Below are 121,896 nucleotides of genomic sequence, written 5' to 3'. Positions count from 1 at the left end.
TAAGGACAGACTAACGGGCATTGCAACATTACACACACATCATAAAGATAACAACAATAAAGGTGAAACTACAGAAAACAGAAAATACGTCACAATCATACATTAAAAGCTTGTTTAAAGAGGTGAGTTTAAAAAAACTAAAAACAATGGCATACGGGGTTCCAAAAGTACCACACATTTTTTTTTAACATTAGGTGGCAACACGTTTTGTTTGCGTCAATTTGCAGGCAGGCTTGGGAACATATAGCCTCTGAATAATAAGAGTTTTTTTTCCCATTGCCTGTTTCTATTTTAATTTTTTTTAAAAGCATTAAATAAAAAGAGAATTAAAAAAAAAAAAAAACATTAGGTGGCAACATGTTTTGTTTGCGTCAATTTAATTTATTTTGAAATAGAATAGCTGAACCTGTTGTCATTTTTTTGTTTCAGAAAATAATAATAGTACAACCAAGGACAGGAAGACATTTCCCTCTTTACAACTTTTACCCTCAAATTAGATTTTACAGTCACAACTTGCAGGTCCAATTGTGTAATTTAGTGTTTAGGGTACCCTTGTAGCCCACTTTTTCCTTCTCCTAATCACTTTTCTACTCCTTTGTGTTTTATTCTGAAACAAATAAACCAGTGTTACAATTCTGTGATTGGCTAAAAACCCCATTTCTAAACAGGATTGTTTTTTTTTTTTCATCCCCGAGGCTGTAGCTGTAGGGTGGGTTCGAGGCCTATGCGGCACATTAAGGCCGGGCATTACACACAATTTAAACCATCAAAATATATCAAAGAAGAGTCCAGTGTGACACAAGCTGATAGCGCTGACAAGCTAAGTAACACAAGATATCTTGTCTGCAGCATGCCTGAGCGTGATTGTTGCTTTTTTTACAGTATCAACTCGGTGGTCGTCGTAGGCTACCGCTCGTCTTTTGCACAGATTGTGTTTGGGTTGTTTTGATGAAAAGACGAGAGCCTATGGTTGTTGCGGTGAGTGTTTGGAGCGCTTATGGTGTCATTACATTTTCATGCTTGGCAGGCTCAACCCAATATTTTAGGCTGTACTGTGTGTTTCATAATGAACAATTTAAAGAGAAAGCTAATGGTTGCAGTGTAAATCGAAACCTATGGTGGAAACTCATTAATTAACCTTCATGTTTTGCTCTTTTAATGGAAGAAAAAAAAACCCATTAGTGAATACAAGTTATATTATCTATTTATTGTAGGTAGGTTTAAATGTGGATTTGGTCTCAAATTAGAGTTTGGATTACATTTTAGTGCATCAAATTGTGCTTTTCGACGCTAGAGGGCAGTATGAGATTGAAGCAGAATAAGAGAAGGTCCTCACGGTCCTCATTCTCCCTTTCTCAGTTCAGTAGTGAACTCAGAACGATGTGACGCAGATTATAATAATCGACGACGCCAGCATATTCTGTGCATGGAGAAAATTGACGTGCATCGGCTTGTGTCATCATCGCCCGGCTAGCTCAGTCGGTAGAGCATGAGACTCTTAATCTCAGGGTCGTGGGTTCGAGCCCCACGTTGGGCGGCTTACATTTTTCCTCCTTAAAACTCATAAACTGAAACACAGGGGCAGAATACAGTGTATAATGATGAAAAACAGACGGTAATTTATAAATAAATATCTATATTTTCTTTAACAATGCCCTTTTTTGCATCTGTGGAGGAGTAATGCTTTAGAAACCCTTGTATGTGTAATTCAGCCCCGTAAACTTCATGCAACAGAACAGTTATATTGGACTAATATGTAGTCCATTATAAAACTGAAGTACCTAACGTTCATGGTGAAGTCAGTTTTGGACTCTGGAAATAGGAACATTTTGAGTGTATATCAGATTGTATTTATAGCAGGATTACTGTGTAGGATGATACAATATTATGCGCTGATAGTTTTCTGAGCACAGAGCATGTGATACCGTGTACATGTGGTTTATCAAGCTGGGTTTGGATTTTATATAAAAAAAATACTTTTACTGCACAGACAAAGGGAAATTCTACACTCATTATTTAACTATTCAACTTTAATTTAATTATTTGTTTACATAGAGGAGGAGCTAGGCATAAGAATATTAAATCAGTGACCCCCTCACTGGGTCATTATAAATAAAGGTTATTACAGTATTAAAAGTGTTGTGTGCTTTAAAAAGACATGGCTTTTTTTTACTTTCCTTTGCAACACACAAGTGGTTTCGGATTTTCTGATTTTAACAGCCTAATTTTGTTTTATTTGCAGACTGAAGAGCCAAATTAGGTGAAGAGCTATAGCCTCTCTTTTCTCTGGTAACAGCCAAGAGGGAGGGAGGAGTTTAAACAAAGGCCCTGTCCACATAAAAAATGGAGGCTTGTGCAAAGAAGCCATGGTGTCCTGCTCCTGAGTCTACAAGCTGCCATTTCTCCTGAAAATAAGACAACCCATCCACGATTCTACGCCAGGAAGATTCAAAATGTTGTTATATTGGGTTTGTATGTCCTAAATACTTATATTTATAATGTAATTTTGTGATTTTAGGCCTAGTTCTCTGCTTATTTTTCCTCCCCTGTCTCTGACAGTCACAGTGCTGCCCCTGCCTGCACTGAACAAAGATAATTACTCAGGAAACATTTCGGCCAATCAGACGCCGCCTTGCATCTTGCCTGTGAGGAAAGCGACCAGTCAGGATCGGGCTAACATCATTGGGGCCTGATCGCCTTGCCTGAAGAGCGGAGCCTTCCCCGGCTGAGGGCTGAGAGTGTCCTCCATGTTTTCTAAGTGTTGACATAACAGTGTGTCAGGCAGCCATGCATCCACAGAGGTAAGCTCTGTCTTTTTTATCTCAACTATCTGATAACAACATGGCTTCCTTCTTGTCGTTGTGCTGACTGTTGGTTTCTCATGAAGAATGTGCACACCTTAAAATCAGTCTAGTGTGCATGGGCAAGAGGAGGAGGAGGAGGAGTTGGGGTGGATTGGAGGCCTCGGCAGGCCTCTCTGCTCCACAGAGCTGAGGAGGGTGGGGGGTTGGGTAACGACTCTCACCCTTGCTCTCTTTCTGTGTCTCAGGGTCACATGGGTGCCCCAGACAACCAGGCTGCCATACAGGAGGCAGAGTGGACCATGGCAAATCCTTTTCCTTTTTTTTTTTATAATGCAAAAAAGAGTTAGGTTTAAAAAATGGCACCCACATCTCCTCTCTCTTGTGGCAGTCTTGTGTTGTAGCCTGGCAGAGGAAGAATGGGGGGATGGGCAATGAAGGAGGGGGTTATTATGTACCCTTTGTAAATGGATTGGCTCTTTGCTTTTTCTTGTGCGTCATGCCAGGCTGGGGAAGAAACATGGGGGGGGGCAACAGATGTGCTTGTTAGGTGGAAAAGGAGCACAGGGTGTGTAATGAATACTAGTTTTCATTTTTTTTTTTTAATGCATGTATAACAACACATTCAGACACGACAATTTTACACATGGAAGAAAAAAAAACGTAACGAGGAAGAAGTTTCTGCGCTCCATGCTGGTCAGTGAGGATTAGCAAGAGACTGAAACCAGCCTGTTGTTGAAGAGAAATCCTCCGTCAGATATTCCAGCATCGCTTCATGTAGAAACCCAGTTTACCTCTGATTACAGGCCCTGGGTTTACAGCCCTCTGGGTCGTTGGCTCTGCAGCAGTGTTGTGGCAACGTTTCCTCCACTCCACTCTCTGATCCTCAGAGCGGGCAGGCAGTGGCCATTTTGTGTTGAAGAGGTGCTCTTACTAGGAAAACTTTAGTCTTCCCCTTCGCAGGTCAGACGGCAAAACTGAACACAGAACGAGAACGTCACATGTTTTACAAGAGGTGTGTGAGAATATCTGAGGGAAGCTCTCCTCTGTTTGATGGCTTCATGTTCCTTTTTTTTTTTCATTAGGCTATGGGGCTCTAGACTGTCCTGTTTTCACACACTGGTGCAGAAAAAAAAAAAAAGATCCATAAGACATCTACACAAAGACAATGTGTATCAGGGAGCTTTTTTTCCTTTCCTAACAGAAGGCTGTTCACAGTGTTACATCACCCTTTTTCGGTTTGAGCAGTCCAATGCGTGGGAGAAGCAAAGAATCTTTCGCTTCTCTTGTGGCTTGACACACGGCAGGTTTTTCCACACAACAACAGCCAGAGAATAGTAACATTTCAATCAGTGCTTTCTCTTGAATTACGACTAGGTCACTCTTTCTGTAAATCCAAAACCAAAAGTCCTCTTGTGCTACTGAATAATAATAATAATGAGCTGTTCCTCAATTCTCCAGTGAACCGGTTGCATGAATGCGACAGCGATAGTTAAAAATGTCGGCGATGCTGACTGTTAATGTGTCAGGACAAGATGCCTGGGCCTCTCTCTGAGCCATGAGTTATGCATCGCAAAACCACAAACATATCCTCCCACAAGGCCCTTTTCAAATACCCTTCTGTTGATACTGTTCCCGTGAACAATTGTGAGATAAAATAAAGGAATATGTATTGTGCTACGCAGGGGGGAAATCTCTGCATTGCAGCAAAAGTGCTGGGTTTTTTTTTTTTAAGAGGAAGAGGGGAGCCTGCACACTCTGATCCGTGTGGCATAGCTCAGCCGACCAATAATGTTCCACCCTGTTGGCCCTCCAGCCAATTGCAGCTGCAGTTGAGGTTAAAGATTGACAATCAGGGGGAGAGCAGCAGGGAGAGCAAGGGCCTACTGGAAAATTCCACAGCCATCTTTGATTCACCCTTTACAGCTTTATGTAAAATACAGATCAAATCTCTCTTCTTTTTTTTTATACAGGATGTTCTGAGCTGATAGGTGTTGTTCTTTGATGCTTAAACATTGTGTGATTATCACAAAGTAGTCCGGGTTAAGAAAGCCTTTTTATGCAGTAATAGTCATTATTTTATGAAAAGCAGAATAAGGAGTTTTACTTTCTGCTTGTAATGAAGTTGTTCTGGTTCATTTCATGGGAAAGTTAAAGCTATCAGTGTGTATTTCCTTATCGGTCTGAATGTGTTTGTTCGTCTTGTGAAAGCCGAATGTGTTTTGCAAAACCTCAGAATCTCTTCAGGGGGTTTATGGTACAAGGGTGAGTAGGTTATTTTTCAGCCTATAGTACTTATTCCACGTATTTCCAACGGCGGCGTCTGTGAGAACAACAAAAACAAAACCCAATATGTTTGCAGTGAGTGGTATGTAGATATCAAGGTCAGTCTTTCAAATGTTTGTCTCTTTTTAGATGTGTAAAAAAAACAAAACCTGCGTATTCTTTTTTTTCGGACGGGAGAACAGGTTTGCCAGGATCGGAGCATTTGGCTTCACAGAATTGCTCTCTCCTTCTTCAAAATCAAATCTAATTATTCTATGACAGCACTATTCATGGAGGAAAAAGGGAAGCCAAGATCGAGGACGTGAAAAAAAAAAAAAAAGAACAGAAAATATAAATAACCCAGAGAGACTGGAGCTTTTCCCTTTGCTGGATTTTCTCTGTGTCTCCCTCTCTGTGTTTTACTCTTCCTTCTCTGTGATCGACCAGGAAAGGTTTGTCTTGACATAGCCGTGTGTGTGTGTGTGTGTTTTTTTTTTTTTTAAATGTTGGACTGTAATCTCCTCAGATCTCTGTGGTCCTCCTGCATGGAAGTGCCAGTGCCTGAGTCTGAGCCTCGGAGTGGGGGATGGGGGAGAGGGGGGAGGGGAGCAAGCTGTGGCCTCCATTTTCTGTGACGAGAGAACCCTGCTCGTCTCTCTCAGGAGTGGAATCCAAAGGCATTGAGTCAGTGGTGTTTCCTTTTTGTCCATCAGGTACTGCATGCAGAGGGGAATACTGTCAGTGTTTTCTTGAACCCACGTCTCTCTGGAATACATCCCAGAATCTGCTGAGGATTTATTTGCCTTACGCTTCCTGTGTGATGGATCATAGCTCCTGATCTGCCCTTTGGATCAGCACTCTCTTTTTTTTTCCTGCTGATCACCCTGTCATCCTGGTCTCTGCAGCAGTGTCTTGCCACCAGTATCAAGTGTGTTTAGAGTATAGGGCTGTGGCTGCTGTTGGCGGCGAATGTTTTCTCTTTTCAGAGCTGTGATACACGCAGCACAGTGACTTGGCTAACGTTTTCTTGTGTTCATGTGGGCCTCGTTTGTTCTCTCAGTCCGGAACAGGAAGGCCCCGGGGAGGTTGGGGTGTGTGTGTGTGTGTGTGTGTGACTGACTGTTGGCAGGCTGAAACAAGATACCCATATGCATTTTATTTATTTTTTTTAAATAACTCGATCCATGTCATTTCTCAGACAACACAGGCTATGATGCATAGATTGTGATTGCCAAAAAGGAAGAACGTATCAGCCTTGATTGCATTTCTGGTTGTGATCTACGTTGTGGATTTGGTTGTTTTTTGTTATTTAGTTGGTCAAAAAGAAGATCTTTTGAGCACTGTGAAACCACTCTGCATTGACTTTGGGTTGTTCGCTGATGCGATCACATCCAATCTCTTTGGTCACATCTGAGTCATTAAACCTTTCAGTAAATGTATTATAGCCTCTCTCTGCCTATCAGCATACTGACATTTAATCAACGTGGTGTGGGATGTCTCTTTAAGGGTGGAGGAGGGGACCAGAAGAGCATTCCTTAACTTCCAGAACGGAAGAAAAGACTTAGCCCACAAATGTGGTTGACCTTTTGAGTCGTAGCCTGTAAAGCCGTCATCCTAGCTGGAAACCAGAGCTGCAGCTGAAGCTATGGACTGGTCAAGTGTGTGACCTGTCATGGGTCCTTGCGAAGGTTTTCTCCCAGGGGCTGGAGAATAAAGGCGACATCCTTGGAACCAGACCCTTCTGTGGCTCTAACAAAGGAAGAGCCAAACACTCAAAAGACTTTCATTTATCGCCAGAGCCCCTTTTATTCTCTTTTTTTTTTTTTCCCCCCCTCAGAGGAAATGAGATGAGAGCAGTACCAGAGGTCTGGGCAATCAGGTTTTTCCTGTGCTCGATATGTGTTTGAAGATACTGTATTTTCAGTGTTTGGATTGATTTTAATCTAAAGATGAATTAATCTGTAACATGAAAAGGGACCCGTTGAATATATATTTTTAGAATAGGCTTTCGTTTTGAATCTTGTTTTTAACTCAAGAATTACCAACATGAATTTGTCTTTACAATATGTCACCAAATCTCGAGATTGGGTGACAATTGATGTGTGATCTCTGCCAGCAGAGCCAGTTAAAATGTGAGGAGGTGAAGAATAAAGCCAGAAATCTTCAGAGAGACCCTGTTTGAGCCTTGTTAGACTGATCCTTTGCTTTTGGTCTCCAAGAATGGGCCCAAATCCTGCGGGGGGGAAACCTGTTGTTACTGAAGGGGCTTGAGAGGCTGCAGAAACCTATTCTGTCAAACGCCATGAGACACGATTCCTCCAGTAATATGGAGTACTATTGAGGTGTATGACCGAGTCACAGCACAGCAGACATCAGATGCTGATCAGACGTCGAACTGCAGCCACGATCTCTGCTGACGGACAGAGCGGCCGGGGTAATGTCGGCTAAATAGCCCTTTGTGTTGCTGTGAATATCAACTTGTGCTTAGTGAAGAGGAGCGTTGCCATGGTGATTTTTTTTTACCATTCTCAGTCTTGAAAAATAAAGCCAATGCTGGGACTTGTTTGTCACTGATGGTGGCTGATGGATTTGAACTTGGTACCTCAATGTTAGAGATGTGTTGAAATCAAGTGAAAAACCATAACAATGGAAACCTGCAGAGCAGAGTCCCTATTGACAGATCCTCTGGGACCCGGTTGCCTTAGGTGGTGTTCCACTTGTTTACTGTTATGCTGATGTGGTTTTCTGAACAGCCTTTCTGACTTTGTGTTTGCCTCTCTTTCTGTGTTTCTGTGTGCTCTCGTTCGGCGCTCTGCAGTCTGGCTGAGGAGGAGGTAAAGACAGAGTCTGCTGTGGTAGAGGGGATGGATGCATCTGCACGATCCAAAGGTAAGTCTCCGAGGCCGAGTAGCTCACACGAAGAGACAAACACCCGAAATGTGTCAGTTTGAGACGATGCTGAGGTTATTTACTGTGAGTTTGGAGAGCAGTGTAATGCATTCTGCTTGTCTCTTAGGATCATAGAGAAAATCCATTATGCCTGGCTGTCTGCTTGTTTAGAATCCGTGTCAAGTCACAACACAGGGTGTTGTTAGTTTAGAGGGAGCCCTGTAGCTATTGTTAGTATCAAATGCTAATTTAATGTTTAGAAGTGGCATCTTCAGTAATTGCTTTTTAGATCAGCTGTAATTGCTGTCAGTAGATTTTAATGTTATCAAAAATGTAAAAGCTGAATGCATCATCTAAATCCCTGTGCTGAAACTGAAACGCTTTAATTTGTTTCATTTAGGTTTAAGAATGTGGAACGATGGGAATATCATTGTTTTCATCGTCTAGGTTATCTCTAAGAAAAGCTTAATGACCGTCGTGGCACCCTGTCTTTTAATGTTCTTAAGCTTCTGGGGATGTGTTGAACTTGATGCAGAGAACAATAACAGTCTGTCTTAAGTCGTCTGATGAGCCGATTCTCTCTCTCTGCATCCAGTCCCTGATCCAGCAGGGTCAGCAGAACGACCAGGTGCACCACAAAAGAGACGGGTTTCGAGCCCCACGCATTCCTCCAATGGACACTCTCCCTCGGACACCTCCCCCAGCCCTCTCAAGAAAAAGAAGAAGCCTGGGGCCATCAACAGCCACAACAAGGACCAGGTAACGACTCGAGTACACTTACCTCAACATCTGGCGCGCTCTCAAAGGCTGTGGGCAAAGAAAAGGTAGCATACAGGAAGTAGAGTTACAAGTAGAATGAAAAAGGGCCAAAAATAATTAAAAACAAACCAAGACAACATGAGTGTTGAAGGCTTCGTCTTTTGCCAAGCCAACAATTCATCAGGTTCAGAAGCAGCGCTTCAAATGGAAATGAGGATTCAAAAGCCACAGGACCACACCTTCAAATGATTAAACCATTTATTAAGGGGAAAGGTCAAGAGGGATTGATGTCGCTTAGAGTCAATCCTCCTACTGTGAGAAGCATCAAGGGAGCCATACTGACAGTTTGAAGTTGTTAAAAAAACACTTGAACACAGTCCAGGTGGATTAAACTTTAAAACAAAACACACAAACTTGAGAGATTGATTTTTCATCAAACTCTGCGATGAAACTTAAGTGTACCACAACAAAACACTGCTGAATTATTATCCTAAAGTGTAGTTCATTGGACTTGTTGTCAACCCTTTTTGTTGTAATTCCAAAAGTTCTGATAGTTAATATGTAAACCTCAGAGACAGAGTTCAGACTGCTGTGGTTGTGATGGGGAGGACATCAGATGAAACATGTACTAAAGAGCAGAAGAGTGCTTTAGAAAGACGTTCAAACAATCTACGGGGAAAGTGGGTGTGACCGTAGGATTGTTGGTTTCAAGATTAGACAGAAACTGTTGGACGCAGCACCTCCCTTATCAAACAGCGTTGTCTCACAAGCAGTTTGTCAATGTTCTGAGTAGGTTCTAAGTAGACAAAGCACTTTTTGTAGATTGCCAAACGCTAGTCTCACAACATGTCTCTTTTGCTGAAGTCTACAGTTTTAAAAAGGGCATCTTGCATTTTTTTTGTAATGCTTGGCCACCATGTTATCTTAATGCCAACTACAAACTAGAAGCTACCTTTAAAAGGCTACCTGTACTGTTCTTAAATGACCGATGTAAGGTCTAAAATCAAGGGATCTTTATTTGATTAAATCATCCGTGTCCATGTATTGTTCAACAGCCACCACTAGTTTGTCCTCCATGGTGGTTGGTTCCAAGTCTCTGTTCATTCTGCTCATCACAAAGGGATGGTCTCTTTTTATATTCAACAAGAGTAAGAAAAAAAACAAAAAAACAATCTGTGGCGCCTTAAATTAAAGTTTTTTAAACTAGTGGCGTTCATAATTCATAGCTCATAGCGCTCCTGTTAAAGCGTGAAGTGCACCAGGTCTGTTAACGGCCCCCAAAAACTCTTCTTCCTGTATAGAACCAACTTCAAACAGACACCTCTCACTGCAAAAACCACACTCTGAGGTCGTAGTTTTCCGTTTTTGTCTCACCTATGCTAAAGTGAAAACACAAAACCACATCGCCTATGAGAGCTCGCCAGTTTTGACTGTGGTGTGCTGTCAGTTGACTGACGGACAAACACGTAAAGGTGTTTCGTGCTGTGACGGTGGATATGTCTTGTTGTAATAGGTGTCGTGTGAGGGTTTGGAGCCATGAACGCATGGTCAAGTCACAGTCAATGGTCCTTAAGACATTTGGCATATTTGGTTGTCTTATCCATCACCTGTGGTCACTTAGTTCTAGTTTAACCTGATTGGAGTGTTTGCATTTTGATCAAATGGAACTCTGATGCACATGTTTTTACATGCTCGCCAAATTAATTTGGTTTTGAGTGATTAACTTTTCAAACTATAGAAAAACCTTCTGTTGAATTTGCATGATATATAATGACAATCTGATATTTTTTGTAATATGTTGACCTTTGTCTTTGTGCATACTGGTTGTTGGTTTTAATCTTGCAGAAGCAACAACTTAACAACCACCATTAACGATAGATTCATGCGAGAAAGTGATTGCTCAGGTGATAACAATTCATATAATTTAGATCCTGAACCATCATCTTGACAGTTTCTATTAGCACATGAATGTAGTATTGGTTACATTTCAGTGTGGTACTTACCAGAGTTCAGTATCATGCATTGTGTAAACTCTGAGAAGTAAGATGAGCTCTCTAATTAGAACATAAAGAGACCAGCAGTTTTAAGACCACACCCTGAAACCTGTTCGGTGAGTTTAGTTTTAGTGAGTTTGGAAACAGTCACACGATTAGATGTTCACTTAGTTTACTTATTGTGATTTGAAATGTAGTTTGTTGGATTTATCCCTCATCTTCCCTCTATGCTGCTTACCCTGCTTACTCCACCTCACTGCTGCCTTGTTTTGTGTTGCACTGCACCTTTTTTGTGTTCCTGCGTGTTTTTTGAAACCTGCCCCCCTGTTTCTCTTGCCTGCATTTCAGTCAGAGCTAAGACATGGTCCCTTTTACTATATGAAGCAGCCAGCACTCACCACAGACCCTGTTGATGTTGTACCGCAGGACGGCAGGAACGACTTCTACTGCTGGCTGTGCCACCGAGAGGGCCAGGTGCTCTGCTGTGAGCTCTGCCCCAGGGTGTACCACGCCAAGTGCCTCAAACTACCAGCTGAGCCCGAGGGCGACTGGTTCTGTCCAGAGTGTGAGGTATCCCGCTGTAGTAGTGTGTATGTGTGTGGGTGTACACAACGTATTGTGGGATTAAGGCACGATCCTGCTTGCTTAGTAGAAAGAAAGGGATGTCAGGCCGTGTGTCAGTCGGAGAGGAAGAAAAGATCAATGTACCGCTTCTGTTTGCGGTTAATCCACAAACACAATGATTCTTTGCCCTCCATGACATATGGTCTGACATCCCTGCAAGCTTATTTCTCACACTAAATAATCTGAGTTTTAGGAGATTAAAGTTTTAGTTAATGTCGTAATTTGTATTGAGCTAAATTTACTGTTTATTCTTCTTATAATTGACCCAATCAAAAGAATATATGTGTATGTTTAATCACAACAGCAGATCATGAAATCTACAAAATTAAAGGCGTAAATTAGTTTCAGTGTCGAGCCCTATTTCTGTCTTTTTTTTTACCACATGTTCTTTTATGTCATTAATTATTCAACTTTTGTTGTCGCAGAAAATAACAGTTGCAGAATGCATTGAAACCCAGAGCAAGGCCATGACGATGCTGACAATAGATCAACTGTCCTACTTGCTCAAATTCGCACTCCAAAAGATTAAACAGCCTGGGGTAAGAGATTTGTGTGTGTGCTAGTTTGATAGACATCTTTAACTTTAAAACGATGTTTTATATTTACACACAAAAGATGCAGGAAACATCCAGAGGAACTGAGACATCCACATTTGTCTAATGCATCCATTTCTTTTCTTTTCTTGTGTGACGCGGGCAGACTGAGCCTTTTCAGAAGCCGGTGTCTCTTGAACAGCATCCAGATTACGCAGAGTATATTTTCCACGCCATGGACCTGTCTACCTTAGAGAAGGTAACATTCTTTTTTTTTTGAATCAATAAGTATGAATTAAGATGGAAATGTTTGAATGAGTTGGAGAGAAAAAGTACCTACAGTGAATAACTTTAAATATGACAACTAAAACGGAGTATTTAACATTAAAACCTACCGTACATTACTGTAGAGAAGTGCTTCCCAAAGTGTGGGCCGCGGCCCCCTGGTGGGCCGTGTGGGTACTACAGGTGGGCCGCGAAAAGGCCTCCACCAGGTATTAAAAAAAAAAAAGAAATATCAATAATCAGTGTTTCCCCTACCATTATATTGGGGTAGCTTTCCTGTAGAACTGGTCTATACCTCCTCCTTTTATTAAACAAACTCAATAGCCTGATGTTATTTATCTTATTTACATGACGGCATTTACAATTCTCCTCTGTTCTGTTTCGTGCACGTCGGAGTTCCGCCCCGATGCGCACACACACACACACACACACACACACGTGTGCGCTCACACGAATCCAGGACGGTACAGCCGTTTATATAACGAGGCATGAGTTTCAGGCATGAGTTTGAGGCGTGTGTGTGTGTGTGGTTGTGTCTCAAGGACACACACGCAATAGTAAAAAGTCCGTAAGAACCATCAGAAAATACAGTAGACTGCTTAGTTGACTTCGGACTTTTCTGGGCGTGTCTCTGATGTTACTCAGGAGACGCGCAGTGGGCATGCTGCATTCAGGGGAGCTCAGAAACGGGAGATGCAGGAACAGAAACTAAGCTGGACAGGGCGTTACAAGTTCAAATAATTGTTCAGTTGTTATATGGACTGCTGTTATTAAAAGAAACACATGAACACCATGCCACCCCCCCCCCCCCCCGAGCTCTAAACCTAGGGGCAAAAACACTGAAAATCATGATTTACCATGAGCCAACCCCGCAAACAGCCAGTGATTAGTAAGGCTTGTCATGACTGTTTATGGACATAATATCACATAATATTTGACTATCTGTTTCGTAAACTTTCGCGTCTATCTCGCCATAACATCTTGTTGTCAGGTCCAATATTTTACTCTTACTGAAAGTGGGAGCTGTAGTCATAACTTTTATTTCCTAACGGGCCCCGGAGTAATTTTGTGTTTCAAAGTGGGCCGCGACAGTCTTAAGTTTGGGAAAGCTGTAGAGCCAAACTGTGGCTTAGTCGATGATTATCTGTGATGTATCATGTGTTTGACTGTCATCTTCCCTTTCTTCAAATAGAATATCAAGAAGAAGATGTATGGATGCACAGAAGCCTTTCTTGCTGACATGAAATGGATCTTGCACAACTGCATCATCTATAATGGAGGTAAAGCATTTCCACTTTTACAGATGACTCTGCACTCAGCGTACCTGCCAAAGAAAAAAGTAGATTAAGATTGCAATCTGATTCCAGGTAATCACAAATTAACAGCCACTGCGAAAGTCATCGTAAAGATTTGTGAACATGAGGTAAAGAACTGTGATTCATTTGTCAATGGCATAGATTCCAGCGGTACGATTGGTTAATAAAATGAATGACGTTTTTTTTCCATTGACTCCGCTTTTCTAGATGAATGAGATTGAAGTGTGTCCGGAGTGCTACCTGTCTTCATGCCAAAAAAGGGACAACTGGTTTTGTGAGCCATGTGTAGGTCTTTATAAACCTTCAACAATGATGTGAAAGCAGCCATGATACATATTGGTTTAGAGTTCAGATCTGTGAAGAACTAAATGATTATTTTCTTCTTTATAGAGTCCACCCCACCCCCTGGTCTGGGCTAAGCTGAAGGGCTTTCCTTTCTGGCCGGCTAAAGCACTACGAGAAAAGGATGGGCAGGTAGACGCACGCTTCTTCGGGCAACACGACCGGTGAGATGTCCTTCTTATCATTGTAGAAGTTTAAACCTGGCGTTTACATGCAGCCTGGGTGAGCAGATCTCAAGTGGATAGCTCTAAGTACAAATATGAATGCACCCAGGACACGTTGAATTGAGTATTTTTTTAATGACCAAATTCACTTTTCTGATAAACCACAGAATAGATGAACAACATAAATGTTCATGGTCAAACAATATTTTATAACTCTCACACACCTGTGCATTTTAATGCCTGGCATAAAGCGGGCCTATGTTCACAGGATGTCGACCAAAGGTAAGCATCCCTATTTGCAAACTAGTATTAAATATTCTTTTCACTGTGCTTTTATGCAGGGCCTGGGTCCCCATCAACAACTGCTACCTCATGTCCAAAGAGATCCCTTTCTCTGTGAAGAAGACTAAGAGCATTTTCAACAGTGCCATGCAAGAGATGGAAGTCTATGTGGAAAACATTCGCAAGAAATTTGGGGTCTTCAACTATGCCCCCTTCCGCACCCCCTTCACACCCAACAACCAACTGCAGATGCTGCTGGACCCCTCCAACCCCAGTGCTGGGACGGTAAAGACAGAGAAACCAGATAAACTTCGCTTCAACTTCGATATAACTGCTTCTCCGAAAATGATCCTTGGCAAGAGTTCGACTCCCAGCGGCATGAGCCGGAGGGTCTCGATGACAGACATGCCGCGGTCTCCCATGAGCACCAACTCCTCGGTTCACACGGGGTCGGACGGCGAGCAAGATATGGAAAAGGCCAGCAGGAACCCCGCTTTCCACTACAGCACCGGAGAGGAATCGATGGACTGTACTGGTAAGTAGCTCTAGTATATCGTTTGTAAAATGCAAAGGTATCAAAAAGCGAGATGGTATTGTGATAGATTTACTTCATAAAGAATTCTAACACATATTTGCAGATCAGTGTTTTTGTCTGCAGAAAAATACTGCAGAAATCCAATTTACCACTGAGCTCAAAATAGCAGACAGACAGAGTTAGCAACAGCTAATGAAGCATTGTAGTGTTTTGCATTTAAGATATTCCCTTTAAGTATTCGCTTGACTCACTTTAGAGCTAAATAAAAAAGGAATATTGGACCTGTGTCCACAAGGCGGCTAGACGCGAGATGTTAAATGATGCTGAAACTGCTGGTGGTGTCAGTAAGCAGCTGTTTGCTAATAAGCTACCTGTAGCAACTTAAAAAGTGAGACGTTTTTTTTTCTGGTACCCGAAGGTAGCTTAAAGTGAGGGATGCTATCTTTGAATTTTTTCATTAACTTTGTGTAGCAAAAACTAAAGTAGATGAAATCTGTTTTTGTTATGTTGTAAATACAGCATCTCCGGTCTCAGGGAAGATGGGTGCTGCAGGCAGTGTGGCAGGAAGCCCGAAGCCCTTTAACCCCGGACTGGCGTCAAAGCAGGAAAGGACTGCAGGCACAGGCGGCATTCTGAATCTCAACCTGGGTCAGTACAAGCGGCACGAATATAGTGAAATGATGCTGTCATACAAGGACATACTCTACATACCGTCCTCGTCATTGTGGCGTGTACTTGAATTTGTGCTGAAGCAGGAACATTTCCCGTTCCTTTCAGATCGGGTGAAGGCTGAGATGGATCTGAAGGAACTGAGTGAGACAGTGCAACAACAACAAAGTCAGCAACAACAGGGATCTTCGGCTTCCCTCCCAACCCCAAAGAGACCCATCAGAAGCCTGGACAAAACTATTGAGAGCTGCAAAGCACAGCTCGGTACAAACACAGTTTCACAATTTGCTTTTCTGGCACAGAACGTCCTTTTTTTTTTTTTGTGTGTGTGATATAGTTGATCTTAAAAATAATTAACTTTTAGAATTTGACACCATTTATATTAGGAATGTCATGATGTGCGTATGTTTGAGAAATAAAAATCTGAAAAATAAACTCTGAATGGCACACAGTTCAGACGAGACGGCAAAGATGTTGATGTGGAATCACAGCTGCTTAAAAACCACCTCATCAATTACGGATAGAAAGAGAACATTATGTCTGCAGTTATGTCTTATCGTTGAAATTCTCTCTTCATTGTTTGGGTCTTAAGTAAGCTTTCTTTGTTGTGATACATTAATAACATTTACCCAAAGGAGGCTGTAGCTGAAACATTGTTCTGTAACTAAATGGAATAAGTCTGTATTTCTTTACTTCTTTCCTTTTGCACAAAACACATCTTAGTTTTAGACCAATATGTTAATCAGTCTGTGTTTCTCTGCCCAGGGATAGATGAGATTTCTGAAGATGTGTACAAAGGTGTGGATCACAGTGACTCGGAGGACTCTGACAAATCGGATTCAAGTGACAGCGAGTATCTGAGCGACGAGGACCTCAAGCCAAAGAGCTCCGCACTGGACGACAAAGACAGAGCAGAGAGAAAAAGGCCCAGAGTGAGCGCGGAGGGTGAGAATAAGGAGGGGATTACCAGAACAACAGATAAAGCCACCCCTGAACCCCTCCTCAAAGACAAGCAGGCTAGCAATGGCCCGGGTAGGGACCTACAGGAGAAGCCCAGAACCCCCCAGGCTCAGACCATCGCTGACAAGCCCAAAGCCCCCGAGGAGGGAAAAGCTGCTGCTGCGTCAGCCGCTGAGCAAGACTCTGATTCCGAAAGAGAGCTGGTGATCGACCTGGGCGACGACCATGGAGGACGTGACGCAAAGAGGGCGAGGCGAGAGGCGGGGGCCTCCGCCGCCAAAGCTTCCAAAGAGTTGAATGCTGTCAAGTCGGAAGGTGAGGCCTTTGATATTCATCCGCTTTTTCTTCGGCTCTCATTGTGACTCGTGCCTCAGTGACAAGGAAAGCTTGGGGAAATATCCTTATCTTACGCTGCTAAAACATTTACACAGCAAGATGCGGGTCAGAGTGGCCTTTCACGCTAAATTGAACATGTCGCACAGATTTTGTGCACCACACCATTCTGTATTCATCAGACCTTCCCAGCTATCTTGTCCTCAGGGTGCTATCTGAGTCTGTTTATACTACTATAATGGTCATAACATTCTTGAAGACACTTTCAAATAAATAGTTACTCGAGAAATATAAAGTAAAACTGAATTCCCATGAATAGAAAGCATTCAGTAATCTTAATGTCTTACATGTGAATATCTTTTTTAAATGCACTAAAAGGGCTAAATTATCATTTCGCCATACAAACAGGGTTTGCTAGAAGTCAGTCAGAGTTGGAGAGGCTTAGACACGTTCAAGAAATGACGATGCGCTACGCTAACGCAAGAATCATTTGCGTCCATTTGAATAAAGATGGTTCAAACACTGTGGAGAGAAAACATTTAACGACCACGTCTATTTTTATAAGCAAGCGCTGTAACCAAAGCAGTGATCACGGTTTCATTATGAATTGCTGCTGTGGCTGACTGGATCGCACGCTCCACAGGGTCTGTCGGACGGCACGATCAGTGCCTGTGGTCTCTAGTTAAGTCGATTTAGTGGATCACTCGTGGAAGACTCTATTAGCGTATGGCAGAAACGCTTCCGACCTGCTGCATGTTGAGAAGTTTTGTAAGAAGATGGATACCATTTTCATAATTAAAAGAGAAAAGTAAAACCTCTTCCTCGTCACCGAGGCCTGTATGCTGTACTTACACTTCGAAAAACCCTTTTTCATTAATTGATGCTAATTATTCATAATTTAAGGGAGTGCTACAGCCATTCCTGCACGTTGTCTCCCTACATCAGTACTGCAGAACAACACATTCTGTATTCTTTAAACCACTTTTTTTTTTTCATTTTTCTTGAATCTCTTCTTCTAAACATTTAAACACAACGCTTGCTTATTTTAAAGACCACAGTTTATCCTCAAATATCCGTTACTTAAAAGCATACTACTACTTCTACCAATGTGGGGGTTTTAGTAGCTGCTAATGTGTCTTTGAGCTGCTATCCTGCAGCAGAGATCAGGACAGAGCTGTAGAGGTGTGGTAGATTTTAGTTCACTTCAAAACCCAATTTCCAACTTGCGGTCTTCGCGCCCTAATGCCAAGGCAAGTGTCCTCACTGTCAACAGATTAACACGTGTACCTGCAATATTAAAAACCCAGAATGCCTCACTCTTAAGGAGAAATATTATTTTCTGTCTGCCCAGGTAAACTGCCCTCATCTGCTGCAGCAGCCGCACCATCACGGGAGGTAGCCTCTAACCTGAAAGACTCTTTACAACCTGCCATCACAGCAGCCCTCAACCTGGTGTCCACTGCAGCTTCTGGTCAGTCCACTGTCGCCACAGCTGGCAGTGGGCCCTCCAGTTCCCCCTCTCCTGCGGCCCCCTCCCTCACCACAACGTCCCCAGCGGCTGCAGCTGTGAAGAAACAGCGCCCTCTACTGCCTAAAGAGACCGCTCAGGCCGTGCAGAGGGCCGTGGTTTGGAATCCAACCAAATTTCAGACGTCCTCTCAGAAGTGGCACATGCAGAAGGTGCAGAGGCAGCAGCAGAATGGGGAGCAGTCTCCAGTGCAAACACAGGCCCAGGGTCAGACGCAGACGCACAGCCCACAGCAGCAGCAGTCACAGCAGCAGAACTCCTCGTCAAGTACCCGCTATCAGACCAGACAAGCAGCCAAAGGTATAAACACATTCAAAAGAATGAGAAATGACTTTATCATAATAAAAACATAATGTGTTAAAAGTTGTGTTTTTCCCCCCTTTTTTTTTTTTGCACCTTCACCCCCTGCAGTGCAACAAAAGGACCCACCTCAGAGTACATCCACATCGACGGCTGCCCATGTCACGTCTAGTAGCTCCTCTTCTTACACGTCAGGCGACTTGCCGATCCCCACGGGCTCAGCAGACGTGGCTGCAGATATAGCCAAGTACACAAACAAAGTAAGGCCTAAGATGTGTGACAAAATATGTGAAATAAGAGTTTGATTAGTTTATCATTGAGAGGAGGGCATCTTTCTCTAAAGCCTGTAAAGTGGCCCTTATTGTAATGTGCATAGTTCATGTTTGGGACATAACATAAAACATGACATGTGGGCTAAAATTACATTTTTTTGCAAACTTTTGTAGATCATGGACTCAATAAAAGGGACAATGACTGAAATCTACAACGACCTTTCCAAAAGCACATCAGGAAACACAATCGCAGAGGTACATTCTGGTTCGTGGACAAATGTTTGTTAATAATTTCATATTAATACGAGTTAAGATTGAATCTCTATGTGTTCTGCAACAGATAAGACGTTTAAGGATAGAGATTGAAAAGCTCCAGTGGCTGCATCAGCAAGAACTGTCAGAGATGAAGCACAATCTCGGTAAGTTTCCTTTTTTCCCGGAAAAGTCATGTGAACGTGTAAGTACACTTGCGCAGAGTGAAAGTCCAAGTGGCGCAGTCTTTTCGTTGAAATAAAGGGTTCCCATCTTGTCGCATCTCAATGCAGAACTGACGATGGCAGAGATGAGACAAAGTCTGGAGCAGGAACGGGAGCGGCTGGTGGCCGAGGTGAAAAAGCAGACGGAGTCAGAAAAGCAGCAAGCGGTGGACGAGACCAAAAAGAAACAGTGGTGTGCTAACTGCAGAAAGGAGGCCATCTTCTACTGCTGCTGGAATACAAGTTACTGTGACTACCCCTGCCAGCAGGCCCACTGGCCAGAGCACATGAAGTCCTGCACACAGTCAGGTAACACAAACACACTTTTGGAGCACTTTTGTATTCAATACGTATTATTTACTTGGACACCTGTTTTGATAAAGTCTGCTGGGCTTCTATGTGGGGCCTTTGATGAAGTTTTGAGATTTGGCATAAAGCATTTATTGCCTGACATACATATCAATAAACACTGGTTAGTATTCATTGGAAGATCTTTTTTAAGATCTAACAAAGATAGAAGTAAAAAAGAAAGAAAGTATTGTACCTGTCAATAAGACATTGTTCACCAGGTGTTTTCTCAGAGCTGATGTCACGCTGTGTTTTCTAAGTGACTATGTTTTGAATGCACAAAATATCAAGTTTTCCCCTATATTCTAAGGAGGCAGTACTCTTAATAAGTGGTTTACTTGGCTAATAAAAATGAGTATACCAGTTATATTCCTGTTGACATGCCAGGCAGGCGTTCTCCTGTACTCTTTCAGTTGTTTGTTTTTATACAATGCAGAGCTGACTGTGAAAAGGCAAGACGCCCAGTGCTCTCTATTCATGATCTAAGACTGCTTATAAAACCTGAATGATGTCGGCATAGCCCACTCCTATTCATCAAATGCTTCTTTATTAATTAGGCCCGATTCAAAATATCCAAACAGTTTATGTTGTTGAAATTCAGGATATAATGGAACCTTGGGGGAGCGTCTTTCGATAAAGGATCTAAGGAGGAGCTGAAGTTGTTGATCACCTGTTGGTCTGTTGGTGAGGTAAGGAGCAGTCATGGTGAAGGTGTGTTCCAGGCGAGCGTGAGGAATAGTGCAGCTGATGGTCTCGAATGCTGCTGTTAAGATCAAGGAGGATGGAAATGCTGAGGTGGCCAGAGTCTAAGGAGATGAGCAGGTCATTGGTTACTTCGAGGAGGGATGTTTCTGCGCTGAGAACAGGAGGCTAGACTGAAATAGTTCAAACGGGGTTTTAAGGGTGAGATGGGATTCGATTTGAGAGGCCACAAAACATTCCAGTATTTTTGACTGAAAGGGAAGTTTGAAGATGGACCGCTAGTTACTTATGCTGTAAAAGTTGAGTGCAGGTTTTTTTGAGGATGGGGGGTGGGGGGGGGTAGGCTGCCAGTTTTTTGGAGGACTGAACAAGAGCTGAGTGAGGAGTTGAAAATTGTTTTTATGAGTGGAGAAATGGCTCAGAGACGGTCAATAACCAGATTAAGGGAAATAAGGGACGGGGTGTACTGGATAATACTGGTAGAGCTTTTCATACCTGAGGTGATGGTGCACAGTTCAAATTGGGACACCGGAAAAAGCATGTGGGTTGAAGGTAGGGAGTTGGATGGGGCAGGGAGACTGGTAAAGTGGCTGTAAATGTTTTCATGAACAGCAGTTTAGTATATGCCAACCGTACAAGGATCATGAAACCGACATGTTTTAAACTAACTGATAACAGCAAAAAGAGAATTGAACAGGGTCTTCTGATAGTTGAATGAGGGTAGGAGATAATCTTTGCAGACGAACACAAGCAGCTTTTGCAGTGTCCGTGTTCTCATTTTTAATTTTTTGTTTTTCCTTCCAGCCTCGGCTTCACAGCAGGAGCCAGAAGCAGAACCTAATTCGGAGCCTCCAGTCAAATCATCGGGACATTCTCCTTCGACCCAGACCCTGCCCTCAGGAGCAGGATCCATATCAGACAAAAACAGCTCTCCCACGTATAAGGACAAGGGCAAGGACAGTGCTGGTGTAACTGTTACCTAATGTTCTACACTACAGATACTTCGCACACTTTTCAAGGCCACTGTTGTGTTGGTCGTGTCAAAGTTAAAGCTTGAAGGCCCGCAGCTCTGTGACAAATCATTTTCACTCCCATAGTTCGGTTCATCTCTCATCCACAGTATCTGCTTGGCTGTTATCGGGTGGATATTCACAATGTGAAAGTAGTCTGTCTAAAGATATACAATGTGAGTCTGAATGTTTTCATACTGTAGTTTTGTTATGGCTTCGTTACCCCTTTGATTCAAGGCTGTACAAGATTGTATCTTGTTACAGAATGTTTGCCACATTAACACTTTGAGCGCTGCTTTTAAGTAACTTTATAGCAGATGACTTCAAATTTAAAACATTAGAAACAGCCATCAACAGTGGTTGCTCATTTATTACGGTGCCATCAGACGTGTTTGGAGTTATGCAAGATTCGGTTTTAAAACATGTTCACTGTCTAACATCATGTTTCAACTATTTCCTGTTCATGTTAGCGGTGGCAATTTTGGCGGATACTCTTTTTGTTGTATTGTAGTTCCTCATCATATAGACCAGGACAAACAAAACCCTGTGATTTATCAAAAAAATAACTGAAAAATGTATACTGTAAAAAGTTTTTGTAAGAAAATACCTGAACAATATTTATAGTGCTATATATAGTGTTTTTATAGTATGTTTAATGAAATCACAATTTCTATGTGTCTAAACAAAGTTATTTGAGAATAAATCACTTCACATGAATGTCAGCTCAGACCAACTCTGTTGAACTGTGTATCCAAAGCTGATGATCAGACTTTAAGAACTTGGTAGGCATAAACAATAACTGCATTTTGGCTGGATGTTCTTTCCTGTGAGCATGTCTGTTATGAGCTTGTGTCTCGTTCGTGTTTACATATTGTACATACAATAAATGGAGTCGTGAAGAAAAAATAAAAATGCTCTGATCAACCAAGCATTTTGAGCCTTGACTCATTCACACCGTCTGTCATTGGGGGAAATCGACTAATTTGACTGGGGGGGACCATGCTCGGGTGGGTTTGTGAAGGGAGTGGGGGGTAGTGGGAACACATTTTTTATAGGAATAAGAACTTGAATTGTTTCTTATTTTATTCAAAACAGCACTATGAACATAACATTGAAACAAACCTATGCATTACTTCAGTTGTACTTTGAATTATTATAACATTTTTTTTTGCTGATGCACATCCTTATACGTGATGGTAGTTATTAAAAATCACACATTGGGCCCACTGGTACACATGCAGTAGAATTGACTGTGAGCTGGACTAAGGTGAGTCTTTTAGAGAGCTCTGTGATTGTTTCTTGGAGAACGGGGAGCCCGCCACTCCTCTGTCTCTGCTGGGCTGTTGCCCCACATCTTCCTCTGTCTGAACATACAAAAGATCTCACTTTTCTAGGGAATAAAAAACTATATAAAACTTTAGTGTAGTACTTTGTTTGTTTCACGTGCTATTAACTTAACTTAATTGTGACGTGAAACACATGATTTCCCTGGGAAGCCACAACCATTGAAAGGTAAACAAACGCCATAAAAAGGAAAAAAGGTAGAGACTGTAAAAAAAAAAAACAGGAAGGTGAAACCACGCTCTATTTAGTCTACTACTAAAAAAGTTTCTTTGGAAACTACAGATGATTCAGAACTCCTTTGCAAGTCTATAAACAAAAACAAGAGAGACAGAGAGCATATTAGTCCAGTTATATTTACAAGATAAAAATCAACCTTTATTTATCCCACAAAGAAGAAATTTATATATAGGCCTATATTTAGTAGAACTTTTTATAAGCGCCATGGCTGTGAGTGAGTAAAGTAAAATAAAAAGTAAAATTAGCTTTTGCTACATTAAATCATTTAGTCATGATTACATAGAAGTTGCAAAGTGCTGTCGTCCCCTCGCAGCCTCATGCACTACTTTCCAGGTGACGTCAGTAGTCAGTATGAACTCGAGTCTGTGTCACGCGTTCCTATTGGTTATCCAGGCTGTCGTTTTTGTGGTGCGTTCAAGTGAATTACATTACGTTCGTTTAAATCAACACTTTTAAGAAACAGCTCCATGCGAACTTCCCGATTATTATTATTTTATCTGAGGGGGGAACGCACTGCCTTCCCAACTTTCACCCCCATCCCCATTTCTACCCCGACCTGACACTCTTTCTATGGACATTTTCACAAATCACATTATCAAAGGTTGAACAGGAAACCACGATGCGTGCAGGCTCTTGAGTAACTCTCGCGAGAATCCATAATCAGCGAGGTAGAGAAAATGGAAGGCTGTGCTAGGTAGCATCCCAGCTAAGGGAATCCATTAATAACTGGGAAATTATCATTTTTATCTAAGGTATGATATCAGTTTTACTAAATGTGTTGAAATGCAAACGTGCAACATTACTTTATTTCGCCGGTGTCGTTGGAGAGAATTAGCTGCGAGGCGTTTGCATTTACATACTAAGTTCGTTTAGCAGCTACTGGTTAGCTGTATAAGCTGCAGAGAACAATATCATGACGACGAAGAAAACAAGATAACTGTTCTCCAGTTGTGGAATAACTGTCAAGGTGTTGTAGAGTTACAGGTTTTACAGGATACCCGAGATTTCAGCTGTGTTGGGTCAGGAAGTATAGGCTGCTTTTTGTGTTTCTACATTGTGTCCTGTGACTCCTCTCACATGTTTTTTTTAAATTGACTTCATGCACCAAGCTGAATTTGGTATGGGAATTACAAATATGAACGAATTAGTTATCTAAAATCCGTAGGTTGTGTTATGTGTAGGCTTACAGATGAACACTTATTAAGTTCACTTTGCCTGTAAATCACAGTTTGTAGTGGCACCGTTTTAAAAACGAGGCTGGAAACATTCCTCAGAGGTTTTGGTCTTTATTGGCATGATGGCATCACCAAATTGCAGCTGAGTCTTAGTCTGAACTTCAATGACACAAATCCAGATATAATAGAATTACTTTATTGATCCTAAACTGGGACATTGTGGCGTTACAGCAGCAGGTTGTCCAACACACAATATGAGTAAAAAACACAATGTTAGCAAATCTAAACACAATATAATATTAAATACAAAGTAAATAAGCACTGAAAATATCAAAACTAAGAATGTGAATATATACAACCAGGATTTAACTAAGCATTACTAGTCTTAAATAGGAAGATTAAATATGGAAGATTGAATGTAAATGTGCAAAAACAGAGTCGTAGATGGTTGTAAATTAAATATGAAAGATTAAATGGAAATGTGCAAAAACAGTCGTAGATGGTTATAAATTAAATATGAAAGATTAAATGGAAACAGAGTAGTAAATGGACAGTATTGACATAAGTTAAAGTGCATGGGTGTAGACATATTATAAGCAGAAACTATACAAAATAACGGCGAGTAGACAGCCAAATGAAGTGAACATGAGTGCAGGGATAATTTGTAAATGTAACATGTGCAGAACAGATTACAGTATGGAGAGACAGATATTATCATGATGATACCACCACGACCTAACTGTGCTTGACTGAGATCTGGTGACTTTTGGAGGCCATTTTAGTTCAAGGATCTTGTTTTTATGCTCATATTTGAGATATTTAAGTTATCATCACAATTGTCTACAAGAAGTTTTGAACACTGTGGTAATAAGGGAATGACATCGACATGTTTAAATTTACGCCATCAGCCTGATCCGATAAAACTAATAAGGGTGGATCCTTGCTCATTGTTTACCCCAAATTCTGACCCCAACACCTACATGTAACAGGAAATAAAAAAGCATAACTTTAGACTCAGCACGACAGATCAGCATCAGTTTCCAATCTTTTATCAAATTGCCCACCCTGGTCTTCTGCTGCTGTAGCTGATCCGCTTCAAAATTTGAGTTGGTGTGCGATTCCGATGCAGTTCCCCCACAGGACTGCTGCTCAGTGGATATCGTCTCCTTTTCCCATACGGTTTCTTTTCATGTAGAAAATGTTTAAGTTTGAAAATCCCAATAGATCAGACATTTCTAAAATTCTCAAACAAGACAGAGGGCACCAACAACAGCAGCAGCTACATTCAAAGTTCTTCGCTTATGTGATGCCTGATTATGACCATCTCTAAATGCGTTTGCTTCCCTGCCACGTAATTGCCTGATTAGAACTTTTGAACTATAAACTTTTATAGCTAATTTAAGAATTCTAAGGCTGCTGTGTTAAAACTTTTTGGTTCTACTGAAGTTGAGTGAAACTGCACTTGTACCGTCGGACATTGCAGAATTATCATTTGACTGACGGATGGATGTCATGACTGTGATCTCCCAAAGCATCAGATCACTTATTGAGTTAACTGTATCGAAGATTGTGACTTATTGTTTACTGTAAATATAATATGCATTGGGTGTATTTTCTTCCAAGGTTTAGAGATAGAATTTTGACTGACACTTGACATGACACTAATAATTGGGATTCAAAACTTTCCTTTAAGCCTGTGCACTGACACATTGTATCTTCTGTGTTTTGACAGCCCTAACACCCATGGATGTCAACATGGACCCAATGGAAAACGACGTTGCTGATGATGATAATTCAGGTAAAAAAAAGTCCCTCGTCTATACGTTGTATAAATGGGCAGATTGTTACCATAAAAACGACAGACTTTTCTCTTTTTGTTAATCATAAGGGTGCTCTCTTTCTACAGAAGGGCAGCAGAGCCAATCAGAAGGGGCAGACTCAAGTGTGAGGCCGTCCCTTTCTGAAGTGAAAAAGTCCTGGCGCTTCAGGAGGACAACCATTGCTAAACGGGAATTCTTAGATGAAGTTGGAGACCTAAGCCACAATCCTCCACCTGTCCGCAGAACCAGGGGGCGCAGATCCAACCAGACATCTCAGGCTCCGCAAGAAAGCCACACCACCCAGAGAGCTTCTCGTGCGACCACTAGTGTCATAGATGATCTCGAGTGGTCTGCACCATCCTCACCTGCGTCGGAGGAGAGCAAACCAGCCTCAGAAACTTCTGCAGGAGGGAGCCTCGACCCCAGTTTATGGCAAGATTTTGGGTCTGCCTTCCACACTGCCTTCTCATTGCTTGGTGGGGGTGAGGATTTGTCAATGGATATGCCCGAAGCAATGGCAATCCCTAAAACTTTGGAAGCTAATGATGTCATTGAGAGCCCTCCTCCACAGGTTACAGAACAAACTGAGGTGGCTGATGACGTAGAGTCTTCTGATGAGATGGAGATTTCGCAGCCTGTAGCTCATGACAACACGGCAGGAAAGGAAACTGATGATGTGGTCTTGATCTCTAGTCAAGAAGAGGACAGCGATGAAATGACTCTTGTACAGATCAAGGAGCAAATGGCAGCTAAAGGCAGGCAGGGCAACATGAGAGCTAGAGGGGGGAAAGGTGGAAGAGGAAAGGCCAGAGGGAGAGGCAGAGGAAGAGGAAGGGGAAGAGGTAGAGGAAGAGGCAGAGGGAGGGGTAGGGGAGTGGAGATTCTGTCGAGCATTGCCGACGATGAGGATGACGATGTTGATGTTGTGCTTGTTAATCCAGCGGAACAGCAGCTGCAAGAGGAGGAAAAAGCAAACGATTCGCATAGTCCGTCTGGAATAGTGATCTCACCTTTTCACTCTGATATCAGTCTGAGTCCTGCTCAGCGATCAAGCTCAGACTGTATAATCATAGACACAGATTTAGACCATGTTACTGACGTGACTCCTGGCCAGTATGATGATGCACCAGTGGAGGAGGAAGAGAAAAAGAAAGTTCATCAGAATGTAGAAGAGTATTCAGACATATCGGTCCCTGGTGGTCCTGACTCAAATAGTCTGTGCTGCATCTGTCGACAAAAACAGGACAAAAGGTAAATTTCATTTCTGGTAAAAAAAAAAAAAAAAAGTTCTCTTGGGCTTCAGAGGTTTGCATACCTCATCCATCTGTCAGTTTCAGTTGCTGTTAACCGTTTTCTTGGTTCACTGTTTCCAGATTCATGATCTACTGTGACAGTTGCCAGGACTGGTTCCATGGTGACTGCGTCAGTGTCAGTGCGACTCAGGGCCGTAAGATGGAGAAGAAAGGGCAAGAGTTCATCTGCCCCCGTTGCACTACACAGAGGCAGAGCCAACTCCAACCTGAACCTCAACTCCACACTCAGCCGGCGCCTGAGATGAGCTTTCCTGTATGCTTGACAACTCCTGGTGAAGAAGGAAAGGGGAAGGAGGAGCTGCATGCCCTCAAGGTAAGAGTTTTATTTTTATCGCCAGTGATCTCCACATTGCCGTATTTTCTCAGGATAAGCTAAGAGGAGTTTATCAACTTTTTTGCAGCAGCAGTAGTAGTCATTTATTTTAGAATGGTAAATATGTGAAGTAGGGCGGTTATATGCTCATCCCATAGGTGCAGGGCAATCAAAATCTAGCAGCACACTCAATACCACAAAGTTGAATAATTACAATGTTTGGAGCGGTCTTCATCTGGTTACCCTAAAGGTTTAAATATGTGTCAGTTCCTCACATCAGATATGAGAAAAATCTGCTATGTGCAATTACGTCCTTTAACTATGAGATTTTGCTATGAATTTGCATTTTACATATACCGGTAACTTACAGTTTTTGCTGTTCTGTATATTTTACAGTGCCTGTGTTTGTAACACGTCCCTCCTGGATCCATTACAAATTCAAAAATCATTTTACCACCGAATTGAAGCAAATTCTCTTGATGCTAGATATCGGCTAGCTGGGGCTTCATCTGATTGGAAAAATGTTGTGAAAGCATGACGTGGGTTTAGAACTCAAATGTTTGCATGCTGAGTAAAATCAATGAATTTATGTATCCTTTCAGACAGTCCTTTGCGATGTGTACATTGCAAATGCATTGACAATGATATTGCAATTCATTGTGAAGCTCTTCTTCCCAGTATTATATAATCCTAAATACTTATGGGACAACTTGCATGTCAGGAGTATTGTCTGTATGTCTGAAATGCAAGTATGGTTTCAGGAGGCTGTAGTGTTGGAGGAGGAGAAAGAGGAGGCGGTTCATGTGATGAAGTTGGAGCCTGAACCGGAGGCTGAGATGGAGACAGAGAGCTCTTTTCCTTTGTGTATTGGACCTGGATGCTCCAAACATGCCCTGCAGGACTCTGTTTACTGTGGCACAGACTGCATCCTTCAGCACGCTGCCTTCACTATGAAGTCTCTTTCTGGCCCTAAGGTGCCTAAATCTAAAGGGCGGGGAAGGGGAAAAGCTGCCGCTGCCAGACCCACAGCCAAGGTGAGTCATTTCAACAAGACAACTGAGAAATTGAGATAGAATTCCATGATATATTTTCTGGCTTGTTGCGTCTGATTTAATAGAAAAACTGAGTAAAAATGTAATCTTTACAATGTATAATCTTTGTTTTGACACCTATTTTCATCACAGGGTCAGAGGTCTGGTAGGATGTCAAAGAGGTTAGCAGAAAAGGCTGAGGAGAAAAACGAAGAGGAGGTGAAAGAAGAAGAAGAGGATGGAGGGCAGAAAGAGGCTGCATCTCCCTTAGTCTGCGACCCCTCAGAAGTGCAGGCCTCCCCCATACCATCATCTAAGTTTTACACAGCGTGTATGTACCACTCGCTACTCATACACACTCAAATCATACAGCAGTTCACACACCATGCACAAAGGGCCTCTCTAATCATTACAGAATCTCCTCCTTTGTATCCGGTCACTATGTAACACAATCATACACAAGCACACACACACACGGACACTTTCATACTCTCTCTGGGAAGACCGACAAGTAGCAGGGTTCAGCAGTGGGTAAGTATGTTCACTTCTTACAGTATTTATTGCTGATTGGGCACAAACAGTCATCACGAGCCTGGCTTCCTGTATCTGACAGGACCCATTCATTGAAACCAGAAACATAACTGGGTACTGCAACCCACAGCTGCAGTCTGTGTATTAGATGTGGGTAGGCAGGGTGTTGTGTTGCGTTTGTGAAACACTGCTCTGATGTAAAGCTCGTCTGACCTTTCAAAGGTCACTTGCACACTCAAAGGTTCCCACTGATGCCTTAGAGCAATGAAATCAGTCACTGACTGATGAACACGAGTAACACGGGTAAAAGGAAGACTCAACACATCGATGCTTTTGGCAACATGCTGTGAATATGGAATACGCTGCTACTCTTAAAGATTCTGATGAATACTTGAAAAGGTTTAGGTTGTGTATCTCACCATAAGGTGCTGTGCCCATAAAGCATACAACTTGTTTTCACATGTTGCGCTGAGAACCACGAGGAAGATACTCACATGCACCCTAAGTTAACATTTTTTTTTATTATATTCCTGCAACATTTTTTAAAGATTATTGAAAGACGGACTGCGCAAAAGACTCTTCACACAATTCATTTTCTCACACAACACACACACCAGAATCTGCAGTTTGGTTAATTTGTGCCTGAAAATCTCAACTCAGCTTTGTTTATGTAGCACCTTTTCATACAACTAAACATGCAGCTGAAAATGCTCCACAAAACAACAGACAGAAAATAACAGAAATTGATAGCAAAATAAATACCAAGAGATTAAAACAAGAGTTGAAATAATAAAACATTTAAGAACTGTAACTTACTATAAAATAGTAATTTATAAAACAAATTAAACAGTAAAAAAAGAAAGTATTTTCCATAAATGTATTTATTTTACGATAGTGGAAATGTAATTTTTACCAAATCACTTTGGTCTCATAGGATCATTATTATATATTTTTTAATGGGGATTAGTTGGAAAAGTTCTTGAACCAAAAATCAGAACAGCCCAAATAAGATTGTTGATTGACCTATACCATTTAAAAAAAAAAACAGAATAGGAGTGATCCTAACTTACTTTATAGCCAATAATAGATATTTTCTCAGACCTGCTTTACTGGTATGAAAGTATAACTTTATAAAAACAACCGCCTGACTCTGAATTACTGCTTAAAATTCCAAGGTAGTTTGATGCCTTTGAGCAAGGTGCACAACTTAAATCTCCCAGACTTCGTCAGTACACCTGTTGACATCTTGTATAATGATTTCATAGTGCTAAATTGTTTGCAAAGCACATCACCTGCTCAAAACTAGAGTTTTTTCACAATGCTTCGTCTTTTTAAACCAGGACTGCGATGTCCAATCCCAGTGTTTTTTTTACTAGACAACACAACCATAAGTAGTTGTGTACCTCTATCATTTTCTCTCATTCTCAACATTTTCCTGGCAGTCGCATACATTTTAAGTTTGTAAATCGAACCAATTGTTGCACTTAATGCATGAAATTAAGTGAATCTCACATGCATACACCATTGGACAGTTTAAAACCTTACTTGTTGTTGGGTCTTGCTTAGCAACAATGCATGTCTGTGGTAAAACGCCACCATCACGTCTCTTAGTGCTGCAACTTACTGTGCCCAAAAATCAACACTCAACACACACAAACACCCTTGGATGAGTCATTGCACAGACACGACATCATCAGCTTGGATAGGATCCTGAATAAATAAGGACTGGACTGCTAGTTTGGATGCTGTGGAGGATTTGCCTTCTTGCTGCTCATGACGCAGTGAGGACTGGAGGATTCATCTGTGCTGATGCTAGAATGAGGTTCCACCTTGATAACACTGAATATGGAGACTCGTCAAAGTTCCAGGAAGATGATTTTGAAGTGTCATCTGACCACCTTCAGAAAAGTACTCCATTCCTCTAAGTGTCTGAGGAATGACTTCCTCGTCTGCAAATAAAGACGGCCCACAGTTCCCCACAAAGCATACAAACTCGAGAGATGGACGATTTAGTTACAAACCACAGGTGTTGTGCTTAAATAACCCTTCTATTTCATTTGAAGTGCCATTTAGGTTCCAAATAGAAGATAACAATCAAGACTCTAATATGAACCTGTAGCCCTTTACACTCGCATATGTACCAACATTTCCCTTCCAGTGAGAACGCTACATTGAGCAGCAGCAAACAAACTCATTCTTGTGGTTTCCTTGTGATCACTGACCTGGGGTCAGCTTCTACACATTTCCTCTAATTGCTCTTGACAAGTGCTGAATTTTCAAATGTGACGTACAGTATTTCACCTTGCATTCTCAAGTACACTAAACAAATAATCACAAGAATACCAAAGTGTGACCGACCCGATGGAATCATATTTTTTCAGTGTGCGAAGTAAGAAGATTTCAAAATAACTGATAAGGTTTATGGAAATATCAAGGGCACGTTTTTATTCTTCTTAAAACCTAAACATATAATATACCATCTTGACAAAACATGTTAGATATTTCTGAAGGCTGATGAAGGTGTCAAAATCAAGCTCGACTCCCCACACATGCACACGCAACATGTGGGTGAAGTTATGTTAGAAAAACAATGCTGTATTAGAGTCTCTTTGGTTGAAAGAGAGACAATGGATTCTCTTCTAAGTTTGGTCTAACATGGTTATTAGACTTAATTCTCCTAACTTACACTTTAACTCTTGAACACTAATAAGTCATGTTGATACAAACTATTCAACACAGGTTTTGTTTGGTAACATGTATGTCAGTGGAAAGGCTTGCAGGGAAATAGTCTTCCATTTAATGTATATTTTGAGACTAAGAAGTTGGAACAAAAACTACAGGATTGTCAACAGTGACTTGAAATGTTTTACCAAATCGTGGTTGTGGCAGAAGTTTCAGAGATCAGAACCCAAGTATTGTATGTTCAACTGTTCAGAACATTTTAATATTATAGTGGTGGGGGTATTTCTTCTGCAGTTGTTCATTGTTGATATCGTTGGACAGACTGGATTATCTTAGATTTCTTCAGCCGAGATCATACAGAACAGTATGTTATGTCATGTTAACAGTCTCAGTTATATTCTTTTATGAGGTACAGCCTACAAATTCATTTCCATTTAGGTATACTTCTAATAGGCTAAAAATAAGACATTACAGTCAGAAATACACATTTCTTCAGCCTCAGCAAATCATATTTCCTTTTCAGCTCACAACATACACTTGGCTCCTATCCAGGTATAGATCTGCTGCTATGAGGTGTCTTACACATATGCATTACAGCTACACAGACATAAAAGATTTCCATTGCGTTGTAGACAGATTTAAAATATGTCCACAAAATTACCAAAATGAATTAATATATATGAAAATAAATACTAACACTGGCCCTTTCTCAAACTCATATCGAGTAGCTTCAGGGGCAAGGAGGAGGGTGTGAATGATTGAATTCAGTTTGACCATAGTTGCGAGGATCAAGACATCTAGATGTAAGGAACTTTAATAAGTCTTTTAAATAATGATAGCAACGACAAATCTAACAACATTTAGATAAATATAAAAGTCACAACTGGAAAAGCTACACACATTTCTGAAACAAGAACTCTACTAACAGTTGTTTTGCAATCCGTCCATGGTGATAATCCATAGCAACGATCTTTTGAAACCTCATGGTCGAGCCTCTGAACATGCTGCTGTGAGGTCATGACCAAGCTGCTTCCTTTCAGCCGGCAGACTTCAAGTCTCCAGCTGTTGTGTCACAGGGCGTCACTCCCAACAGTCACAGTGAGGATGAGGAGGGCTTGGATGAATCAGGCTCTTGATGAGTGGATTTTCTCATTCTGGATATCAAAGTACGCCAAGCGAACCTCAGTGGAAAAAGTGGAAATGATGGTTTTGGTGCATCACAATATTATTGATCAGGACATCGGCAAATCGACAACTGTGTGTCACAAACAGCCTTAAAGACCTTCAATCATAAGCTTCAACTTAGATTTTTGACTTTTGTATCTTTGCAAAACTTGACTTAAAAAAACGCCCAACAGAATACAGCGTAAACAGAATACAAAGATTTGGTTCAAGTTTTGGTAAAGAAGATCAGTGTGATGAGAAGTGTGAGGAATGGGTCTTGTTTGATCTCATACTTAAGCCTTTTACTTTGTCTAACATCTTTCTTTCTAACACTCACATGCTTGGGGATGAAGTTTCAGTCAGTGCTGATTACGTGTTAGGTTGCCTACATGGTTTTTATAACCAACAACAACTGACCACACATCAAGTCACAAAGCATCAAAGGGCAAGTACTTCTTTTGAAGTCTAATTAAGGCTCAGCATTGTTGGGCATTTTGTGAACTTATTCAGACAGTCTCATTGAGATCATTATCTATTTTTCAAGCAACATTTGTGGACATGGAATACACCATGACAAGCATCTATGCATCAGGCAGTATCTGAATATTCTTAAGTCACTTTACATAGTATTACCACTGATAAGCATGTGCTTATTGGTATTATTCCCTAAAGTTAGTCTTCCACCGGCGGACTCTCATGGAATACCAACAGTAACAAGTGGCTTTATGCGACTCCATTTTACCTTTTCAAAATATTCTATTCATGAAATCCAGTGACTAAACATGCCCACGTTTGTCGAGGTTTCACGTTCCAATTCGGCCCTCAGACCATAAGGGCCTTAAGTCACCAGCGTCCCTTCAACAAAAATGTGCAACATTTGTCAAACTGCTGTCCAACATTGCTGTGAAATTGGCTTGAGTATTAGAAACCTTAAAGGATTGCAGACACAAAACAGATGACCAAGTTCCAGAAATACACTGGATCTTCCATCTTCTACCATTGATGTCTAATGTGTACTCCTTTATTTTTTGGGCATTTTTGGTGAATTTATCAAACCCATTTCAGAGATGCAACAAAGGTCCCCTTCTGGACCTTTACAGGGGGTGTTGCAGTTCAGGGTTGCCTCTTAAATTCCTATTGTCATATGGGCAACAGGGAGATTGTGATTGGAAAGGCCACTTCATTTCACCAGGGAAACTACAAGAACAGTATCTCTGGAGAGTAGTATCTCGTTCATTCACAACAAGTGAGCCTCTCCGTGTTAAACTCTCCATATGAAAAGAAGCAACATTATGTGTGTATAAATGCATAATGTATTTTCTTTTTAACAAAAATGACTCATTTGAGCAAATGTGTGTGTTCCTTCTTCTCTTATCTGGACTCTGTGGGATTTGCTGCTGCTGCATAGCGCTGTTTCTTTCTACTACATTGCCTTCCCTCTATTCCTTAGTTGAAATTGGATCGTCTGTAAGCGTGAAACTTGAGTCTTGTCCTGCATCACGCAACACAACGGCTATAATTGAGAGGAGATGCATTACATCATGAAAACCTATTTGATCAAGTCTGAGAGGTCTCTACTGAGAGCTGTTTTCACCCTAAACTTTTCTGGCCAATGAGAACTAATTTTACCGAAAAACATGATGCTAGCTGGGCACAATGCTGGCTTTGTTTGTACAACTTACAGATGACTTATCCACTCTTACGAAAGGGTTTAAATGTGAAAACATCTACCCCTAAGTAAACCTTTTTCTGAACAATGCATTAAATGGGATGTGAAAACATGTACTTTGTGATGCCCTTTTGGCCTTGAACTCTTGGCAGTGGCACAATATGTGTAATTGACTTTAGGTCTGCAACTAACGATAACACTGAATTTTTTTTATTGTAATACAAGAGCAAAGAAACCAGAAATTATTCACATCTAGAGATTTATGACTTTTATGACTTAAAATGTTCACAATGATAAATACGTTAAAAAAAAGACAACTAATTGATCTATAGTTGCAGCCCTTACTAAATCATTCTTGATCGAAACATTTCTATCTCAGTGCAAATTGGAACCTTTCCAAGTTTCAAGGATGCACTCTGTTCTGTTTAGTTTGCTTCAGTGTGATCTCAGGACATTGTGTAATGGTCATTGGAAAGGCTTGTGATTTCTGTTAAATGGGGGTGGTGTCAGGGGAAACAGATAAGCAGTTTTTTTTGGTTAGTTCTGAGAACTGTTCTTAGAAAGAATTTAATATCTGAGCTGAGCAGAGGCAATGCCATCAGAGGTACTGCAAACAAAGTTTTTTTTTTTAGCCAATATCCTTTTTTTTTTTCTGCTGCCGCTGTTTGTTTCTTCTATTAAACTTGTTACCCTTTCACCATCAGATCCCCTCTAAGATTGTGTTTCCCCTCACATTTCAAGAGTCAAATCATGTCAGTATCTCAGCTTTTATTTGCAAAACACAAGCGCCCTCTACTGGCCAAACTTCTTTTCTGCAACCAAATCGACTGACTCTCCCTTGCTTTGGACAATTAGACATTATTTTCTATTTTTAATTTTTGTCTCCTGTCCATCTTTCCATTTTTTTCTGTGAATATATGATTGATTGATTGATTGATATAACTTTATTGTCAGACGTCGTCTGAAATTTGTCTTGTATCACAGCAGCTCCATTTGCAACATTAAAATTAAGACAAGATACAAAGATACAAACATTTGACACAACATTCAAACACCAAACAAACATTCAGAGGCCTTTCTTTGCTCGGGGATTCAGCTCCATATTCAATTTTAGAATTGAATTGTGAACACAAGAGTGTTTCAGTCTAACCTTCTTGAAACGTGGGTGGGAATATAATGCAAGTTTTCTCCAGCAACACATTTTTGTGGTTCTAGTGGTAATTAATTCAAGATAAATCATATAGATGCACAGCTATATGAAAACATAGCCACTTGAACACCATTTAACAAGCCATACAATCAGGAGTGCTAATTTAGTGATTCAAGAACACTCATTTGGTCCTTAAGAGTGGGATTCACGATTATTGTATCTGCTATCACACTATATTATGTGGTGTTTTTCAGATATCTTTACTGTCAACCTCAGGGGATATTTCCTGTGATCACAGGCATGTCATACTTTGGGATAGCCCCTTTTTGTTGACTGAATGCAAGTTCTTTAGTGAGCTGTCTGAAGGACTCGACAAAAACCACATTTGAAGAATTTAGGGATTATGAAAATTAAGGATTTCCCAAATATTTGCCGACTGACACATTAAAAGTAATTTGCAGTTGAAGACAACATGTATAATTTTGAAATGATGCTTGTTTCCCCTCCTGGTGGGAGTTTAATGTGAAGATTGATACCACTCTCAAATCTGTCTGGTGAATAAATGACCCGTAACCAAGCGCCAGATAGCTACGTATGTTCATAGGTCACTGCACTCTGCCAAGTAGTGTCTCACACTGTTTTAATGACTACTTGTCTTTTTTCAAATTCATTTTAGTACACATTTAATAAACCGACCATAAAATCACAAATGTTACAATTACATGGACCAAAGAGACACATCTGGGGTCAAAGGGCAATGTTCCAATGGTCATACAGCATGCCATGTGGCCATTTCCTATAAACTCTGAAGCATATCTCTTATTTGTATCATTTTTAGTGCTTTTATTGTGTAAGGGAAACATTTTGTGGAATAAAATTAAAGATTTAAATGTAGAAAAAATTCCAGGGCCCTTAAATATATAACAGAAGGATAAACAGATTTCTAAAGTTTAATCCCTTTACATGACAGCCTAGGTTACACTAACAGTGTATGTGAATAACAAGTGGCGGTAGAGATCCATGATTGCAACTACTTTCATAGTATTCACAGGGTGAATTACCTTTTTTAGTCAAACAATCTGAAACACAAAATAGTGATCTTGAAGTTTTAAATTAGTTTGTGTTAATGTCAGAAACGGTACAAAGGCTACCTTTTGCCAATTATTATGGTCATGTCATATTAGAGAAAAAGATCAAGGTCGTAGCAATGACTGAATTTCCCTCCCAACAAAATTTCCAGGAAGGAATAAAAGCCACCTAAGATGTCTTTTGAACTGTACACTAGGGGTAATAAAAGCAGAATTAAGGCCATTTATGAAATAAAATAGGGATAGAGACAACAGGGAAGGGGTTCTATAAAAAAGATGAAGAGTACAGGGAAAAACAAAAACTGGGGTTTTGGGGTAATTTTTCTGGTTATTATTGATCTCTATACTCTATCTCTGCACTATCACTACAGATACAAATTGAACTGAAGCAGTGTTGAATGACAGACTACGAGTATAGTAATATCACAGACATGAACTCTTAGCAAATGACCTGATTCATGTTAAAGTTAAGTACTTTGAATATTAAGTAACGAGTAAAACTGGAGGATAGTTGATCAGTCTGAAAGCAATAAAGTGTAAGCGTCTCTAATGTTCGGACTGATAAAGTGGTTCTAGATTTAACATGTTTGTCTCGTGCCAGGTAGCGTAATCCATAAAAATCTTTCATTACATAATGGTTTAAATATGTGGTAGTATTAATCTGAGCTTTAGTTAACAGGATGTAACAATAAGTGAATTGAAATGTAGTAAATATATGTTGTAAATAACATCATTTGGAAATACCATTACTAGTCAAGTACCTTAGTATTGTAGGCCTGCCAAAATACAGTATTTGAGTAAATATACTTAGATCCCCCCACTGACTCGGGAGTAAATCTATTATTTTCTCACCACTGCATTAAGGCCATAATGTACTTTATCCACAGACGATCTGCTCATCTCATTAAATAAGAAAACAACTGTTGTGTTCATTCGAGAGGTCAATTGTCAGTATTTTTCATAGCTACAGATGGATCGCAACAGAGAAAGGCTTTGATAATGTCGTGATGTGAGGCTTCTTCAAAACTCCTCAGCCTTTACAAAACACAGAGCCGGATCCCCTGGAGTCGAGATGCTCTGGTTGGTGGTGATGGAGTTAAGCCAGCGGGTGGTTGATGGAAACTCTCAGCTGAAGCTCTGGAGGCAATGATGCTGATGGGGAGCGGTGGGTTGCACAGTAGTTGGTCTGAATGACAGAATCACTGAAATATTTTTGAAGAACAGCATCATAGGCCAAGTGGCTAGATAGACTGTGTGACGTCAGAATGGTGAATGTAGAGACAGAAGGTTACAGTAGGAGGAGCCAACTGAAAATCAACCGCAGAGGAATAGGGCAAATGTTCCCTGAAAATTCACAAATACCCTCAATAAAAAAAATACAGCATGATGTCTTATCATGATCTGAATAATTAGATATTGTCCTGATCTACCAGTATGCACTGTTGATACATTGATATTCACAAGTGCTTTAAGAATAGGGTTGAGATGAACCTTGTGTTAACAATGACATTGAAAGAATGCTTTATACCTTAAAAAACAACCAACCACTGTTTCCTCCTCACTTTGACACACACCGCCACAGAGACACACACACACACACACACAAACTCACAAAAAAATCAATAAATAATATTTTCAATCTCAAACACATTGATGCAGAAAGGACTCCTTTGCATGTGTGTTCCTTCCTTCTTCCTTTATCGATTATTAGTGTACTTAAATAATGGTGACATATGCCCTTCACAGTTACTCAAAATGACATCTTCGCTTCCAACGATCTTAACCTCAATATCAAATAACACAGGGGTGCCAGTTGGCCTAGCGGTTAGTTTGGATGCCCAATTTACAGTGTGAGGCTGTTGTCCTCGAAGCGGGCGGCCCTGGTTCAAGTCCACTCTTTGACTCCTCTGTCTTCACTCTCTCTCTCTCCTCCTGGTTTTGTACTCTATCCACTGTCCTATCTGAATAAAGGCATGAAAGCCCAAAAATAAACCTAATTAGAAAGAAAATAAATTAAGGATAAATAATTATCGAAATACTGGTTTCTAATTATTATTATTTTTTCAATAGATGTTTCAGCTGTGCTTTAACTTCTAGATAGATGGATATAATTTCATTGGCCCAGTGGGACATTTGCCCTGAATTACACAATGCTCTGATTCAGTAAAGACACAACAATACATTCATATATTGATTGCACGTCAATTTAAATCATCATAATGTAATAATAATGAAAAATCACAATGAACAAAGAGCAAGTACAGCTACACATAAATACACAATACAACCTAAGTGGTGTTGAGGGTTTAAATGGACATGAGGAAATAGGAATGGGGGGGGAACATGAGTTTCTTTGTGCCTGTCTGATAATAGTTGGTCTGGAGGATTGGGTGTTGATGGACTCCCATGATTTTCAATGGTTGTTACTTTGAGTCTGTTGATTTGGGCCTTAGATTGAGGAGTCAAATTTACAAACCGTGCAGAGTTACCATATCGAAGAAGGCTTTAACTTCTGTGTCAGAGAAATGAAGCTGCACTTTCCGGGTCACATTAAAGGGTCTGTGTCTTCTCAGGAAGTGCAGCCTCTGTCCATGTTAGTACATCTTAAGTTGTAAAGTAACCAGTGACTACAGGATAAAATGACAATTCTCTTCTTATGTTTTCTCAAAATAGATAATGACCTCCAGTGTGTGCATGAGTAAATATACGTTCCACCAATGCCTAAGGGATTCCATGCAGAGAACCACTGTAATAGTTATGTTAAGCACCTGCAACATGCAAATTCAGAGTAAAGTTCTTATTATCACCTACAAAGCCCTCCATAACCTGGCTCTAAGCTCCTCCACGGGCAAACTCCCACCCCAACTCTCAGGTCTGCTGTCGCAAACCTCCTGCCCCCCCTTCGGTCCTGGGGAGATGGGGCCTTCTCTATTGCTGCTCCCACCCTCTGGAATCCCTCCCACAAAGCATTAGAGACTCCCACTCACTCGCCACCTTCAAGAAATCCCTAAAAACTCGACTCTGCAACATCGCCTACAACCACTAACAAACTGAACTCTCATCCTCCCTCTCTAAGATTGTTTCTTCTTTGTATCATTTTGTTTTGTTGTTGTTCTTTGTTAAGCTCCTTTGAGTACTCAGAAAAGTCTAACAAGTCTAAAGTATTATTATAATAAAGGCTTTGTGGTATCTCCATAGTGAAGTCAACATGATGGTTGGCATGTCCTATTGTTCGGCCAGGAAGAACTGTAATACGTCATCCATTTAGTGCAAACTTAGTACATTATGAACATGCAGTGTTTACCCTACCATTATATTAGGGGGGCGTTTTTAAATCAATATCAGATTTAGAACAAGAAGCAATGTTGATGTAAATGTTGCCTTGTTGTTTGTCTTGGGACATGGTAGTTTATGTGACAGCTAAGAGTTCTATTATTGGTTATTCACAAAATGCCCGTCTATTCTATTTTAACAGCTAAAGAAGAAAGTAAACCGGTGGAGGCTGACAGCAAGGCTGAAACTCTTTCAACACAATCTCCAGAGAACATCTCCACAGATGCCCCTCCAACCTCTGAGCCTGCTACTCAGCAAGCCCCACCACAGAACCAATCTCAAGAGAAAACGCAGGAGCAGCAAAAGGACTCAATGAACAGTGGGATGTCTAAGCAGAAATCTGTAGAATCCATTCCCTGTAAACTTACCAACCCAGTAGAATCAGTTCTGTGTAAACCAACCAGCCAAGCAAAAACTAATCTGTCAAGAGCCACACAATCTCCATCAACCTCAGCTCCCAGACATCATGGAACAGGGGCCCTTATGGTCAGTAAGACCACATATGTCATACCAAAGAAGCAGTCTGGACCCCAGCCTCAATCTAGTCAAGGGTGCCCTTCAGTCCCTGGCCAAAAGCCTTCATCAGCCCCCTCCCTGCTGAACGAAACCAGAAATTTGCTGGTGCCACCTGCACCAAGTGCTCCCTCCTCCAGACCCCCTCAGCCCAACAACCAGGTCAGACAGAGCATCCAGCGCTCCCTCACCAGCATCCTGCTCAAAAGGTGAGCACTATTTTACAAGCTTGTATGAAAACGTGAGTTTGAGATTTTTGATGATGCAAAGTCTTCGCATATACACAAACTTTACTCTTGATGAATCATACTGTGTAAATAAAAACCAAGCCCCACGAAAAGTTCAAGTTATGGTTGGAGAAGCCAGAAAAGTGACTACCAAAACCTAAAAGCATGTATTGCAACAGAATGGACATGCTCTGATAGACATTGCAAAAACACTAATCTCTCTAAATAATGGAAAGAGGATTCAACAAATTCTTCATTCATTTCACTACAGGGTTTTTATTATTACAGTGGGTCCTATCCAGATTGCATGCTTGATATTTGACTGCACTTTGGAAGTTGTTTTATCCACAAATCCAAAATATTTTAATAAACTCTTAGGTATCTTCAAATAAAGACATTATTTCCCTAAAATTAAACTTAATTGTTCTGGCTTTTGCATTTTCATAGAAATCAGGTGTATAAAATGCATCTCTCAGTTATAGCGCCACTGCACAATTAATTCAATGACGAACTGTGTTTCCTTTTCCTTTCAGGGTATGTGACTGTGAGGATTTGGAGATGTCTGAAAGTGAAGTGGCAAAGCTTGTCGCAAGCATTGAGATGGAGATGTTTGACATATTTCGCAACACAGACAGCAAATACATGAACAAGTACAGAACCATAATGTTCAACCTGAAAGACCCAAAAAACAAGGTTTGTTCAATGTTTATTCATCCCATATCTGTTGTGTGAATGTAATTCCTTCCACAAGTTTCAATAGTGCTTTCACTTGTGCAGAAACTTGTGAAGTGACTTTTTAAATCATTTATACTATCATCAAATTCACTGTCGACTCATGGCTTCTTGTAGGGCTTGTTGTTTCATGTTGTACATGGCGAGATCACTCCCTTCAGACTGGTCAGGATGAGCCAGAAGGATATGCAGGCTGTCAAAGCATCAGAGCCAAGTCAAAAAGCAGCAACAGAGGTAAAGAATAAAAGTTAATAAAACTAGAACAAAATCGATGAAGTCGTTAAAAGGCCCTTCAATGGTGTTTTGGTGTTTGTGTTGCAAGTCATTCATCTACTGCTTGTGTGTTCCAGGTGAACGATGCAGCTGCGAAAGCAGCGAGTTTACTGCAGAAGCCTGAGGCAGTAAAGGTTGATTTGCCTAGTCTGAATCCCGCCAGACCAATTAAAAGCAGGGTGTGTACTATCTACATTGTGTTCACTTGATGGAACTTATATGGTCATTCAATTTTCTCTGTTGCTTTATATTAACATTTCTTTCAGTGGCTTTAGTTGTTATGATGTCTTTACAAGTTAAGTCATATTGTCTGTGTGTATATAAAATAGGTTGCCACCCAGGACCAAAAGAAAAGTCTTCCTGCTCCTTCTTTCAAGGCCAGAGTAAGCCAGCCAAGCCAGGGCAGCGCAGCACCAGATGTTCTTGCCTGTATGCTTAAGGACACAACATCAGAACACAAAGCTCACCTCTTTGACTTGAAATGCAAGATATGTACTGGTGAGTTAAAAAATATATATATATTGGCTTCGCAATACCAAGAATACAGTATTATACAATCAGTGTTATTGGTTATCAAAGTAGATTGTTATTCTTGTTTGAAGGCCAAATACTAGCTGGAGAAGATGCAGAACCTGCGAAGAAAAAACCCAAGGTTACTGAAACAAGAGATAAATATGATAACCCTCGGAGACAGTCTGCAGGAGATGACTCCCCGCTGATGGCTCCACCTGACTCACCTGACATGGATTCTCCAACATCATCCCTAATTGATCCTTCCTCCCGCCTTATCATTGACACTACAGCACTGACTATAGTAGAGTCTCCTGCCTCCCCCATAATGGATTCTCCGGCTTCCCCAACTTTAGAGTCACCAGCTTCCCCTGTCATGGACTCTCCTGCATCCCCAACTCCAGAAACTTCTAAAGCTTCCATACCAAAGAGGGCATATACACCAGTTGTGATTCCAGCTGTCTCCACAGTAACCATAACGAGAAGGGACCCCCGCACTGCTGCAGGCAGATTCAATCCCTCATCTAGTCCCATTAACACAACCCCAAACCAATCAGCTCCTTATGCTCCTTTTAAAGAGATACAATCTACATTGCCCTCAGCACCAGCCTCTTCAACACCACCAAAGAAGAAATTACCTAAATCTATCTTGATGAAACCAACTTCCTCAGCAGATCCGAGACTCTATGGCACATCTTCAAGGTATGTAAAGATCTGTGTAAATATAGAGAGCATTTAATTAAGGTTTTTCAATTTAATTGTCTTTTGGTTTACATTAATACTTTTGATGTCTTGTGTGAAGCACTTTGAATTACCGGTACCTTGTTGCTGAAATGTGCTATATAAATATACTTGCCTTACATTTGAGCAGAAGTAGCATTAGCATTATTTTTTTTTTTTTGTGGTTATTGTTTTAGGATGATGACATCTGAATCTCCAGCTGATGGTGAGACTGCTAAGTTTTTGGCTAAGGAAGACATAGTGTGGAAAGGATTCCTAAACATGCTCACTGTAGCAAAGTTTGTCACCAAGGCATATCTGGTTTCAGGACCTGCTGAAAACCTAAAAGCGGTATGTAACTACAACAGATTTTATTCACAGAGCTGTATCAAAAAGATTCGTCATAATTGTTAGTTGGTTTGACAAAAGTATGAAGATTGAATTATTTTTGTGTAGGATCTACCGGACACCATTCAAATCGGAGGACGAATCCTGCCTGAAACTGTGTGGGACTATGTTGCAAAACTTAAGACCTCTGTTACAAAGGCAAGTACTAGATACAACATTTCTTTAAGTGTCTCATACAATATTATTGAAAATGAATTACTTATTTCCATCTTATTGTTTGTTCTTTGCTGTTTAGGAGTTATGCGTGATCCGGTTTCACCCTGCAACAGAGGAGGAGGAGGTGGCATATGTCTCCCTGTTTTCCTATTTTAGCAGCAGAGGACGTTTTGGTGTGGTTTCTAATATAAGCCGTTCAATCAAAGATGTATACCTCGTCCCACTCAGTGCAAAGGAATCAATTCCATCCATACTACAACCTTTTGAAGGACCAGGTATGATAATGCTTCGACTACGCTTAATAGTCTTTTAACAAACATAGATTTTTGGGTTAAGAGAAACAACTATAATATAGCCACAGACAGAGTAGCTGATATTCAGACAGTGGCCTAAGAGTTTTGAGCAAAGCCGCTTTACATTGACAGGGCCCAGAGAATAGGATGTTGCAACCTGATACAACTTGCAGTTAGCAAGATTATGAAAACATTTATATAATTTACTTTATAAATATATAGTTCAATTGTGCTTTGATTCCGTCTTGCATGTATATAGTGTGCCTGAATCAGAGATTCTCAGCTTTCTATTGTTTTTGATAAATAAACAAAATGTCTCCGCTTTTATGAAACATCCAGTACTAACACCAGTACAACAATAAGTTATGTAAATATTTTTTTTTTACACTGCTGACCAAATTCTTAGTTAAGTATTTTGAGAAGTTGAAACTGGTAGCCAAGTGTCAGTTTATCTCAATTCTTTTATTTTTCATAGGACTTGAAAAAAACCGACCTAATCTCATTCTGGGTCTGGCTATCATTCAGAAGACAAAACGTCCAGGGAACTTGCCTCTGGAAATTGAGGAGAAGCGACCAAAAGTTCAGATGTCCAAAGACCCTATGTGGATCCCAAAACCTCCTGTCCTCTATGGTTCTGACAAATTGGAGATATTCCAACCTTACGATCCAGAAACTCCTGCAACCACCACCCCTCCCAGTTCTCCACCTTGCCCTGACTCCCCATCAGGATCCTCCTCTTCTGGCTCAGTCACCATACCATCCCCTTTGACATCCATTACAACAAAGCCTCCTGTTGCGACATCAGCCTCTGTCACTGCCCCTCACTCCTCTAGTAGCCTATCTGACAAGGATCTTTCAACAGTATCCAGTGATGCAACCCCTCTTCAGACTATCTTGAAGACTTTGTTCAACAATAAGAAAACAGACTCATCTGATGGAAGTTCTACAAAAACAGTTAATGTAAAAAAGGTTCCAGTGTTTTCTCAGGTGTCTAGATCAATAGTGGACCCAATTGTCCAACAGTATGGACAGAAATCTAAAGTTAAAGAAATTGAAGAGGAGGAAAATGACTTTGACCGACCCTATGACCCAGAAGAGGAGTATGAACCAGCTAAGGGATTTGGAATGCTTCCTTCAGAGATCATACAAAAAAATAAGGGAGATGGCCCTGCAGCATCAAACTTTGTAGATGATGGTGTGGCCTATGATCCAGAGGATGAGACAATCTTCGCAGATTTTCATAGTGATACTGTAACAAACCTTCCTGTTCCACCCCCCCCTCTTTTAATTCAAACATCAGTTTCTTCATCATTACCATCTTCCACTCTGCCCGAAGTTACAACCTCTACATCCACTCCAGCACAAACGTCTGTCCCCACTGGAGTCACAGAGCACCTTCCTATAGGCACTGTGGTTGTCTCAGCTGCAACACTAACCGAACAACAGCGGATGCTTGAGGAATTAAATAAACAGATTGAAGAGCAAAAACGTCAATTGAAGGAGCAGGAAGAAGCATTACGCCAACAGAGAGAGGCTGTGGGTATGTTCATGGCTCACTTTTCTGTTTCTGATTCTCTTATGTCTCCCCCGTCAAAGTCTTTGCCTCTTAACCAGCTGTCATCTCTGCAGAGCAGTTTAAAGCAAACAGAGTCAAGACCTTCGGAATCAACAAACAAGAATAGCCACCTTACTGAGACTGTGGACAGCTCAAATGTGGATTCACAATCTGTTAAGGTAGAAGACACAACTGCTTCCCCTTACTTAAAAAATGATACAGATAGTATTACAGAGCAATCTGAAACACAGGAACATGTTAAGGAAAGTGACAAGTATTCCTCTGCTGGAGAGATTGAAGATTCTGATGTAGCGTATGATCCTGAGGATGAATCACTTTTCAATGAAATTCAAGAGGATGTATTTCATGTTGGGACTCGTGATTCATCTTTGGCTAGAACAGAGCATAGTACCAGTCGCAAGAGCAGTCCAATGAATAACCAAAGCAGAAAGCGGAGGCTATCACCAAAGAGGCGCAGTCATCGTGAAAGAGACAGAAATAAAAGTCCTTCAAGAAGATCACAGAGGCGTTCTCCTTCTCATTCCCGTAGGCACCGAGCGAGAGATAGACACAGAAGAAGTGAAAGGGAGAGGTCAGGTCATAGAGCTAGAGACCAGTCTGAACGCCAGGGTCACCATCGTAGAGAGCGGACCGCTTCTCGACATTCTCGTGGACATAGGAGATCCCCATCTTCTCAGAGAAAAAAAGATTCTGAGTCCCCTTTAGCAAAACAGCATAGAGAACATTCCCCTCAAGTCTTTGCGAAGTCAGAACATTTAACTGTTCCGTGTACTGATCCAGACACTTCTGACTCTGTTGCTGGACAGTTTGTTGAGAGTAACACATCATCATGTTTGTCACTAACTGTAAAGAAAGACCCTGATGGACATCAGTTAAAAGGTAATCTTACTGAGAGCCTTGATATAGAACACAAAGTTCTTCACAATGTGAAGCTTGAGATTGTAGAGCCATCAGAACCCCTAAAACATTCCATCATTGACCATGATGACATAGGTCGTAGTTCTTCTACGGAGTTTGATAAACCCTCTAAACATGAAACTCTACTCTATGACAAAATTGACAGTACAATTCCATTAAGAGAGATTGATCCGCCCATTCGAGATTCTCCTGAGAGCCCAGATCCAGAGCCACAATTTTTTAAGCCTAGCAGCAAAGAGCAAAGCGGATCTGCTCTAATTGAGGAAATCAGAGATCCTATGACATATAACAGTGTCTCAGTGCCATCTGTTAAAGTTGAAAATAATTGTCTGTCTATCAGTGGGCATGGATCATTTTCCAATGCACTGGGGCTTACTCCAATATCAGCTGTTTTACATTTCGATTGTACAGCTCAAAATTTTAATTGTCCAGTTAAAGATGAAGAAATGATAGAGGCAGAAAAGCAAATACAAGGGGACAGCTTGGGTTTCAATTTTCCAGTAACACTGCATCAAGTGGAAGGACATTCAAATCAAGCTACAGGCTCAGATATTCAGAGCTCAGAACCAATCATGGACCCTATGATAAAGTTTCCAGAATTGAGATTTCCAGGGCCTGACATGAATGGTCCAGGCATGCAAAATACTAGAAATGTTGATTTCCAACAACCCAATACTGATAGCATCATTCCAGGAACAAGTATGCAAGGTTTTGGCATGAGGGGTTTGGTGCAAGATAATGAAAGTTCTAGTATGCATGGCTTGAATACAAAAGAAAAAGGACTGAGTTCTCATTTAAGACACAGTGGAACTGAAATGAGAAGACACATGTCTATAGCAGCAGCTACAAATTTAGATAAGGGTAGATCAGGCATACAGAATCAGATGAGAGATCCAGATCCAAGTCCATCTTTAAGGTTCTCAGAAAGAGAAAGTGGTAGGTCCAATATGTCCTGCACTGAACAAGACAGTAAAGGGTATAGAGAACATTTAAATCGGCCAAAGTCCGATGTTAATTCTGAAATAGGAATGCATGGCACCGACATGAGAGAACCAGAAACTATACTTAAAAACATTGGAGAATTAAGTCCAAACAGGAGAGAATCAGACACGCAAGGAAGAAATCCACAGGGTCAATGGCTAGAGGAGAGAAATGAACAAATGATTCAAGAAAATAGAGGTCCAATGAAAAACAATACTAATTCAGATTGGAGAGGTCCAGGCCCTGATATGAGGGGTCAAACAGGTCAAGATAAAGGTCAGAGTCTGCATATGAGGGGTCCGGACTGGAATGATCCAGGAACAGACAGGAGAGATGAATGGAGAGGACCAGAGAGGAGGGGATCAGGTCCAGTCAGAGTAGGGCAATTTATGCGAGATGAATGGAGAGTCGGGCCTGATTGGAGAGGTCTAAACACAGAGACCCAGGGGCATGACAGAAAAAGTGCAGTGAACCAAATTTTAAGAGAACCAGTGCCTGAAACGCATCCAAACACAGAGGGCCCCAGGTATGAAAGGAGACGACAAGTAGGTCCAGATTTCAAGAGACTATTGCCTGAAAGAAGAGGCCCAATTAATGACAATGTAGGACCTAGCATAAATAGTTCAGGAACTGACAATTTTCTTGGAACAAGTCTTGACAGCAGAGATCCAGCTATGGAAGGTCCTGGATTTAAAAGGGGAGAAGACGATTTTAGGGGACCATGGCCTGAAAAGAGAAGTTCAGATATGGTTAGTTTAGAGCCTGGCAGGAGGGGACCAATGGACCAAGATGTAAAGGCACAAAACCCTGGAAGTAGAGGTCAGACTAGGACTGATAGGCAACTACCTGGGCATCCAGATTTCAGTGAATCAATGCCTGAAAGTAAAGATCAATTTATCAAGGGTGTTAGGCCATCCAGGAGAGAACCTGGGGTCCAAGATTTCAGAGGATCAACCCTTGAAAGGAGAGGTCCCCCAATGGAGGGTCATGTAACTGATAGGAGAGGAACTGGAGGTCCTGATTTCAATTCAAGGCATGGGTCTGACATGCTGGAAGGTCAAGATTTCAGGGGTTCAGGGCCTGAAAGGAGAAGTTTATCCAGGGATTATCTTGGTCCTGACAGTAGAGGACCCAGAGGTGAAGACTTCAGAAGACCAAAGCATGAAAATAAATGTTCCCCTATGGAGGGTCCAAGGCATGACCCAAGGGGACCAGGAGGTCCAGATGTCAGAGGACCAGGACCTGAGAGGAGAGGTCCCTCTATGGAGGGCCCTGGGCATGACACAAGTGGACCTGTAATTCAAGATTTCAGAGGACCAGGTACTGAAAGGAGAGGACCCCCTATGCAGGGGCCAGGGCCTGACACGAGAGGAACGGGAGGTCCAGATTTCCGGGGACTGGGTCTTGAAAGGAGAAGTCTCCCTATGCAGGGCCCTGGGCCTCAAAGGGCAGGACCTGGAGGTCCAGATTTCAGGGGACCAGGTCCTGAAAGGAGAGGTCTCCCTATGGAAGGTCCTAGGCCTGACAGAGGAGGATCAGGAGATCCAGATTTCAGGGGACCAGATACTGAAAGGAGAGGTCCCCCTATGGAGGATCCTGGGCATGACACAAGAGGACCTAGAGGTCAAGATTTCAGGGGACCAGGTCCTGAAAGAAGAGGTCCCCCTATGCACGGCCCTGGGCCTGACAGGATAGAACCTGGAGGATCGGATCTCAGGGGACTAGGTCCTGAAATGAGAGGTCCCCCTATGGAGGGTCCTGGGCCTGTCCTAAGAGGTCCAGATTTCAGAGGACCAGTGCTGCAAAGAAGAAGTCCCTCAGTGGAGGGTCCTGGGCCTCACAGAAAAGGACCTGATGGTCCAGATCTCAGAGGAACAGGTCTCCAAAGGAGGGTCCACCCTATGGAAGGCCCTGGGCATGACCCAAGAGGCTCAGGAGGTTCAGATTTTAGAAGACCAGGGCCTGAAAGGAGAGTTCCCCCTATGGAGAGTCCATGGAATGACCAAAGAGAACCCGGTGGTCCAGATTTCAGAGGACCAGGGCCTGAAAGTAAAGGTCCCGCTATGCATGGTCCTATGCCTGATGGGATAGCAGCTGATTTTCCAGATTTCAGTGGAACAGGTCCTGAAAGGAGAGACCGCGCTATGGATCCCTGGATTGATAGGAGAGGAACTCTGGATCCAAATTTCAGAGGGGCAGGGTCTGAATGGAGGGGGCTGGCTATGGAGGGTCTGGAACCTGTCAGAAGGGATTCTGGAGGATCAAATTTCAATTTCCCAGAGCCTGACAGACTAAATACAGGATTTCATGGATTAATTGGTCCAGGTCATGAAAGACCTCACACCATGGAAAATCAAGAGCCTTGCCAGAGAGGACCAGTACTTCCAGATTTCCAGGCGATGGGGCCTGGCAGAAGAGGACCAGGAGGTCCACACTTAAGAGGTGCTGGCAATGAAAGGAGTAGTCATTCTATGCCAGGTCCTGGGTCAGACAGGAGAGGACCACTTATCGGGGTATCTGGGCCTGAAGGTCCAAAAATCAGGGGACCAGGGCTTCAGCATTCAGGTCGAAACACAGAGGGCCCAGGGCAACACATGAGAGGTCCAGATGGTCTTAACATCATGGGATCTGGGCCCCCTTTAAATATGGAAGGTCCAGAATCTGATTGTAAAGGTCAACACTTTAGAGGATTGAGGTATGACAGAGTTGGTATGGAGGGTCAAGGGCCAAGTACAAAAGGTCAAGACTTTAGAGGACCAGGACATCAATGTAGAGGTCCAGAAATTCAGGGCCTAGGACCTTATGGACAAGAAACAGCAAGCTTAGATTCCAGGGAACCTGGACTTGAGAAGACAGGCCTAGATATTACAGGCCCAGGGCCTGATTTGAGAATACCAGGTGGTCCTGACTTCAGAGACTCAGGCATTAGGCAGAAAGGCTCATATATCGAAGGCCTTGGGCCTAGAGATGAAAGGGGAAGGCCTTACTTTGGCGGATCAGAATCCATCCAAGATGGCCCAGGTGTAGAGGGCAAAGAAACTAGATCAGGACAAAACTTTAGGGGACGAGGGCCTGTAAGGAGAAGCTTGAGAGGATATAATGCAGATTTGAGTAAACAGGATGACAGATGGAAAGGGCCAAATTTCAGAGACTCCACCCCTGATTGGAAAAGCACAGACACAGAGCATCAATGGTCAGGTGAAGGAGGGCAAAATATGATGGCTTCAGGAAACGAAAGAGAAATTTCTGGTGATCACTGGAACGACAGGGGTCCTAGTCCAATACAAGAAGGCCGGAATGAGCAGGTTCAGGAATTTAACAGGCAAGGTCCTAGTAGGGAGTGGAGAGGCCCTGGAAGAAGGGGGCGAAGGCTCATGCAGGAAAGACCAAACATGCCATTTCCAGGCTCTTTAAGTAGGCCAGTAGATGATTGTAGTGATCCTGATCACAGTGGTCAAGGGCCTGTCCAGGATGACCCATTATGCCCAGGGCCTGGAAGGGGAAGACCTGGAAATGAATGGAGAGAGTCTTACAGAGGTGGTCATGGTGCAAACAGGGGGGATGCTAGTCCTTATTACAGAGGGGAAAGGCATCCATACAATAGAGAACAAGGCCATGATAGAAGAGGTCCAGACACAAGAGGAGCAAGATCAGATATAAGAAGGGATTCAGACATGGGGAATGACCATGTGGAGCTAGACTTCAGATCTGAGGCCCATAGGATGGGTCCAGACTTGATTAATTCATGTCAAAAAAGAGGATTTGAGTCTGAAGGTCTTGATAGAAGAGGCCTGGGAAGTCCAGATTTAATATACCCAGCGCCTGAAAATAGAAATTCAAACATTGAAGGTCCAGGAGCAAGTAGGAGGTTTTCAGAATACAGGGGGCGAGAATTTGAAAGACCAAGTGTATGCATGGAAAGCCCTGAAACAGGTAGACAGAGATTTGAGAATTATAAAAGGGAAAGAAAACATCGAGATATGAAAAGACAAAGCCTTGAAAGAACAGATTTGAGGGGGCCAGAACCTGAAGGTTCAGATATAAGACATGAGCCTGGGAGGTGGAATACAAACACTGAGGGCCCAGGGTTAGACCCAAGGAGATCTGATGCAGCTTCACCTCATTTCAATAGCCCTAGTCAGGGTCCTCGATTCCAAGGCCCTAGGGATCCACATTCTGCACCATACAATGGGCCACTTCTTGCATCTCAAAACATTGGAAGTAACACACGTCACAGTTTTGAAAAACTACCAAATCAGCAAGTAGCGAAACCCCAGAGACACAGAGTGGCCTTACTTCCAACTCCAACAGGTCTTGTACGTTTCCCAAATCGGACAATCAACAAGCCTGATATCTGCAGCCCAAAACAAAAACAAACAGTTCCCCCAACAGACAGGGAAAGTAATAGAATTAGGCAAGTGAGTTGTGAAAGCCAGTTGATCAAGGACAAAATATCTGTTGATAAAATAAGCACACCTGTAGATGGAGGCAGGGTGGATAAAGAAGGGGAAAATGAAACTAATAAACAGGGGGTTCATGGTTCTTGTGTTGAAACTAAAATCGATGAAAGTAAAAGCAGTGATACAAAATAAAAGCGGAGTTTCAGCCAAGTTAGAACATATGCACCCCTAAGGTCAGTTTGGCTGTTGTAAAAATTGTATAATATTTATTAGCATATCACACTGAATGTTATTGTCATGGGAAGTTGTTGGTTAAATTTCAACGTGATCTACTGGCTAAACCATGTGAAGGCTAAGTTGTTGATGATATGAAAATGCTCAGATATTTTTAGTTTATTATATTTTGGTTAGTCTTGTTACATTTGAGGTATTTTTTATTTGATTATTATGTAATGCCTCCTTTTGTTTGATTAATGCATCTACTTAATATGTGTTTTAGTTGGAATTAGTCAGAATTCTTTTGTACAGAAATGTATGGTTTTTGGTTATTTGTTTTTAACATAGCCATAGTGTCAGTACCAGTGGCCTTTATATGGCCTTTATGTTCTTCTGATTAAAATGGCAATGATTTTTTTTTTAAATATAAGAAGACAATAAAAAGAGACTTACCTTTTTAAAATAGTTTGTATCATGATTTTACCATCAGCATGTACATTCCTTGATAATTATGTGGGCAGCACTTAAATGTTTTTTTAAATTATTTTTTTAAATGAGGGCAGTGCCATCACCATTCTGATTTTGGAAATAAATCAAGGTTGGTAGAGGTGTGTATTCTCAGGTTGGCATAACAAAACTTCTTTCAAGAAAACAACCTTCAATTGGGGGACAATAGGGACATTAAAACTGGTTTCCAGGTTGTCTTATATCAGTCAAAATTAATAAATGTAACTATCTGAATAGTGACAAGTCACTACAAATAATGTTACTTAGGTTGAAGAACAGCAAGAACGATGTACTTAAAAGTTGATATTCTAAAAAGAAGACATGCTGTTATTGATATGTTAACACTCGTTTTAAGAAGCTTTTTACTGTTTTATTTTATTTTATTTGGCCTATTACAGTTCAGTACATGAATCTCCACATACCTGCAAGGTTCCAGCCTTACCAAAGGAGGGCGGCAGCAGTCAGTTGGATCTTATGCTGTACAATTACTCAATCAATGATCTTTGGAAGTGTTAAGTATGCAATTTAAACTAAGAAATGGTTTGTTTAATTCAATAATAACTACAGACTTGAGTAACTGACAATAATAGTGTGTGAACTGCCAGACTTGGAGGAAGCATTAAGATATTTTTGTAAAGTAAAAATTTGAAATAGTCCTACCACACTTTAATATATGAATATTAATTAAAAGTCCTGAATTGAAAATATTAGCCCATTCAAATTTCATTATTAGAAAATTAATTAGTACATTATTATTAAAAAAGGTGACTACGTTAACTACTCATAATGCTGAAAAAATTACCCCTCAGAGTGTTTATTTTAGCTGTTGTGTATTGCATTTTATAACACCAGTGATGCATTTATGTGTAGTTTAACAGGTTATGTTGTAGTTTGAGGATAGAAGTAGTATCATGTGTTTAATCTGGCAGGTTTTTTTTTTTTTTGAGTGTGTGCCAAACATAATTTATAAGAAATTATGTATCCTTATCATGTTCAGCTGTTTTTCATACAAAACTCTCAGACATATAAGCTAACTGATAAATATATAATATAAATATATGTGTCAGATACTAGAATCATAATATATCCCTCTATAGCAGGGATGGGCAACTGTGGTCACAGCAAGGGCCACATTCATTTAATTCTCACTGCCAGGGGGTCAAATTTAACTCAACATATACCAGTGATCGAATATTATTATGGACATATTTCTGGTTTTCATGATTTCATGGCAGATTTTTGTCATGTTTTTCTTAATGTTTCCATTTAATTGATATGTCAAAATTGACCCGAGGGCCACGTTGAGGGTTGATGGGGGCCGCATGTGGCCCCCGGGCCGCCAGTTGCCCAACCCCTGCTCTATAATATTGCAATTCAAATACAAAATGGCAACAAAAGGGTACAAGGCCCTAAAACAGGGATGGGCAACTTTGGTCACAGCAAAGGGCCACATTCATTTAATTCTCACCGCCAGAGGGGCCAAATTGTAGAATACAAAAAACGATTACAGTCAATTATGTCTCAAATTTATCTTAACATATACCAGTTGTCAAATATTATTATGTACATATTTCTTTTGTCATGTTTTCTAAATGTTTCCAATTAATTGATATGTAAAAAATGACCTGAGGGCCGCATGTGGCCCCCGGGCCGCCAGTTGCCCACCCCTGCTCTATAATATTGCAATTCAAATAGAAAAGGGTACAAGGCCCTAAAATGTGTAGGTATAATGCAAACTAAGACTTCCAGTAAATCGGTATTTAAAAAATATATTGGTACGTGTTTACACACCGAAAATAATACACAATATCTGAACAATTATGAACATGGATTTATAAACACTGATTCAAATGAAGTTACTTTTTGTCTACTTGTAAATGAGCCGAGGTTCAGTCGTCTATTAGTGAGGTCATCGGGGATCAAGGAGGCGGATTCAAAGTAAGTAGAAGAACATTTGAAAAGCTGCATATTATATATAAAAAAATGCTTACTTGTTAACTGGAAAACAAAACAATTGAATACTTTAAAATGTTAAGTGTTTATTTCCTCTTTCAGGAGCCGAGGCTTTACCTAGATTGTGTCGTGAACTACTAACATACTCTCGAATTATTTTACGTTAATGTTAGCTTAACTTTTTTATTTCTTTTTGCTAGCGTAAACTGACGAAATAAGCTTTTATAATAACGGACGTAACTTGTTTTAAATATATTGTTTAATAGCCGAATCTTATTTTGTTGTGCGTTTTATAAGCTTATAAATACAAAATATACTACGTACAAATGGAACATTATAGAAAGATGATGTTAACAGTTAGTTTTCAGAGCGCACTTAATGCTGTTGAAACTGTTTTTAAGACAAGTAATGTGTGTGTCCATCCCATCTCCAGACTGAGGATGTCGTCCTTTTTCTCATCTTATAAAACCCTCCATGTGTCACCCTCGTACAGAGAGCACACCTGTGACTCTGAGGGGGTGAGCCAAAGTGTATGTTTGACACACGACCAGGGACAGATGTTGGGCCCTGAGCTCGGTGTAGTGGAGATGTCAGAGGTGGATTACTCTCACCTTCAGCATCTTATTCAGTCACAAATGGAAACACAAGCCGCGCCTCGAGGTGGATCGGATGCAGACGTAGACAAAGACACAACTGGATCCCCCGTGATTTCTCCCTACACAACCACCCAAGCTATGGACCTGTCGACCTCCACCGATGAGCACAGCCTGTTGATGCCCGGAGAGAAGACACCGGCATCTTTTGGTGAAGTCCCGGGGTTTGTGCTGGCCAGAATGAGAGGGGAGGACAATACGACTGAACCACGTACCAACAGCAGCATATCTTCACAGAAGCGAACAGCTGCCAGAGTCTGCTTGGAGACGAGGTTCAACACAATGTCTGCTGATACCCCAAGGCAGTAAGATATTCAGTCTGCAGTTATAAGCAACAAGGCTTAACCCGTAATAAAAAATGCTGAAGTAGTCTCTTTGATTAGAATTAGCAAAATGTCTGTTCTGTTTCAGTATTTTGACGATACTTCAGCAGTCCTCAGAGAATCAAGAAGCTGTTACGCATTCTCAAATGCAGAAGTGGATGAAAACAGACAGAGCAAATCCTTTTGAGGTTTCCTGCCCATTTGTAGGCGGTGTATTCAACCCAGTCACCAACATGTGTGAACAAGTATGACGAAAGCAAAAAAACATTTTTTTTTTTTTTTTAATTTCCTAAATCTTGATATCAGCCAAAGGAAGTACTCATTGTTGAATCTACTTTTCTAATTACAGGTGATTGGCCATCTTCCTCACACGAATGACCCTAAGCAGCAGGGTTCAAACAGCCCGACGAGTTTATCATTAAATCTTCGTCTGGACAGGGTGTTCAAAAAAGCTCACTACACAAGTAGAAGCGACATGTCGGAGAATCAGCGGTTGGTGAACACAAAAGGTAATCATCTTGTTTTTTAATACGTTTTCTGCTGAGCTACACGGCAAATGCGTAACCTCCAGTCAAATGAACACTCCCGTGATTTTATTTTTCAGATGATGTGGCAACTTCTGCTGCCTCCAGGAAGCTTGGTATCACCCGCAACACTCAGCCCACGAAGGGTGCCAAGGCTGCACCAGACTCTGCTGTAGAGTCAGGAAGCGGCTCTAGGAGAAAATCTCGATCTTATATTTCACCGAGCCGCCGTAGGGAGAGACATAACAGTAAGGAGAGGGAACGCAGGTGAGCACGCGTTACGAACAGCTGACACACACAGTTTTCAGAAAAGACGCACTGATTCAAATGTTTTGTGTTCAGTCACAGTTCAAGGTCTCCTTCTAGTCCATAGTCCCAGTCAAACTTCTATAACTTTGGGGTGAAAGTTAGTTTAACATATGAAGTGTGTGTGCCTTTACTGTTGACTATGACATAGTTTCTCCTGAGATTGACGACTGAAAGACTGTTCAAATAATCACATTTCATTTTCACAATAACTGAGATTCAAATCTCTGGCAAATTTAACGCAAATGCTTCAAGTTAATTTTTAAACGAAAAAGAAAAAATTCTCCACAATGGGAATTTCTGTAGACATGAAATAAACCTGTAACATATCATTTATTAATAATTTATTAATAGAAAGAACAAAATGAAGTCACACTCCATACGTCTGGCTTCTTAATTGTGCAGATTGTCTGTGTTCTTCTTTTTGTTTGTTTGATGATAAATGTTTGGAGTATGGAGCTGCTGTCAGTTAAAACAGACTTCTTTACAGTGAAAGAAAAAGCATTCTAGGTGGAATGAGCATTTTCCACTATATTCTGATATTTTATTGACCCACCTTTAACAGGTCAATTGAGAAAATGATTTAAATGACACACTGCAACAGTCTCTCAATTGTTAACTGCCCCCTTTAAACTTCCTAACTGTGCTCTGAGAAAGAAACCAAACTAACAAAACTGACTTTTTTCTTATCATATGCCTCTTTCTCCCCATCTCCTCTTCCTCTCTGTACTGTGACTGTCTCATGAAGGGTTTTTGACAGAAAGTACTTTTCACTCCTTGAGCCAAATGTATCAGCTGTTATTGTTCAGTTGCCTGGTATGTAAATGTTAGATGTTGATTCATTATAAAAGAAAGGGTGAGGTAGATGTCGATATGAAGCTGCAATGATTAGTGACATGTTAAAGTAATTCATCAAGAGAGCCATAGAGAGAAATCAAACCTCTGCACTAAGAACTAAACAAATGAAGCTTTGGGATCTAAGAACAGGGTTAGAGTAACTAAAGGCTGACAGGACATTTGATTTCTACATCTGTGCGGTTTCTGCTGCCTCACAGGAAGAGGATCCGTCTGTGCTGCGATGAGCTGAACCTGCTGGTTCCGTTCTGTAACTCGGATACCGACAAAGTCACCACCTTGCAGTGGACCACCACCTTCCTCAGATACATCAGTGATACCTACGGGGACACCTTCAAAGAGGTAAGGTTGTGTTCTTTGACTTCCTGAGTTTGAATGTTGATTTATGTCGACCGTTTTGCCTGATCATCCTGGAATAAATGAAATATTAGAGACCAGAAACTTGGGCTGGAAGATAAGAGCTTAATCACACTATCCTTTGCTGCATGAATAATTGGCTCTGCAGCTGAGTCCATATGACTTTTCTTATTCAGCGAGGTCATCGTCATATTCAGCATCATATTTCTCTCATTTGAACTGTTCAAAATCAAACTAACTTTTTGTATTTACTGTGATGGATTGCCCTGTGTTGCAGCTATGCCCTCTTTAGACACTGATTTACATAATACGACTAAATGGTTCTCTGAATGATAAACCATTACTTGAATTGAAAAGAGAGACAGTTTAGGTTGTATAGACTTTTCATAGATTTACGTGTCAACACCAATAATCTGCTACCCTACCCTTTAACAGGAGTTCAAAGTGGCCTTCACCAACGAAAAGGAACTCTTTCTAAAATCCCGCCCTTCTCCAGGCCAGGACCTGATGCACCAAGAGATGGATGAGACCCTCACCATTCCTCTTGTTGTAGAGCAGTAACGCCTCACTGTTCATTCTAATTAACACAACAGATGTTTGTATAGGTTTTAATTTAACATTTGGGGTTTCATCCAAGGTGTGGCTGTAGGAGAGTTCAATGTGATGTTATATTTTCACTGACAAAAAGCATCCCCCCCCCTTTGCATCTACATGACAGTTCTATAGATTTGGAACTTTGTTGGTTTTCTCCACCTGGATCTAAAAAAAACAGATAGTGTCAAGTTTGTGTTTCAACTGCTGAACTTTTTCCTGCCACTGAACTATACCTAGGGCCTACTTTTTAAAAAGAGCAATTCAAAAAGTCATACCTAGGTGGCACTGTTTCTCTTTGAAAAAAACATCTGAGATAAGATAATACTTCCAAATATGTAATACATTTTGTAAATTTGAATTATTCATGCCCTATTTTTTTTTTTATTATTATTGATTCAAATGGTTTTCTAACACTTCAGTTACACTCTGTTCATACATGTTGTTCAGGTTACATGTTGAAGGCTTTTGCATGGAAATAAGTGTTGCTATTTAGTGAATTAACGGGATCATTTAACCTCACTGTGTTACCATCTTACTCTGAAATACAGACTGTTCATTTGATATGTAGAGAAGAGTAATGTTTTACTGAAAAGTGGCTTTATTTGTTCGTTCTTACAACATGTCGCTGTAGCATCTTACTGTACATACAACAGTCACCCACAAATAATAAATAGTATTTAAGGTCATGTATATTTAATAGTTACAGCACCGGTAGTACAAAGTGGATGTGGTCATTGCAGGGTAAAAAACAAACAGATTCCTTTGCTCCTTAGATTGATCTTACAATGACTGATGTATGCATCCACACGTTTTATTTGGTTTCTGATTCTCAAATCTAGAGAATGAACTTCACATGTAATTATAAAAAACAAGCTGTAAAAAAAGACTATCATAAAGTATTTTTTTGTATTAATCTACACAATTTCTCAACACCTGGGTGTTTGTGTTTTTTATTCCTTTGACTGTTCACACACAGCTCCTCGACAGAGGCTTTTTTTTTTTTTTTTTTTACCTCTTTCTCCATCTCATATTTTACACTGAAAGTTTGTATTTTGAGGTAACACTTGACATTTACATTAATGGGGCCATGAGACATGAACATTCACTTCAGAGACAGCCGCTGATGTTTTAAAAGTGTCGTCTGCCAGAAGGAGGCTAACCAAAGGTAAACTGGGGCATGGAAACAACATGTACAAAGTTTTTATACACAAAGGACTCATCATTCATCTTCAGTTGTTTGTAAGTCAAGTCTTGTTTGTGATGCTGTAGGATTTGGAGCAATGCGTTAGATCTCTCGCCTCTGTCCACTTTTTTTTTTCTTGATGTCATCTTGTTTTTGTCTCTCAGTTGCTCTGGTTTTTTCGTGCCAATCCTCAGATGTTCCTCTATTCCACTCAAAATATCACACCTGTTGATGTTACTCTTCCCATCCTGTGATGCATGTATTTAAATAAAGAGGACATTTTCATGATCACTTGCTTCTTTCACTCCTTCCTTCCCTCGCGTATCAGCCTTCCTCTCCTGGGTGGATGGTGACAGGTGGCAGGACATCACGTTTTAATGGTTTTTGGGGTTGGAGGACTTTCCAGCGGCTGCTGCTCCTTGGCAGGCTGTTGTGTCACAGATTCCAGGAGGTCCCTGGTGCCCAGTTCTGCCTACCCTGCCTGACTCTCCGGGCTCACCTGGATCTCCTGGAGATCCATCACGCCCGTCTTTGACTATTCCAGGAACACCTGGAAGACCTGTGAACGACATAGAGGGAATGAGCCGACCACAGAGTGCTGCTGTAACCTGAGTGAAACAAACTTGTGTTTTTAAGATTAGATAAAGCGTAATGATTTTGAAATGATTCTACTTGTTTATAGGAGTGACTGCACATCTGCTGTGATAGTGAATGCCAGTTGTATAAATGAGACCACAATAGACTTTGCTCACAGGATATTTTCACAGGTTGAAAATGTGTAGTCAAAGACCTGGATCATCAGCTCAAGCTGTGCTCATAGTGTAGTCTAAGGTGGACTTACCCTGGTATCCTTGGTCACCAGCAGGCCCATCAATGGCTTTACCAAGGGATCCCTTATCACCTTGCTCTCCGACATCACCTGTCGTGAAAACAGAAGATTTGAATCAATGATGAAAAGGAACAAAAAGTGCATCAACTCATGGGCTGTTCCTTTCATCCTAATGTGAGTATGCTTCCTCATTTCCTTAATCTGTTCCAAACAGAAAATATTCTTTGGAGTCCACTAAAATTGTCTGACACCATAACACTGGAAGAATTGTTTCTTTTTTTAGAGATTCATTTAATATTGAAAGACTGGGATCACAGCCTTGTTAAATTTCTTGCAGAAAAAAAGTCTCTGTTTTCCAAATTGTAGTTTCTTTGTTTGACCATTTAATGCATTGCAGCATCCCTTTCAAAATATAGTGTTCTTTCTGAATGCATACATTTATGAACCCCCCATTTTTCATATCATTGCACCTCAAACTTTGAGCCTTTTGTAGTAGTAAGTAATACCATATAGCTTTATATAATGTTGGAAAACGGTTGCCCTGGAGATACATAAGGCCATTTTCTAAAATGCTGAAAGGTAGGGAAATACAGGTATTGAAACAAGGACGGGTTTCTTATTTGACTGACTGTCTATGTGTTGGTAACAAGTCTGCAGAAAGCCAAACGTTTAATAATATCTAAAGGAGAAACGCAAAACTTCATGAATCATACCTCTTGGACCTGGGTCTCCAAGTTCTCCAGGTAGACCTCTATATCCTGGAGGTCCACGGGAACCAGGATGTCCTATAGAGCCAGCAACTCCTGTCTTTCCTGGAGATCCAGCAGGGCCGGGGCGGCCCACCAATCCAGGAGCCAGAGGTCTTCGAAGGTTAGCAGCCAGTTGTGCAATCTGATCTGCAAGATGGAAAACAAAGCAGGTTATGCATCATTCTACCTTCAGCCAATCTTTCAGTGACTGTCAAACAAAACAAGATTCCTCACCATCGATCATTGAGCCACACAGCTCTCTGATTTGCTGCTCACTTGCTAGTTTACCCTAAAAATCAAGTGAATAAGACAGTAAAAGCATAATTATCAACTCATCAACATGGATATTTAATATGCTTCACTCTTTTAAATTGGGATGATTTAAAAAGCACTCACAGGTACACCTGTCTTTCCAGAAATACCAGGCTGACCCTGCTCCCCCTGGAAGCCCATTGGTCCTTGTTTTCCTGGAAGCCCTCTTCCCCCGAGCTCCCCTTGTGGACCGGTCACGCCCTTAGGTCCCAGTTCACCCCGCTTCCCTGGCTATAATCCACACACACAAAAAAAAAAAAAGAAGCTTTCACATTTCCAAAAAAAAAACTTTCATTCAATTTCTTCCCAACTGCAGTTAAATCAAATCCACGAGCCTCTGATATAACGGTTGACTAAGTACCAACCAAACAGCAATCTGTGTCTGCTGAGACAACGCAGGGGCGGATTCATATGGCATCTTGGTGCTTGATAATTACTCCAACAAGCACAGCAAACAGTAAATGAGACCAGGAGAGCGAGGCTCATCACTACTGTGTCGCTAATGGCATAAATTGTGCAACAGCTTAATGTGACTCGTCTCTCTCCCTTGTGGCGATAGCAGCGAACAGGCCAATAAAGCTACAGCAGCAGTACCAATCTCTAATTAATCCTATTAAACCTGGAATGTGAAGCAGAATCATGTGCAATGAGTCTGACAAGTGGGCGACGGCTCAAAGCTCTGCACCAGGTTTCAGTGTCGAGTGAGTTTGAGCGAGAGAGTTTGGGCCAAACTTGTGCTGCGAAATGACACCCACACACAACATCTGATCGAACTCTATTTAATGCTAACAGGCAGATATCTACTGTGCGAAGACAATGAGTTTATGTTAAGGAAGACACAAAATGTAAAGCATGACACTGATGTAGCTCACCTGTCCTTTTTGTCCAACTGGGCCAAAGGGACCCTAAAAATAGGGACACACATATTAAAAAGATAACAGTTAGTTCAAACTATTAAATAGACAGGACACATTAAATCAGTCACTGAGATGAATTAGTAAGAAATCTTTCTTACAGGTTGGTGCAATTTAAATAAAAGACAAAAGCGATACAATAATACTAATGAAAAATAAAAGACAATGAAAATAAGATAAAAAAGATGCAAGGCAAACATTTAAAAAAAAGGCCATAAAACATGATCTGATGCTCAGCACACAAAGGTTGTTGTAAGACCATAGAGTGGCTTTGTACCAGTGAAATACCCTGAAATCTTAGAGAGCAACCAATGATAAGACTTTAAAGCAAGTGTACTTTGCATTCTCTATCTTGATTATTTAGCAGTTGCACAGTTCTGCATCAGTACTTTTAAACTACACCAATAACTGCTGATAAAGAAATGAGTCTCTAGAGTCATTCTGTTCTTCTGAGCTAAGTGAATCAATAAAAATACTTACAGGTTCTCCGTTCTCTCCTGGTAAACCATCACTTCCTGCAACACCCTAGAGACACAACACAAGATCTGGCTTATCTGATTTAATCCACAAAGTCCAGAGAGGTTTTATTGTAAATAGAACAAGACACAAGCATTTTAGTTTCTTAAAAAGAAAAGAAGGCCCTCGATGGGGGGTCATATTCAGGTTTGACCAGAAATATTTACCATGTCTCCCTTAGCTCCAGAAGCTCCAACAGGGCCCTACATGGATGAAAAAGGAGAGAGAGAGAATGAATGAATGAGAGCCATGTAGAGACATAGAGTGGAGGGCCCGCTGTGGCAGACGATGGGGGGATGAAGGGAAGTGATGTGGGCTGGTTGAGGGGAACCAGGAGCGGCATAAAGAGCGGCTTTGTTCTGTCCTCAGGTTCTGAACAGGAGGCATGTTTGTGTTTGGGATCTCTCTCCTGCCTTCAGAGTTTTTTACCTCGAAGCTGAGGAGAGAGGTCCTGGTTTATTGAAATACGGTCACGTTGACATATGTTTAGCTGGACTTTGTCATCTCTCTGTTGGACTGTCTGTCTGTGAGCAGAGAACGTGTTGAAGTGTTTTCCCGAAGGCGCTTACCGGTACTTTTTGATTTTTTTTTTATCTGTTAAGATGCTTTTCATATTTAAAAAAAAAGATTTATTTCTGGGGGGCTTTTGCCTTTATTGAACATTTATTGGATAGGACAGTGGATAGAGGAGGAAACAAGGTGAGAGAGAGTGGGAAACGGAATGTGGGAAAGGAGCAACAGGTCGGACTTAAACCCAGGCTGTCCGCTTGGAGGACTAAAGCCTCTGTCCAACCTAACCTGTAGGCCATCTGCGCCCCAAGCTTTTCATATGTTCATATTTTACAGTATGAGAGCTGAATATGGTCATTTGTACGTAATTGAAAAAAGTAAGTAACTTATGGAGTGGTTATGCGTTGTGTTGTCTTTGTTTATGTTCTGATGTAAAGTGTCCTTGGGTCCCTTGAAAGGTGATATATAAATATTCAAGCTATTATAATTATTATTAACTATAGACTCTAACATTGATTCACTTGAGTGACTTCAGTTTAAATGATAGAAACTGAGAAAGAGTCACAACATCTGCTGCATGAAACCAGATATAAAGTCTTTAAAGTCAAAGGAAGAGAAAGTCAAATAAAGACAGTAGCAGTAGCCTGTAGCAGTCTGGCACAATGTGTTTCTAACTTTGGTCTCTTAGTCCAAATGTAGCTGAAACATGTTTATTTCAGATTACTTAAGACAATTTAAGCGATGACAAAAGGTTTCCATATTTGCTGAGATTTTATAGAGCAATATAATAATGATGTAAACAGCAGGGACATTGATCATAATCAAGAGAAGTTCTATGTTTTATTACAAAATGTCAATCTGTACTGCACATTAGATAACACATGATGCATGACGTCATGTATCCCAGGGACACATTTATTATAGTCGCACACGTCACACTCACCCTTTCACCGAAGTCTCCACGGATTCCTGTTGGACCTGGAAGACCTGGATCCCCCAAGGCTCCTTTCACCCCCTGCAGTGTATAAACGCACGAATCGAGTGAGTGAAATAATAATAGAAAAAAAAAAAAGAAAAAGATAATGAATGTTAATGTCACGCAACTGACCTGGAAGCCTTTCCCTCCCTGAGGCCCGGGGTTACCTGCTGGTCCGATTCCTCCCTGTTGGACACAGACATAGTCAGGTGATCTTAGAGGGAAGACAGCTGAATATGGATGTTTCCTTCTTGAAGAGGTTTTTTTTTTTTTTTCAACATTTCAGAGAAGCTCTAAAAACAACTTGTATTTTGGTTGTATAAGGTATGATTCATTATGCAGTGCAGTTGTACAAGAGAAGTGAGTGAGTTCCTGTTCTTGTTTTGACTTTTTCTTTTCCCTCGCCGCAGGGTCTCATGTAAAAAACAAAAGCTCTTTTGTTTATGAAGTCCTGCTTTACGAATACCTGCTCTTATCACCGGCCCTTCATTACTTACAGACTCAACCTTAACAAGCCACCGTATCAGCCACAACACTCTCTGTACTCGTGCAGAAAATATCATTCACTTCAAGAAGCAGCTTTTTATTAATTCATGTCAATGTGAGCCAATTAATGCAGCATGCTTCGATGCATTTTTGTCTTTTGAGATGGGTGGTTTACATGAATTCCATTTTTTTTTCAAATATCCACACTAGCTATTACTTCAATATATTTGTTGGATAGGAGTCTGAATGTGGTGAATTTGGAACTGTTCAGCTGAAAGTTTTACAAGCTTCTTGATGGGGCAGCGATTATTAATGTCTTCAATGTGTTATAGTGGATGCCATCAAGTCGTATATAGCTGCACAAGGAGTGTGACAATTGGACAAAAGATGAATTTATTTCGGTTTTAACTCACAGCCACGCCTCTGGGTCCAGCTATCCCCCTCTCTCCTGGGATTCCAATATCACCCTGAGAAAGGAGACGAAAAGACAGAAAAGTTTAGAGTCAGGGCGCCAGAATGTTAAAACTTCCATGTGGGGTTAAGTGACCCAGTAATCCCCCCCTCCCCTTTAAAGAGCCTATCAGATACATACAGGAATACCTGGCTCTCCAGAGGGTCCTGTCTCCCCAGGCTTTCCGGGATCCCCCTGTTATAAAAGAAGGATAAGTTATTTTCGACGGTTCTTATCTGAGCTTTAAGTTTAAATTCTGTTTCTTATTTTTTCTGTGATACTCACTACTCCTCCTTTGGAGCCCTTTGCACCACCCTTTCCTTGGAGACCCTGGAAAAAAAACAAAAAAAAACAATGACTCATGTATACACCCCATGAAACCAGAACACATTTCATGAGCATTTCATTTAACACTCCATGTTCACCAGTCAGAACAGTGCTGAGAGTTGGTATACAATTACACTACTAGTTAGAGATTCAAATCATAGTAAAAGGGATTTAAATTTCCTTTATTACCCTATTGATATATTATTGTCAAAAAACTTACAGGAAGGCCATTGGGTCCTTTCTCTCCAACAATCCCGTGGCGTCCAGCATCACCCTGTGGACATACACAACAATGTAACACCAGCTTTACTCAGTCCGTAGACAAGCATCTAATGTAAGTCCAGAGTCTGAAGAGAGAAACCACTTACCTTCTCACCATCTAATCCTGGTGTTCCATCTTTACCATCTCTGCCAGGGATACCCTGGAGAAAACATCAAACATAGTTCTTGTGGATCTGATACATGATGTTTTAGATATATATATATATATATATATATATATAATTTTTCAGATATTTACTTACAGGCTCTCCTTTGGGACCTGCTCCCCCAGGGCCTCCTTTAGGACCGATTTTACCCTGTTTAAAGACACATTGGGGTGTTATTATTATTTTTTTTTTTCCATCTAATAAGTACTTATGAAGCTCAAAGTCACAAATCAAAGTCTTTTACTCACAATTTCTCCTTTGGGTCCTCTGAAGCCCTGTGGTCCTTTTTCTCCAGCGTCACCCTGGAGACATCAGATGCAACACACACAGCTATTCATTGATGGGACCAGCCGTCTATTCTGGCAGTGAAGTACTACCAAACACTGCTTCTAATTATTTCAAGTATGATACGAACAAAGAAAGACTCACTGTCTTTCCAATGACGCCAGCGATGCCAGGTTTGCCTCTGAAACCAGGTAGACCCTAGAGAGAGAGGAAACTGCAGTAAGCACATGGATAGAAATGTCTGCTTTTGGAGCGGTTGAAAGCTGAAATAGGAAGAAGTAATTGTGCTCTTATTGTTGCTTACTCTGTCTCCTACAGCTCCCATGGGGCCTTGTAAACCTCTGAGACCACGTGGGCCCTAAAACACAACATAAACATACTCAGTGGCTTCAAAACATCAAACACCAAAATCAGGTTCACTATTCCTTAAAAAGTGCCTTTTGGACAAATGTATGTGTAGGTTAACAGGGAAAAGTCACCAGATTGATCAAAAATTCAGGGTTAAACTCACCTGCAGGCCTACAGTCCCAGGAATACCTGGTGGCCCAGGTGGACCAGAATCCCCCTAGAGACAGAACAGGGCAATTAGGACATTAAATCACAGAAATTAACCAAATTTCTTGCACATGAAGGTTAGTTAATTTGGAAATAAACTCAATGTCAACATTTTTTCCCCAGTGAAATAAACATGGTGGTAAACTGACCTTCTCTCCATCCTTTCCAGGCTCTCCTTTGTCTCCTTTATGCCCTGTGTGACCCTACACAAGCAAAAACACACATTTCAATACAGATAGTACTCTTCATGGTGACCTGAGTTGTATTTATTTCCAGAGACACAATGAGCAGCATATAGTTGATGACAATTGTTTACCTTGAATCCTGGCATCCCAGGGGGGCCGGAGGGTCCAGGGGGGCAGATTGCAGGACACTGCAGAAGACACACATCAAAATCTGAGTACTCTACTCTACTCTCACTTTTTTACAGAGGAGGCATCATGATTTGAACGCAGCTCTGAGAAGAGCACGACAACTTACCAGGAGGTCACCACTGAGGTCTTGAAGAGTACCAGGAAGACCCTGACACAAGGGGAAATGACAACACACAATTCAATAATAGTCATTTTTATGTTTTATAATGCTTACATTCAGAAATAATCTATCAGAAATCCACTTGGAACGAAAAAATAAAATAAAGGGGGCACCAGATAGCCTAGGAGTCGTATCTCGTGCCCCATGTACAGAGGCTAAAGTCTTTGAAGCGGGCAACCTGGGTCTAACTGTAACATTTAGCACTCTGCCGCATCTCATTCACTCTCTCACGCTGCCCCAACAAATAAACAAATAAATAAATATATTCATGACAATATTTTTCATGCAGATATCATTATAAAGTCACTCACTGGTGGTCCATCAGGGCCAGGAGGTCCAAGAAGTCCTGGAAGACCCTCAGCACCCTGAGAAACAGAATGACAGAAATCGCAAAGATTACAAACATCATCACACTCATTTTATAATAAGAGACGAGAGCCGATATGAAACACTTCAGCTATGTGACGTCATCTGTTGCCCCAAACTATTACAGAGTTCAATTTCTTAAATTCAAAAGATTCCGTTGAATTAATAATAATATTAATAATTCAGTCTGACTTTATGATGAGGATGGATGTAGTGATGTAGAATCTTGTTGTAAAGCTAATCAGGGTCCCACAGGCAACTTGGAAACCTGAAATATCCAGCAGGCATTCACTAATAAATGTGACTTTCAGAGAGGGAGCAGAAATCCTGTGAGATATTTTTAATGGAACACTATGAGCAGATTTTATAGAGCTTGGGTATTTCTCTCGGCCTTGTAGATGGGCCTCTAAGACTTCATAATAAGCTACCTGAACTTTTTAATGGGAAAAAAAACTCCACATCAGACACCAAAAAATATCATTATCATGTCTTCAAGCATGCATGAATCTTTAACCACCATAGACTGTTCATTTTAAGCTAACCACTCAAATTACCTCACCCTCAGTAACTCACATGGGTGCTGAATCCTCAACCACAAAATGTATCCAAATTATTTCAGGAGGACAGCACACCAAAATCTTAAACTTCCACATTTGCGGCGATAAAAAAGTGGAAGTTTAACATTTTGATGTGTTGTCCTGAAATACTTTGGATACAAAATAAATGCAAAAAATGTGACTCCTTAGTGCATCTATGTAAACTATGGTCTTGACCTGAAGTGTATGTTAAATGTTAAACCTGACCTAAAAATGAAGCCTGACCCACACCATAAAGAGTCAAAAATATAAACTGTTTGGCAACTTTTTACAAAATGTGAGTGTAATGTCTGCTAGATCCAAAGTGAGGCTCAGAAGCAAAACTAGACCAGTCCACAAACTGAAGTGCTTTTCCTCTCAGCTAGTCCTACACTCCTGCTTCAGCTCCATTATATCACAGTTTAGGGCAATCTTGAACTGGTTGCTCACAACAAAGTCCTGATGGATCTCAAACAGTATCAGCTTCACTGTTTGAGCAGGAGGAGCTCCTTTAGGAATGACGCTGCCATTACACAAACTGTATTGATGACTGTTATCTGAGGCCAACTGGGGTGAAAACGAGCATAGCCTGAAATAGCACAGATAACAATCTCATTCTGAATCAAATGCTATAACAGCTCATTAAGGATGTTAAGGATGGCATGGAGTCTAATTGTGGAGATTGGACGGATACACACCGCTGGGCCCTGAGGTCCGACTCCGCCTGGCAACCCGTTGGTTCCATGTAGTCCCTGAAAAACAAAAACCGCAATCAATGTGCACAGTCAGGGTGAAGACATACATGTCACATTGAAAAGTATGCTCTATAAGAATGCAGTCAATAGTACATGAGTAATATTTGAATAATAAAAACAAAAACATCACAATCTCCATCGTGGTGCACATTAGCGTTCTATAAATAGACAGTGCTTTGTACTCACTGCGGCTCCTGGTCTCCCTCTGCCCTACGGAAGACACAGGAAGACAAATTAAGTCACAAATACCGAGGGGATTATTAGATTTACTCAGAGCATCAATATCCAGCCTGTGATGCATCACTGCATTAAATCCACTTTGAAAGTTTGTCTCAGGTTGTCGCTGCGAGGTGGAGATGAACTTCTGCCGCCCAGTCAGATCAGAGCAATCTATAATCTGATGATTATTAGACAATGCGCGACCATGTAGCTCTAAGGGGTCCTCATTATCTTTGTTTGAACCAAAGGCTGGCACAGTCTGAATAGAGCTGAGTCATATCATTGTCTCTTCACAAAACATTTGATAGCACTCGATTCTCTGTGCATGAAGAGAAGAAACAGACTTTATGTCAAGTGATCGTGTTGAGGTAAACTGGTATATATGTAAGTCTTTCACGATGGTGGTAACTATTACAGTGGTCAGAGTGAAGTGGTAACACATCAGAGGACGAGAGGAATGAGTGTGGCATGATCATGAGTTGTTCAAAGTATGCGGGGTTACTTACAGGAGGTCCAGCAGGCCCAGGAGGTCCAGCATCACCCTGTAGAGTGCAAAACAAAACGCCACAATCAATCTCCCGGACATAACCAACCAGAGCAAAAGAAAACGACATTTAAACCTCTAGCACATCGAGCCATTTGTGAACCGAATTTCCCCCTGGGATTAATAAAGTATTTCTGATTCTGATTCTGGTTCTGACACCAAAGAATTCAGATTTTCTTCCTTTGTTGGATGGACTGATGGTTGGGCTTGTTATTGAACAAAAAAAAGTATGCATGTGCATAAATGAGATGCATCCAGTGTTTACGGTGTACAATTCTTTATGTGCATGTAAGCTTCTTTCATCAGCTTGTGTTTTGCTGGTTTATACCGTCTTTCTTCCTACTTTTTTATATGTTTAGCACCTTTTTAAAAACACGGTTTACAAAGTGCTTTACATAGGGCAGCAATACAACATTGGTCAAAGAAAATGATGGATGATAGGCGAGATGACAGATGCAGCTGAAATCAGATCGAGATAAAAAAGAAAAGGTGTCAGCTAAAAAATAACATCAGATCAGGACGGATGATTTACATAAAAGCCTGTTTATAAAAGTGTGTTTTGAGAAGTGATTTGAATGGTGAAACTGATTGTGCTAGACTTATTATGCATTATTTAAATGGAGGTAACTGATGTATGTGTGTGGGCCTTGACAAACTCAGCTAGAAAAAAAACAAGGCACAATGACTGTTGTGTTCCTTTGAAATTCCTTCAAATTGGCTGAAACTCAGATAATGACTGTTGAATGTATTTTTGGTATGAGAGGAAACAATGCTTTTGCCAGCTGTTTTTCATTTTAAGCTTGATTGACAGGTCGCAAATCCCAAAAAAGATACAAAACATGAAAAAAAAAAAAAGGTAACCTGATGCGTAGATACTGTAGGTTACTGTAGGAGGAAAGGTCTTGATCATGGCAGTAAATACTTAAATTGAAACAAGCAGGGATCCTAGTGACCAGTGTTTGTAATACAATAAATGCCTCTGATAGCATTTTTTGTCTTTTAAAAAAAACACAAACCTGGAACTGAAGGCTAATAAAATCACTTTCCCTCTATTTATTTTCACATTTATGTCTTCAGTATGTTTACATCTCTTTGTCACTATATGTGTCAGTAAAAGAAAAACAACTCCTACAAAATACTAAAATACATGATCAGGTTGTGGATCACTGTGGGGCTGCTTCTCCTCCTTCTCTACGTCTTTGTTTACCTTTGTCCCAGCTGTATTTGTGCTGTCTGAGACTCCTGGAATAAACAGGCCTAACACAGTGCTGTTACTTAAACGCTGCATTCCTCAGTCCGCAAACAAGACAGCAGGGTACACTGGCTTGAAAATCATAAACAAACACATGATGTGATGCGGCTGAAAAAATGTATTGTAATTATAAAATAAGCAGATTTGAAATGTTTTGATCCTGTATATGTGGTTAAGTGAGCTAATATAGTTAGCTAATACTCCGTCTCAATCTCCACTTGTTTGATCGCGACTCTTCAGCCCCATGAAGCAGCCATGACAGTGTATATAATCTGTGTAATTAGGGACACTGGTTGACGCAAGCTTCCTCATTAGATCGGCTAATTAGTTGAATTGCCAGGAGGGGGGGGTTTATCTATCTTGACAGTGAATTTGCAGCCTAACAGCGAAAGGCCCCTTAATCTGTATTCTTTCATATCTAACATCTAATGTGGGAAATAACAGTCTTCCTGTTTAATCACGAGATGTAGCAGTGCACATGTCGTTTGATGCTCTCTCTCTTGTATCGCTCTGACAATAGAACCTGTTTCTGTCTCATAAGAGCAACAGATCATCCCCCTACAGCCTCACTGATTGGTGGGAAAACAGCGTGCATTCCGGGCCGGATTAGGAAAGCAGCAGAAATAAATCCCGATTCTGATCCCTCATTAAAAATATTTCCCCCCAAGAGGCTGAGCTGCCTTGACAAATTGAGGACGACAGAGGAAACATGGGTCTTGTCCTCGATAGACCCTCCTACAGATCTCCATACAACAGCAACCAATCAGCACGCAGGGTTCTTGCAAGCATAGGTGTCTTTGAGCTACACTAAGTGTCTGCCTTTAACTGGTTGATTCATGACAGGGAATTCTGAAGTAGATAAGGTCATGCCATCAAGCTGGGTCCCATCTCTAAGCACATCCTCAGTATCTGAGAAAGATCATAAGACTGAGACACACTTACCGCCTCCCCTGGGGGTCCATCCTTCCCAGCAGGACCATCAGGACCCGTCAAACCCTGAAGAGAAAGCACATCAGTCAGAGACACTCCACTACCTTGTGCTTTGCTCCTTAATACTGCGCTATTGTTTGAGCATTTATTCCTGACTATTATTTGCAAAGACACACATGCTGTGTTGAATTAAGAATAAGAGTTTTCTGTGTTTGTGTTGATTGGACACTTACATCCACCCCTGGAAGTCCTGGCAGGCCTGGTTTACCTGATGCGCCTGGTATTCCTGCTTTCCCTTTGGGACCCTGCAAAGACACATTTATAAATCAGTAATCTGAACAGCTGACTTCAACCTCTTTTAACTGAACGTCAGGAGGTTTAATGCTTTACAGATAGTTAGAGCCTTTGGCACAAATAAGTGATTATAAACTGTATGAAAATAATCCCCTCGTGCAAATGTAACAGTTTTAAAAACTTGTTTGTGCCCACCTCGATCAAGATTTGGAACAATAAAAAACTTAAGGCTGTATGGGTTGTGCAGCAGCATCATGGTGTTCTTCCTCTTTTTCTTTCTTTTTCATCTCTCTCTTACCTATGTTGTGTTTTAAAGTATTGGTGATGTGCATTCAAGGTTGTTTGTGGTTGACGTTGGTATGTGCTTCTCTGTTTACATGTAGACTGTTGTGCAGCACAGGAGTCCATGACTAACTTCTCCAAGTGGAAAATAAAATGTATCGTATCATAATGAACCGAATCATATAATTTTGCATCACATCGGATTGTATCGTATCGTATCGTAACTGTTTGTTTAATATTATACCGTATTGTACTGTACCTTATCGTACTTTACTGTGTTGTATCAAATCATATTGTTCGTATGAACGGCTCAGGAAAGGGAGAGAGTATTTAAGTTTAACTCTTGGCTAGAGAGTGGTCTGTTTTTTTGGGGAGAGCAGAGGAGGGTCCTTTTTCCCCTCTAATTTTGTATTTACATTTTATTTTTGGCTTCGTTTAACAAAAGGGCTAAAACATACTTGCATGAAAATTACATACAGATACAGTAGTTGGTGATGATGTAATCTGATGGGTACGGAGGACAGCAGGTTCATTCTTTTGGGGTTTTATATAACTGATGTACAGGATGTAAAGGATGCTGTTTTCATTTAACATATTGTGAAGTTCAATGGAAGTGTTTAAAGAAAGCAATAATTATACAAACACATAAACAACTTGATTTTTTTACAAGTGAAACATTCAGCCTTGATCACCACTAATCATTTTCTTATGTTGGAGTACTTACAGCTTTTCCAGAGAGTCCAGCAGGTCCAGGTTTGCCCTGATAATGAGAAAGAAAAAACATGTTTTAAACCAGAGAAAAATACATTTCAATTTGAATTTGTTGCCACACAGGTGCAATTGCTTCCAGGAAAGACAGTGTTTCATATTAGATGCAAGTTCTTTTTTATTAAATCCTAACTGATCAATAACAACAGAACTGTTAAAGTGACTGGAGCAGTGAGTATTTGGTCTGCCTTAGTAAACAGAGGATTCGATGTTTAGCCTCTGCAGAGGCTGCTGGAAGAACAAACGCTACTAAAGTGACCCAATGTCCACTGGTCACATGATCACAGCTCCAGTTTGGTTTGAGGAGGGGGGCTGGAGGTGCAGGGAGGAGGTGTGAGGAGAAACTCTAGATGGTCTCACTGTGCTGGGGAATGTATGAATGGACCCTCTGTGTGCCTAAACTTTACCAGTCACAAAAATAATCACACACACACACACAAAAAAAACCTCTGTGACTTCCTGGACAGTTGCTTTTTTGGTGTAAGAGAAAATCTTCACAAAAAAATCAAAAGTATAAATCAAAAGGAATTAAAACTGTATGGGGCTTACAAAGTAAGTCAGCCTATAACAAGTGTTTTTCTTTTTACTTGGATTACCCATAATCCAATTTTCTCTTGTACAAACAACGTCACATCACATCCATCTCAGGCAGGCTAATTTATACAGAATGATCTACGGAAGAAATACATCCATTCACAAAATAATAATACAAATGATATAGGGATTATAAAAATAATCTAATCTTTTTAGGGTGGTATAAAAAATTCATTTACCCAGACAGTTCTTCAGACACAAAGATCCATTAAGCAGAGGCAAGCCTAAACTCTGCCTACCTGACACACAATATTGTGATTTCATACCTGAGGGAGGGGTGTTGGGAGGAGTCAATGTGATCATAACTAACATTTGGCATCTTCCAGACACATTAATGCACAAAGAACGCACTTTATGCCAAAGGAAACTGAGAGGTAAATCAGAAAAGAGGAGGAAATGTCTGAGCTAGTTGTGAAAATAATCTTCTATTTTTGGGTGAATTTGCTACACTTCAGAGAGAAGGAAAATAAATGAGTTTGTTACTCAGACAAAGAAAAAGCAAACTCAAACACGTATAGCTTGTCTTTTCATGGTTTCATCTAAATCGGGTAAACATCTGAAGGCACATCTGTAAAGATATTAAAACCCTGTTGGACTCTGGTCAGCTTACATCAGTGCCATCCTTTCCCGGCAGCCCTAGGGGTCCTGGTGGCCCGGTGGCTCCTCTGGGGCCCGGTCTCTGTGACATAAAATTGATCAAATCAGGAATGTATTTCTTAGGAATATAAAGCCTCCACTGTTAATTACAGCACAATGAAGAAAGCATACATCAACAGGTTGCTATATGATTAGATTAAATAGAAACATAAAACATGTTGTTTGGCTTTTATTTTGGCCAAAAAAGTAATATAAGCCTGAAGATATGTTACACATTTCAACCCGGGAAAATCTGCAAATAGGCCCCTTGCACACAAAGCGGAAGCCTAAACTAGATTTCATTTTAAAAAAGGAAACTAAACTAAAGTACTTTTACAGTTCTTCTAAACACAATCAACTTATTTCAGGGAGGACATGGACTAAGCTCCTGAGTTTCAGCTCAGTCAGGGCAGTCTGAATGAACAGAGGTGGCATTGTGCACTGATCTCCAATCTGTGCATTCCTCAGGTTCAGAGAAAACATAACCCCAACATCACCAACGAGTGCGAAAAGCACAGACACCTGCACACAATCTGCCTGACGAAGGGCACAAATAACAGGCCCACAGAGCCAGAGGGACAGAAATAACATCTGCATTTAGTCCATGGTAATTGTAGAAGAAAACAAGTTAAGAAAGCATCAGGTGGTATGATAAAGAGCGTGCAGGCCAGCCCTTTAAACGCTGTAATATAAAACACAATGGATAGACTCCATTATAAACTGAACTTGTAGGACATGTTAACTTATTTCAGTATAAGTTAGGTCTATCGATGCTACGAGCTAAAACCCACACGGAGCTTTGATGCAGGCGGCAAAATGAAAGGATGGATGAAGTCGAGGAAGTCTTACCTGGGCTGAGGAAGATGTTAAAAGCTGACACAGTAAGAGCACCCAAAGAGCAGAGAACACCGCCATGGCTCCCTGTCGCCCTCACAAACCCGAGTTTAAACGGAAAAGGTCAATTCCCTGGTTCCAGGTCCTCTCTTAAACCCCCCAGAGTCCGCGACGGAGCCTTCCTTCACCTGACGGCGCACAGCTCCTGAATGATTTCCTCCTTGGTCCCAAATAAACCTGAGCCTCCAGGCGAAGGGGCTGAACTCAAAGCGGAGCTCTACACACAGGGGCAAAGGGGGGTGAGGAGGAGAGAGGCAGGCAGTAGGCAGAGGGGAGATCATTTTGGACACCTAGAAAGTGGGTTGAGCTAAAAAAAAAAAAAAAAAAAAGAAAGAAAAAGAAAACGTTACAAATATTTGGGGTTTCCTGCCTGGCAGGGGCGTCTCCAGGAATCCTGGGCCTAATGAAAAGATATCACTATGGACCCCCAACCTAGGTGCGACTGGTGCAATGTTCGCCAGGGGGGGGGGGGGGGCAATTTCTCACAAAAGATGTATATCTTTGTTTGTTAGCTTGATGCTATACTGGGAAATGCCTTTTTTTTTTTTTTTTTTAATTTAACCTTTATTTTACCAGGCAAGAATTGCTTGAGATCAAATGACCTCTTTTTCGAGCAAGGCCTGGCCAAAATGGCAGTAAGTAAAAAACGAAATAAATTAACAATATTAGCGCTGTGATAATCTTAACTTAGAAATCTGTTTTGCTTAATATAGCTACAACACCATTTGCATGCACTTACAGGCACATGTTGTTGCTGATCCAATCTGTGACCTAAATGTGTGATCCGATCCCAAGAAACAAAATACTGCAGTATCTCGATGACATGAGGCCTTAAAACAAAACTGACAAAAAAATGCGATCATTTCTTTGGCCAGTGATTTTTTTTATTTACAGTCATCTTGGCCGGTGAGTCAAAAAGTCTTGTGTATGTAGGACTATTTAATAAATACATATATAACGTATTTTAAATGTGTTTTTTTCATGTATGTCAGATAATCCAGTAACATGTAATTGGAGAGCTTTTCTTCCATAGTATTCAGTCCTTCTCAAACAAATCTTGTTTGTAAAATATTTTGTAAAATCTTCTCTCTTACCTTCTCTGGGTGCTGTAGCTCCTGTGTCACCACATGTTGGTAACTAACCAAATTCTGAAAGTGGTACTAGATACACCGGACAGTTTCTAAACCACTGAGCTATGGTCTGCCTCTCCTTTGAACAGATTGTTTGGATTAGATTTTACTGAGGTATTTCATAATTGTAAGGTAGATGTGATGGATAATCTGCAGTCATGTTTATTTTTTTTTACAAACATCTCACCTTTTACACTTCAACGCATGTACAGGAAGGTACAAAGAAGCACACGCTTTATTTCAGAATTCAACTATGAGATGTGTGCAACCTTCAAGCAGAGCATTAAGCAGGAAGTATTTTTAAAAAGATTTACCAAAACATTTCAAATAAATGTCCGTGTGCAGGAGTTTGCATGCAATTTAAACAAGTATAAATTGTGACTTTGGACATCCATCTTTTTTTTGAGTTATGTTCTTACTCTGTTACGTTACTTGTTAAAGCACAAAATTTAAATTATATATAAATTCACAAGGATTTAACATCTGTATGATACTTTAATTTTCGGTAGATTTGAGTAGTGGAGATTGAAAGGGTCAATAAATTGAATTCATCCATGTGTTTGTGCATACGTTATGCTAGCCCTGCCGTCAGTGCCCAAATTGGGCTACCTCAGTCAAACAAAATCTGGACAATCACCTCCTTGTAACGGATAATCTGAAAACACAGGCAGAGGTAACCCCATCAACATCACTATGACAACATCAGGTATATTTTCCAGGATCTTTTTAGAGACTGAGAAGACTTAAATTAAGTCTTTGATGGGCAATTCTTCATCAGTAAAACTAGGGAATGCCCCTTCAGTCAATATATATATATATATATGCTATTTGAATCAGTAATCATTATAAAAAACTGCTGGAGTAGGAAGCAACATTAACTTCTAGAGTCTACTCTGACAAATTGCTTTTTCAGGGGTTCCTCCCAACATGACCACTTCACTATGAAATAGTTTTGACAGTGTGTTGCATGAGAAGTCTGACTCAAAGTTGATTATATTCATTATCAACAGATTCTTTTCTTGACAGTTTGGTCTTTTAATTGATATAAAACACTGAAAATCTAAACAATCCTGACTGTTAACAGCACAAAGTCATCTTCAAATATCTTCTTTTGACCGTTATATGAAAATATGAAACTGCTGAAGATTGACAATGACGTGAAAGAAAAGACGTAAATCACATCAATATATCTGTTGAACAAGTCAACGTCTTGTATTCATGGTTTAAATGGTATTACAATGACTCTTTAAGGTCAATAGTGGAAAATTAATGTTAAAACAATTGACTCATTGTTTCGGCACCACAAAAGACAAAGCCTGCAAACGTCATCAAATATAAATGGAAGCACACTCAATAGAGATTAAGAAGTTGTAAAATTAGAGAAAAGCATGCTTCCCCTGGCAAAGAGAACAGGAATAATTCGAGCTCTGCTCCTGATCACGTCTTAGAATAAGTCAACAGAAACTGTTAAGACGTTTTATTTATAATGTTCCAAACAGGGAGGGAGGGGGGCAAAAACAAACAGCAAACTTGAACAGTATGTATTCTTCCTCCTGACTCACAGCCTCAAATGCACACTGATCCTGAGGTCTGAACAGACTGTGTTGCATCAATATCTTTAGCATCTTTCTCCCTCCTCTCTTGTGAGTCGTGTCTTCGCTGAGGCTGGAGAAATAGACGGATACGTCTGACTTTATGCTGCACTGGGAAATTAAAAAACATAACAAAAGGAGTCTCAGGAATAGGAGCAAAAGCTGACATCTACCACAGTGTTATCCTGAGAGTTACAATTGAATAATCTATAACCGAAGTCAGACTTTGGCTAAACACATATCAGTTTCATAAAAACATCCAAAAATAGTATCACTTTATTCTGATTTGTTAACAGCTAGATATGTAGTAGGGAAAAGTCATTTATAAAGAATTCAGCACTTTTGAAAAGTCATTACCATTTCATTCTGTAAATACCAAAACATCAACAATTAACAGTGAAAACTTAAGTGCAAATGTAAAGAAATGCATTAACATCATCAAACTGGCTTGTGATATGTCATGACCAAACAAGTCAAATGAACACACAGTGGACTTTAAATCGTAGCCAAAGCTTACTCATTCCCGCCAACATACAGACATATTGTACAATCAACCAGTCTCTTCACATTTTTTTTGGCAAGGTTCTCAATGTTCAAAAGTCTACTTCCCAAATCTGCATGAAAACACAGATGTGCAAGTTTACGGAAACATATCTTCAATGACATTCAGTCTTAAACCCGTTGGAGCATCAGGGTTCAGCAGAAACACAAATGGGTGCAGAAAGATTTAACACACAAGAAAAAAAAGGAAAATAAGAAAATTATTATTATTTTTTTTTTTTCAGTGCAAAAAAAAAGAGAAAAAAAGAGCTCAATTCTTCGAAGTATTAAGGTGTTAAAATGCTGAGAACAATCCATTCCATTGATATACATTAATAATAGTGCTTTTAGTATTAAATACCAGTTATTGACGGACTTCTTATTACAAAGGTGAAGAAGAAGTCTGGTGATAGACGTTCATTTTGTTATTGTCAATAAATCCTTTTTGAAAGACCTAAACAAAGTTTTATCTGTGAATTCAAAGCCGTGTCATCTGTGCCTCAGAACTTCACTCTCGCCCAAAAACTCCAAAATAAAACTCGAGAAAAACGAGACACTGTCACAGAAGTTAACTTGTTTCATTTCAATCCCACATACACACTTCCTTTTTTAGCTGCTGTGAATTTGTTAAATTAACGTCTTAAATAAGAACTGTGCCACAGCCAGTGTAGAGAAGTCGCTATCATTAACACAATGAGGTTGTTAGCATGTTGAGTTTTCACTGCAGGCATGTCACAATTTTTAAGACCAATCTAACTGTGGGTCTACTAAGGAGTGCCTTCTTTAATATGTACCAATGAATACATGTTAGCACAAAGAGAGGATTAAAAATCACATTTCTTGTCCTTTGATCACAGAACCTGTGAAGGTCTTTCAAAAAAAAGATTGAGCAGAACAATTAGCCTCAGTGAAAAAATGACGATATTAATACTGTAGTGAGGCATTATTACGTTAGCATACGTTAGGATAATAATTCTCCAAAGTTCGTCAATTTAAATGTGTAACTGAATTTCTGAGGACAGCTGACCTGCCAATTCCTCACAGATCCTCTATCTCCAGCACAAGTAAAAAGCTAGTGACAATGAGCCTAACGATATGTTACAGGCCGTCACATCCCTGCAGATCACAGCAGTCCATCAAGTTTTCTGTTGATAACCTATCACAGGATTTGTTGCCAACAATCAAAAACACAGAATATCACCAGCCTCGTCCTTCCATATTTTCAGATGGCCATGTAGAAACTGAGTCACATCCAGTCCCACATGAGTTCATATTCTCCTTCAAAGTAAAAAGAATCCATATCTAAACATCAAACATAGCAGAAATAAGGCCCAGAAAATCATACTCTGTCCCTATATTACATTTCATTTTAGCTTCAACTAATGTTTTCCTTCTATCAAACAGTTTTTTCATGAATTCCCCATATTTGGGTCTGAGCTTGAGGGCTTCGATTCCATATCAGTATCTTCCGCCTCCTTCCCATTCGTCTGTTCATCCACACCTTTGTCAGCGCTCGTCTCTGACCCATTTGTGGCTGACCCATTTTCCTGTGACGTTTCTTCCTCTTCCTTTTTGTCTGGCACTTGATTAAAATCAGTCCTTGGGATTTTTTCCTCCCTTCCTGAAGAAAGGGAGGGCGAGTGTTTTGAAGTCTTAAGGGGGGTTTGCGATGATGGGCTCGTCTGACCAGAGGCTTTATTAGACGCAGCTTTTTCTTCCATCTGCCCACCGGCCAAGTCCCCAGCGGAGCCGTTGCTTGGCAGCACCTTGTCATCCTCCCTCTTCTTCTTCGGTGGTTTCTCGGTGTCTATGTCGCCATCTGTTTGCATAATGTTGTCGGGTTCCTGCTTGCTGTCCTTTGAGTTGTTGGAAAGTTTCTCCTCACTGTCCACACAGGTCTTGGGTTCTGACGTCACAGACTCAGGACTGGGCGACTGATCCATCTCATCAACATTCTCCGTTGAGTCACTTCCATTGCCCAATATTTCATTATTAGATTCTGCCTCAGCATTTCCATTATCGACAGTCTCAGAGTCTGATTTTGGCTCAGGGGGTGCCTCTGACTCTTTGTTTTTTTCTTTACACACAGTTTGATCAGTTCCCTTCTGAGCCTTTGAAATATTATCAAGTCCATCCTCTTTTTGCTGCACAACTGCTTCTCCGTCTTTGCTTTTGCCCCGTGAAAGCACCTCCTCTTTTCCGTCTCCATTCCCAACTGCATCCGATCTTTTCTCTGCCTTTCTGAATTGTTTCTGAATCTTTCTGGGACACCACACAAACTTATCCTTTGGCTCAAAGTGAAGGTATGCAAAGTGCACAAGCTCCTGACGTTTCTGCTTGTCCTTTACAGCAAACAGAAAGTAGTCGAGGACGCTGCGTTTAACACTGCTGAGGGTCTTTTTAACTAGAGTCTCTTCCAGAAAGAAGCGCACAAGAGGGGCCTGGAAGTGTTTGAAGCCCAGCTCGCCGAGGCTCTTCAGGATGCGAGTGATGCGCAGGTTGTTGTGCATGTTTCTGCGAAAGATGAGGAGGGAATGCTGAAATTATGAACCAGAAAGACATATCTGTGATACTGCTACCATGAAAATATTTGGATAATTACCGCTCTAGATTTCCAAATCGCTCCTTCCAGTTATCTGCTCGTTTCACTTCACCCGTCTCTTTGCTGACCAATCGCATGCCATAGAAGCCCAACATGAGTTCATAGGACTCAACAAGTCTCCTTTTGGCGTCCTCGTTCTTCTTGAAAGCCTTGTGAGCAAATACAGCAAAGGCAAGAATATAAACAAAATGCATAACCCTTTTTGCATTAATGATTACCCCTAACAGCACCATCAAAAAGAGAAAAAAATATAGATATTTTTAATAGGTTAATTTAATCTAGTGTGTCCGCATTTCCAGCCTGACAGCTGTTAGCACAGATAAGTAAATTAAAGCTTTGTATTCATTGGATACGTTTTGTTGAATGAACCTTAGGGTTGGAATACATGTGATGTGTGGCTTTGATTTGTGCAAATAAAGGTAACTGTTGAAAACCCAACACTTCTTATGAACTTCTTGATAGATTTCCAATAGTGTTATGAATGTAGTCCTAATGTTTGTATTTCTGCCGGTTTACTTTTTTTTTCTAGGTTGGATGTGTTGCCTGCGTTCTGTCTTTCTGTGTGTGAATAGGTGTGCCAGCCCCAGGAGCTGATTGGCCGATTAATTTCCTGCTCCTGCTGATGAAAGGCTGCGAAGAGGTCTTCCCCCTACTAAAGCAGGAAGATGACGTGACTGCAGCGCAGGAGGGGAACTCCATGTCTCTCACCTTCCAACCTGCCGCGCCATGTTTCCTTTTTTTTAAGCAATTGAGCCCATTTAGTTCTGTGTTAGGTTATTTAGGGGAAAATAACTAGTTACTTTAACATGGTTTTCTTCTGTTTTGGTTCGTTAGGGAGGTAAGTCGGCTGTGTTTTGTTTTCTTTGATTGATCAGGTTAGTTTGGTTCACTGTCAGTTAGACTCGGTTTCGTTTGTTATGTTTGGCACTGATTCACCCTGAAGCTTATATTCATTCTTATCTCACTCACATGTTGCCGTTCACTTTTTTTCTGTCCTGTAAATAAATGATGTTGTGGTGAAAACATTGCATATAGTCTCAGTGGCTGCTTGGGAAGTGAGGGATTTGGGGCCTTTATTCTTGTTGCACTTGGCTTCCCCTTTTGACGGGGGCATAACAATAGACTTACCTCAATTTCCTTCTTGGTGAGTTCTGAAGCCATGTAATTAACCCCCGGCTCTCGCAGTGGAAACAGCCTTATGATGGCAGAATATTCAAGAGACAAAACAACACAGAATCAATAAGCACCTAATGAAGTAATTTAATTAAGATGATGTCAGCTTTTCATGCAACTCTTTGTAAGCAAAATATACAATATGTTCTTGGTGCTTCATAAATAAAATGACCACATACAAATCTGAAGCCTCATTGAACCTAAACAAACAGACATATTTAGAAAAAATAGGTTAAATAGACATTTTAACACCATTTGTCTCACTATTGGGAAAAAGTTTGCCCACCCAAACCTGAAATAGTACAACAGACATAAATGGTAAATGGTAAATGGACTTGAGCTTATATAGCGCTTTTCTAGTCATCCGACTACTCAAAGCGCTTTTACACCACATGTCACACCCACCCTTTCACACACTGATGGTAGTGGTCGCTATGTAGTATCATCCATGAGAAGTAACTAATGCCATTCATACACCGCCACCAAAGCAGCGGGAGCAATTTGTGGTTAAGTGTCTTGCCCAAGGACACATCGGACATGTTGCCCTGGGGATCGAACCCTCGACCTTCCGGTTGAGAGGAGGCGACTCTACCAATTGAGCCACAGCCACATAAGAATAACACCTAATCAGCATATTTTATATAAATCATATTTCATGATAGCACGCAGCTGGCAGTGTGTGCAACAGGCTTCTCACTACAAGGTCACAAGAATAAGATGTCTTTGTTAAAATAACTTTACTTCGACACAGCCAACACAAACAGCGCAAACAATACATACCACTGAATATACGAGTGAACTCTCTCCAATCTTTTGTAGTCGTTTTTCCATTCCTTCAGAAATGATTCTATGTAGACATCTGTGCCACAGGATAAAAAAAAAAAAAAAAAGCATCAGGAAACAGGGCACTCACTTTCCCAAATGCTGAAAATGTCTTTTTAAACACGTCTAAAATGTTACCATCCGGAGCAGAAGGAAATTTATTAAGATAAAACTGCAAATTGTTCATTTTGTCTTCTGAGCACTCGTCGTCAGCGAGGTTCTGCAAGAAAGAAAAAAAGAGGCATAATTTGACCTCTCTCATTTGTGATATTATAGACATGTATTTAGTTGGATGCTTTGGCTGTTACTTACTGGATATTCTCTTCTGTAGGTCTGCATGTCCTTTGCTGCTCTCATGTTTCTTGGCGTGTGATGCCACTGTAAATGAAAGTGAAAGTGAAATTAACCTACATCAAATCAAACATACCACCGTGACATATGTTGGTTAGGGAAATGCATTCGAGTAAATTTTAAATCAATCACGTCATGATAAGTTACAGTGATATGTTAAGACTGTAATAAGCTGACATATCGTTATGCAGTACATGTTGACATAATTAAGGCCAAGCGATTCCACTTCGACCTCCGAAATAAAGTCTACATGCTCGATTAAGATGTTTCATTTTAGATGCTTATAACAGGATATGTATAAAAAAAACAATGTAAGGTGCCCTAAATGATTACTAAAACATCACACCAGCTACGTCCAGCCCCTGGAAAGTGAGCTAACATCGGCGGCTAACATAGCCAGGCTAGTTAGCGAGCCAGCAGCAGCAGAGAGGCAAAAAGCTATCATTAGCTTTCCAGTCATGGCAATGTTAGCAAACGCCTGGCCGGCTGCGAAACCAACCTGTTTCTAGTCAACGTATCCGACACAGTAACATGATTTAGGTACGATATGGGTTCGATTAAAGTTCAAGAAAGGCATACAGTTACTAAAGTCCAGGCAGACTTGTTTTTGTCTGGACATAACCGACGGGTTTGGCTCTCTCCGGCCGGGTCGTCTCCATCACTCTCTGTGTCCCAGGTCGAGTCGTAGTCACACACACAGTCGTCCTCCATAATTTTAAATATAATATGACTAACTAAAAGCTAAATAATTGTGCAACCTGGTTAGGCAAAGTAAACCGACAAGAATCAAGTTACACTTGCATGTTCAGGTTATACAGGGACGGCTCTGACCATCCGTCTCTCCAGTCTACCATCGTCAGACAGCGGCTGCAGTACTAGGCTGCCTTCAAGTGCTTCCACAAAGTAGCAATTCTCAAAACCCACATTACTTGACGTACATTTTCCGTAATTTTAAACGGAGAAAACGTTCAATTAAACAGTATGTTTTTTTAATAGCCATTCGATTTGGAAAAAAAATACCCATAATAGTACGTTGTCGTTGCTGCCTCTGCGGATCATCATAAGAATGAAAATTAAGTAAGGCCTATACACGTAATAAATCCTGACCCTGGTTTTCTTTATCAGTTGGCCAAACAAAGCCATTTGTCCTCTTTTGGCCACTGTCGTAAAATACAAATCTCTTCATCGTGGCGATATTTTGCAATAAAAGAAATGGCTAAAGTGCTTTCTAAGAAAGGTTTCGTTTTTTCCGACTGAACGGGAACGCAGCACACTGGCTGTGTTGGTTGAAGGTGATAAACCGCAAACCAGCTGATATGAGTCAGGAAGCTTATCTTAGCTACACGAAAACTCTCTTGACTCTTATGTAACGAAAACGAGAGCAATGATAAAAAACTTTTTGATAACTTGATAAATAAACACGTATTACACAACACGATATAGAGTAACACAAATTTATCACAGTCAGGATTAAGGCATATAAATCATAAAGGTTTTATTATTCAGAAAAGTGAGGAATCAAGCAACTCTCCAGACAAGCTTTTGTATTTTTATATCTATGTTGCAAAAAAATGTTTTTGTGTGGGTTTTTTAAACAGAGGTGCATGTAGAATAATAATGATGCAGATAGTGACAACTCAGATTACTGTGAAATCAACAGCCATTTGAAATACAGTGTTTAGGTATCTTTTTTTAAACATTAAAGCATCCAATTAATTCACACCGAAAAAGGCTGAACTACATCAAAGATACCCCACGCAGGGATAAAGTTAGTTTGGTTAATTTAAGTTAAAAGAGTATAAAACTACTTTGTAAAAAAGATCAAATTGACAATGCACATGTGATCCAAAATGATAAGAAAAACAGGAAAGTCACATGTTGTGATCCTTCCAGATACAATAGTCTGGGTGGTTTTGTAAGAGGGATCAGGTTACTAAAATATGTCTTATCTAGTTTTAATAAATTGCAGGCTTTACCTTTATAATGGTGAGAATGAGAGGAAAAGTGGGAATTCAAATAGAGCAGAGAGGCCATGGTAAAATCGGTGCCCTTTTATGCCCCACAACTGATTGTGTTTTCAGTTGTTCAATACCCCGAAAAATACAAAGAAGTTATTAAAATCAGCTGTGAGTAACTTTTGTTTCGTGTCGATATTGGCGCCCCTTGTGGACAAAGTGGGTACGTCTTATCTCTTTTGCTGATCTTGACCTGTACCTGTGTAAGTCTGATGTTTCCTGATGAAAAATCATATCCTGCTTATCTTAACAGTCAAATGGATCACCAAGTATGTAGAAAATGAATGGAAGGCTCTTTCTGCACTATGCTGTTAATCCACTTGTTCGACACGTACGCAGGGAATTCAGGCATTAAAAATTGCAACATCCAAATAATACAATCTTGTCACGGATGGTCTTGTTTGCTCTTGTAGGCCATAAAGAAGCATCAGTATTGATTTCAGTCAGTTTCACCACCAGCTTAAAACTCCCTACAGGAGCTTTAAGTATTTGAATCATTAAAATATGAAGGAAAATAGCTACAAAAAAAATAGCTAATAGATACAAAACAAAGGTACTCTATTAAACCAATCACCCTTATTTCACCATTGATGCTGTTTTCAATATTTTAAATGTGGAAATATGTTTTGTATGTGGATAAAAGCTATGTATTTCTATCAACACAAACCCCACAGCACAACAACAATGTGATTTTACAGAAGACACTGAAAAAAGGAATCATTATTGGGATATCTAAAAATACACTTATGTTTGCTGCTCATTTCCTTTCAGAGAGTCAAGGCACTCTTTATAATGAAATATGTGGATTGCAATAAATCAAGGGCCATTTTCTGGATTAGTCAATTTCTGTTTTTTTTTCTTCTGCAAAATCCAAAAAAGGCCTAGTTTAATAATATTACATGACTATTTAATAGAACAAGGGGGAAAAAGTAGAAACCGTTTGAACAGAATACGCCTCTGAGTTTATGTAAAAACATATAACACAGCACTGCAAGTTGCAACCTTCAAACAATGCAGCCAATAACAACTCACTGCTCAAAATCAGTCTGATTTATCTGGTGATCCAGTCTCATTAGAAACATCTCACTTGTTTAATATCTTCAGTATATCACATCGTATTGGATTCAGTTACCCAGCCTGTAAAGACCTGCAGTGCAAAGACAGAGTCAGGGGTGTGATCATATAATTGGACCATCATGTCCATCTTTTCAGTAATTGGACGGATGCATTCACCCATGGGAACAATTTTCACTAGAAGCGGGTATAAATAGAACTGTGTATTAACACAAGGGATTCAACGTTGAATCGCCGCTGGTGTGGGTTTCTATTTTTGGCTTTTGTTACTGTGGAAACCGCAGGGCTCTGCAGGCATCCACTATTTGCTGTTGCTATTTAGTGCCTCCGCTTCATGGATTCCATATTGGAATATTTGAAATGGGCAAAACACTGGTGGAAAGATTTGTTAATACACAGAGAGGTTATAATACGTAAACCCAGGCTGGCTGGCTGTTTTTGAAGATCATTTGAAACTGAATATATCTAACTTATTCCTCACATCAAAACTGAAGTGCTTGCACGAGCCCTGTGGGCGGAGTCTGTGGGTTCACCTGAGGACAGTCTACTTACGAAGAAGCTCCAGCTAATCATTTTCAGCAAGTTTTTCGTGTAACGTTATAGTAGACTGCTCAAAGAGGTTATTAATTAAACCTGTTTAAAAAATTTGCTGCGCATGCGCATCTAGCCAATCAACCAACGATTTAACGCACCAGTCACAACTCCCAACAGGCCAAAAATAAAACACACTCCAAACTAACTGATGCAAGCCGGGTCTAATGCTACATTGTTATCGAAACTACATTCACCTATTTTTCTTCAGCTCAAAATGTTTGTAAGCTGTGCGAAGCAGCGAGGCAGAGAGGTGGACTGGTCACGCTGGGAAAGATTGGACTGGTTTTTACGTGTGAGAGTGCCAGAAAAGAAGCAGGCCTACCTGAAGTGGCTTGTTGAAGACTACACCGGAAAACAAGAGCCCGTGGAAGCTGTTCAGAGAGGTGAGTACAACAACTGAGACGACCAACAACTAGGCCTACTGCGTTGCCTAGCAATGTGAAGTCTGTCAAAACTCTGCAGCTCTGCTTTGCTTTGTGTCTACAGAAGTTCATGCTTTTGAGTTGCGACCTTTCAATGTTTATTCTGCTGTAACATTGGCAGTGATTTATTTGTGTACCATAATATTGCTTTGTTGTGGTCATAGTTATTTGAATATAGCTGGCTAGGCCTAAAGTGTCCTTATTTCTGGGTGTAATTGTACCGAGGCCATACAGAGGAAGGCCTTTGTAGTTTTCTTAAATGATCAACACTGGTTGAAAACAGTGTCTTTTTGTCTTAAATATGGATTTTATTTTTTGTTAAAGGGAACATAAAGGCTCTTTAGCTTGATGTTTTTCTTCTGTTGTCAAATCAAATTCAATGCAATTTTAGCCTAAAGGTCCTGTAGACCTGTGAGTTTGTGTGGCTTTTTAGCTGTGAGAAATAAACCATACTGTCATCAGAAGTGAACTTTATGGTTCGAAGATAATGGGCCTTATGCACAAGCTTACTGATTAAAAGGTGCTTCTCTTTCGTCTTTTCGTCTTGACACATGATATCAACGGTTTCAGTCTCTGATGAGAAGTTGCCGCCATGTGAGATGTGAATATCTTTCGAAATAGCACAGTTCATGAAACACGAAGAAAGGGCAGAACAGATTTTGATGACATTTTGGGCACTATTAGTCTCTATTTGTTAATGTGGTTGTTATATAACAGATAAAACATGAAGAAATAGGATGTGTTTTTTTGCTAAGCATCATGTGATGACAGAACTAACAGATGAAAGGACCCAAGCAAACGTTATTTCCATTGAATATACAAACAGAATAAAAACAAGTGACATCTTTATGATATTGTCCCGTGTCACAAGTGTATCTGTTCTCTCTCGTGTCGATACATAATCCCCTCAGTCTTATATTGTGCCGTCTATGATCTCTGAGGATAAAGGCAACTACTTTTACCACCAAGTCTTTAGTTATAGTCTGTCGCCATGGCAACTACAGTGTAAATATCTCTGAAACGATGCCAGCATGCATTCTATTTTTAACTTCTACATTGCCTATTTAAGGTCATGCGTGATGAAAGCTCACATAATTACATATATGTGTGTTTTCTACGGTGTCTGCAATTGTCTGTTACAACTGTATGGTTCAAATAGGTCTACTGGAAAGATAAATGCTGCAATAGTTTTTGTATGCATTATGTTACCGGTCTGTTTCTTTTATATCACAAACCATAATATCCTTGTTTGTGTTTAAATTTAATATTGAAGACACTACCCCCCCCCCCCCCCCCACCAGAAACACTTATTAATTAAACTCACACTCAGCACATGACATTATGAGCAACCTATGTTGAACAAAAAACGTTGAGAGTTAAAGTTCGATTTTCACCTTAAAATCACAAAAGATTCATAGCTTTTATGGGTTTTGTTTTGTGTTACTTTTGCTAAAGAGTCATGTTATTTTTTCTGCCTTGCTTTTTGCTGTTCCTCAAAGATTGAACCTCCTTAAACATTTATAGCATCAGGTTTAATGTGGCTTTGGTACCTTTCCCCTCCTTGGCAGTGTGTTAGATATACTGCAGTGTTTCCCCTACCATTATATTGGGGAGGCGGCCCGCCCCCCCTGGAGGTTAAGTAAAAAAAATAAAAAATATTTAGATTTATTTTTGGGCTTTTTGTGCCTTTATTGTAGGGATAGGATAGTGGATCGAGTCGGAAATCAGGGAAATAAGTCATTTAAGGATACCCTAGGATAGGATAGAAAAGGACATCTGTCATTAAAAGTAACACATGAACACCAAGATTCCTTCAAGCATTTGCTCTTCCTGATAAATGCAGTCATAAACACAAGAATGTATGCATTTATAAAATAACTCGTAATCCTTCACTCTGTGATGTTTGCAATATTTCCTCTCCAGATTTAGATGTCTTCCTTTTTGCTCTTGTCCTCTTTTTATGACTCCTTTGACAACAGGTCTATTTTCTTCAATATCTCTCTGTATCAGGTTGTCCCTGTCTGTCATTTTCTCCTTGTCAAAGCACAGCTGCTGTTCCCTGCTAAAGACCATCCTCAAACTTTGGCTTTTACAGAGGAGCTTAATTTTTTAGAAGCCTTCCTCTAGCATTTTGCCAGATTTGCATTTTATTTTTTTCTCCTGCAGAATTGGCAGATGGGTTTTATTTAGAAGAGAAATACGCCTCCAGGCACAAGGTCCCTTTTTTCTCCGCATGATGCCATGTGCATCTTAAAAACGCTTTTGTACCATCTGCATATTCTCAGACAGCCTCACCAAACACAGAGAGGATGTCTTCTTGATTCCACGAGATGGACAAATGCTTTGTGTGGACTGTTTAAGATTAAAACATGTGGGTAATATGAGACAAGATGGCTTTTTTTTTCTTGAAAAGTAAGAGCTTTGAAAAAGAAAAAAGAATACTAAGAGCTGTTAGCCCCCTATCTCACACACACACATACAGGATTTGCAGGATTTCTTCTTATATTTAAGACCAAGCTGTCCTATTGAAAATAAAGCAACGAATGCAGACAGTATAGGCAATTGAACCTGTATAACATGACATAAAACTGGATTTTGTGGACAGTTAGTGACTTCTCTGTAATCATTTGAAAACCCATTTAATCTGTCCATGCCAGCTTCTAATTGAAACATATACCAGAGAGAGAGAAGAGCAAAAAATGAGCATAACCAAATCAATGGCCCTTCTCTCATGAGTCTAAATACTTCTCCTTAAGCTCAGGGCCGCTGGGGATTGATCGGCCTCCTCACTTTGTTCCAGGTCCTTGGGCTTCCAAAAGGCTGTGAATACAAGCTGTGTTGATTGATGGCAGCCTGTGAGGGCTTCAGGTACCTCTCTTTTCAGCTGAGATGTAATTGATTTATGGAGAGCTGGGTTGAATCACAACAGGGATGTAAGTGTGCTGATTTAGCCACTTAACACAGAAACAGGGCTGCTGCAGGCAGGTTGCTCTGTTTGAGAGGAACAAAAAGAACATACAGTAACACACCTGCAGTGTGTGTTTGTGTGTGCGTCTCATAGCTGCTGTAACGTGACGGTTCAATTCAGTTTTTATCTGATTCAACTGTTTGATCTCTTTTCCACTCCTCCCATGCTGGACTAGAAAGATGAATACTGGTATGACATAATTCATCAAACGAGAGATTGGATCATTACACTCAACATATTACCTCACTGACAGTCCAAGTTCTGGTATAAGTAACCATGGCAACCAGCATCACCTACAGTCGGTTTGCAAAAAGCATCAAGTGTAGCAACGCCGTTTGCATAGCCACTGTATACTGGCATCAGTTCTATCATGTGCAGAGAGACACAAACACCCGTTTGGGTCTCCGCACCTCATCAAAACATGAAGTCACATGAAGTCATAACCTGAAAAAACACATGAGCAGTTAATGTGCATCAATTTAACTGTCAGGCCAATGTAACTGTTGCAAGAGTCGCTCAGATGAAGGCCTATTTAAAAAAAAAAAAATAGCTTCTGACAGCATACTGTACTTTTATAGATCAGCTTACTTTTTCCCTGATAACACATCGATTAATGTTATTATTTGTAAGCTATGAAGCTGATCATAATTTACTTCGGGTGAATTTTTACAAGAGTTAAAATGTATTTTAACTACTGAAATTATGTCTTTAAAAAAACAAAACATTAACATTCCTTGTGAACATAATTGGGCATACTGTAAATGTAGGCACTTAATGTTTGGCAAATACCTCAATCAACAATATGCATTTGTAGCGTATGATAGAACCTAAAGCACTTCAGTTTTTACATTTTAAGAAGTTTCATAGTCAGTATTGACGTGCCATTTTACATGTTGTTGTGTTCTTAGTTTAACATGAATATTAAATACGTTATTAAAGTAATTTATCCAGCTTTTCAGACCACTGCCTTGAAAAGGTGTGTGTGTGTGTGTGTGTGTTTCTGTTTTAACCTCTGCTCTGACGTGTTTGCCCTGACCTCGGCTGCGCACTAGACAGTTTAAAAGTGTTCTCCCTCTGGTAGCTGCCCATGGTGCTGAACCCCCCCCCCCCCCCCCCCCCACCTTTTTAGATTGGTATCTGCGAGTCAGGACCTCACTTGTTGCACACACACACACAGCAGTGGTTAGACTGAACATTGGTGTTGAACTCACCATGATTCTTATTCAAATGAAATGTTTACACACAGCTTTTTATTGGTGACTGCTTTGCGCATGCGAAGAGGCAGGCTGCGACCACTTGCTGAGACGGATGACCGTGTGAGAGCATCAATCGCTCTCTATATACGCGCACGGCTGGATATGCGCGTTTTCACCTGAATGTGATTCCTGAACCCATTGACTCATTTTTTTTTTTTTTTTTGGCTCTTCGCTCTACACGTCTCTGTCGCTACTACGTTTTAACGCAACAGGCTGCAACACTAATGTGGTGTCCACACGCCGAGGAGCCAGTCGAACACACCTGTAACTGCGCCGCTCCGCTCCGCCGACTGTTTTCAAGCCGACAGCGAGGATGAAGAAGCAAAACATCCGGACCCTGTCGCTCATCCTCTGCATGTTCTCCTACCTGCTGGTCGGCGCCGCGGTGTTTGACGCGCTGGAGTCCGAGTCCGAGAACTCCCGTCGGCGCATCCTGGAGCAGAAGCGCAACGAGATGAAGAAGAAGTACCGCTTCTCCGAGGACGACTACCGCGAGATCGAGCGAGTGGTGTTACAAGCTGAGCCCCATCGCGCGGGGAGACAGTGGAAATTTGCCGGCTCTTTTTACTTTGCCATAACAGTCATCACCACCATTGGTAAGTTAATGTAATGTAATGCTTCTGAGGGATTTTTCAAAATATATTTTTCTTTTTAACCTGAATGCAACATGTAAGGCTTGTTTGTAATTATAGAATTAACCAGCATTGCTTCAGTATGCGTCACTGTGTCCCTCTGATTCATTCTCATCCGTCTGCATTAAGGTTATGGACATGCAGCACCAGGCACGGATGCAGGAAAAGTCTTCTGCATGTTCTATGCCGTGCTGGGTATCCCTCTGACTCTGGTCATGTTCCAGAGCCTGGGAGAACGGATGAACACGTTCGTTCGCTATCTACTCCATAAGATGAAGCAGTGCCTGGGCTTCAGACGCACAGAGGTGTCCATGGAGAACATGGTCCTGGTGGGCTTCCTGTCCTGCATCGGAACACTGTGTGTTGGTGCCGCAGCCTTCTCCCACTTCGAAAGATGGAGCTTCTTCCACGCTTACTATTACTGCTTCATCACGCTGACTACCATCGGCTTCGGGGACTTCGTGGCTCTGCAGAAGAAGGAGGACCTCCAAGAGAAAACGCCGTACGTGGCGTTCAGCTTCATGTACATCCTGGTGGGGCTGACTGTCATCGGGGCCTTTCTGAACTTGGTGGTGCTGCGCTTCCTCACCATGAACACCGAGGACGAGAGGAGAGACGCTCAAGAAAGGGCTTCGCTGAAGAGGGACAGAGGCCTCTTGGACGGGGCTCTACGCGTCGTAGGGGAGCAGAGCAGAGACAGGGAGAGGAACAGGAGCAATGTGGCGCACAGTCGCACTCGTAGCCACAGCACGCTATTCCTCCCAATCGAGGAGGGGACCAGCCGCACAAACCTCATCTCTTCCCCGGCGGAGGATCAGGAGAGGCAAAGAAGCCCCTGCAGACACAGGCTGCATTTACAGATCAAGACAGGACGACACAGGAGAGAGTCCAGCCTGAGCTCCCTCTGCTCCTGTGTGTGCTACCGTTTGGGCATGTGTGACAGTCCTTTTGTGTCCAACAGTGAACACCACGGCTGCCACATTAACTCTGTGTACTATAACTCAGTATCCTATAGGATCCAGGGCTGCTCACCTGGTTCCAGGGACAACACAGGACTGTCTTCCCCAGGAAGCACACTCTCACCTGGACATAGCTTCCTGGAGTTCCCTCGCTCAAGAAGAAAGTCAGTGTAGAGAGAACTATATTTGGAAAGAGCATTTGCACAGAATGTGAACAGTATTTTCAATGTGTTACATCTCTTTTTTTTTTTTCCTGCATGTCAAAAGAATCTGAATCTTTTTGTTTTTGTTTAGCCAGGATGATTTCTTCTCTTCTTTTACAACAACTTTAATTTTGTTCTGCTGTTTTTTTTTTCTCTCGCATGTAAGCCAAAGTGCAGTGCATGCTGAAGAGAATGTAAAGCACACAATGTGAATGCATGAGTGCCGTGAAAAGATGTCAACAGTCTGGCTTTTCATCTCCGATCTTTCCAGAAGTATTTTGGATATAGTGCTTATCGATGATTGTATACCTGTTCAGTGAATGTATGTCAAGAATCCAAGTGGCTCCTGCTTTAGACAGAAACTTTTTCATGCCATAGCTAGAAGATGTCATTACACTTTTGTATTTAAAAAAAAAAAAAGCCTTAAAGAACTTTTACCAAGCACAGAATAGATTTGGCTTCTTAGCGCATTGAATTGAATAACTCCTGTTATTACTTAGATCTATACAAACTTTTTTCTGTGCATTGCACTCTAATACAAAGAGATTATGATTGTTACATGACTGATGGATGTAGCACACAACATACTGTATATGTAGCAGGTTACTTGTACACTTCTAACAAACCTGGGAAATATTCACTTTTTAGCCAGGAAGGTGTTGTTTCCATGTAGACTTGGTTTCAATTCAGATTTGATGTGAACCTCTTACAGTGTTGTTTTATTAAACCAAAGGAAAGGAGCATTTTTTTGTGTGACTGTTTTTATTTGATCAGAGCTTGTTTATATTTATAATTTACACTTTTCAAACGTGTTCTTCTGTTTATCTTGTGTTTTTCCCCTTCAGGACCCTCACTGTAGTTGTATAGAGGTAATCATCTTGTCCAAGTTATATTCAAAAATCACTTTTAGTGATAATAGAACAGGAATTATGCTGACTTCCTTATGATACAACACAAAGTAGTGACCAGGTGATTTGTATTTCTTATTAGACTGTTTCTAATGCATTCAATCTCTTTTATAGAAGTGGTTTTTTTTAGACATCTAGGTTACCTACTGAACTTTTCTTTGTATCAACATCATTTCTTAAATTGAGTTAAGACTCCATTCAGGCTCAAATATTTTTAAACCAATTTAACCAACTTTAAACAACATTGCTGACTCTGAAAAATGGTGTTCCTTGACTTTCTAGGATACTGGACTTAAGTTCAACTTGAAATACTTGTACCATACTTTGTCATTTCTTAATATGTTTTTTATGTTAGCCTAATTAAGATTCAGAGAGATATCTTACTATGTGATTCTCTGCATTTTTCTGACTGCCTTTCTTAACTTCATAGCCTCAGTTTTTTGTTGTAAATATATTTTTTGGGCCATTTTTGCCTTTCTTGGATAGGGCAACTGAAGAGAGACAGGAAACGTTGGGAGGAGAGAGTGGGGGATGACATGCAGCAAAGGGCCGAGTTCAGATTTTGGACCCACAGCCGCAGCAACAAGAACTAAAAACTCTGTCCATGGTGTACGTGACTTAACCACTAGGCTACCGGTGCCCCTGTCACTCAGATTTCTACGTAAAAACATGCTAATTTTATACATTTCCACATGTATCCACAAGTGTAATTTAATTCAGAATCAGTACAGCAGTTTTTTAACATTTATTTTTGGGCCTTTAATGGAGAGATAAGATAGTGGATAGAGTCGGAAATCAGGGAGAGAGAGAGAGTGAGGAATGACATGTGGGAAAGGAGCGCCCCGATATGACATTATCAATAATACACTCACAGGGGGCGTTTTTCAGACTGATTTGAATGACTGTATTTTACTTTGAGTACATTTTGCTAGTAATACGAAAACTTAAACATGACAGCTTAAATTTCACCAGAGGAATTTCTCTCACATTGCTGAATTGGACTTAATGCAGCATTTCTACTAAATAAATGACAGTATTTGCTCCACCATTAGTGAATGATTTATTCAGGAAGTTCTTGTTTTCCTCTCTCTACTCTGAAACTCTCACAAATGTCCTGTCTGTATGAGCAACGACGGTCACAATATAAAGGCCTTAAAAAAAGAAAACTCCTCAAGGGCAGCATCCAGTATTTGAAATGTCAAACGCCACCTTTTGCCATGAGATAAAATCACATCATGTGTAATCACAGCTGCACATTGACTCAATTTTCTATTTTTCAATCTGTTTTCAGTCTGAAAGGAGGAAGAGAAATCAAAGTGTTCCCCAAGCATACATTTCAGCCATCTGTTGATCTGCTGGAAAAAGATACTACTTTACATATACATGTAAAGGTGATTGGGTGATAGAAACTGAAATGGTGATTGGTTATGAAATGCCATCTGCTCGTACTCCTCAGGGGTAGAAAAAGAGACCTTTACTCTTCAGACTTACATTTTATATCACACTGATCGGTTTCTTACTGTGTGCAACAAGTGAGGTTCCACTTTGTCCACTTCCAGACTTACCGGGTTTTCATCATTCTGTGAAATATAATGATAGAGGAGAATGTATGATAGCTTTGACAAGGAGGCCCTCTAAAGGGAAATAAAGGAAATGAAAGTCATGCTTGAAATGTAAAACATTTGGCCACTAGAGGGCAGTGTGTGTCCATGATTTGATTTGATTCAGACTCGATGAGCAGGAGTTGAGTCACATGCTGTAGAAAAGTGAACTCACATCATTGTTGAATAGTTTTTTAAATTTTTAATTATTTCTGCCTTCATTTAATTTTGGGAAAGTTGAGCTGTGGGAATAAAGGGTTTATAAAAGCCCAGTCCTGGAATTCAAAATATATCAGACACCAACTGAGAAGTGACCAAAGCTTACGGTGCATATGTTAAATGTTGGGTAACAGTAGCTTACAGGTTATAAAATCAGTTCTTAACTTTACTCCATGTTCTGATTTTCACTATCCATCGTCTTTTCATTGATAAATTAAACATTTATGAAACTACAGCTCAGAACCCAGCAGCAGGAGATTATTACAGTATTTAACCGTATCTTCCTTAGTTTGGCAGCAGAGGAAAAATCAACCATGTGGATATGGTGATAGGAAAGCTGCAGAAGCCCAAATGGACTAAAAGGCACAGCCGGCAAACAGAAGGCTCACGATCCAAACACAAGGGAGAAGAGACAAGAAGTAGAAATACCAAAGCAACAAACATCATACCACTACTGATTCTGCTACTTTTTATTATATGAAGCTATTGTGAGGAACTTTCCCTTCTTATTGACTTCAGCCATCACTGCTGACAAAGTGGTTCACCTTATTTCTTTTCTGATCCCGTATTAAGATCCTGCTTCTGCCTTTTACCATTAAAACATATATCACTGACTGTGAATCTTTTCGGTGGTAAATGTAAACAAAGGCTGTCCGCTCTGATGCTATATAAGCTTTGTCTGACACTCACCTGGTGGCAGCATTGACTGACAACGACACTATGTCGAAATGATCACACGTCTCGCTGATTGTCTGGTTTGTTGGTCATATGAAGGCATCAGTATTTATTTCTGTCTGTTTTACTTACCAGCTAGAAACGTGTTAAAGGAGCTTTAAAGTGGTGCTTCAATGCTATCACAACGCAATCTGACTGAGTGACATGCCAGGCATATTGATGCACTGATATGCATCTGGATGTTAAAACATATACAACATTTTATAATAGATGACAAATGTTTGGTATGTGAAGAAGTGATTGGGGGATTGCTCCATGCCTGACCCCATTCAAAACTGAGTATGTACACCAGGAGTCGTCATCTGCACAGCATGTAATCAAACAAAGGATTGATCGACTTCTTTGTGACTCACTCGTATTGTTATTGATATTCACTAGGCTTTGACGCACTAACATTGATATTTTTAGGACTTGATCTGACCAGACCTGATCTGGCATTGATCTGACAAGCGGAAGTGAACAGAAAACCACATTGAACCTGTTTTCTGGGATACAGACATTGATTCTGAAATGTCATCTTGTTGGTGTCACATCTCCTTAACTGCAGCTGTACAAAAAGAAGAAGAAAACAAAGTGAAAAAATAAGGATGTAACCTAGATATTTGTTGATTTGTCCAAGTGTTGTGTATGCTTACATTTTGCACAAACACTAGCCGTGTTGCAGTGATTTCATTGGCTAATCGATATACGTCAAATCAACATTTCATTCCCAATAAGAAGTAGACTGCATTCTGCATTCAGATAGTAATTTTTTTTGCGGAAATCATTTATCAAACTAACTCTCTGAGTGGTACAAAGAAAGAACTGGCACCAAACCAAGACAAAATTACTTTACACTGATGGATTACAGCAAACTTTTATAACAAAGAGGCTAAAAGTACAAATTACACAGCATGGTCTATTATTTCACTTCACTGCCACTTCACACGCTGCTTTCATCTCGATGTTCTTGGATAAGAGGTTCAGGTCGGAAAGGACGAATCTCAGTGTAGTGCGTCTATTATCCCGCTGCTAATTAAAAAAAATGTGATTCCGTCTATTATCGTGGAAGCATTTTCCATTGTATCCAGAAGGTAGAATTCATCCTGGCTGAAGTGGGCTGTAACAGAGAGAGGTTATATTCCTCTCCTCATGCATTCAAATCCTCCCAGACAGAAGAATCCCTTCATCTTCTGGAGCCATTTTATTATCCAGCCAAACAATTTTAAGGTTCTGTGAGGGTCTTTTTCTGCCCAAGGCCATGGATCAAAGTAAGGTGCTACAGTACATCTGCTAAAATGGATGATCTTGAAAGGGATAATAAGATCGAGAGCAGCTGCTTGTAGTCGGTGGGGAGATAATTAGACTCTCCTGAAGATTACTTTGAATGTAAAAATGTTCTCTGCTTTTAAGAAACATTATTTAAGCTCTTGTTATTGTCCTTTTAAAATGTAGGAATAGTGAGCCTTACTCATGCAGTGGATGTCTCCCTCCCCTTTCGGTGTGACTGTTTATTTCCCCCCATTAATAAATCTTTATGTACTTAGAGATGTTGCTCATCCTCTTGTTAAACATCCAAACATCTCCTGTGATAAAATGGTTCTATTTTAAAATGTTCTGTTCCATTTAGCTGCCATTAGCTGCTGAAAGCTTGCATCATAGCTTTAAAACCAAATCTTTATGGCCATACTTCAACAGACGGCCGTCACATCTCTTTATTTTTTAGATATGATGCTTATGATTGTATACCACCCGTTTGTTACTGCAGGGGGCTTTGGAAGCCCCTCGATGGCGGTCACTCTGCTGGAATTGCTGTCTCAACCTAACTTTCAGTCACCATAACGACAGGATAAGAGCTGGAGCTGAGGCGGGTTTTTGTGCCCGCCCGTCATGTCAGCCATGTTCCTTATCGTTCATAAATCCCCCCCCCCCCCCACTGGGTCTACCGAGCAAGGTTTGAAAGAGAACATACAAGAAGTGCAAAAGTGGCAAATGGTTGTCGGATATAAAGTTTTCATAAAAAACTAAATGAAAATAAATGTAAAAGCTTGTATAACTGAGAAATGGGCTCATAAATGAACGTGTTTTATCCTTCACTGTCATGGTCTGTCTCTGTAGCCGTAAAAAAAAAGAGGATAAAAAAGTGACTCAGCAAATAATCTTTGCACTAAATCTCTTTAGGCCATTCATGAATTAAATTGTGATGATTCTTTATTAATAATAAGGACTCAGGCAAATACTGTGCTTTTCCACTTGCAGTAAAAACAGCTTTCTTTTATAATTCAGAAGTACGAGTGGTTTACAATGACTTACTGGTTGCAGAATTCCCAGTTGCCGCTTGAAGGCAGTGACACACTTTAGCTCTCGCACTGTTGCTTCCATGTTTGCTCAGCTGTAGCTTGTTTGCCATCATCACCCCCCTCTCACCCTACACCCACAGCTCCCCTTCCTCTATACTACTGCCACCACTGATCTGAGCACAAGACGGAGGTAAGCGATAATGAAAAACAATTAACATCCCTCTGAAGAGCAACCAAAGAAGAGGCCAATATCAATGTGAGGTTTTTATACACTAAGTCTTTCTTCGTTCATTTCAGGACAAATGTTGACAGAGCACGTTTGTGGCGCGGCTCAAACATCACAATAATTAAACACTTACTTCAAACTGATATGTGAGCAAATAAATTGGACACCGACACATACACAAAGCGCAGCACACTCACACACACACACCACACACAGAAAAAGGACAAAATAATCACATCCGTTCTGCTGAATTCTCTGCAGGAAAGTCATTAATGGTTTTAAATGAGGACGAGCTGTCGCCGATACAACTGATCTGTGTGTGAAATGGAATTAGTTGGCGGAGGATGACAAGTGGAATCTTTTATAGCCAATACTCATTGCTCATTGTGCCAATGTAAATGACGCCTTTTTGTCTTGTGCTCGCTGGTTAACAAATGACACTGACGGCACACATTTTCTGCCTTCCATTGACGAATAATCAATTAAACTGATATGATCAACGGTTTAATCAGTAGAACATTATACTTCATCAACGCATTTGGCATCTCAGAAATGAAGCTATAGTTAGTGAATCCTTGGATGAAAGACAATGGAAGTACATTTAATCAGGTATTTAAAACTCCTGAGCAACTTTAGGGGTTGTTTCAGTTGTTTTTGGCGCCCCCTGTGGACAAATGGAATATCTTCTATCTGTGCTTATCTTGTCTTGCATGTGTGAAAGTAGTGTTATCTGATGAATAATCTTCTTTATCTTGAATCTCTATTGTGAAATGCACAACCAGTATTTGGAATGGATGAATTAAAAAAAACACTGTTTTAGCAACGTCTATTAATCGCGCTGTCTGACACCTAACCAACAGCAGGGGGGTCCGGCATAATAACAATTGAGTAAATTCCTGTCAAATAACCCGTAGTTGGCTAAACTGATTTTTTTTATTTAAATCTAACCACCTAGTAAAAAGATAAGAAAATACTCAGAAAACAATCACAATTTTGCACAATTTATTTTCAAATTGTCATTGAGTAAACGATGTTGCTTGGTTTTACTGAGCGCGGCATTAGCAGTGCTAACACCGCCAGCCTTTGGTCCTCAATGCAGATTATGGACGTTACCCACTGGTCATGGCGATAGCAGTTGCCACGCTGGAAATGCTTTCTCAACTTAACTTTCATTCAACCTAATGACGGGCAATGAGCTGGAGCTGAGGCGGGTCTTAAGTCCCCTGAAAAACAGTCAGTCAGGTCAGCCATGCGCCTAGTTATGAATAACTCTTAAACTTCAGAAAACAAAATAGATGAGTTTTAAAATAAATGCACACGCCGTACAGTGTTCCAATTAAGTCATTAACAAATTAGACCACAATAATTGTTGTACCAGGTTGTTAACACGCGCATTTCTGCTGTTAAAAAAACCTTTATTTCCATTTTGTAGATAAAAATACTGAAAAACATGCTGCTAGTAGAGTTGCTGTTAGTTAACTCTGCCTGTTTACACACAGTAAGCCAGATGAGAAGAGCCATTAGCAGAGGCTACAGCTAGTCTATGGTTACAGCACCGTCTAGTGGTGGGTAGCTGCGTTACATTTTGAGCACAACATTTGACCAACATATAACATAAGCAGTGTGGCTCCACCTTGTCTAACTAGGATTCAAATTCTGCTAGCATGTTGGCATCAGTAGCTGCTGTAAGCTGAGTTTAACTTCTTGATATGTCGATTTCTTCAATGAAAAACACTTTTTAAAAACAAAACACAATTCATCCGTTGTTATATCAAAAACATTCATAAAAGCCGCTTTAAGCGTACATTGTGCTGAAAGTTTCTTTTAGTCTTTAAATTACCATTTTAAATTCAATATTTATACCAGATAATTGGACATTTCCGTGCTGCGGTTTAAACTTCGGTAAAGACTGGGAAAGGATAATACTTCCACTGAGAATGAATGCGTGTTATCTGATCTGTTAGATCATTCCAAAGGGCCATATGACAACCCCCCTCCAACAAACACACAGTTCCAAAGACACAAAAACACACATCACCAGAACCTCTAACTATTGATCGAAGCTGCTGACGCTCCCCTCCGAGTGCCTCGTGTTGGTCTCTGAGCAATTAGCCTGCTTGCATCCCAGTGAGTACACAGCAGATTCGTTGCTAATCTCCATCTTTTTTCACTTTCTCTCTCCCCTCTATCGATTTTTTTATCTCCCGTTGAACATGTTCCCTCGCTTTCCTCCTCCGAGTTTGACTGTCTGACACAGAACTGGAGGTGTGACAGTTTTACAGCTCTTACACTAAATCCTTTTATTTGCCTGTAAAGGGCTATTGTTGGGAAAGTCAGTAATAGATGTGTGCATCTGAGGCTGTCAATTCTTTGTGTGTGTGCACGTGTGTAGGTGTGTACGTGTTGTGTGCGATCCGGTTTGTGTGGGTGTGTGACACCACGTTGTTTCTTTTACAGCGCTGTCGTAAAAAATAGACATTCATCGCCCCTGAGAGAGGGAACAGCCATTTCTGTTTCCCAGGCAAAAAGGCTTCTGGTGTCATCAGAAGTTATAGCTCAATGTGAGACTGTATAGTGGCTGTGAAACATTGAGCTTCGTCATATAGTATCCATCTGAATATGTGTAATTTCCATAATGGGCTAAAAAGGCCGTAAGAACAGCATGAATTGTGATCAAATTATTTTCTTTCATTTTTTATTTGATAGATTGTATCAACATTACTTGTAGCCACTGTGACATCAATTATTTGATAATTTACAGCTGTTTTAAAGCCTGTGTCCATTAAAGCAAGAATGTGCGACATTTTACTCATAAATAAAGCAGAAATCAAATTTATCCTCTGTAAACGTTTCTCTGAGTCATGACTGTCTGAGTGAGAAGCGTGAGTCTAACCAGCGGTGCTGTTGTCGGGCCGTGTTAACATCATGGACGGGATGGCCTTTCATATAAAGCTGTTTCAGTCAAGGACTAGAGAAAAGAAGAATAACTTGGCCCACTCATTGATTATTTGGATGTCATGTAGGTGCCTTTAGGTCACGGTCATTCCGTGTCTATTTATGTGCAATGTGAAGCTATGAGTTAACCAAAGTGTGCTCACATTAGCCTGCTAACACAACAAAGGGGAGGATCTCTTCGCTACACTTTGAGACCCCCTGCTGTTGACCCCTTATTCACAGGCCGCCATTTTCCAGTGACATCACTCATATGGTGGGAAGTTTGAGCAGCATCTCGTGTGTGTCTGAAAGTGCTATAGCTAAGGCTATGTCGTAAGCATTAATAGATCCAGTCAGTCTTACATCAGGCTTTTTTTTATTGTGTTCAAGATAAACATGTTGAATAATAATAATACTCCTTTTCTATTGTATCCATGTCTCTTAATACATAAATGTGTGTGTGTGTGTGTGTGTGTGTGTGTGTGTGTGTGTGTGTGTGTGTGTGTGTGTGTGTGTGTGTGTGTGTTGGGAGGCTACGGAGACACATGAATCTGTTAAGTGAAAGCCTCAGGCCTCTGTTTAGACGGTCATTCTTGAAATGATATAAATAAGTCTTAGCCTCAGCCTTGGAGGAATCTTCAGTCACAATATAACTTAATGAATTGGAAAGAGCTTGGAAGAGATTGACTGCATTTACTTTTAAGACTTAGCAAAATGTAATCAATGCATCTTTATTATATTTTATTTCTAACTCCCAGCCAGACTACTAATGACACAGTTGCCATCCAGCAGTTGAGTAAACACGAGTGCGGCTCCCTGCTGGCTGCTGCATGCGGTGACCTGGGAGCGAAGGAGCACCGTCGTGCTGACTCGGTGAATCCGGATGCCACAGAGGCTGGCTTGTCACGGTGCCAAGCGTTCGATTTGTTTAGAGACACAATATGGCCGTCTTGGCTGTGTGCTGCAAAAGACGCACGGGGAGCCGGTACTCGCCAGCCAGCCTGCTCGCTCTCTTATTTTTCACTGCGAGAACACACTCTGCAGGGAGCATTTGAAGAAGGAAATGTGCTTTCATGAGAGATTCAAAGGCGTGATCAAACATGCAGTGTTCTCTGCAATAATTCAACATTTTGACACTTTCATTGTTTTTCTGCTTGATTTATGGCTCCCAGCCTCATAATATATTCATCTTGTTGTTTTTCTTAAGTCTGATTGTCTTCACACACGTTATTTAACGCTGCGGAGCAAACTATGTCCATGAATAAGTCTCTAACAAATAAACCTGTTTGAATAATTCCTTCTATGACAAATAAAAGCCATTATCATTTTAACATAATGACTGCATTAATCGTTGTGATAACAGTGTTATCATCAGTCTGACCCGTCACCCTTCTCTTGCTGCGACAGTAGCAGCTGTCAGAAGGAAACAACAGTCACATTAATGTCTAGCTACTGCTTCAACTCCATCAAAACTTGGCTTCTTCGCCTGGTGAGATCCTCACAGCAAAAAAAAAAAAAGAAGAGTAGTCACATGATTAGTCCGTGTTGATTCAAGAGCAGATGGCAGACTGTCTCTATGTCTGTCTTAAAAGATAAGCTGATATTATTTCATATTTTATGTACACAAGTCCAATAAAAGGACCAAAATCAACATGTTATCTGTCTCGTTAAAACTGTCTGACTTTCCCTTCTGTCTGCTCCATTAGCTCCAAGCCCTGTTGAACCTAAGAAAGATTAAAACATTCTTTTTTAAAGTGAGCCTCAGACATTTAGTTAGTTTTACTGTTAGAAATAGCAAAGAAGAGTCCTAATACAGCGGAGCACTTTATTATTTTGAGGCAAAAGTGACTTCAACAGTAGTCAATTGTAAACTTGAGGGGGACTACATGAACATGATACACCTAGTATCATCCTAGAGACATTTGATTTGATTATTTGATTTTAATTATTTAATCCGTCAAAAATCACATTAATCATCACACATCAAGTGTACCACCACAATACAACAGAGACTCCCCGGATAAGCTTCCAAAAGCTTTTAGTGCGGGGCCCGGACATTCTCCACCTTCACAACTACAGCTCCCTACAGCTTCCATTGGGAATATTTTCTCCGGAATAAATGGACTCAAACAAGTGAACGAAAGAAAATGAATGTCTCTCGACTCCCAGCAGAAGAGAACCTGACACGAGCAGGCTGGCTCGATGCCATAAGGGTTTAGTGGAAGCAGGACAGATGTTTTTGTAAGTATGTTTGGGATATGGGTGAACATTTAAGGTCTTCCTTTGATTCCCATGAAGGGTTATATTTTTAGGTGAATATAGTAGCTTCCTTATCACAAAAGGCTATATTAAACCAACATTGCGCAGCATGACATCTTATTGGATTGACTGCTATGTGTATTAATGTGGACCATTCTGTGCATTACCAGACATAATAAGTGATTAAATGTCATCAAATGCAGCCAAAGGGTTTACTGTGACTCTTCATTATTAGATCCTATTTGATCAAATAGGACAAAGGATTGAATGGATCCATTCAGGTTGGAGGTGAAGCCTTTGTGTCCATCCATATGATGGAAAAGTAAATTAGCGACATGTGATGGCTGACTTATCATCTCTGTCAGCAGGTCAGTTAGTGAATGGGCCCTTTTGAAATCTGATGTAAATTAGGAATTCATGTATTCATATTACCATTACTGAATCCAGGGGGAGAGACAATGCACCCTTAACATTCTCCGGGGCTGCGGGCGCAGAGGGATGAGTTGGAGCTGGCGCTCATAGCCCCATAGCTAGCACTAGCTCCAGGCATCCCGGGGCTGCAGCCACGGACCCACAGTCGGCTCTCGTCCCCGATGTCAAAATCCCGGTCGGACTCGTTTTATCTCCGCGTTTCGGTAACAGTGAAGTTATCCTGTGTCATTCAACGATACAACTTCCCTCTCTAAACATAACTTTCTGTTCCTAGCTTTCTCTCTTACTCTCTCCCGTAAACAAACAGATCCACAGCGCCCCTACAGGCCTGGAGCACTTCTGTTGAAGGCTGAACTTGCAGCGTTTCTGTGTTTGCTGTTGTTTTCTGTGTGTTTTTGACTTAAGTTTTGTTTCTGTACTTGCAGCGCGTTTGATGCTTATGCAGTTGTTTTGCCTATTTGCAGCGCGTTTGTGTCTTTGCAGCGCGTTTCAGCCTTTGCATTTGTCGTGGTAGTTTGCATTTGCTTTTGAATGTGCAGCGTTTCTATATATGCCGCGCGTTTTTCTAAATGTATGTCGTTTCATCAGTTGCTGAGCGTGTGACCCCTACCGGCCACCGTATTTTATACATCAACTGATGGATGCATTATGGGCCCCTCCCCCTTAGGCACAGACCCGTAAAAGCCCAACAATGATGAGAAATAATACTTTCTTTGAGCAGAGGCTTTGGTCTCCAGCACCCTGGTGCCAACTGCCCGCCATAGTCCTGTTCAGTAGTCCATGCAAGCTTCTGCTGCACCTCGGAGGTTTCTGTTCTGTTAACTCTACCACATTTATCTAAAAGCTATAGTTACTTACTTTTTAGAATACAGCAAAAATGTGTCTTAATATAATGAAATACAAATACATTTTTAATGTAATAAATACCTTTCCAAACCTTTTTAGTGTGTGACCCCTGACAATGGAACAGAGTTGATTCATAGCCCTCTGTTTTGTGTTTCCTATTGGTTGTAAACAGATTAATCAAAGAGTGATTTCCTCTTTTTAGTTTGTAGGTCATTTAAATATCAGTCTAATCTACAAAAAAGAGGGAAAACCCCAAAAATAACTTTGTGATGTTTGAAAGTAGAGCTGGTCCTTAACCGCACAATTCAATCGATATTTTTTAACCAGCCCTATTTGAAAGAGGCTTGACTAACTTCAGCTGATCTGTATGTTTATAAGTTAAAATGAGCTCCCTTTACTAGCTACAAAAGCTGAATTATGCTTGTGTTTTGATGCATCCATTCAAACATCTATCATCATGGAATAGGCTGCATGGTGGTGCAGTGGTTAGCAGTGATTGCCCCACACCAAGAAGGTTCCTTGTTCAAATCCCCTGTCTGACTGTCTGTGTTTGCATGATCTCCCTGCAGTGAATGCATGGGTTCCCTCTGGGTATTCCGGTTCTTCCTCCCACAGTCCAAAGATATGCTCGTTAGGTTAATAAGTGACTAACAGAAATTGCCTGAAGGTGCGAGCATTAATGTTTGTCTGTCTCTACATGTCAGCTGTGTCGCCTTTGATTGACTGGCGACCAGTCCAGGGTGTACCCTGCCTCTTGCCCAATGACAGCTGGGATCAGCTCCAGTGCAATGCGACCCCGACTGGGACAAGCAATATAGATGATGGATGGACGTAATGAATAATCTGTCACAAGAACAAGCACTGTTTTGATCCTAAAACTTAGTTTACTACGTTTCTTGTGGAGCTTTTTTTTTTTTTAACATTTTGTAGCTAAACTTGTACTTTTAACTTTCATAAATAGTTTGTACAATATGCTTTTACATAAAAAAAAAAAAAACCTTTTGAAGAATGTGTTTGATTTCCTTTAAAAGAGCAAAACGTTTCACTGGCAGCCAGAGATAGTTTGAGGCGACGTGTTGACTGGCAAAACATGAAAAGATGAGAAACAATATGTTGCTGAAACATCAAGAACAACTCTCAGAAAAGCAGGGGGCAATTTTTTTTTTTGTTAATTCTTTGTTGAGGCTGAGGAAAAATGGATTTTGTTATCGACGGATCTGTGTGTGTAAAAAGAGCCGGAGGCCAAAGTATTCCAGAATATGATGATTGTTGAATTCTGCGGTGTTTAAGTCATTTCTGTACCCGTCTTTCAAATTTCATCTGATGAAACTGAAAGTAAGTGCTGTGACTTTTCATTCAGGAAGCAGGTAGTCTGGAATTGGGGGAATGAGGGAAAAAAATATCAGAATTGGAGAAAGCAAAAACTAAACCTTAAGAGTTGGAGCAATATACTTTTCTGTTTACCAACCCTGTGTTTTGCCAAAATAATTGCCAGCGAGAAAAACGAGAAAAGGATGGTGGTGTGACCTAATTAGCTGCAGCAGAGGTATAATGCGCTGCAGACTGTCTCGCACGTGGATCACAATCACAAGGAATGCAGAAGGTAACTGCCTGTATGAATGGAATCAGAAAAACACGCAGCTTCTTCATTTGTACTGTACAGTTTTTTAAAAGATAGTTCTGGTAAAAGCAGCATTAACAGAGGTCATAATGATAGTATGGATTGCAGTGAGATAAATGGCACGAGGGTAATGGGATAAAGCTGATCAATACAGTTAGAAGCCAGCTTCATCGTTAGTTACACTAATGGCAAAAACTTTGTACCCTCTCTATTTTATTCATACAGCTCATAATAATGTGCTCTAATTTATTTGTTTGCACTCGTCTCTTGTTCATCTGTAATAGTATCATTAAACTGTCACACTCGCTCTGCCGCTGTCTTGGCACCGATGTCGAAACTTTTTCCCTGTAATGGGCTCGCTATTGAACATTCACTGGTAATTGAACAGTAATGAACTGTTCTGTGACCTGTGGTGTGTGAGTAATTGATTCTGAAAGCCCTGTTTGTAGTCCCAATGTGTGTCTACATGTGAGCAGGCACTGTGTAAAAGGCAGCTGTTGTCATGGGTCTGCAGAGTGTCGTTTCCTCTCAGGCCTATAGATGTTGCTGCTGCTCTTCCTGTCACGAGTGTGCACACGCCATGGTCACACTTCGCTTTTTGCTTTGGGTGATCAGCCCTCCTAAAAGGAAGAGACAACTGTGGTTAAAAGCTGCAGGTGCCCGCTTACTGCGGATTACGGTTTGTTTTTGTTGTGCTGGGGGATTATTGTGTGTCCTTGGTCTCGTTAGTTGTTTGGTTTCAACTCCAGGCTGCTTCTCAATCTGTTTTCACTGATCTGTAGCAACACTCATACCAATTTCCTCATGTAGCAGTGGACGTTAATTCAGTTCTAATCTCTTGAGCAGTTGATTTTTTTTTATTTATTGTGAGCAACATTTGTTCAACCACAGCTTGGATTATGTGTCCAGCTTTTTGTGGACTGTGTTCTCAAATTAGTTTTGCAAGATCAAAATCACAAGAAGAAAAAATAAAATGACTGGGTTAACCGGAAACATCAACTGCTGACATTAGCAGGTTATGCTGACTAGCTTACTGCCTTAAACATAATTTCCAAAGGCGAAGGACAGTAGCATGCCAGTAGCTAACAGCAATGTGGATTCACAAGTAATGTTAGAAAATGATGTGTTTCAGACCGAAACATCCACTGCATGGGAACCAAGCTGCTGTGTCGAAACTTAGAGTAATGTAAGCTTTAGTTTCGTCCTCTATGTTTGTCAAACAACTATCTCATTACTCCCTATCTTGTGTCGAAGCGATAGAGTTTAAGAAATGTAACTTTATGACAGCACTGCCTGTCTACGTTTATATACATTAACTTAACTTGCAAACAGCAAATCAGCTTGTAAGGAAGCTGACTGTTTGAAATTTGTCCTCAAGTTTTATACTATGTGCAGATTAAACAATACAACGTTCTGTGAGATAGTTTTGAAGTTTAACTTTCACATTAAAGAATCATGAAGGCTTATTTACAATATAGCCCAAATAATCAACACTCTTGGATTTCTAGCTGGTAATAAAATGGGTCTCTTTCAGTTTAAAGCTCACAGAACGAAGTGATCCCACCTCTGTGCCGCCATCAGAGGCGTTGCTCTCCCAGCACCATGACAGAGCAAATGCAGACAGAAAAAAGTGCCCATGGAGTCGTGTAGTTCTTGGGGAACTCCCCAAACGGTTTTGTCCAAAAACTCCTAAAGAGATATGAGGTTCTGCTTAAACCACAGGGGTCGCCAAAACCGATGCAAACAGAAAGTTTCTAACAGAAACTTTAAAGCAGAATTATGAAGGAATTTTGGTCTTGTGCACTTTTGCGCCTTCAGAAGGTCTCCTGAGTGCAACATCACTATTGCAAAACACAGTGTATTCACAAAGCCAGCTCCATTTTGGACTTCTAGCCAACTGTTTAACAATGCTCAGGCAAAAGTTTAAAAGCCTTTCCAATATTTACTCTAGTTCAGCTTCTTGTTTTTTTTTATTATCTGCTTACAGAGATGGGCTAACTGGCATCTTTTAAGCAGAGGGCTGGTGAGTGAACTAGTGCCGTAAAGGCGTAAGCACTTCTCCCGAGAGCACCGTTGCCTGCTGCCAAAGTTTCATAGTGCTGAAAACAGGCGACCCGGGCGCTCTGTGGAAATGGTATTCACGCCATTCTCCGTGTTGAAGGGTTTGTATTAGATCAAGAAACTATTTTTTTGTTATGTGGAAAGTTACATATTGTTGCTTTGTGTAGTTTCATGGCCTAATTTCCCACAATGATAACCACAAAGATTCCATCATTGTTGAACTATGCGTGTTTTGGTAAAGCTGGAGAAATATTTTAGATGAGCTTCAACTTTGACACTGTGAACATTGTTGAGGACATATTGCAAACAGAAAGCTTGACAGGCGCTGGGCGCTGAGGGAGATGGTGGGGCGAATGGTCAATTTCTACCTCCCAAACACATTCCACCGTCTCTCTTCTTATTGCCTCTCTTTTTAAATGTGCAGTGCAGGAGTAGCCGCTGCATTAACCTAGCAGTCACCTCCCGGGCTCATCTCTTTCATTGGCCCTTCACTTTAATGGCCGTAGCGAGGTTTTGCCTTGAGCACAGATGGCGAACAACATGAAACTATGGGGACCATCCAGGCTTATGGCCAACTGCTGCTCTTTGTGTGGGCAGGTGAACTGTTAGGAGAGTGATGTGGAATGACAACAGGCCATGATGATGAACACAATCATCTCCCAATGGCCTGATCATTGAATAAAGATGTTTGTTCTCGCCTCCTGCCTCTCGTGGAAAAACAAGCAATTGTTTCTGTATGTTTAAAAAAAGCAGACCTAATCGGTGTGAGAGCTTGTGATTTCAGCTGAAGAGTCCCACAGTGTTTTATTTTGTAATTTGTATTGTAGTCAGGTGTTTGAAAAAAGGGGCTGAAATGGATTTGATTGCTTGTGCTTTTAGAAAGGATGAAATGGGTTACATCACATTCGGCTTTTTGAGGACATTGTGACCATCAGTTTACTTTCATTTCGCTCTTTTTCCGGGACATATCATCGTGCATTTGAACCCTGTTTGGTTTGATATCTTATTGCAGGTCCACCAAGTGTCAATGAAAGCACGAATACCTGCTTTTCACTGTTTTATGCACATGTTGTGTGTATAGGATGGAATGGATGCAAAAACATCCAAAGCAAAGTTGAGTTTGTCTGAGGAGAAAGTCTGTTGTGTTTTATGTATAAAAGCTCAGCCAACCTCTCTAGCACTTAATGAATGCTTGACTGAGTGGAGCAATTACAGGAGATAGCTCCATTAAGCCATTAACTTTTGCTCAAAGTTAGATTGCCTTTAATTTGCTCTATTTGGAAAGCTTGAGAGAAAAATAAAAGCATGTATTTTGTTTGCTGCATGCGGATGTACAGAAATTGTGACCTCCTTATATACTGCACATTAATCTGTGAAAAATGACTCAGTCGGTTCACATGGCAACAGTTTGAACCCAAAAGCAAAAGTTTCAATCCCTGAAACACAATTCTTTTTTTATACAGCCAGGAAACACGCACACCTATAGATCTAACTGTGGACAGTTGTCTTAGGGGATACTCTGTTTGGAAGAAAAAGCTGTAAAGGAAAGAAGTCAGCGGTTTGTACATGAAAAGCTGTGGAGTATTTCAAATAAAGTTTGAGAAAAGCTTTGAGCAACATAAACCAATTTTTCCCCCACCTCAATCATTCTGGGGTCAAAGAAGAAGTCAAAGCAGCAAACAGAGAACTTGTAAATTGAAACAATCTGCAAAAGCCTGCACAAAACAGTTTCAGCTTTTTTTTTGCTCAGGATCGACTGGTCATGAAAATAGTTGGAAAGCGACTAATAATACTTTAACAGATATGGGAATAAAATCACCTTTTTTTTTTTTTTAGTAATATTGCGCAGCAATGTCAACTGGTGGAAGCATTCTTCTCCAGGGGCCGCTCAGTGTACAGGATGTGCATATTAGTGCGATAGCTTGGTGATATCACATAATGGAAAATGCCTTTGATTGGCTAACATAATTAGCATTGTGGTAATTTTAACTTAAAAATCTATTTTACTTAAGATATTAACAAAAGAAACCCTCATGTACTCATATGCACTGAAAATTATCCTAAATTATGTGGAAAAGAACTTAAAACTGCTGACTTGTCATGCTAGTCTAGTCTGCTGCTCTGATCGATCTTTATATAAAGTCTCTGCTCTGATCCCATGACACTGCATGCCTCGCTCTTTGTGTCTCATTTCATGGGACGTATCCCTCCACTGCCACGTTTTAATTCGCATTAAAGAAGTGTGAGAAGGGACGGAGCGACTCTATCACCAACCTAATTGGCGAAATGGTGGCCCTTGACATGCAACCAATGTCAGTAGATGAGGATGAAGGGTTTAAAAAGCTCATCAGTTTTCTTGAGCCAGACTACACAATGCCCAGCAGGAAAACCGTTACTTCAAGGGTTGTAAAGCTATACCACGATTGCTCGGCCAAAATTAAACGCCTGCTCGAGCAAGCCATCTATGTCGCACTTACAACCGATTGCTGGACATCCCTGACCACGACTTCTTATATGACAGTAACCTGTCACTATATAGACCAGGAGTGGCAAATGTGTTGGCCACACAAAATATGGAGGAGAGGCACACAGCAGAAAATCTACAGATGGAGTTGGAAACGATTGTGGCGGAGTGGAATGTCAGTGGACGGGTAAGCGCGTGCGTCCACGATAACGCGGCAAATATCGTAAAAGGCCAACCAAGCCTGTGATTGGGAGTCGGTCTGTTGCTTTGCGCACACGCTACAACTGGCTATTAATGACGGGTTGTCCAGATCCTGGAGCGCATGATCGGAGGGTGCAGCAAGCTGGTTGCGCGCAACCCTCGAGTTAAAAGATGACTACTGGAGACTCACGGAGGAGATGGATCCTGTCCTGAAAGCATTGACGATGGCCACCACAGCGACCTGCGGTGAGGAGGCGGTCTCACTTTCAGTGGTCTACCCGATGGTGTGCGGCCTGATGAATGAACATCTGCAGCCATCAGGTGGTAATGAAAAAGTCGCGACTTTTGTGAACACCGTGCGAGAATCACTGGCCAAAAGGTTCCTCCCGTGGGACACTATGACTGCATCAAAGCCTGCTGTTGTGGCTGCAGTCCTCGACCCCCCCGACACAAGAAGCTCAGGTTTCTGTCACCTGACATGCGAGCTGCGGCAAAGACACACATGGAGGCGGTTTTTGAAGATGAAAAGGACAAGGAAAGGGCAAGTCGAGGGGAGAAGAAGAGCAGGATGAGGAGGGCGGTGACGATGTCACAGCTCCAAAACAACCAAAGAAAAGCAGTGCCATGGCCTTCCTCTTAGGTGCGTCATATGAGGAAGAGGAGAACCCCGAGTCAGAGTTAGAGAGGTATCTCTCCCTCCCTGCATGTCACCTGGACACAGACCCCCTTGCATGGTGGAAAACCAATGAACAGCAATATCCCGTTATGTCCAGGCTTGCCAAAAGGTTTCTGAGCATTCCGGATACTTCGGTGCCGTCAGAGAGAGTTTTCTCCGCTGCAGGCCTTCTGGTGTCCAAGCAACGCTCTCGGCTTCTTCCCGACAACGTGAATATGCTGATATTCCTTAACAACAATCTTCCCCGGTAATTAATATAATTATTATTCAGGCTATTCCCATTATGGGAATTATCATCATTGTTTAATTAATGTTGTTCTTGGCCATTTATAAAAGCTTATAGATGTTTTATTATTTGTTTTCCAGACCATGCAACGATAACGAAAAGAAGACGCGCTGAAAATGAGAGAAGAAGCATCATTCAACTAAACATTTTTTTGTGTGTGTGTGTGTGTGGTTAGTTTAAAACAATTCAGTCTAATGCAGTCCTGTAGTTAATTTAAAAGTAAATTATTATTATTATGCTAAAAATGTTTCAAATTGTGGACTCAACTTTTTCAAGGCTGCAGTTTGTGTTGCCGCTGTTAATTATTTTTGTGCGTGTGTTAAAAATACCTCAGGCGTATGCAGTCCTGTAGTAGGCCTATATTTATTCTCTGTTAAGGTGAACCTAAGTTATTATTATTTATTATTATTTATTTTGTTTGAAATGTGGAATCAACTTTTTCAAGGCTGCCGTTTTTGTTGCTGCTGTTGAGTTGTTCTGTAGGTTATGACACGTTGAAATGTTTCCGTTAGACCTGTTGATATTATCGGTGCACATAATAAACTGGTATTGAGAAATCCTTTGTCTCTTGTCCTTTTAAAAAAAATTGAGATTTCATATTCATCATGGTAGTTGTTTTATCATAGCCCTGTTATAGGCCTAAAATAAATACATACAGGTATTTGTTTTTACAAATTCTATGGCAAGTTTTCTGTGTTACTTATATAGCCTACTTTATAAAGCACAATTGTATCTGTCTGACAACTTTGAGTGGCGGCAGTGATGCGGAGGAATCTTTCTGAAAAGCGGCCGCACCCTCCATTGGTTGTATAGCGCGACTGCGGTCCACTTTTCTTATTGCAGATTATATATTTGACTCACTACCTACATACTATTGACCTTGCTCTTTTTAAACTGTGTGTATGTATGCAATTCAAACACATTTTTAATAATCTTGTTGAGTAAAGGTCTGTCGTTCTCATAGCGCGAGTGGTTGGCTTAGCGCCTAGCACCCTCAAATGACCAGCCCCCACTGTTGTGCATTTAGAATGACATTTGCTGCTCGTTCATTTCTAGAAAGGACAGTCAGTACAGGACGGGCCTCAATTGGAACCCAGTTTAGAGAGTGGGTAGGATGGACTCTGCAAATTTCCTATGCCATACACATATTTTGGTGATATAAAGAGATAAAGGATACAGACTCAGAAAGTGGCTTTCTGTTACACCCCTATAATCAAATGCCTATTTTTTGACAAAGCAGTAGAGAAAAATTCCTACTGCCATTTTCAAGTGAATTCAAGTGAGCTTCTCTGACTCGTTAAAATGACTCAGAGAAATGTGTTGAGAGTAATCTGGACTCATGCTGCTGCACCACCTGTAGACAAGGTGTTTTACAGCCATCATCTTCAAGTAATACCTGTAATTCAGTGATTCTCTTCTCTGCTTCACTCAAAGTTTGTGTCAAGGCAGCAAAAGTTCCGGATACAAATACTTGTCAGAACACGGAACATAACAAGGTGAGAGGTGTAGTAGGAGTTGATCTGACATCAGATTGTGATTTAATTACCCCGTATAGGAAGTGTGGAGTGCCAGCTAAATGTTTCTGAGGCAGGGGATAGATCAGTGAAGGTGTAACGATGACGGTAAAACCCTGACAGTACAAGAGAACTACTTATGGTGTACAGACGATTCCAGCACACACAGCCCTTCAGAAGTTGCCTGTATCTCACACACAACCCTCCAGCTTGGCTGTTTATGCTTTTGTACATAACCTTGCTCAGGTGATCCCATCAAGAACGACTACAAAGTGCTGTCACTTTGAAGAACCGGCTGAAGATTCACATAGTAAATATCGCTTTATCCCACATAAAATCATTTCTAAGGCAGCATAGTCAGCACTCTCATACAGGCGCAGGCGCATTAGCAGGGGTGTCCTTGGTTGTCCCCCCCCCACTGAAGCTCATGAGCCCCCCTGGTGGCTCCCCATAATCTCTGATTGGCTGCAAGAAGCATCAATTGGCATTTCAATGGAGCACATTTCTTTGTTGGAACTTCCTGTGACCATTGAGATCATTAAACAAGTAGATGGAAGATTCATGATTGGCCTTTCTGTTTTATTTTGTTCTTGATTATGAAGCTTATGCACAGTAATGCATGAAGTGTTGTTATAAATATATGAATTGGTGAGACAGAAATGGTAAATAAATGAAATTTGAACTTGTGTTTGCTCACGAGCTTGATGTCTCCGCAGCATAAATCAGTGCCCCAATTTGACCAGCAGGTCCAAAAATGTGGTCACGCCCCTGAATAGGTGTTATAGACAGCAGTTTGCCTTGAACTGCACTTGATGCATCTTTTGAAAAAGCTAAAAATGTAAAGTTTTAACGTCTCGTTCCTGTCCTATTTCTCTTCTTTTTTATTTAGTTAAATCTTCATGACACTTTAATGTGGATGCATTTTGTTTTGGCATTGTCTTCACAAAATTTAGAACCCGTTCTGAGCTGTGTGATAAATGCAGTAAATAAAAAAACTTGGGCTCGGTGTAGCACACAGGCAGAGACTGGTGAATTTATTCAGGCACAGTAGTGAATGTGCTTTCGGGAGAGATGATTTTCAGCTCTGATATGTACTTCTGGACTGTATTTTGTGCAGCAGAGGTGATTAAAAGCACTTTGAGTCATGAGAATTACTGCTTATGCCTCTTAGCCTAATGCTCAGCCAAGAAAATGATCTACCTGAGCTTTTTTTCTTCTTCTATCCCTCTCCTTGACTTATGCACTCAGGCTTGTTTCTCTCCTGCTTTCCTGTAATCTCCGAGGTACCCCCTTGTCAAACTCTCCCCTCAAAATGTATCATCTATTCTTTTTCTCCTTTACCATTAGGGAGAGAAACATCAGACTGCACAGACTTTGAAATGGCTTTAAACCGCTGCCAGTGGAAGGAGGGGATAGAAGCAGACGGAGGAGGGTGCATTAAAGACTTTAGAAGTGCTCGGGATAAATAATCATATTTCTATGCACCCACGATGCTGGAAAAGCACCATCTGGGACAGGCCGTGGATTTGCATTACAATATAAATGGGAAGTTGCTGGAGCTGAAAGGGTGATGTGAAGTCATTCAGCCAGCCCCCTCACTCTCTGACAGGTCGCCCCCCCCCAACTCCCCACACCAGGCAGGCAGACGGGTGTGAGGCACTTTGGTGGCGTATGGTATGCTGGGGTACTTTTGTCGCTCCACTGACCCCCCCCCCCTCCCCCTCCCCATACCCCCCCCCTAATTCCCCCTTCACCTTGTCTTTTTTTTTCAACACGCAAGCTCGCCTTCTCTCTCTCTTTTTTTTTTTTTTTTTCTTCTTCAAATGCCACATCTCCACACACACAGCGCAAGCCCGATAGTGTGTGCACCGGTGTACTTCTCTTTCAGATCTTGAGTGAACTCTCAGGGCCATGTTCATATATTGGTAAGGTGCACAGCAGAGAGAAGAACAAGGAGCCGAGCAAAGAGGAGGTGGTGTGTGAGAGGTGGCGTACAGCAGGTACATAATAACAGTGATATATAATCCTCTATACACATCACCTGCTAGTCTATGAATGTGCCCACTCAACTCGAACACATAATCAACCTTGTATGTTTATTTTAAAAAAAAAAGAAGTGATTCGTCTCCTCATCTAATTTCCGCCGCAGCGAAAAAATGCAAATGCAATTTCACAAATGAGATTGTGAAAGCTAAAGGCTACAGGTGATTTATGCTTGTTTCACTGCAGTTTGTATTATTTTAAAGCAACTTTGAGCCCTGCTCGGTTCATTTGCATTTTAAGAAGTCCTCACATGGCTGAACCTCACAGGTTGATGCTCCTGTTTGTGACACTTTACAAACAGATTTTGAATACCTCATGAAAGTTGGCACCACTTCGCATGGCCTTGCGATGTTAACATCAGAGAGCTGCGGATAGGCATCATGTTCAAACACCTGATTCTGCTGTTTTCCAAGCCTGAGGACACACTGAGTCTTCTGAAATAGTCTCTAAGTGGTATGTTGTGTTAAGAGCCCTAACCAAGTGGTTCTGTTCACAGGGTATGCTTGTTGATTTTGACACTTAATGATTGTTCGGTTTTCTCCCACAGTAGTTGCATCTTTTCCTTGTCTGATCTAGTATTCAAGCAGCATGATTGAGACCCCAGCCCTCCTCATGAAACTTTAAATATCACACTTGCTGTAGCACACAATTTGACAACGTACAAGATCCTCTCTATTATTCATACGAGTACATCTTTCACAATCCTCCACAATATAAATATGAATTGCAAAACTGCGTGAAATGAAAGGAGGAACACAAAGTCAATGACTTTCTCCCTCCTCGCAGCAAATGAGTCACACGGAATATGCAAAAAAAGTGTTTTCACAACATAAAGCCTAGTCTGCCAAAGAACAGATTAACCCAAAAAACTGAAGCAAATGAAAAGGGAATGTCTCTGCAAAATGTTTCATTGTTTCCACCGCATTGTCACTTGCTAGCCTGCTGTTGTTTTTAGTGCTAATAGCAAGAGGGTTGAGTGCCTACTCGTGAATTAAAACATTGTGATATGGAGGTGATATGAATACATATAAAGCCAATAAGGATACAAGAATGGATCAGAGCAGATGGAGTGGCAATACACTCCCATGAGGAATTTAAGTGAGGGAGAGACAGTGTTGGGATTTCCATCAGGCCCTGTTTTTTTTTGTTGGTGTTTTCAGTATTTTTGTTTGAAGAAATGAGGAAAGAAGAACAGATGCCAAATTTGTGAAAAAGTGGCTCTAAATGTTTATTATTTTACGTCAAACATCTCTGGTCTCTTGTAAAGATTTATTCACCATCCCTGCCTTACGCTTAAAAAAAATGAAATCCTGATTCCATGTTTTGTAAAAGGTGACTCATAGCCACACCCCTTTTTTTCAAATTATTATTCGATGTACTCCTACCTTGTGTGACTTAGGTAAGGTATGTGGCAAATGTCGATAGTTGAACTCAAACACAGGACGCCTGCGAGGACTGTAGCCTCTGGACGCACACTCTAACCATGAGCAAAACTGGCACACTGTCAAACCACTTTTGTGTCCAACTGACGTATACAGTAGTGTCTATTTGTTCCCCCCTAAAACAGGATAAACATTCATACTGATATCCCAAGACAGTTTTCACCCCAGTGAGAAATATCGTTATGTTTTAATATTGTGAGATCTCGTCACACCCCTATTACTCAGTAGTGTGGAGCTCACAGACGCCAACAGTCCACCGGTTAGGACTAAAAGAAAAAGCAGCACTCGGGTTACCCTGCCGTCTCTCTCCTCTGCTCTCTGTCTGTCTAAAATAAACACAATTGTAACTTGTAAATCTTCATGAGACACCAAACCGACTTCAGGAATGTCAGTGGCCTATCAATGAATTTGAACGGTCTTTGTCTGCCTTGTACTGTTGCTGTGTAAGGACTGTGGTTGTGATGGGGAGCCGAGCAGAGAGACACCCACAGCTCAGGATGAAGGGTGGCTTCGGCTTCTTTTGAACAAATTCCAGCTCATACATTTATGTGGAGGTGGATTGGTTCTTCAGTCCGTACCCCCTGTGCAACAATCATCGGAAAGTAATGTCTTCATTTTTGTTCCGCTGCTTTGCTTTCATTAGTCGTGCACACTCTTCACTTCCTCTCTCTGTCTGTCAAACAGCGCTGCTGTGCCTCTGTTTTGTTGATTCATTTAGAATTCTTATATAACTGTACATCTGTTGTTTTGAAGCTTCTGTATTCCTCAACGCTATATAACATTTCTAAACATGTGGTAGTGAAAAGTTTATTGTACATTGAACATTTTATTGAAGTAGTATTGAACATTTTGGCAACTGTATACTTTTGACTTTAACTCGAGAAGTTGCACTGATCATCCAAAAATATTGCCACAGATAGGTTTACATTACAATTTGTTGAAAGCCTGGTACATTCATACACAAAGTCTCATATGTGTCACACTGATGGCAGAGGCAGTAACTAATCCATTCATACACATTCAGACGCCGACAGAGCAGCAGGAGCAACTTAAGTGTCTTGCCCAAGGTCACATCGGACATGTGGCTGCAGGAGCTGGGGATCAAACCCCTGAACTTCTTGTTGAGAGACGACCGACTCTACCAACTGAGCCACAGCCGCCCCGCTTCAGCCTTTCTATATCAGGGTGTCTGCTACCCTGTCTGAACTTAACTGGAGCCCAATATTCCTCTTCTTTAACCAATAAAACAACGTGTTTTCAAACCATGTTGTTTTGCTTAAATCTTTCCACACTGCAATAACGGAACAGCGTTTTCAAGTGTTGATTATTCTCACCATGACAACCAAGGTCTGTTGTCATTCCACCTGTCTCTGCAGACCTGTTAGGAATAATGGATGATTATGCTCCTATTTGTCTGCTAGAATGTGCAGTTAGCCTTGTGTGAAGTATTTGATGCTGGTGATAAAAACAGATAATGGGACTTTTAATGGTCTGATAACGTCTTAAGCAGGTGCATTTATTTATAGAATAACTACAGCACTATGCATAATGAAATCTTATTTAACTGTAATAGAAGCTTGCATAAATAGACAAGCCTCTCTTTCACCTGCACACATTTTCACACACAACACCTCGTTGTTCTAAAATTTAGATTTGTTCTTAAACAATACAGAAAACGCAGCCATTCCTTTATCTGATGTGAGCTGCATTGTTTGGAAATATACAGTATAATGCCAAATTAGTGCAATCTTCTTTTAATATTCACTTAATAAGCCGCTCCCTCTTTCTTTAGGTACACCTAGAAACAGAAAAAGGGCTTTGGTTTACGGTGAACAGTGGAGTAAAACGCTCACATACAAAGGTGACATCAGTGACTTTTTCCAATCTATTCACTTTGTCTGTCTGCAGCTGTGCAGACCTTTTAGTCGACTGTCCCATTGTTTTCTGCGGTGAATACCGCTAAGTTGCTCCGTCAAAAAAGAGAAAAAGATAATAGCGGCCTTTGTTGGATGTGGCTTTGAAATATCACATATAAATGGATGCCATTTAAGAAGTGCAGTTCGGTTTGAATAAAATGTGATAACTTGCATTGGTAGATAATACTCATTAAAACCCAGCCACTCCTCGCTGAACGGAAAGTACATACATCCAACCTTTTTACCAAAAGAAAATGACAAAAGTAGAAAAAAAATCAAGGAGGTAGGAATACAAAAAAGAAATCACAATTATTGTTTCAGCTTTAAGAACTTTAGAAGAAAAGATCCACCTTGCTTTATTACTTCTTACTGCTCTGACTGGTTTACCATAATGTCGGCACTGATAATACAATTGCTGACAACTCGCGCTGCTTTGTTTTTTTTTTTACCCTCCATCTATCTTAGGTTCCTTTCTTTTTTTTCTCCCCGGTAGCAGTGTCTTTAAAGTTTAAGCAGGGGATTCAAACACCTCACATTCACTTTGGAATTATTTGTTCCTGATCAAAAGAGAAAAACAGACAGTACATGCAACGACAATGAAACAGACTGTTTCAGGTTTGTGTGTCTATGTCAGTGTGTAAGGAATCAGGAATAGAAGCCAACTGGAATCAAACATATTTAAAGAAAAATAACGTTGCATGTTTGTATTAAAGGTCACATATTATGCAAAGTATACTTTACCATGTTTTTCTAACACTAATATGTGTCCTTAGTTTTTCTACAAACAACCCAATTATGAGAAAAGTCCATCCGCTCTGTATTTTGCCTGCTCCACTTTGCAGAAAACGTTTGCTTAAACAGGCTGTTTGGAGGTTTTCCCTTTATGACATCACAAAGGGCAGTAACCCCTCTCCCAGGTGGGTGACACTCCCACAGCTAGGTGTTTGTTCTGCCCTCTGAGTCTGCCTTCTCACCTTAAACAACAGGGCATGGCACGAGAAAGCTCGAGCCATCCATGCTCTTCCAGAGAGGGGGCATGGTCAGACACAGCTCGTTTGCATTTAAAGCTACAGACACAGAAACAGCCTGTTCTCAACAGGGCTGAAATAGAGGTGTTTATAGGCATGATCCAATACAGGATCAGAGTGGATTTTTGGTAAGAGACTTCACAGAAATGTTTTGGGGACCTCTGAGACATATTTAAACTTGTTGAAAAGGAGTATAATATGTGAACTTCAATGTATAATAAATAATGCCAATGAAAAATTACACAATATAGTATCTACATAGATTGACTGGACCATTTCATTTATATTAATTACATAGCATTTATTATCAGAGCAAATGTAAATATTTCCAGTCAGATTGTTTTATCTCCATTCTTTTTGCTTCCATAAAGTTTGCATGTTCAAGTCCACTGCTGCTCTCTACTGCTCTCTGGATCTTTCTGTCAGCTCAGCCGATGCTATTCTCAGAGCTGTATTAATTGTTCGCTCGTCCTTTG

At 40.7% G+C, this 121,896-nt stretch overlaps 6 protein-coding genes and 1 non-coding gene across 17 annotated transcripts; 5 read left to right on the top strand and 2 right to left on the bottom strand.

The window, feature by feature from the left end:
* Positions 1-1,464: 1,464 nt before the first annotated feature.
* Positions 1,465-1,537, top strand: trnak-cuu (transfer RNA lysine (anticodon CUU)). Its single transcript has one exon. It is a non-coding gene; the product is annotated as a tRNA-Lys (tRNA).
* Positions 1,538-2,242: 705 nt separating this feature from the next.
* On the top strand, positions 2,243-22,316 carry LOC132989627 (MYND-type zinc finger-containing chromatin reader ZMYND8-like). Of its 11 annotated transcripts, none has more exons than XM_061057341.1 (22): positions 2,243-2,455; positions 2,560-2,801; positions 3,050-3,369; positions 7,885-7,955; positions 8,551-8,714; positions 11,057-11,278; positions 11,758-11,871; positions 12,032-12,124; positions 13,343-13,430; positions 13,518-13,573; positions 13,674-13,751; positions 13,857-13,972; positions 14,314-14,789; positions 15,309-15,437; positions 15,567-15,722; positions 16,224-16,733; positions 18,103-18,579; positions 18,691-18,839; positions 19,026-19,106; positions 19,192-19,270; positions 19,397-19,636; positions 21,182-22,316. In XM_061057341.1, exons 3-22 carry the CDS (start codon positions 3,269-3,271, stop codon positions 21,358-21,360), a joined length of 3,579 nt encoding a protein of 1,192 aa, XP_060913324.1. In that variant the 5' UTR covers positions 2,243-2,455; positions 2,560-2,801; positions 3,050-3,268; the 3' UTR covers positions 21,361-22,316. The 11 variants fall into 11 exon arrangements, with proteins under 11 accessions (XP_060913324.1, XP_060913327.1, XP_060913322.1 ...); XM_061057344.1 differs by having other exon boundaries at positions 2,243-2,468; positions 11,135-11,278; XM_061057339.1 differs by having other exon boundaries at positions 2,243-2,468.
* Positions 22,317-25,626: 3,310 nt separating this feature from the next.
* LOC132989564 (death-inducer obliterator 1-like) lies at positions 25,627-46,350 on the top strand. The gene is made up of 14 exons (XM_061057258.1): positions 25,627-25,941; positions 26,050-27,214; positions 27,337-27,589; positions 28,351-28,623; positions 28,774-28,951; positions 40,380-40,959; positions 41,511-41,670; positions 41,827-41,943; positions 42,060-42,161; positions 42,312-42,480; positions 42,585-43,194; positions 43,410-43,563; positions 43,669-43,762; positions 46,175-46,350. Exons 1-14 carry the CDS (start codon positions 25,887-25,889, stop codon positions 46,348-46,350), a joined length of 4,086 nt encoding a protein of 1,361 aa, XP_060913241.1. The 5' UTR covers positions 25,627-25,886.
* An 8,068-nt stretch (positions 46,351-54,418) lies between these two features.
* Positions 54,419-59,092, top strand: LOC132989622 (transcription factor-like 5 protein). The gene is made up of 6 exons (XM_061057335.1): positions 54,419-55,578; positions 55,685-55,841; positions 55,946-56,105; positions 56,201-56,387; positions 57,482-57,623; positions 58,074-59,092. Exons 1-6 carry the CDS (start codon positions 54,947-54,949, stop codon positions 58,197-58,199), a joined length of 1,404 nt encoding a protein of 467 aa, XP_060913318.1. The 5' UTR covers positions 54,419-54,946; the 3' UTR covers positions 58,200-59,092.
* col9a3 (collagen, type IX, alpha 3) lies at positions 58,808-75,626 on the bottom strand. The gene is made up of 32 exons (XM_061057333.1): positions 75,352-75,626; positions 74,477-74,545; positions 73,229-73,264; positions 72,162-72,233; positions 71,941-71,994; positions 69,709-69,744; positions 69,170-69,193; positions 68,927-68,980; positions 67,599-67,652; positions 67,234-67,275; positions 67,070-67,126; positions 66,903-66,956; positions 66,710-66,763; positions 66,503-66,556; positions 66,343-66,396; positions 66,162-66,215; positions 66,010-66,063; positions 65,854-65,907; positions 65,706-65,759; positions 65,444-65,488; positions 65,300-65,353; positions 65,121-65,174; positions 64,354-64,407; positions 64,189-64,260; positions 62,903-62,938; positions 62,700-62,744; positions 62,178-62,210; positions 61,390-61,536; positions 61,228-61,282; positions 60,958-61,140; positions 60,257-60,334; positions 58,808-59,974 (listed from the first exon to the last, which is right to left on the bottom strand). The coding sequence occupies exons 1-32, from the start codon at positions 75,415-75,417 to the stop codon at positions 59,790-59,792; spliced, it is 2,037 nt and encodes a 678-aa protein (XP_060913316.1). The 5' UTR covers positions 75,418-75,626; the 3' UTR covers positions 58,808-59,789.
* A 2,362-nt stretch (positions 75,627-77,988) lies between these two features.
* On the bottom strand, positions 77,989-84,468 carry LOC132989621 (opioid growth factor receptor-like protein 1). Its single transcript, XM_061057334.1, has 7 exons — positions 84,186-84,468; positions 83,568-83,633; positions 83,394-83,475; positions 83,214-83,292; positions 82,389-82,455; positions 81,261-81,409; positions 77,989-81,172 (listed from the first exon to the last, which is right to left on the bottom strand). Exons 1-7 carry the CDS (start codon positions 84,315-84,317, stop codon positions 80,068-80,070), a joined length of 1,680 nt encoding a protein of 559 aa, XP_060913317.1. The 5' UTR covers positions 84,318-84,468; the 3' UTR covers positions 77,989-80,067.
* A 7,402-nt stretch (positions 84,469-91,870) lies between these two features.
* LOC132989623 (potassium channel subfamily K member 15-like) lies at positions 91,871-94,472 on the top strand. Its single transcript, XM_061057336.1, has 2 exons — positions 91,871-92,531; positions 92,697-94,472. The coding sequence occupies exons 1-2, from the start codon at positions 92,249-92,251 to the stop codon at positions 93,698-93,700; spliced, it is 1,287 nt and encodes a 428-aa protein (XP_060913319.1). The 5' UTR covers positions 91,871-92,248; the 3' UTR covers positions 93,701-94,472.
* The last annotated feature ends 27,424 nt before the right edge of the window (positions 94,473-121,896 follow it).

Source organism: Labrus mixtus, chromosome 15 (genome assembly GCF_963584025.1).
Source record: "Labrus mixtus chromosome 15, fLabMix1.1, whole genome shotgun sequence".
NCBI classification, from domain to species: Eukaryota; Metazoa; Chordata; class Actinopteri; order Labriformes; family Labridae; genus Labrus; species Labrus mixtus.
Note: the sequence above shows the minus strand (reverse complement) of the source record. Positions and strands in the feature narration are given on the sequence as shown.

What these genes read in the sequence shown, in the direction of transcription:
- LOC132989627 (XM_061057341.1), top strand. Translation starts at nt 3,269, where the DNA reads ATGGATTGGCTCTTTGCTTTTTCTTGTGCGTCATGCCAGGCTGGGGAA. An exon ending in ACCTGTCTACCTTAGAGAAG is followed by an intron (nt 12,125 to 13,342) that starts GTAACATTCTTT and finishes TTCTTCAAATAG; the next exon opens with AATATCAAGAAGAAGATGTA. An exon ending in TAAAGATTTGTGAACATGAG is followed by an intron (nt 13,574 to 13,673) that starts GTAAAGAACTGT and finishes CCGCTTTTCTAG; the next exon opens with ATGAATGAGATTGAAGTGTG.
- LOC132989564 (XM_061057258.1), top strand. Translation starts at nt 25,887, where the DNA reads ATGGATGTCAACATGGACCCAATGGAAAACGACGTTGCTGATGATGAT. An exon ending in ATCTAAGTTTTACACAGCGT is followed by an intron (nt 28,952 to 40,379) that starts GTATGTACCACT and finishes CTATTTTAACAG; the next exon opens with CTAAAGAAGAAAGTAAACCG. An exon ending in ACCAGCATCCTGCTCAAAAG is followed by an intron (nt 40,960 to 41,510) that starts GTGAGCACTATT and finishes TTTTCCTTTCAG; the next exon opens with GGTATGTGACTGTGAGGATT.
- LOC132989623 (XM_061057336.1), top strand. Translation starts at nt 92,249, where the DNA reads ATGAAGAAGCAAAACATCCGGACCCTGTCGCTCATCCTCTGCATGTTC. An exon ending in AACAGTCATCACCACCATTG is followed by an intron (nt 92,532 to 92,696) that starts GTAAGTTAATGT and finishes GTCTGCATTAAG; the next exon opens with GTTATGGACATGCAGCACCA.
- LOC132989622 (XM_061057335.1), top strand. Translation starts at nt 54,947, where the DNA reads ATGGAACATTATAGAAAGATGATGTTAACAGTTAGTTTTCAGAGCGCA. An exon ending in TCTGCTGATACCCCAAGGCA is followed by an intron (nt 55,579 to 55,684) that starts GTAAGATATTCA and finishes GTTCTGTTTCAG; the next exon opens with TATTTTGACGATACTTCAGC. An exon ending in TCACCAACATGTGTGAACAA is followed by an intron (nt 55,842 to 55,945) that starts GTATGACGAAAG and finishes TTCTAATTACAG; the next exon opens with GTGATTGGCCATCTTCCTCA.
- LOC132989621 (XM_061057334.1), bottom strand. Translation starts at nt 84,317, where the DNA reads ATGGAGGACGACTGTGTGTGTGACTACGACTCGACCTGGGACACAGAG. An exon ending in CCTACAGAAGAGAATATCCA is followed by an intron (nt 83,476 to 83,567) that starts GTAAGTAACAGC and finishes TCTTTCTTGCAG; the next exon opens with AACCTCGCTGACGACGAGTG. An exon ending in CGATTTGGAAATCTAGAGCG is followed by an intron (nt 81,173 to 81,260) that starts GTAATTATCCAA and finishes CATCTTTCGCAG; the next exon opens with AAACATGCACAACAACCTGC.
- col9a3 (XM_061057333.1), bottom strand. Translation starts at nt 75,417, where the DNA reads ATGGCGGTGTTCTCTGCTCTTTGGGTGCTCTTACTGTGTCAGCTTTTA. An exon ending in CGGGAAAGGATGGCACTGAT is followed by an intron (nt 73,265 to 74,476) that starts GTAAGCTGACCA and finishes TCTCATTATCAG; the next exon opens with GGCAAACCTGGACCTGCTGG. An exon ending in CTGGGATGCCAGGATTCAAG is followed by an intron (nt 66,957 to 67,069) that starts GTAAACAATTGT and finishes TTGCTTGTGTAG; the next exon opens with GGTCACACAGGGCATAAAGG.